Raw genomic sequence first — 144179 nt, forward strand, 5'->3', positions numbered from 1 at the left:
TAATTGTTGCAGCTCATTATATACTTCTATAGCTGTCCCCTGAGGGCACACAGTGCTTCTCAAGAGTAATAGTTTCCAGAGTTATTTTCTAGAAGGAAGAATAGGCAAGAGGGTATCTAAGGTGAGTATCTCCAGGGTTCAAGCTCTGAGCTGACCTTTTTAAGCCTTTTTGTTGGAATGTGGGCCACTCACCTCTGCTGTTTGGCACAAACTGGAACCACCCATGGGATACAAGGACTGTGGAACAATTTTGCTCCTGGTCATGCTTGCAGCCTACACTGAAGCCTGAGTAGTGGTAAGTGTGGCAAAGAAAAATAACTTTATTTCATCTTCCTTAGGAATCTACCTGATAAGTTTAGCTACAAGTAATTTGGGACACCCTAAAATGATCGACAGGCACCGCCAGAACTCTTTGTCTCATCCACTCCTCCTTAGCCAACTCCTTGCATGCCATCCTATAGGTGATGAATCCTGTGCAGATGGCTTGTGAGCATGTGCAAAAAGGCAGCCCAATTTTGCAATATTTCACACATTTTAGGGTATCACCTAAGGAAAACAAACAGGATATCCTCAGCTCCTGACCAGACTTGGCAAGACTGAGAGAAAGCATAGAATCTTACGAATTTGCTCCCCACAATGGAACAAGAAGCATGGAGTGGGTATAGCCATAGAAAATGTCTGAGAGAGCTTTAGAGTTGCTAGGGGACTGAGTGGTGAATGTATTTCTCTCCCTAAGCCAGTCAGTAAAAACTGGAGAAAGAGACTGCTTTTTCAAATGTGAAGACAGAGGGGTGGGGGCTGCAGAACAGGGTGAATAAGTGAAGGAAGCCCTGGGTGGGGTGGTTCAGTTGTTTGGGCATCGCAGATGCATCTTCAGGTTGCTGGATTCCAGGTCAGGGCACGTAAAGGGGTTGCTAGATCGGTCCCCAGTAGAGTGTATAGGAGGTGGCCTCTGATACTTGATTCTAAAATCACACTGATGTCTCTCTCTTCCTCTCTCTCACTCATCAGTAAAAAATATTTTTTAAAAGGGTGAAGGGTTCAAGAAACAAACCACTCAACCGACAAACAAAAAACGACCTCATAGACACAGACAATTGCATGGTGATTACTAGAAGGGAAGGGGAATGGGGAAAGGCAGTAGAGAATATAGTGGGGATAAATGGTGATGGATGGACACTTGACTTAAGGTGGAGAACACAGAATACAATATACAAATGATATGTTATAGAATTATTCCCCGTGAAAGCTATATAATTTTAGTAAGCAATGCCACTCCAGTGAATTCAGTAAAAAATCTGCAAAATTTCTCTTATAAACATATTTGATAAACTTGAAGGATTTTAAAAGGAATATGTATTTGATTTTATTTTCTATTTAATTTGGAACCTAGTAAAACCCCCTCTAAGTAACAAATATAAGGTGATCCGTGGATTGGAAGATTTCCTTTGTGACACAGATGTATAAAATGGTGGATCCAACTTTCTGTGTCCACCTCCAGCCCCTCCTCTCTCCTCCATTCATGTATAAATGTTTATCTTTGCAAAGTATCTTTTGACCTTAGATATGATGTATTGGAGACATCTGTCTATCATGTTGAGACATGTTGGTGATATGAATCTTTGGTCAGCAAGTGGTCTGCTCATAAAACTGTGGAAATTCACTACAACCTGGGAGGCCTGATGACAGGGACTGTCAGGAGATCAAAGCAGAACCAGTCCGGCTGTCTTTGCACATCTCTCCTTAGAGGTGTGTGTCTGTCGGAGGTTTGTATCCCCTCCCCACACAGTGTGTCTCCCAAGATAGAAGCCCTGCATGCCTCTTTTGTTTTATACTGCACCCTTGGGTTGTTTAAGTTCAGGGTGAAAAAGTTAACTTCAAATTCTGAAAGTGTTGTTTGCTCTGAGCCCTTGGGTTTGATGAGGCTGCCAGCTCTAGAGTGAATGTCTCTGGTCTTGGGATATGGTGAGAGTGTGTGGGAGCATTTAAATGAGTCCTTTGCATACCCTTGTGTATACAGAGCTAAGATATGGTTATTCACTGCCTGTCACTGCCCTAAAGAAAAACATCCACTGTTGCACCACCCTGGAGGCAGGCCTCTCAGTGATTACAATGGAACATCTTAGCCATGAACTTGAAAAGTCAAGGAGTCTGTGTTGGTCACTGAGAATGAATGAGGGGAACAAGACTGTGCTATGGCCACCTGTGGAGATGTCAGCTTACACAAGCACACAGCCCTGATACCCTCTCCCAGCAACTCCCCATACACTGCAGCACTGAGCTAGAAAGATAGAAAGCTCTTTTTCATGGAAATTATTTCTTGGTAGAAGGAGTGAGTATATCTTCTTTGGTCACATTTAAATCCTTATTTAATTAATAAACATTATTCTTTCTGCCCAGCCCATGTGACTAGTGGTTTTGTGTTCCCCTATGAATCAAAGAGTTCCCAGTTTTATTCCTGGTTAGGGCACATGCTCAGGTTGCTGGCTGGATCCCAATAGGGGCCATGCAGGAGGCAACCATGGAATGGTTTTCTCTCACCTATGTTTCTATCTCTTCATCCCTCTCACTTTCTCTGTCTCTAAAGTCAATAAAACCATATTTTTAAAAACATTTTCCTAAAACCTTAAAATATCATACATTTTATTAGTTAACTAGTGGCCCATTGCAGGAAGATTCCTGCAATAGGGCTTCCTGCTGCACTCTCCCCAACCTCACCTGCTTCCCTTCCTTCTCCCCACCCCACCTGCTTCCCTTCCTTCTCCACCGTCCCGCCTGCTTGCTTCTCTGCAGCTTCACTCCCTTCTGCAGTGCTTGGCTTCTTTCCACGCTGTCTTGATATGCAAATTAACCACCATCTTGGTTGGGTTAATTTGCATACTCGCCCTGATTAGCTGGTGGGCGTGGCTTGGGCGTAGCAAAGGTGCGGTCAATTTGCTTATTACTCTTTTATTAGATAGGACTAGAGGCCCGGTGCATGAAATTCATGCACAGAGGGGTGGTGTTCCTCAGCCCAGCCTGCACCCTCTCCAATCTGAGACCCCTCGAGGGATGTCCGACTGCTCGTTTAGGCCCAATGCCACCGGGATTGGGCCTAAACGGGCAGTCGGACATCCCTCTCACAATCCAGGACTGCTGGCTCCCAACTGCTCGCCTGCCTGCCTTCCTGATTCCCCCTAACCACTTCTGCCTGCCAGGCTGATCACCTCCTAACCACTCTGCTACCAGCCTGATTGATGCCTAGTTGCTCTCCTGCCAGCCTGTTTGCTCCTAACTGCCCTCCCCTTCAAGATTGGTCAGCCCTAACTGCCATCACTTGCAGGCCTGGTCCCCCCCAACTGCTCTCCCCTGCAGGACTGGGTCCCACCCAAATGCCTTTCCCTGCAGGCCCGGTCACCCCCAACTTCCCTCCTCTGCCAGCCTGGTCACCCCTAACTGCCCTCCCCTGCAGGGTTGATCGCCTCCAACTGCCCTCCCTTGCATGCATGGTCCCTCTCAACTGCCCTCCCTTGCAGGTCTGGTGCCTCCCAACTGCCCTCCCTTGCTGGCCATCTTGTGGTGGCCATCTTGTGTCTACATGGGGGCAGGATCTTTGACCACATGGGGGCAGCCATATTGTGTTGGAGTGATGGTCAATCTGCATATTACTCTTTTAATAGATAGGATAGAGGCCTGGTGCAGGGTGGGGGGCCAACTGGTTTGCCCTGAAGTGTGTCCCGGATCAGGGTGGGGGTTCCCTTGGGACATGGGGGCAGCCTGAGCAAGGGACCTGTGGTGGTTTGCAGGCCAGCTACACACCCTGGCGACCCAAGCAGAGGCCCTGATATCTGGAATTTATTTACCTTCTACAATTGAAACTTTGTAGCCTGGAGCGGAGCCAAGCCTCCTGCTCGCTCCGTGGCTGGCAGCCATTTCTGTTTGGATTTGATTACCTTCTATAATTGAAACTTTGTAGCCTTGAGTGGAGCCTTAGGCCGGCAAGTGCAGGCAGAAAGCTTGGCTTCCTCCATCGCCTGGGAAACTCAAGCCTCCCTTCTGCTCTCTGTGACTGTAGCCATATTGGTTGGGTTTATTTGCATACTCGCTCTGATTGGCTGGTGAGCATGGCTGGTGGGTGTGGCTTGTGGGGCTAGTGGAGGTATGGTCAATTTGCATATTACTCTTTTATTAGGTAGGATATATGATGATAAAGAGAAACATCTGCCTTTCATATCTTTATACTATGCATAGTAGAACAAAATACTACCCACAGATAAACACTGACTGTCCAGACTTTTCCCTATGGTTTCCAACTATCATGTCATAATTTTCACAGTGGTCAATACCCCAAAGTAGTACAAATATTTAATAATCAGGCTTCTTTTTACACATAATGTTTGCCTCTTAGGGATTTTCCCTTTAATAAAAATTGTTTTCATTCTCACCAAATCACAATCAGTCTTCTCATCTGATTCATTACATATTCAGACAGGAAAGGCCTCATGTGCTTCTGTGAAAACCCACAAAAGGTAAATCCATGGGGACAGTTAGAGATGAGGGGCTGACAGGGTCGATGAGCAATGACTGGCTACCAACTGGATTGATTTGGATGAAATATTCTGGAGAAGGATTGTGATATGATATGATGGTTGCCAAAAATTGTGAATGTACTTAATGATGTTGAAATTGGCACTTTGAAAGATCATAGAATTAAATTTTATATAATTTAAGTTAAATTTATTTTTAATAGTATTTTATTAAATTTTATTCAAAATACATTTGATTTTACTCAATAGCATAAGAAAATACAAATTCAAAGTATATATAAGATAAACACAAAAAAATTTGAAAACTGCTATTGCTGGGGAGGGTAAGCCCTCTCTGCCATGGCAGCTGACAGAGGCTTCCGCCTAGGACCTGGGATCACAGGCCTCACAGGAGCTGAGGCGAGTTGCTCACAAGCTGCAGGTGGGTCCACATCTGGAAGTTCAGTTACAGCTGTGCCTTGAGCTCAGGAGAGGGCACCAGAGTTGGCGTTTCTTGATCTTGCTTTGAGCTGTTTCTGTAGATCCAGGAAGAGAACATGTTACACCATGACTGCCTTTTGTGTACCTTCCAAGGAAGGGAACCTCCCATCTCCATCACTGAAGTCCCAGTTCAAGCCCCTACCCCAGGAAGACCTCTAGACTGGAGGCCATGGGCACTGACCTGAGCAGCTCTGTGCTCCTGAAAAACCCAGCCTCTGGGAGCTCTTCTCTGTGTGGTCCAGCCACGTGCCCTCCCGCTCACACACTTCCCAAATTCACATGTATAGCTCTCTTTGACTCTTCCCCATTTTTCTAGGAGAAGCTCTCAGACCTCTGTCCTCTTGCAGAAATCCCACCATATGTGGGATCCAGGGTTTTGCCAGCTTCTCCAAATCACAGCCCCATACTTCCCTCACGGCTCTGATTCAAAGCCCACTCACGTTTTGTGCTGGTCGAGAGGTCTACCCTCCTCTTTAAAACATGAGAAGATGCAGCAATACATCAAGGAGGCCAGAAGGATATCACATCAACTGTCCTGTGGACACTACCTGCCTGTGCAGCCTAGTGTGGCTGAATCGCTCCTGACTAGAAGGAAGCTCTGAAGTGCAGGCTTGGTGTCTGCTCTGTGCACTCGATTATGGTCAGTGCCTATAGATGTGTCTGTACCTAGCAGGGATTCTCATTTATTTCCTGAAATGAATGAGCCCAAACCAGCCCCCTCTCAGCTGGGTGAGCCTTGGGAACCACTGCACACTCCTATAATTTCTAATCTGGCTTCACCCAGCACATAGACCCCTAATGGAATCTCTATCCTCTTTATCAAAAGAGAAAATAGCTTAGCCCAAAGCTCAGAGGAATATCCCAAATGATGTTGAGGCTTTGTCAGGGGGAAGAGAAAATGGCGAATTAGCACAGCCACAACCCCTCTAGCAGACCTCTCCACTGTCCAGGTACCCAAAGAGCACTTTCCAGGAAGAACCCCCAAGGAGTCCCTACAATAACCCTATGAGGCTGGGCCTAGGCTCTCCCCATGGTGCCCCCGCCACCATGATCTTCAATGGCTTTGGGGGCTGGGAATTGTGGTGACAGTGTCTCTGAATCCACGAGATGATAGTACTGAAGGCCACCTGGACCGCAGCCTTGGAAGAGGTGCACATCTCGGGCAGCATATGTTGCTGCAGGACTCAGACAGGAACTGCCCCTGACAGTCAGAGGCGTTGAGGAGGAAAATGTTCTGGGACAGCTGGCTGTCAGAGATGAGGATGTGGTTCAAATCGTCGTACACTGTCTCCCTGGGGATCTGCAGCTGGCTCGGCGGGTCAGGGCAGTGCTTGTTGTCCAGGCTGTGGACCCGCTTGTTCCTGGCTGTGCCACTTACCACTCCTTCTGGGATGTGCTCTAGATCTAGCGGCCTGCCTTCTCCTCTGGGATCTGGTGGAGGGGATGAGGAGAGACTCAATCTTTGTGAAAAGCCCACTGGGTGGCAGCTTCTCAGTGAACATGTCCAGGGCAGAGGTCTCCTCCTCTTGACAGTCCTAGGGCTGGGCCAGCTGCTCCCTGAGGCAGTGTGTGTTTGACCACCGAGTCCGGGACACTGTTCCTTGGTTGCTTGGGGCTCTTCTTCTCAGACACGTGGGTTGGACCTGGAGGCTCCTCTGGCACTGGCACTATTGATGCTCTAACTCTCCATCTGAGAGCAGGACTGGGACAGGTCTTCCAAGTATGGCCTGAGCCAGGCCTTCGGGGTCCTGAGGACACTCTCATGAGCCACTGTTACTGGGATACTCTAGTGAGTCATACAGCAGATCCAAGTCCTCCTCCCCCTCGGGGACATTCTCCGAAGACTCCTGCTGCAGGTCCAGGTCTTCCTCCCACTCTTGGACTCTGGGCAGCCTCGCCCCAACTTTCTTGTTGGGAACTTGTTGCCTGGTCATGAATAGCGATCTTACTTCTCCTTCATGCTGCTTCCTGGCTTTTCCCACGTCCAAGTCCTCCTGCTCCTCCTGGTCCTGCCTGTGCCCGGGATCATGGCTGGCCTGCTGAGATTTCATGAACACTGGACTTGGCCTGCTGGGTGCTGTCCTTGGGGTCCATTGGGCTAGCTGGACAGAGAGGAGATGCTCATCTCGGGCCATGAGGGCAGATGCCTCCCTGCTGGTGGTGTAGAGGCTCAAAACCTGCTCATCTTCAGGGGCTCGCTGCATCACCTCAGCCATGTTGATGGTGCCCATGGCCAGAGTCTGGTAACCCAGGATGGTCTGATTTTCAAGATGCTGCTTCTTCAGCAGCATGATCTGCAACTTGTTGCCTTCCCTCTTGATGGAGTGGGGGTACCGCCGGGAGAAGGCAGTGCCAGGTCGGCCTTCACTGGTCTCCTGGGAGGCAGCACAATCTCATCAGACCTCAGGATGGACTTTGTGTCCTTAATCCTCACAGCAATTACTAAGGAGGTGAGCTCCTTGGACAGTGCCTTGAGAATCAGCAGCTTGGTCAAGGTGAGGCTGCATAGCCTGGGCACGCAGGTCGGGCTGGAGTAATACACCTCCCAGGTTGCAAAGAGGTTTATGAGCACCTGTGTGTTGCAGGCAACTGGCATGCTGACTTGGCAAGCAGGTGGTGATGAAGCTGTAGCTGCAGGCCCCATAGAGGTATTATTTCTATCCTGTGTTGAGACAGAGGATGCACATTCCATCAGAGGAAACTCATAAACTGCCAGGTGGGTTGGGGGCTGCAGTTCAGACTGAACCCCCAGGCACTCAGTGATCGGTGGCAAGAGGTGGGGCAGGAGTGACCATAGGGGCCACATGCTAACCTGGTGACCTCGCAAACTCAGAGACCTAAAGTAACCACAAAGGATGATCTGAAATTAAAACTTTCAAACTAAAATAAAAGCAGTTTATGGTGGGCAGTCACATCCTAGGCCTGCATCATCCCTGACTAGGGTCAATCTTTACCTTAACTGAGCCTATTGTCTTTTTGCAACTAGAATAATATATCCTCAGAATGTCAACCTGATTTTCCTTTATTCAGACCCCTCCAAGCACAGGCACCGCTCTGCTCTCTGCAGAGACCACACATCCCCTCATTGTTATTGGGTTCGTTGTTGACTGTTAACTACCCTGCACACATCCAAGTGAAAAAAGTACGTGTCTACCATTTTACTGTTCCTCCAACCTCAGAGTTTTCCCCAGTTTGCTTTCTCCTGGCTCCCTAATCTATCACCAATGGAGTTCATGGGACCCACGTAGGTCTCCTGTTTGAATTTCAATGTATAAAATGAGGTGCAAAACTGCCATTCTCCAGAACATTATCTCCATCTGTTGAGATTTTGTTTTCTGGCAATTGGTGACACTTTGGCTCAAATAAACTCACAAAAATTCTTCACAGGTTTGAAAATTTCTTACATTGACATGAGAAATGACACTTGATAGGAAAAATAGAATTGTAGGTGAGAAATGATGAAACACATTAGTACCTTAGGTCATTTTTTGCAGAGGAGAGACAGCACCTCCCTGTATTAACAGCATCAGTCCTGGGATTTCTGACGAAACATCTCATTCTAAGATGAGAACATACAGGCTTTTCCTGAGGTGGGAGGGTCTGGATATTAGGACAAGTGGGGTGTTCAGGGAAGCACCGCTGACATGGCAACAGGAGGAGATCATGACAAGGTCCCACAGCAGTGAAGAGATGGATCGCCAGCCCTGATAACAGGTCCCCCTCCTGGTAATTTGTGCAGCCCAGGGAGGACCCAGCTCCTGACCGGGAGGGACCACAGGGATGTGATCCTCTGGGCAGCAAAGGGCAAAGCAACAGACATGGTACCTTGAGTCCCGTGTCCTTTTGGGAAAAGTATCCCTACTAATCACGATGATGTGTAAGTATGGGAGGTGTGTAAGGATTGTCAGGACAACATGGATATGTAGAGATGGATTGTCAGGACAACATGGACATTAAAAGGGAAAGTCTGTAGAAAAATGCACAAATACTCTTGACTGAGCATGATGTGAAATAGTACAAAGTCTCTCTTCTGATATTCCTAACACTTTGTGGGCAGTGACTTTTCATCTCTTCTGAAAAGGTCTGGAGGTGAGAGTAGGTTGGGAGGAGGAGATGGAGAACCAGATTTCTTTGGAAATTGGAATCTCGGAGGGATCCTGAGGGAATAACAAGGCATCTTCTGGAAACCAGGGCTCTCTTCAACTACATGGGATCCTGGAGTCTGGGTCACCTCAGCACCTGCATTCACCCTGCGGCTATGCTGCATGCTGGAGGATGGATGGGGCACCTGTGCCTCCTGCAGGGGCATGGAGTTGAGGACCCTGTCTGTCAGCTCCTTTCTGTTGTCCTGTTCGGAGCTCTGTAAAGACAGTACCAAGTCACCAGGGGGAAAGCCTCAGAGCCCTGTTTTTCCAGTTCTCTGCCCCTTAACCCTCCAGTACACACACACACACACACACACACACACACACACACACACACACACAGTGTGATCCACCCAGACTTCCACTGGAGAGGAAAAGACATGACACCATGAGGACTAGGATTCCCATTGGCACAGATAAGGGACCCCTCTGGAAGCTGATCTCCATCTGCCTGCCCTGTCCTGGGGTGTGACTGTGACAGGACTGCTATGTTATCTGAGACCCAACAACCTCTTTCTGTCCTGGGGGTATGTAGGCTGCACAGGGATGGCTCACAGAGGTGGCCTGGCCAGGACTGGTCTGACCCCAGCCACCTTGTGTTACCTGAGGCCATATTCTAGAAAATGGCCAGCAACATCAGCAACAAGGCTTGAACAAATATCTGCACCGTCTGGAAAACCTCTCACTGCGGGGTCTCCGGAAGCAAGAGCACCAATCACTGGGAACACAGCAAGAGAATATCTTGCGCTGGCAAATGCCTCTTGGCAAGTGAGCTGCCTGTGGGGCTAGAGGTGGGAGCCTGGTTATGGGGTGTCCAAGTTCTATTGGAAAGTGACCTCAATACCTGGGATTGTCTTGCCTGAGTCCCCTCATCTCATGACAGCTATGCAAATAGTCCTGTGGGCACTGTCTGCAGACCTCTCTTCCCTATTAAACACGTTATCTGTACACAGTGGCACCAATACACCCCTCTCCCCAGCACCTTAGAACTTCTGGTTGCAGCCAAGGTCCCAGATTTGAGGAGATAGACCTGGGCTCAGACTCAACCCCTCATTCTTACCTCTTCTGGATCCTGGATAAGTCATTGTGCCTGTCATGGCCCATCTCTCTCTTGCCTGCACCGTGGGTTATGCAGTAAGTGCTTCTTAGGGCTGTTCAGGCTCATGTTGGGAATAGCTGGAAATGAGGAGGAGTACTGTCACATGTAGGTAGTACCTCCAACCTCCTTTTCCTTTCTGTTGTCACCTCCTCTGAGTCTGCTTTTCTTCTAATCCTACCCAAGATCATTACTGAGAGAGAGGGGAATTAACTTATGCTGGATTATAGAAAAATCCCCCCAAATTTCCATAGTGTGTCACTATATATTTTCCCACATACCAGTGCTAGTGTGGGGGGAGGATGCTCAAATTGGAGAGACCCATCCTTCTGTGGTCACTCAGAATCCCAAAGTTCTTCCATCATGTACATTCTTCATCCCTAGCACCTCATCCTCATGTATTTCCATCAGCATGAGGGGACAGGTCACAAAGAAGTGCATGCTGGGGGATTGTATCCACCAGGTCTGCCATGGTGTTCATCAGTCCCTTTCCTCTCCCACTGACAATAGAAGCTCATGTGCCATCCAGCTGTACACCCAAAGTTAGGTGAATGGATTTGATGAATAATTAAAGTTCTCTGTCACCGTGAGTAACTAATTTAGAACTAAAGTGCTATTCACCTCTTTACTGAGGGTTCACCATATGCCAAGCACTGTGCTAATAGCTGAATCGAGATCTGATTGAGCAGCATCTTAGCCTAGAATGAGCTTCTGATCTAAAGAAGGAGGTAAAACAAGAGGTGCCTGCATTTTAAGGGAAAAGAATAGGGTGCATGAGCTCTGGAAGGTTAGTGAATATTCCACATGTGTAAGCTACCTGGAGCTCACAGCAGCCAAACTGCACTTTCAGAGGCCAACAAGATGTGGTTGGCCAAGAGGTGGGCAGCAGGTCAGTTACGTACAGTGTATCATAAGAGGAGCTATGCAGCCATGCAATCATAGGTCAAAATTATTAAAGGGCAGGGATAATATTCATGTTAAATGAATGGGAATATAGGGTGACCCCATATTTGGAATAACTGTGTTTGAATGTAGATGAAAATTTACAAATAGGTTGAGGGTAATGTTCTAATCTTCTAAATTGTTTATTGTTTAATCAAAAGTCTTCCATCAACATACTTTGGTTTATGTAGTATTTTTTTCAACCAGACATATGGCACTGTGATGTAGGCCCATTATCCCCAAACTTCCCTGCCCCTGCCCTGGAGTCCCGGGGCTGGGACCTTGTCTGCCTTTTCTCTCCTGGAACCCAGGGTCTGACTCAGAAGCTCAATGCAGACTTCCTGAAATGCCATACCTAAGACAAAGCCTGTGTCTTCCTAGTGTGAAATGACAGGACAATGACTTCTACTAGAAGGCACCCCAAAATATTGACTCTAATCAATTTTATTTTGCTCTAAAGGCAAGTCCAGTCAAAGGTTTAGTTTGGTGTCTGCTTCTATTGCTGACAGAACCATGAGCCCCACAACATGTGTGCCATGTCTCATTTGTCCACTGGAGGGCAGTGCACTTGAAGCTCATGACTATGACCTTGATCCAACTTTGACAAGTTTGCCTTCTTCAGAAGGTGCTTCATAAACTTCAAGGATTTCTCTAAGGAATATTCATTCAATTTTTTTTTCTTCAATTTAATTTGGAAGCTAATATAAATCCCCTCTAAGTAACAAAAATATGATGATCCACTGCCTGGCAGCTGTCACTTCTGACACAGACATGTACAATCATGTGTCCCACCGTGTGTGCACCTCTATCCCTACCTCTCTCCCGGCAGCCATGTATGAAGATCTTTCTCTGTAAAGTGTCTTTGACCTTACATGTGATATATTAGAGACATCTGTCAATTGTGTACCTCCCTCTTGGTGATAGAGATCTTTGGGAAGCAAGGGGTCCACTCGTAAACTCAAGGAACAGACTCTGAAACCTGGGAAACATGAGGGCAGTGACCAGCAGGAAACCTCAGCAGAACCAGGCTGGCTGCTTGCACATCTCTGGTTAGAGGTGTGTCTATGGGAGGTCTGTACCTCTATAAGTGTTTCTTCTGAGATAGGAACCTGCAGGTCAGTTTTTTCACTGGTGCAACCCCCAAGGCCTTGCAGGGGCACAGCAGGCATCTTAGTACTTATGGAAAGAAAAACCTGTGTGATTGAAGGGGCTTCACCTTCAGGCTCAGCAACTGTCCCGTAACCTGAATTATCTGATAGTCCACATCATCTCGCCTACCCACCCTCAGCTCAGCGCCTGCTCTGTCCACAGAGAAATGAGGCTGTTCTGACTTAGCCCCTCTCCCTCCCTATAGGAACCTGAAATTCTTCTCACTGTCAACAGCCTTGTTTGCCTGTTTCATGACCCAGAGGAACTGGACCCATTCACGCTGTCACCATAAGCTTAGATGTGGGACTTCTGAGAAAATGATTTGTCCCTTATCTTGGAGGAAAGAGACAAGAGTGAAGACATGTTCAGTGTTCTGAGTTTCTGTCCTTGGTGGGGGCACAGCCATGAACTGCCACAATCAGAGCCACGGAGCGGCACCCCTTTGGAAAAAAACAGTCAGCCCAGCTCAACCCGAGGCCTCCAGAGACGCTGAGTATCAATAAAGTGTCTCCTCTCCCAGATATGGCCTCTTTGCTGCTTTTCTTTGCCTACATATGCTGTCAAAAATGCCACTTCTGGGCAAATCTCATTGTGGGATTTGCAGGGGGATTTACCCAGGAAGGTGCCAGCAGGGTACCCTCCCTCTGGCCTCCAGCATAGGTGACCCTCTCTCTCAGCAGGGCCTTTTGTCCACAGCTGCCCCTGCTCCCTAGTAAAGCCAACGTGCCAGGTACCAGGCATGAGCAGAACAAAGCATTCTGCTGGTCCCAGCCATGCTATTCCTTTAAAGTCTGGATCCACTTCTGAGAATCCAGGGACTTCAGTGAGTGAGCAGGAGCCCAGATATCAACACGGCGCCTCATACCTGCCAGATTATGCCCTAGCATGACGTGGAGGACAGAGGGGAGAAGGCATAAGTAAAGCAAGGGCTCCATGGAGGTCATTGGGCACAGTGAATGAGACACACAGCTGTGCCGAGAGGCCTGGATCCCTATTCCTGTGTCCTGGGCTTCTGAGCTGTGTTCTCTCAGAGTGCATTGGGTTTATTTAAGACTGTGTGGCTATCCCTCTAGAGGTGAGAGAGTCAACCTTTTCACTGAGCTGATCATAACAATGGTTTGTTAAAAGCTAGCAGCTGGGGGCCTGGGGAAACCACTTGGTGATGGTCCTCCAGGTGTGAGGAGTAAAGCTAGGCCTGGATTCCAGACAACCTCCGGATTCCCAGTGAGCAGAAAGGACTGGAGGGGAGCAGGGAGGAAGGACACTGGAAAAGAGTGGAGAGCTCATGCTGAGCATCCTAAATGACCGGTCCCTTTATCTGTCATTGGAAGGGTCATGTCATTAGCGTTGGACTTTTCAAGGTCATAAAGGGTGCTCAGACCTGAGGATTTCAGAAACAAACAGGACACAGGGGCTACCTGAGCAGCGCTGGCTCTCCCCACAGGTGGGTGTCTCTCCGTGGTGCCAGCAGGCCAGTCAGCACTCAAGTGTATGCACAGGGCCACCTCCTGACATGCTTCTGTTGCTTAAGGAGCCCCCTCCTTGAGATCCCATCATCCCGGTGGGTCACTCCTATCTCCTGCCACAGTCTCCTACCAACCCCTCAATCAGGCTACATTCTTTAGGGACAAATTAGGCAACTGTCTTCAAAATCTTCTTCTGTCCCACATGCAGGAAACTCGGTACTTGTCCATGAGGTTGCCGCCTCTACCTCCTACCTCACTGTTTCATTAGCACCTCAGTGCTGAGACCATCACCTCCCTCCACTTCAGGGACATCCTGACCTCACCATACTCTGCAGCTTGTCATCATTTAGGACATGCCTGACTTCTCCCCGCCTACACCTCACTCTCCCCTTACTATTGCCCATTCCCTCTCCCTTTTCCTGCCACCTGCTCTCAAACTCAGGAACATCTGCTTCCCTTCTCTCCTCCTGCACCAGGACTGCTGGTCACTGCTAGGAACCATCATGCCAGGGCTCCCAGAGTGGGTATCTGACTTGTTCTCTGCTCAGCCTTCCATGTTCCTGTCCTGGGAACCAAGCTCCTGATGATCCCAGTACTTGCAACCCCACCCCCACATCCCTTATTGTTTCCTGACTCAATTCCGTTTTTCTAATTCTTCCCTCTGCCTGAAATGTCTCTCAATGCCTGGCTTGCCTGTTTAATATCCTATATCTCCACAGACTAGAAATGGCAAGTTCTCTTTAGGTACTCTCTTTGGAAGTAGACACACAATACTTCTCCATAAAGAAATGTCCTCTTCCTGTCACCCTAAGCCCACTTGTGCTATGGGAACCACATCACGTCATTGTCCTCATATATCTATATTCCAAAGAGAATGGTGATGGAAAAGACGTTAGCATCACTGGTCCCTAGTACTTAGCAGTTCCAGCACACAGGCCTTACTCTAAAACCATTTTTTGTTAAAATGTATTTCTCCAAATTCTGATCCATTTCTACTGTTACCAGCAATTCTAAATGTAAAATGGCCCATCACCTATTTAATGGAGCCTTTGTTTAATCTCATAATGATTCCTTATTTTGCCTTGGCACATGAAAAATCAGGATAAAGTGAGAAGTCAGATCCTTATTCATCTTCTGGTTTGCTTTTGGAAACCCATCCTAAAGAGCCTTGTTTGTGATCCCCAGAGGGGCTCGTGTTCTCAATGCTTATGGAACCAGGTCAACCGTAGGACTCCTCATATCCCACTAGAATTCCCTTAATACCCGTGTCAGCTCAGAGAGGTGCTTATCTTGAGGGCATGGACTGTGCCTGGTCCAAAGCTTATTCCCATTAGTCCTGAGACATTGCAGCTTCTTCCAGGGCAAGGTGCCTAGAAGGGTGTTAGTCCCTTCTCTCCAGGGTGGCTTGGAGCGCTGAAGAGGACTGGTGTAAAGGGAGAAGCCAGGCTGCATCCACACCCTTGTTCAGCCGTGAGGAGTGAGAAAGAATGGCCACTGGGCTCTGGTGAGACAGAAGAGCCTCAGGAAAAAGCCCAGCTGAACCAGAGCTCAGGGGCTGAGGGGTGGAAAGAGGCTCTGACCCCAAAGGAGATTTGGAAGCGGTGCATGTGGAGTACATGAGTGTGGACCCCGGGCCAACAGGGGAGATGCTCAGAATGCTGTTCAGTATGCGTGGAGCAGGGTGGAGTTTCTCTCCAGGTGCAGGTGGCAGTCAGTGTTCAGGAACTGTTTGCTGCAGGTTAAACCCTACAGCATTCTGCAATGTGGAAGACAGGGGGTGCTTAAGACCATGCTTTGTTCATGTGCTGTTGGGAGATGAAGTCAAAGGAAATGTGGGTTCCCATGGATAGCCCTAACATAAAGGGTCCCTGCCCCGACACTCTTCGGTCAGTTTCACCCAAAGTCCCATTGTCCTGGACCTCAAGAACGTCCTATTCATAGAGCAGATGGCTCCTGAGACACTATTTATTCCCAACCTATGACTCATAGTAACACCATGGAGGCCCAGAAGAAAGACTTCCTCAAGGCTACAAAGGTTGATAGAGTTAAATTTATAGAATCGAAATTAAATTTATATTTAAGAGTATTTCATTACATTTTCTTTAAATTAGACTGTAGGTTACTAAATAGTATGAGAAAAATACAGTAACATTGTAACCGTATACAAAATAAACACAAATATTTTCAAACTGTATATAAAGGGGTTGTGGGAGCCCCATCTGCCATGGCAGCTGACACACACTGTGGCACAAGGCCTGGGACCGCAGGCCTCCCAGGAGCTGAGGTGAGTTGCTCACAAGCTGCAGGTGGGTCCACATCTGGAAGTTCAATGAGAGCTGTGCCTGGAGCCTGCTCTGGCTCTGGAGAGGGCAACAGAGTTGGCATTTTCTCTATAGGTGTTTCTTCATCTTGCTCTGGAGCTGCTTCTGTAGATCCTGGAAGAGAACATGTTACAACATGACTGCCTTTTGTGTGCCTTCCAAGGAAGGGAACCTCCCATCTCCATCACTGAAATCCCACTTCAAGCCCCCACCCCAGGAATTCCTCCAGTCTGCAGGCCATGGGCACTGACCTGAGAGGCTCTGTGCTCCTGCCTAACCCCAGCCTCTGGGAGCTCTTCTCTGTGTGGTCCAGCCACACCCCTCCCCACTCCCCAACACTTCCCAAATCCGCATGCATGGCTCTCTTTGACTCCCTCCCTTTTTTCTAGCAGAAGCCCTCAAACCTCTGCCATCTTACAGAAATCCCACCATATGTGGGATTAAGGGTGTTGCCACCTTCTCCAAGTCACAGTCCCCATACTCCCCTTAAGTCTCTGATCCAAAGCCCAATCACTTTTTCTGCTGGTCCAGAAATCCACATTCTACTTCAAAATATGAGAAGATGCGGCGATACTTTGAGGAAGAAGTCACATGACTGTCCTGTGGACGCTACCTGCCTGTTCAGCCTGGTGTGACTGAATCACTCCTGACTAGAAGGAAGCGCTGGAGTGCGATCCTGGGGCCAGGGCATTTGCTGAATGAATGAGCCCAAATGAGCCCCATCTCAGATAGCTGGGTGAGCCTGGGGGCCCCCTGCTCACCCCTGGGATTTCTAATCTGGCTTCACCCAGGACAGGGACCCCTAATGGAATCTCCACTCTCTTTATCACAAAAGAAAATAGCTTAACCTAAGGCCTGAGGAGAATCACAAATAAGGCAGAAATTTTGTTAAGAAGAAGACAAAATGGCCAATTAGAACAACCACAGCCCCTTCAGCATACCTCTCCAGTGTCCAGGCACCCACAGGGCCTTTTCCCAGGAGGAAGCCCTCTTTCCGAGTCCCTACAATAACCCTATGAGGCTGGGCCTAGGTACTCCCCATGGTTAGAGAACCAAACACTAAGAGAGATTCAGTGACTTGAAGACTCACAGCAAGCAGGTGGCTGAGTGACCACTGTGCTATGGATGGGCAGGGCTCACATGGTACATGGTTGGTCCCACCCATGTTGGGTAGTAGCAAATATTCTGTATTAAAACAGACGGGTGAGTGGGGACGAATTTGGGGACGCTACCCAGGAAGCTGGGCACCAAGTATTTGATCAGCTCATCAAGTTACTGTTCCTGGGCAGCCTGCACTATACATTCTCAGCCCTGTGAGGGTCAAGTTTATTTGGAAGCCTGAGAGAGTGGTGTTGGGGTCAACCTGGAGGCCCAGGGCTGAGCCTACTGGCCTCCATGTTGGGCTCAGGATGCCCCAATGGGAGGACATTCCCTGGCCTCTGGCCACCCAGCTCTGAGTCTGGGCACAGGGGGGAGCCAGCTCCCTGGGAAGCAGAGTCCTGGCTACAGGAAGGGCAGGTGGAGAAGGTGAGGACAGTTCTCCCTGAATGGGTCAGGGTCCAGAAAAACAGACTTGCTCAAAGCTCTGAGGGTTAATAGGGTTAAATTTTATAGAATCTAAATTAAGGTTATATTTGTGAGTATTTCATTAAATGTTTTCTACAATACACTCTATGTTACTAAATATCATAAAAAATACAATAAAATTATAAAGATATGTAACATCAACAAAAAACATTTAACACTGCATCTAAATGGGGGTGGGGGGTGCTCTCTCTGCCATGGCAGCTGACACGTGCTGTAGCCCGGGATCTGGCCTCGCATTAGTTGGGTGAGATGCTGCAGGTGGTTCTTCTGCCTCTTGAAGTTCAGTGAAAGCTGGGCCTGGATCCGGCTCTGGCTCTGGAACGGTCACTAGGGTGGTGTTGCCTCTGGAGGGTTTTCCTGATGTTGCTCTGGAGCTGGTTCTGCAGATCCAAGAAGAGGACATGTAAACACCCTCACTTCCTTTTGTGTGCCTTCCAAAGGCACACTCAACCACACCACCCCCGGAGGCCGCCGCCTCCTCCTTTTTCGGCCTCAGTGGGCTCAGGTGCTCCACCGTGAATGGAGCCACTGGACCTGGTTCGGCAGGTCAGGGACTGGAAAGTTGGGTCTACGGAGGCCAAAAGCATCATCAGGCTGAGAAATTCTGGAGGTACTGGTCCAGCCAGATGCCCAGGATGCAGGAGATGGCCCTGGGGAGAGAGAGAGGTGGGCAGCAGAGTCTGAGGTGTGCACGTTCCTTCCACATGGCCCTCCCAGAGGTCCTTTGCCTCCTGCTCCTGCCCATCCAGAAGCCAGACCTACTCCTTGTCCACCTTCAACCTGGAAGTCCTGACAGAGACGCGCCTGGTCACTCAGGAGGAGCTGGCAGAAAGCACTCCTAACTGACAGCTCTGGATCAATGAGGGAACCACCTGTCCACTTCTTCAAGGGAAACTGATATGCTCTTTCAGTTTCCCTGTTCCCTCCCATTAGGACTGAGAGGGCTGGTGTCCACCCTGTTCATGTCACCCATTGGCACAGAGTACGAGTTTCAGGAATACTGACCAATGAGTGAACAAACGAACCCCAGGGCCTTCCTATCACCTCATACTATGGCTCCTGCTCCTACATGCTGCCTAATTCACTAGCTGTCCTGTGTGGTTCTTGGCCTCCCACTAAAATTCAACTCCCACAGGGTGGGGTACACCTGCTAAGCTGCCATTAAGGAGGTTATACCAGATTGGTGAGCAAGGTCCCAGGATAGGGGTGCAGGCAGGGCTGGGATTAGGAGCAGAAGGGTACGAATTTTCTGAGGGTCTGACTCTCTCACTAAGCTCCCACTACTTGCCCACACCACCCATATTCACATGCACAGCTCTCTGACTCGTGTCCTTTTTTCTAGGAGAAGCCCTCAGACCTCTAACCTCTTGCAGACATCCCACCATGAGTGGGATCCAGGGTTCTGCCAGCACCTTGAAATCACAGTCCCCATACTCCCCTCCTGGCTCTGACCCAAAACGGACTCACCATTTCTGCTGGAACAGAGGTTCACCTTCCTCTTCACAATACGGGAAGATGCAGCCATAGGGAGAGGAGGCCAGGAGGACATCACATCGGCAGTCCTGTGGACACTACGAGCCTGTGCAGCCTAGTGTGACGGAATCGCTCCCGACTGGAAGGAAACTCTGGAGTGCAGACTTGGGGTCTGCTCTGTGCGATGGATTATGCTAAGTGCCTAGAGATGTGTCTGTACTTGGCTGGGCTTCTAATATATTTGCTGAATGAATGAGCCCAAACCAGCCCCATCTCAGATAGCTGGGTCACCCTGGGACGCCACTGCTCACCCCTAGCATCTCTGATCTGGATTCAACTGGGACGGGGACCCCTAATGTGATCTCCAATCTCTTTATGAAATGAGAAAAGAGCTTAGCCCAAGGCCCCAAAGACAATCACAAATTTGGCAGAGGCTTCCTCAAGAGGAAGAGAAAATGACCAATTGGCTCAATCACAGCCCCTCCAGCAGACCTCTCCACTGTCTAGGAACCCATGAAAACTTACCAGGAGGACCCAGCCAGTCCCTACAATAGCCCTATGAGCTGGCTCCGGGGTTCACTGAGGGTTCAGAGGAACAAACACTCAGACAGCGCAGTGACCTGAAGGCAAACAGCCAACATGTGGCCTGGTGACCATGTGCTCTGAAGGGGGAGGGGCTCACCTGGTAAGTAATTGGTCCCACAGCTGTTGGGTGGTAGCATTGTTCTGTAGTACCAGACAGGAACGAAGATGGGTTCACTGCTCAGGAATTCGACCACTTTGTCTAGCCAGTGTGCCAGGGCGATGTGCACCATACAGGTCTTTTTCTCTCCCTGTGAGGCTGAAGTTCATTGGGAACCCCGAGTATTTGGTGCTGGGGCCAGTTGGCTGGCTGGCAGCTGGATCCTAAGGTTGTGCTGACTGGCCTCCATGTGGTAAGGCTCAGATGCCTGCAATCAGAGGCCAGCCCTTGACCTCTTGCCACCCAGCTCTGAGGCTGGATACAGGCTGGAGCTGGCTCCCAGGGAAGCAGAGTCCTGGCTTGCAGGAAGGGCAGGTCTTCAAGGCCAGAAGCTTCTCGCTGGGAATATTGGGCATCCTGAAGCCAAAACACATCGCCCATGATTCTCCAGCTCAACACTGCCCTCCAGTGAGGAGCTCGCAGTGAGGTGAAACCCCCTTAAGTTCCAGGCTGTGAGTGCATTCGAACCCAAAATGGTTTCTTTTTGGGTTTCCAGGATCTGTGTCTGTAGTAAACTGAACTGTTCACAGAAAAGCAGCTGGGCCCTTCTGGGCTTGGCCAAGGCAGGGTGAGGGGCAGGGAAAGGGGCAGGGCTAGAAGGTGGAATTGGAGTGTCCGAAGATGCAGATGGGGAAGTGCTTGACGTGGGACGACGACTGGGCTGCCAGCTGGAGGAATGTCACGTCGTTCCACTGCACATCATCAATGGTGACGGGCAGAATGTTCTGCTGGTGCTTGGCCTTGCAAACCAGGCGACTGATGCCCTTGATGCACTGGCTTTTGGACTCAAAATCCTCATCCTTGGTTTTCTTGGGCGCCTTCTTCTTCTTCTCCTTGGTGACCACTGTCATGGACATGGCGGGTGTTGCTGTGGCCTCATCACTGCTGGGCAGCCTGCTGACCTGGACAGTCTGGAAGAAGCACTTGAGTGTGTTCTTGGCGGTAGGCAGGTCTTTCTTCTCCGCAACTCTCTTCTTGTCTATTGGCTGGACTGCCGTCCAGTAATCCACCTGAAGCTCCATCATGTCTGCATGGACACTCTGGCTGGGGGATGACAGGCCCCCACTCATTGACGGGGGGAAGAGGGTGTTGGATGAGGGGGACGCATCATCTGAGTCTCCTGACATGGCAGAAGACGGTTCCACTCTTCCAACCATCACTGCCCCCACAAAGGGAATGAGCTTCTTGGAGGACTTCTCGTCAGGGCGCTGTTGCTTAGACATGAGTATGGCCTCTGCGATGGGCAGCAGGTAGACACAATTGGCCCCCACGACATACTCTGTGATTCTCGACACAACGTCCTGTGTGTCCTGCAAGGTGTTCAGAGAATCCAGGTTGTTGAACAGGTCCCACCAGTACAGGTCCTGGAAGAAGTTGTCGTAGCGGCAATCCATGGAGCCCAGGTAGCTGGCCAAGGGGTGGGAACCCAGCGGGATGACCAGGAAGCGTATGTAGTCCAGCCATTGTGGTGGCTGGTGGGACAGCTGCTCCACGAAGACCCCCAGCACAGCGCTGAAGTAGGGCTGTGCTCCTGCCACCGCGATCTTCACAGGTGTCAGGGCCTGGGAAGTGCAGGTGCAGTATCTCCGCATCCAGGAGATGATGATGCTGAAGGCCTCCTGGACGTCATCTGTGGAGCAAGTGCACACCATGGGCAGCGTGAGCCCCTGCAGGATGTCCGAAAGTAACTGGCCCTGCCAGTCTGAGGTGTTGACCAGCATGATGTTCTCAGGCAGCTTGTCGTGGGAAATGAGGATGCTGTTTAGCTGGTCACACACAGGCTTCCTAGGGATCTGCCGCTGGCTCTGTGGTTCTGGGTCCTCGTTGTCCGGTCTGTTGAACCACTCATTCAGGGATGTGTTACAGCCTCGGTGGCCAGCCTGCTTCCTCTTGGACCTGCTGGAGGGGATGACTAGAGATTTGGTGAAGCGCACTATGGATGGCAGCTTCCTGGTGAACCAAGCCCGGGCAGAGGACTCTGCCTCCCGACTGTCCTCCAGCTGCTTCCTAGGGGAGCGAATTCTGTGAGCCTTTGAGTCAGAGCCACTAAGACTTGACATGCTGTCAAAGTATCGCCTGAGCTTGGGCTTTGGGGTGCTGGGGACGCTGATATCGTCCTCCATGTCTAGGCTACTCTCACTGGAACTCTCCACAATGTCATACCGACGACGGACCAGGGCCTTCTCCACTTTGGGGACATGCCTCACCAGGGCCTGTTCTGAGGACATGACCTCCTCCGACACTTTGGCCTTGAGAATAGATGCCACAGCTTTCTGGTGGTAATTCTGTTGCCAGGTCATGCACCTTCTTCTTACTATCAGGTTCCCTTCCTCAAAGTTATTCTCCTGGGACTGCCTGTGGGCGGCACTGCAGCTGGCCGCCTGCTGAAAGAAGAAGCTCTCAGACGGGCCGGCAGAGTCGTTAGGCGAGGTCAGGGCCGTTGTGCTGGCCTGCCTGCCACTGGCCTCATGATCGATTTGCTGGCTGGACGGGGAGGCCATCTGGATCTTGTCCACCTTAGTGGTGGGTGTGCTGTAGGCCACAAATTTGGAGTCACTGTGGCTTGGCTGCTTGCCTCCCGGGGCACACGTGATCCCAGGCAGGTGGGCCAGACTCAGAGGCTCCTTTTGGATCCTGGTGCTGTGGTGGCCCCACATCTCCATCTGCAAGCTGGAGTCTGACAGGCCCTCCATGCATGGCCTCAGTTTGGGATTGGGGCTGCTGAGGACGCTGTGATTGTCCCTCATGTCTGGGACGCAAGACAGGCTTTCGAAGTATGGCCTGAGCTTAGGTGTGGGGGTGCTGAGGACGCTGTCATCATCCTCAATGTCGGGGCCACTGTCACTGGGGTTCTCCAGCATGTCATACAGGAGGTTCAGGTCTTCCTCCACCTCCAGGACATGCTCGCCAGGGTCCTGCTCAGGGTCCAGGACCTCCTCCGACACTTGGACTGTGTGCAGCCATAACAGGACTTTCTCATGGTAGGTCTGTTGCCCGGTCATGGTCCTTCTTCTGACATGGTCATTCCCCTCACTGAAGTCATCCTCCTCCTGGTCCTGCCTGTGGGAGTCATTGGAGCTGGCCTCCAGCTGTGAGAAGAAGTCCTCACACTTGCACTCATAGTAGATATCCGAGGACTCAGCCTTGGGACTGGATTGCCTGGCGCTGTCCTCGTGGTCAATGGGCGGCCTAGACAGGCCGGTCATCTGGATCTTGTCCACCTTGCTGGTGGGTGTGCTGCAGGCCACAAATGCATTTTCAGTGTCACTTAGCTGCTTGGCGCCCAGGGCCCATGCCTTCTCTGGCATGTGGGCCAGACTCAGAGTCTCCATTTCGGTCCTGTCACTGTGGCTGCCCCACATCTCCGTCTGCGAGCTGGAGACTGACAGGCCTTCGAAGTATGGCCTGAGCTTGGGCCTGGGGATGCTGTGGATGCTCTCATCATCCTCCATGTATGGGTCACTTTTCTTGGGATTCCCCATCATGTCAGACCGACGGCGCCTCTCTGAAACTTTGGACCTGTGAAACAGCGCCAGGACTTTTCGCTTCAAGTTTCCTCGTGTTGATCGCCGCTGCTTCTTTGGCTTCTCCTTCTCAAAGTCATCCTTGTGCAGGTCCTGTCTGTGCTTTCTACTGCAACTGGTTTCCCGCTCAGAAAAGGAGCTCTCATCCTGCCCCTCGGTGTAGTTACCTGCACACTTGGCCTTCGGGCTGGCCTGCCTGGCGCTGTCCTCGGGTTCGATGGGCTGACAGCAAAGGGAAGAGATCCAGATTTCGGCCACCTTGGTGGAGGACTCCTTGACACTGCTGTAGAGGCTCAGCATCTGGCCACACTTGGGGTTTCGCTGCATGACCTCAGCCATGTGGATGGCGCCCGTGGCCAGTGTCTTGTACTCCAGGACGGCCCTGTTCTTATAGAGCTTCCTCTGCTCCAGCATGACCTGAAGTTTGTTGCCTTCTCCCTTGAGGAAGTGGGAGTACTGCAGGGAGAAGGTCAGCGCCAGGTCGGTCTGCACTGGTCTACTGGCGGGCAGCACAATCTCTTGGGACCTAAGGATGCCCTTGCAGTCCTGCATCTTCAGGGAAATCACCACAAACTTGAGGTCCTTTGCCAGCTTCTTGAATATCACTAGCTTCTTTAAAGTGAGACTGCACGACCTGGGCACGCAGGTGGGACTGGAGTAGTCCACCACCCAGGTGGCGAACAGCTTCTGGGGTACCTGTGTTTTGAGCACAGTGGATGTGCTGGCCAGGCCCACATTTCGTGAGGAAGCTGCAGCTGCTGGCACCTTACCGGTCCTTTTCCTACTCAGGGTTGATGGTTTGTCCTCCTGTGGTGGGACAGAGAAGGGACATGATTGGTGACAAGAGGTGGGGCATAAGTGATCGAGTGTGGAGACATAAAAAATGGCCACTCATTAACCTGTGATTAGGTCAGAGAAGGCCTGGGTGGTGGTCTTTTAATCTCAGAGACCTAAAGTTGTCACAAAGAATGTCCTAAAGTTAAAACTTTTTAACTCAAAGCAGTTTATAGTGGGTCGCTATGTCCTAGGCTGGAATCTACTCTAAGAAAAGATCAATCTTTTCCTTTACTGAACCTGCCTATTGTCTTTTGGAATCTACAAGAACATAGCTTTTGAATGTCAAAGGAATTTTCCTTGTTCTGGACACTTTGTGCTCTGCGGAGACCACAAATCCCATCATTGTTATTGAGTTAATTATTGGCTGTTGTCTCCTATATGCACCTATCGGAAAGAAGTATGTGTCTATCATTTTACTTTTTATGCAATCTGTCAACAATGGATTTCATGCAACCCCCATACATCTCCACTTTTGATTGTAATATCTAAAATAAGGTGAAAGCTACCATTCTCAAGAGTATTATTTCAATCCATTGAAATTTTGCTTAAAGGCAATTGACAGTTTGGCTCAGATAAAATCTCAGCAATTGTTCACATTTTTGATTGCTTCTTACATTGACATTTACTTGGCACAATACAGCAGGATCTCAGAAAAGCTCGCCTAGCACCACACTGCACACCTACACCTGGTGCTTGGATGCAGCAAAGGGCCCATTGACCCACCAGTTCCCTGCCCGTCGGGTGAACTTGTGTGAATTGTCTATTGGACCCAGGACCTTCCCTTGCTTGTGCTGCTGACTTTATTTGAGGCATATTTTTTAATACTCTTGGTGGAACTAAGGTTAATGGTTTACACATCCTAGGCTAAGGAGAGACAGAAGGAAAAATGGCCCTGGTTCTGGCTTTTCTATTGGAATTGCCTTTTGAGAGTGTGGGGAGAAAACTTTGTCTGTATAAATGAGAGCTTATCTTCTTCAGCTCAGAAGATCTTGAAGCAGCACATTCTCCTTGCTACACGAATCTCAGGTGTTCTTAGGCAACTGAAGATATTTGCAGATGTGTCAGAGGTCATTCCTCACCACATGCAGGAGCCTCAGAGGGAAATTCCTACACAACTGTAACTAAACTACCTGGCTTTTCAGGGGGAGCACTAATCAGGTTTGGTCCACCTGCTCTGGTAGCCCTTCCGATTGTTTTACACAGCAGGGAGAGAAACCGAGGCACATAAGAAGGTTGAATGAGACTCTAGAGGAGTGAGCATCGTGTAGCTCCACCTATAAAGCAACACACTTCAACCCCCTACATCACACCCTAGAAAATATGCTGAAACACTGCAGACACCAAACAACAATAAAAACAACAGCAGCAAACACATCTCTGGTTAACATGGGAAGTTGCCTCCATAGCTGGGAACTCCCACACTCCAGCCCTCATTAATATCACTGATAGAGAGCCTTGACTTGCAAGTGCCTTACAGAAATGGGAAGACTTATCTAGAAAATATCAACTATAAAGTGACCAATATATAGTTGTCTTTGCATGCCTAAGTTAATATTTCCCAGGGGAAAAAAAAAAACTAGAAAAAATGCCGACCTTAAAATTAAACTGATTGAATGAATAGGACACATATCTTGGTTTGGAAATTAGAAAACTCTAAGGAGGAGCACCAATAAACTCTCCTTAAAAAAGAAATTAATAAGAAATTAAGATGGCGGCATAGGTAATCACCTATACTTGCTGCCTCTCACAACCACATCAAAACCACAACAAAATGGCAGAAAAACTACCACGCAGAACCATGGGAAAGCTGGCTGAGTGGAAGTTCCACAACTAGAAGAGGTGAAGAAAGCACACTGAGACCAGTAAGAGGTGCGGAGGCTTGGAAAGTTCTGTCACCTGGATGTGCTGCTCTTTAATACTAGAGATAAAAGCTACCTCTTGCTCTGAACTCTAGTTCTGGGCGAGACTCTGGGGTACCCATGCACATACAGGTTGAAACTGGACTGTCTGGCATCAGGACAGGAACTCAAGGACGGCTTACTCTTAGAGGTGCTCCCAGCGTTCATTGTTCATGCACCAGGGGGGTGTGGAGGGTTGGTTAGAACCCAGAGAACCTGGGACTTTTCTGGTTAAGGGCAGTCATTGCTGTTTGCTTTGTCCTGGTGATTCTCAGAGACCCCGCCCCACCCAATTTACAACCCCATCCCAGCTGTTCCCATCAGCTTTTGCATATGAATGGCCTGTCCTTTTGCCTAAAATAAACTGCAGCTGGGTCAGAGATTCCAAAAGAAGGCCCACAATTTGGCAGCATCAGAGGCCTTGCGTCATAGCTGGGCCTCTTCTGGGCATATCCAAACCCCATACAAAGAGGAGGAATCTGCAGATATCTCTTTAGCTCCTGCTGGGCGGCCTCAGACAATGACTGACCTTGTACCTCCTTGGAGATCCATGAGCCAGTGTACTCAGTGGTCAGAGTGAGACCATACTGGATTACAACTCTTCACATCCGTAAGAGACACACTGGTGAAAGAAATAGACTTACAAGTTCAGGACGTGCAGAGAACCCCAAACAAGAGGAATCTAAAGAGGACCACACCAAGACACATCATAATTAAAATACCAAGGGCAAAAGACAAAGAGAGAATCATAAAAGCAGCAAGAGAAAAACAGTTAGTTACCTATAAGGGAGTACCCATATGAGTTTCAGCTGATTTCTCAACAGAAACTTTGCAGGCCAGAAGGGAGTGGCAAGAAATATGCAAAGTGATGAATAGCAAGAACCTACCACCAAGATTACTCTACCCAGCAAAGCTATCATTCAGAATTGAAGTTCAGATAAAGAGCTTCACGGACGAGGGAGAAACCAAGATGGCGGCATAGGTAAACACCTAATCTGCAGTCTTGCACAACAATTTCAAAAATACAACTAAAAGTCAAAACGGACATCATCCAGAACCACAGGAAAGCTGGCTGACTGAAATGCCCATAACTAGAAGGAAAGAGAAAACCACAAGGAAAATCAGAGGAGCCGTAAAAGCCTGAGGTATGGAGACACGGGTGGAGAAACGGGCGCGCGCGTGTGTGGGGAGGACGAAGCCGGAGAGGACGGGGCGGCTGAGTTCCTGGCCTGCGTTCTCTAGCGGAAAGGAGATAAAAGCTGCAGATTGTGCTGAACCCCAGATCCGACTGCACTGAACCCCAGTTCCGGGCAAGACCCTGGGCAGCCAGGCTCATACTGGGGGAATCTGGGCTGTAAGTCGGAAACTCAGGGGAGCGGCAAAAGGCAGAGCTCCAGAGGTGCACACGTGAATGCGCACAGAGGACGGACTGTTGACTGTGCCGCTGAATTGCCCTGGTTGGAAGGAGACAAAAGCTCCGGACTGCGCTGAGCCCCAGTTCTGACTGCACTGAAACCCAATTCCGGGCGAGAATCTGGGAATCCAGATTCATTGGGGGAGAGACTAGACTGTTTGGCAGCGGGCAAAACTCCATGGCGCCTTTCTCTCAGAGGTGCTTGCAGGGAGTATAGCGGGACACTGAGGGACACTGAGACCCAGGAAGCTCAAAGGGTGGGGCTGACGGGAAGCCAAGGCTGGAGGCTCCACCCTGAAACTCTGCCCCATCCAAGCTGAGCACAGAGGCTTTTACAATTTTGCAAGTCTAGTTGAATAAGGCTGTCTCCCGGCGTACACACAGCTGGTCCTCACAGCCAATTGGACTGGAGGTCAAATCCTCCCAGTGTACCAACAGCAATCAAGGCTTAACAACACCAAGACTTTGCACTCAGCCCACAAAGGGGTTTACCAAGAGCGACCACCTAGGCAGATTAGGGAAGCTGAGCTACCGGCCCCTATAGGTCACTGACCACACAAAGCCACTCCATCAACACAGGGAGGCAGCCAAAATGTGGAGACACCGAAGCAGGTCACGAATAGAAGAGATGGAGGAAAGTAAACTAATGGACGACACTGTGTTCAGAACCACATTTATAAGGTTACTCAAGAATCTTCTAAAAACCGCTGATAAACTTGAAGAGACCTTCAAGGACCTTAATGAGAATACCAAAAAAATGGAAAAGGACCAGTCAGAAATTATTCATACACTGTCTGAAATAAAGAATATACAGAAATTCAACTGTAGTTCACCGTACCCCAAGAGGCAAACCAAAGATCTGGAATATGAGGAAGAAAAAAACACCCAACCAGAGAGGCGGAAAGTAAGAAGAATCCAAAAGTGTGAGGATAGCGTAAGGAGGCTCTGGGACGGCTTTAAGCGTACCAACATCCGAATTTTTGGGGTGCCAGAAAAAGAGAGAGAGCAAGATACTGAAAACCTATTTGAAGAAATAATGACAGAAAACTTCCCCCACCTGGTGAAAGAAATAGACTTACAAGTCCAAGAAGTGCATAGAACCCCAAACAAGAGGAATCCAAAGAGGACCACACCAAGACACATCATAATTCAAATGCCAAGGGTAAAAGACAAAGAGAGAATCTTGAAAGCAGCAAGAGAAAAACAGTTACTTACTTACAAGGGAGTACCCATACGACTGTCAGCTGATTTCTCAACAGAAACTATGCAGGCCAGACGGGAGTGGCAGAAATATTCAAAGTGATGAACACCAAGGACCTACAACCAAGATTACTCTACCCAGCAAAGCTATAATTCAGAATTGAAGGTCAGACGAAGAGCTTCACAGACAAGAAAAAGCTAAAGGAGTTCATCACCACCAAACCAGGATTACATGAAATGCTGAAGGGTATTCTTTAAGAAGAGGAAGGAAAAAAAAGGTAAAAGTAAAAATTATGAACAACAAAAAGACATCAAATACATACCTACCAAAAAGTGAATCTAAAAATCAAGTGAATAAAAAAATTTGAAGAACAGAATGGACTGGTGAATATAATAGAATCAGGGACATAACAAGGGAGGCGACAGACAATTCTCAGGGGGAATGGGGTCTGAGGGGTGCAGGAAGAGATTGAACAAAAATCTTACACCTATGGATGAAGACAGTGGTGGGGGGCAAGGGCATGGGGTGGGGTGCGGAATCAGGTGGAGGGGAGCTATGGGGGGAGGGGTGGAAGAGGAACACCTGTAATAATCTGAACAATAAAAATTTATTTAAAAAAAAAAGAGCTTCACAGACAAGAAAAAACTAAAGGAGTTCATCACCACCAAACCAGTATTATATGAAATGCTGAAGGGTATTCTCTAAGAAGAGAAAGAAAAAGATAAATATAAAAATTATGGACAACAAATACATATCAACAAGTGAATCTAAAAATCAAGTGGATAAAAAAATCTGAAGAACAGAATAAACTGGTGAATGTAATAGAATCAGGGGCATAGACAAAGAGTGGACTGGTGGGCGGTGGCGTGCCCCTGCAGGCACAGAGGAGAGGCAGCCCAGGTGGCCGTAGTGGGGTTTGCCTAGAGGGCGGGAGAGTCACCTGAGAGCGGCAAAGCCTGTCACCTGATGACCCACAGGGTATGGATCGTGCGGGCTTCCTGGGCCTCCTGGCTGTGCACCCTGGGAGGCCCAGGCAGGGAGTGGGCAGAGTCTGCGACAGGACCTCGGACGAGGAGGAGTCAGAGCTTGGCTGCCGCCGCTGCCCACGCCCACCAGGGCTATTAGCAAAAGATGGTAGATCTTTGGCAAACAGTGAAGCAAATACTAGGCCTATAAATATAGTAGAAAACTGTTTTGGAGAAGCTGGTCAACCCTTAACTATACCCGGACGGGTTCTTATTGGAGAAGGAGTATTGACTAAGTTGTGCAGAAAAAAAACCAAAGCCAGGCAGTTTTTCTTATTTAATGATATTCTTGTATATGGCAATATTGTCAACCAGAAGAAAAAATATAACAAACAGCATATTATTCCCCTGGAAAATGTCACTATTGATTCCATAAAAGATGAGGGAGACTTGAGGAATGGATGGCTTATCAAGACACCAATTAAATCATTTGCAGTTTATGCTGCCACTGCCACTGAGAAATCGGAATGGATGAATCATATAAATAAATGTGTTACTGATTTACTCTCCAAAAGTGGGAAGACACCCAGCAATGAACATGCTGCTGTCTGGGTTCCTGACTCTGAGGCAACTGTATGTGTTGTCAGAAAGCAAAATTTACACCTGTTAATCGTCGTCACCATTGCCGGAAATGCGGTTTTGTTTTCTGTGAACCCTGCTCTGAAAAGAGATTTCTTCTTCCTAGCCAGTCCTCTAAGCCTGTGCGGATATGTGACTTCTGCTACGACCTGCTTTCTACTGGGTACATGGCCTCATGCCAGCCTACTAGATCAGACTCTTACAGTCAGTCATTAAAGTCTCCTTTAGGAGAAACCAAGATGGTGGCATAGGGTAAACACCTAACCTACAGCCTGGCACAACAATTTCAAAAATACAACTAAAAGTCAAAACGGACATCATCCAGAACCACATGAAAGCTGGCTGACTGAAATGCCCACAACTAGAAAGAAAGAGAAAACCACAAGGAAAATCAGAGGAGCCGTAAAAGCCTGAGGTATGGAGACACGGGCGGAGATACGAGCACGCGCGTGTGCGGGGAGGATGGAGCCAGAGAGGACGGGGCGGCTGAGTGCCTGGCTGGCATTCTCTTGCGGGAAGGAGATAAAAGCTCCAGATTGGGCTGAACCCCAGCTCCGACTGCACTGAACCCCAGTTCCGGGCGAGACCCTGGGAAGCCAGGCTCATACTGGGGGAATCTGGGCTGTAAGGCGGAAACGCAGAGGAGCGGCAAAAGGCAGAGCACCGGAGACGCGCACGGGAATGCGCACAGAGGATGGTCTGTTGACTGTGCCGCTGAATTGTCCTGGTGGGAAGGAGACAAAAGCGCCAGACTGCGCTAAGCCCCAGTTCCGACTACAATGAAACCCAGTTCCAGGTGAGAATCTGGGAATCCAGATTCATTGGGGGAGAGACTAGACTGTTTGGCAGCGGGCGAAACTCCAGGGCGCTTTTCTCTCAGAGGTGTTTGCAGGGAGTACAGAGGGACACTGAGACCCAGGAACCTCATAGGGCAGGGCTGACGGGAAGCCAAGGCTGGAGGCTCCACCCTGAAACTCCGCCCCATCCAAGCTGAGCACAGAGGCTTTTACAATTTTGCAAGTCTAGTTGAATAAGGCTGTCTCCCAGTGAAGACACAGCTGATCCTCAGAGCCAATTGGACTGGAGGTCAAATCCTCCCAGTGTACCAACAGCAATCAAGGCTTAACAACACCAAGACTTTGCACTCAGCCCACAAAGGGGTTTACCAAGAGCGACCACCTAGGCAGATTGGGGAAGATGAGCTACCGGGCCCTATAGGTCACTGACCACACAAAGCCACTCCATCAACATAGGGAGGCAACCAAAAGGTGGAGACACCAAAGCAGGTCACGAATAGAAGGGATGAAGGAAAGTAAACTAATGGACAACACAGTGTTCAGAGCCACATTTATAAGGTTGCTTAAGAATCTTCTGGAGGACCAAGATGGCGGCATAGGGCAGACGCCTGATTGTTGCCTACCACAACAATTTTGAAACTACAACTGGAAAACAGAGCAGACACCATCCAGAACAATGGCCGGAGGAATTGCTGAGAAGGAATTGACCGATGGGAGTTTGGATCGGGAAGATGAGGCCCCGCTGGGTCCCGGATCCAGGTGCGCTTGCCCGGCGACTGGTCGCCGCTGCAGACCCGAGTACCGCTGCGGCGACCTTAGACCAGCCCGCCGCCACGCACTGGGTGCACCGGAGCTTCTCCGAACCCGCCGCCCAGCGAGTTCCGCGGCGGCCGCCCCGGATCTTTGAGAAAATGGCCGAAGGAATTGCTGAGAGGGAATTGACCAACAGGAATTGGGATCAAGAAGACGAAGCCTCACTGGGTCCCGGGTCTGGGTGAGGCCGTGCCCCTGGGTCCGGGTGATGCCACGCGCCCCTGGGTCCGAGTGAGGCTGGATCCCGGGACGGGGTGAGGCCGCGCACACCTGCGTCGGGGTGAGGCCACGCGCCCTGGTATAAGTATATTTCTAGTAACACATGATCTCACTCATCTAGGGGAAATGATGAACAACATAGACTGATGAACAAGAACAGACCCTGAAACAAGGAGGCATCGATCGGACTGACGGGCCTCAGAGGGAGGGTAGGGGAGGGTGGGGGTAGTGGGGAGAGATCAACCAAAGGACTTGTGTGCATGCATACGAGCCTAACCAATGGTTAAGGACAACAGCGGGGTGGGGGCATCCATGGGGAGGGACGGGGATGGGAATGGGGGGATGAGGACAAATATGTGACACCTTAATCAATAAGAAATAAAAAGAAAATTTAAAAAAAAAAGGTCTCCTTTAAATGATGTATCTGATGATGACGATGACAGCAGTGACTAAAGACATAATTTGAAATATTTAATTGGGTGTGACTATCTGAGAAATCAGCTTTGCGGAGAATGTAAAATTCTGAACTCTCAATTTTGCTCCAGTCATGCATTTGCCTGATAAACTTTTAACCCATATGCCTCAATATATTCTACAGAAAATAGGTCTTGTTGTAATTACCCCATCCCCACCACTACCACACTCCCCCTACAGCACCCAACTCCCCACTCTCCTACAGGGATAGCCTATTGCAAATATAGCAGATAAAGTTTTGGCTTCTTATTGTTTAATTTTAGATTATTTTCTTGGGAGATTGGGAAAAGGTGTTTATATAACAGATCATGTACTACATTGTTTATTCTATGTTCTGTTATGAGGAAAAACTAAAAGCAAAGAATGATGGAAAAAGGAGTATAATTTGGTTAGTTAGTAATATAAGCTTTTTTTCTAACCATTCTATCTAATGGTTAAGACACCAGTCACAAAAGTACATGATTTAGAAATACTTTGCCTTTTTTATATACCAAGTGGTGCCTTATCATAATAGCACTGTTACATGAAATAAACTTCTACTTTCTCACTTTTTAATTTGCTTTAAAAATACACTGGTGCTCTTTGAATCGAAAAATGTGTGTTTATGAAAGGGTATAATTAGAAAATACTTGTCATCTGACAGCTACAAATAACTAAATTTAGAGGTTCTTCATTCTATATGAATAAGTATTTTTCCATAAAATAGTTATGATTATGTTTTTGTTTTATAGGTACCAAATTATAATTGTCAAAAAATTTAAGTTAATAGGAGGTCTTTTTTAGGAATTTGGTTTGAAATTTATCCAATATAGAATTGTCATGTTGCATTACTTTCTGTTTTTAGTAAGACATTTGTAGGTATAAATTCATTTGCTTTAATATTATTTCTAGAATGAAAATCTTATAATTTCTTGTGATGAGTTAAAATCCTGCCATAGAGCACAGATCTACTTAAGCTAAGATTTGGAAGAAATAATATGTAAGAATGGTCAAGACAGACCAGGTTTGAGTAGACTTCTAGGGAAGTATTGTCTATTTCAGTGTGAAACTATCTTGAATTTACATAGTGTTATATTTTATAAAGTTTTGTAAAGTCCCAAACAATATTTCTATTTTTGTAAGACAATTGTATGTTTAATCTGTTTCTGAAATCATTTTGCCATGTATGGAACTAGAGTAGAAATTGATTTTCTAAATTGTGAACTTTACCGAGTCAGTCTAGATTGCTTTTGAGAAGTGGTAATTTTTCACTCTGCTTTGAGGCAGCCATTAGGTTGAAAGTATATTTGTCATATAAAACTTGATGCATTTGGCACTACTCTCTCCATTTGTACGCTGCAAATAATTAGTCTTTCAAATACGAAAAATCAGTCTAAAAATTGTTTTAAATCCTAAATTCTTTTGTTTTTAAACCTTTAAATCTGGGTATATAGCATATGTTATGAGAGATTTGACTCAGTAACTTGTGTGGAGGATTCTTTGGTTTGGTTAAGGCACTCATTTTACTGTTAAATTGTGAAAGCATTGAGATATGTAGATCTCCCTATAGGAAATGTGAAAGAAAGGCACAGTAATTTTATTTGTTTTAATATCAGATGGACTTTTGTGTCTAAGCAATATATCATATAATCAACATATCTAAAAAGGACCATGAAACCCGAGAAGTGCTAATGGAGACTTACTGGTACCTAGGAGCCTAGCAGAGCCAGGAACTCCTGGAAGTGTTCTGTGATTACATTTGCATTGTCAGCCTCTTGACTTTTCTTTACAATAAAAAATACCTTGCAACTTAAAAAAAAAAAAAAAGAGTGGACTGACAATTCTCAAGGGGAACGGAGGTGTGGGGTGGTGCGAGAAGAGATTGGACAAAAAGCTTACACCTATGCATGAGGACAATGGAGGGGGTAAGCGCATGGGGTGGGGTGGGAATTGAGTGGAAGGGAGTTATGCGGGGGGGGGGGGTGCAACTGTAATAATCTTAACAATAAAGATTTATTTTTTAAAAAAGAAATTTCAGAGTTTATCTCTGAACTCTCCTGAACCTAATAAATGCTAACACCCCATTTTCCCCCATCTACAGTATGTCCACTACATCTTTTGCTCTCTGAGCTTCCTTGTTTAGACATGTTCCTTCCCTTCCCTTCTGCATTCCCATTCTGTCTCCTCCACTACCACTCCCTACTGACTTAAGGAAAAATGAGAATAAGATTCCAACAGCTCCCTTTGGACAAAAGCTACTCTCAGCCAGGTGGGAACCAGAAATTGTTCCCGATTTTCTCTATGGCCCTGTTGGTTCACAAAGAAATTTAACTGTTAGAACATGTACTCCTGGCTATTCTAACATATTCCAATTAATATACTCCTGATTTCTGGGAGCACAGCAACAGAATTACTAAATAAGGTTGTAAGATAACTCCTATAGAGAAGTCTGCCCTCTTTAAGGATGATAGGAAACTGAAATAGGATTTAGAAAAAGTAAACAAATACAAACAAGCATAGGGTTGCTCCAAGTGTGTTTCACCTTCTCACTGATACTTTGGGAGAATTTTAAATTATCATTAAAAGGAAAGCCACTGCTCTAGCCAGTTTGGCTCAGGAGATAGAGTATTGGCCTGCAGACTGAAGGGTCCCAGGTTTGATTCTTTTCAAGGGCACATGCCCAGGTTGTGGGCTCTATCCCCAGTAGGGGGCGTGCAAGAGTCAGCCAATGGATGATTCTCTCTCATCATTGATGTTTCTATCTGTCTCTCCCTCTCCCTTCCTCTCTGAAATCAATAAAAATCTATTTTTTAACAAGGGGGAGGGGAGAAGTCATTAAGTACCCTGCATATACGAAGGCTGCTTTATTTGTTCTTAACCGAGCCCAATTAATTGCTTTCACCATTGGAATAAAGCTTCCCTACCAATGTCTGTTTTTTAATCAAAACCTGTTTCCTTCCAACTAGGCAATGTTATGGAATATCTATATATATGGATTGCTTATCAAATCTTCCCCAATTCACCTGTTAAACGAATGGAGGTTTTGTATTTTTAATGAATAAGTGAGGCTTACATATGCTTTTTCCAGAATAGTTATATATTTAGAATAAGTGAACGAGATACTGAAACAAAAGGGAAATTAGAGATTTTAAAGGAACCTTCCAGGAGGAAACTAAGCTTGAGACTGACCAAATGTTTGCTAATCAGCTTTTCTTCATTATTATCTTCCTGGAGAGCCTGGGAGATGGCTTCACAGGGTACCCATCCTACTCAGAATGGTCCCAAACAGCCCAGACACGGGCAGAAATGCCTGTAACACTTGGCTTGCTCTTATGTCTCTATATGTTATAGTTTACAAAAAAGCGAAGTTTTTTTATCTATTGCATGACAATCAAAACTGTAACCATGACACTTTGTTTTGTCATTCATAGATAGTTATTGTTTTAGTCTAATAAATTTTCAAATATGTTACATCTTTAGAAAAATCCATAAAAAGGACTCTGACTTACTCTAAATTACAGGTTTCTAAGCAGGTCACATCTTTGAACTGAATGAAGAAGTATAGAATTCTAAGGAATAACTGAATTCATGAAAATACTGGCAAATAATCAGGATAAACAAAAAAAATGGGTATGGAACTTAATGAAGTGAAGATGATTATTGTTGTTATGACTCTGTTTAAAATACTGCTGATTTTTAAATCTTTTTGTTTTCCAAATATAAGGGAAACTAAAAGAAGACCTTCTACATTACTATAAATGACTCTCTAAGAAGGTTATAGGCCTGATAAATTTGTGACATTCATTTCACAGTACTCCCAAGAGAAAAAGACTTTAAAGACCAAAACTTACAACCAGGGGATTTTTATTTAATGATAAATAAATTAATTAAAGGCTCTCTCCAACATGTTAAAAGGGACATTACCTTATCAGAGGCCTAGCCACAAATGGACATCTGTCTCTGACACTGGCCTCCATCCACCATGGAGATTGAAGGCTTTTCAAGGATGAGGAACCACTGGTCATGGGGGCTGACAGCTAGCCTAAGAAGTCAACAAGGCCTGAATGCTCACAAATTACTGCGGCTCAAACCTTGTTCTTCTATCTCCTACATGTTATTGATTGAATGTACATCAACTGAATTTTATATTGTTATTACCCTCCTATGGTTTCCTAATGGAAACAATATCTGTCTCCCCAGGCCTCTCCCTTATTACACATGAAAAGTTTAATTTGGATACCTGCTAATTTTTCCCACCTACTAGACAATGACATCCATTTGATTAATTATGATAACGAAAGAATAGAGAGTCTTAATTCATCTGGCCAAACATATCATAAGTAAAAGGGACAGTGGATGAAGGAGGAAAACCTATACTTAGCTTAATGAACAATTATGATAATACATGCAAAGGGTTTTTGGGTTGGCTGGGATGATTATTCTCCTCAGTCTAGAATTAGACATTTTCTATTCCTAAACATTGTTACTGCTTTAAGGCTGTTGCTTTTGTTCCTGGTTGTAAATGTTATACTAGATGCATAATACCAAAACTTAATACAAGCAGCAAAAGTACTCTGCTCATGGTAGCTCAAAATTTAAAATTGATCCAGAATATTTTGTAACAAGTACATATAGGATCTCATGTCCTCCCATTCATCTGCCTTTTATTTTGAATAATAATAAAAACTCCACCTTGAATGCCATTTAAGTTTATTTAAGGTCTTGCCTCATCCCCAATGATCCATTGTTCAGCAAGAAAAAGCACAAACACTGATAAACAATGCATAATGTATATTGATTTGTGAACAAAAGGAGGATGTGTGGTCGAAAAAAGGAGCCACATGCTAACCTGACTAGGTCAGGGAAGTCCTGTGTGAAGGCCTTGCAAACTAAGACACCTTAAGTAACTACAAAGGATGGTCTGAAATTAAAACACTAACTCAAAGGAGCTTTCGGTGGGTAGTCATGGCGTAGTCTGGCATCTTCCCAGACAAAGGTCAATCTTTACCTTACCAGAGTCTATGTACTGCCTTTTGGCATCTATGATAACATAGTTTTGGATTATCAAAGAAATCTTCCTTATTTTGGACAACTCATGCACAGGCACCACTAGGTGCCCTGCGGAGACCACAAATCCCTTCATTGTTATTCAGTTCATTGTTGACTTGAAGCTATCCTACATCCACCTATGGAAAAGAAGTATGTGCTTATCATTTTACCGTTTATCCAATCACAGAATTTCCACACTTTGCTTTCCCTTCTCTCCTTAATCTATCACCAATGGAGTTCATGTAACCCACATAAGTCTGCACGTTGCTTGTATTGTTTAAAATAAGGTGCAACATTGTCATTCTCCCGTGCGTTCTCTCAACCCATTGAGATTTTGTTCCCTGGCAATTGTCGACACATTGGCTCAAATAAACACACAAAATTTTTTCACAGCTCTGAATGTTTTTTTACATTGATAAGAGAAAAGGTTCTTGGCAGGAAAAGTAGAACTGGAGGTGAGGAATATGAAACACATTAGTATCTTAGATCATTTTCTTAGCAGGGGACAGACAGCACATGCTTTATTAACAGTGTCACCCGTGTGATTTCTGACAAAACATCCCAATGTAAGATGAGACACAGAGGCTTTTCCTGGGGTGGAGAATCTGGATATTAGGGCATGTAGTGCGTTCTGGTCTTGGCAACAGGTTATAAGGCCCAGGTCCCACAGCAATGAAGATCTAGATCGCCGTGATAAGCCATCCCTGTCCTGGTACAATGTGCAACCCAGGGAGGCCCCAGCTCCTGACAAAGAGGAGATGGGGACGCAGATTCCTTTGGAAACTGGACACTAGGAGGGATCTCAGGGGAGTAGCAGGGAGCCTTCTGGAACCCAGGTCCTGGTGACTCCCAGGGGTTCAGGAGTCTGGGTCAACTCGGCACTATACTCACCTTGCCGCCATGCTGCACTCTGGAGGAGGTATGGGGCACCTGTGCCTCCTGCAGGGGCATGGAGTTTAGGACCCCATCTGTCGGCTCCGGTCCATTCTCCTGTGCGGAGCTCTGTAAAGACAGTTCCCAGTCACCAGGGGGAAGCCTCAGAGCCCTGTTTTGCTGGTTCTGTGACCCCTGTGAACCTCCACTCCAGACACACACACACAGTGTGTTCTGTTGAGACCTCAACTGGTGAGAAAAAGGTGTTACAGGCTAAGGGTTAGGACTCCCATTGGCACAGATAAGGGATCCCTCTGGAAGCCCATCTCCAACTACCTGCCCTTCCCTGGGGTGTGATCACAGCAGGACCTCTAGGTTATCCACTGCCCCAAAGGCTGTTCCTGTCCTGGGGTTCTCCCTTCAGGTCCTCCTCCCACCAAATGAACGGAACTCATGTGGGCTGCACAGGGCTGGCCCACAGAGGAGGCTGGCCTGGTGTGAATGGGTCTGACCCAGGCCACCTCTCTTACCTGATGGGATCTTCTTGAAAACGGCCAGAGATGTCGGGCACGAGTGTTGAACCGTCTACAGAGTCTGGAACAACTCTCACTGCAGGGTCTCCGGGAACCAGAGCCCCGATAACTGGGAACACAACACGAGAACATCTTGAACTGTCAACCGTCTCTTGCCAAGTGAGTGGCGGTTGGGCAGTTGTTAGAAAGTGGGTGCCTGGTTACGGGGGTTCCAAGTTCTATTAGGAAGTGACCTCACTTCCTGGGATTGCCCCCTCCACCTCCCCTCACCTAATAATAGCTATAGATAGTCCTGTGGGCTGCTGATAGCTCACCCACCTTCTCCATGGAATACCAACAGTGCACACAGTGACACCATCACACCCCTCTCTACAGCCCCTAGAAGGTCTGGCTGCAGCCAGGGCCCCAGATTTGAGGAGACAGACCAGGGCTCAGACTCAACCCCTCACACTTACCTCTTCTTGATCCTGGATAAGTCACTGTACCTGTCAGGGCCTGTCTCTCCCCTGCCTGCACAATTGGTTATTCAAGCATGTGCTTCTTAGCAATGTTCAGGCTCACGAGGGGGAGTAGCTGTGAAGTAGGAGGAGGAATGCCACAAAGCAAACGTGCCTCCAAACGCTTTTTTCTTCCTCAGTGTCTGCTTTTCTTCTGTGCGCACACACACACACATAAGAGCTGGTGGTAGGTTGTATTGTGTTACCAGAGCCCTGAATCTCAGTGGTTTACGGCAGCAAAGGTTAATTTCATAGACATGTGACTTCAATGATCTGGTGGATCTAAAAAGAATTCCTGTCTTTTGCATTGTTCATTGTTTTTCTTCTTGTAAGGATATGAGTAGGGACTTTCAAGCTGTTATATGTCAGAGTAGAAACCAGAAGTCAATGTTTTATTTGACAATGGCCTATGGTGGACATGACTTCCATTTCCTCCTTTCAAACAGCTGCCAATTTCCACATCCAGCTGGTTCTGGGGTGTGTGGTTCAGGGCCCCAGAGTGGAGGTATCAGCACATTTCTCTGGCCAGACCACCGTGATGATGGTTGTATGTGGACATGTGACTTCAGTGAGTTTAAGAAGGTTCTTTATACAAGTGACCAGACGGAAAATTCTGGATGTTTTCAATTAAATTAGAACAGCCAGTGAGTGAGAGAAAAAGACAGAGCTGTTCGCCATTAATAGTTGGGAGCCTGTGGATAGGAGGGTCTTGGGTTTGATTCCAGTCAAGGGTACATACCTCAGTTGCAGGCTAGATCCTTGGCCCTGGTCTGAGCAAGCGAAGTAGGTAGCCAATCAATGTCTCTCTTTCTCACATCGATGTTTCTCTCTCTCTGTCTTCCTCCCTCCCTCCCACTCTCTCTAAAAAAGAGGAAACTTATCCTTCGGTGAGAATTAACTAAAAAAATTGTAGTGAGAAGAATGGCACTGCCACTTGCAATAAAACCTCAGGCATCTTAGCTGAGTTCACTAAGGCTTGTTCTTTTCACGAGAAAGATGAGTTGCAAGAATAAAATTGAGTAATAAAGTGCTTAACATAACGACTTGGCATGTGGAGGGCACTCAATATATATTGCCCATTACTATTATAAATACACTAGAGGCCCGATGCACAAAATTCATGCAAGGAGCATGGCTCTCGCAGCTGCTCACAGCACCGGCTGGCCCTGGCAGACCAGGCTTCATCTGGAATGTCATCCAGACTGTTCGGTCTAATTAGCATATTAGCTCTTTATTATATAGGATATGTATGCAAACAACCATTAGGTGGAAATACAAAGTGTGACATCAACAAAATAATCTAAAGCAGTAAGATGTTATCGGGAATTGCCCAGGGCCTTCTAATGCTCTATTTCTCCATTTAATCATAAGTGCACGGACTTACTAATTTCTGCATAGAAAGATAAAATATTGCAAAGGCACATATTCTCCTGAATTCATCTAAAATTTACTTATTTGAAGTAAAAATGATAGCAGGATTTTAGGGAAACAAAAAATATTCTAAATTTTATCTAAAAATAAATATGCAAACAAATTAGGAAACAGATGAAAAGAATATAAGAAGGGGACTTGCTCTGTCAAAGAGACAGGATTCTCAAGCAGTGCGGAACGAGTGCTGGAGTGAGCAGGCCACGGGAGCTGGGCACTGACATCAGGAACAGGGCCGAGCACACGTGGGACTGAGTGGATTATTATGGAGGCCCTTTGGCAGTAAATAGCACTGGGACATCTGCTCAGTTATTGAGGGGAAAACTTTATTTATTTTTTAAAAATACATTTTATTGATTTTTTTACAGGGAGGAAGGGAGAGGGATAAAGAGTTAGAAACATCGATCAGCTACCTCCTGCACAACCCCTAATGGGGATGTGCTCTTGACTGGAATCAAACCTGGAACCCTTCAGTCCACAGGCCAATGCTCTATCCACTGAGACAAACCAGTTAGGGGGTTGAGGGGAAAACTTTAGATCAATATTTCAGATCTTACAGAAACATTTAAATGTATTTTAATTTAATACATTTTAATGTGTCTTTTTCCTTTTGAAAATCTAATGTAGGTGGAATGAAAATTTTAAAAATAAAAAATGAGAGGATATAAATAGACTCTATTTAATTCCATAACATAGAGATAGAGAACACTTTCCACATGTTGATGTCTTTTTGGGTGAGATGTAAAGGAGAAAAAAGGTCAGTCCTATGAAGTCCTAAGCAAAGAGCCTTGCAGACAGAGAGGTGTGTGTGCAAAGACCCTGAGGTGGGGAAGAGCTCACTGGGTTGAAGGAATGAAATAGGGCCAGTGTGGCTGGAGGAAAGAGGAGAGTGAGAGACAGGAAGTTGTTCAGGCCAACGGGGTGCAGAACCTGCAGAGTCTTGTTCAGGCTGTAAAATGTATTCCAAGTGCAATGAGGCCTTTTAGAGGATTTTAAATGAAAGATATTTAGCAACTATCTTTCTGTTTGTATTTGACAATAGTACTTAAATAATCAGATATGGCTGTTGCATTTTTCATCAGATGCTTTTTCAGTGCCTATCACTTTTTATTAACTTTTATTAAGATATGTTTTTAAATTTTAGAATATTCATTCCTAGTTTTAATTTTCTAAAAAACCTACAGCATCTGAGAAATTTATTTTTTTCTTTTTAATTTAAGTATAGTTGATATACAATCTGATATGGTTACTAGTGGCCCAGTGCACAAAATTTGTGCACGGGAGGGCATGGTGGGGTTGTGTCCCTCAGCCCGGCCTGCACCCTTTCCATTCTGGGACTCCTCTGGGGATGTTCAACTGTGGGATTGGGCCTAAACCAGAGTCAGACATCCCTCTCACAATCCGGGACTGCTGGCTCCTAACTGTTCACCTGCCTGTCTGCTGGATTGCCCCTAACCACTGAGCCTGCTGGCCTGCTCGCCCCCAACTGCCCCCCCCTTCCAGCCTGCTTGCCACCAACTGCCACACCCCCTGCCAGCCTGCTCGCCACCAACTGCCACCGCTCCATGGTCTGCTCACCCCCAACTGCCCCCCGCCCCCCCGCTGACCTGCCTGCCCCCAACTTCACACACACACACACACACACACACACACACACACACACACACACACCCGCAGGCCTGATCGCCCCTAACTGCCTCCGCCTTGGACCTGCCACCATGGCTTTGTCAGGATGGATGTCCAGAAGGTCTCCTGGTCTGATTAGCATATTACCCTTTTATTAATATAGCTATTGTTTCAGGTCTATGATACAGTAATTTGACCATTTTATCACCTCACCAATTCTTATAATCAATCTGTCACCATGCAAATTTATCACAATATTATTGACTATATTTCCCTTCCACTTTTCACCCATCCCCCACACTGTCCTTCTGGTAACTATTCCTTTTTCCCCTTTTTTTTTAAATGAGTCTGTGTTTTGTTTTGTTTTTAGAGTCCACATATTAATAAAAGTCTATGGTAATTGTTTTTTGCCTCCTGAGTTAGTTCACTTAGTATAATACTCTCTAGACCCACCCATGTTGTTACAAATGGTAAGATTCCCTTCTTCTTTATGGTCCAGTAATATTCCATTGTACATATGCACCACATCATCTTCATCCATTCATCTGTTGATGGATACCTAGGTTACTCCCATATCTCGGCTATTGCAAATAATGATGCAGTGAACATAGGGGTAGAGCTTTGAGAAGCCTCCTAATATTAAACCATACTTGTGTTCCAGTATAAACTAATGAAGTAAATATGCTAATGTTTTATGTAGGCTTTTGTAGTCATATTTATTAATAAGTTGGTCCACAGCTGGTTTTTTGTATGTGCCAAACTTACTTTTTATTATGATATCTGTTGCATTAACTTCCATACTAAATTTGCTGTCACATGTGTTTATTTTATACTATTTGGATTTTGTTGAATTTTCTTTAATATCCTGAAGTATAAAATGTAAAGGAAGTAAAAATCACTTCACATCCTGTTTACATTTTCTTGAAAATTCTTCCCATTTTGTTTTCTTACTAAATTATTTTTATTCACTCATTGTGCTGGTGAGCATACTCTGTAAATATTTTCATCATTTTTAATGGATGCATGCTATTACATTTCATGATTGCATCAGATATAGTTTTAATCAATATTGTGATGATAATATTTCATTTTTTCCTGTTTTACCTATTACATAAAATGCACCAGTAAATGTCTCTGTACATCTTTTTTGGGTACATTTCTAGGTACATTCACAAGGAAACACACTTCATTTTTATACATATTGCCAGAGTGTCGCTCTGGAGTGCCTCAGAGCAGCATGCCATTGGGTAAAGCCAGCATCCACTCTATTCTGTTCACTGGAATTTTGTCTCTCAGGGCAAGACAGTGAAACAAAGGCACCAACTCAACAAACTCTTTGAAGGCCCACTGACAAATGCATTTGCAAAACATGTCATGTGCTTCTCTACGCACTTGAAGAAAAATGTCAAGGGGAATCTCGGGGTCTTTGATCCCAGTCAAAGATTCAAGTGATCACTTTTGATCCACAGGCATTTATTAATACCTTATGGGTGTCTACTCCTGCCCTGGGCACCTGGGCTCAGAGCTACCAGACATGGTAGAAGTTTAGTCCCCAGATCTCCTGGGACCAGGTCATAAACTTGTGCAAAGCGGAAATATCAAGACATGTTAACCTGGTTTATCTCTGACCCCAGAGATAAGACCTGGCTCCATGGAGTCTCCAGGGAAAGGAGGAACTAGGCTGAGAGGGAGCATCAGGAGCGCCCACCAGGTCAGGCATGAGACTGCCTCAGTGCTCCCATCTGTGTCCTCACTAATGCGGCTCCAGGGAGGATCTACTTCCTCCTTCCTCTAGGTTCCTTGACTCAGATGCTGCATTAATCACTAGGAAGGTCTCTGCCATCCATCCAGGTCAACCCACTTAGTGGGTAAAAGTTGGATTATTTGGAAGGTCTCTCAGAAAACCTGTTCCCCTTCCCAGACATGGGTCTCCAAAGGGCGAAGGAAAATAATGGATAAGGAGGTGGGTGGTTGTTGTTTTGATTTTTGTTTTCTTGGTTCAGGGCTCCATAAATCATATGCCTCAATTCATGACACCTCGTCACCACCATTCCTTGCAAGATATCTTCTTAATATTATTGTCTCTTATTACATCGAATCTCCATTCCCTTCTTCTCCCTGCATAAAGGTAGCCACTGAAAAATAGATATGTGCACTTGAATAATTCATGTCTTTGTATGCTTGTGTGTTTTATATACACACAATGTTGTGCTGTAAACTCCAAAGTGTTTCTTACTTACTGTGCTAACACTATAATTTTTATGATCCACTTTGCTTGCTGTGTGGATACTCAAAACCCTGCTTCTTTTATCTTTTTCCAAACCATTCTCTCTACACACAGATGAATTTTCTTACTCTAAATCAAACCCTATCAATTTCTTGCTCAAAGCATTTAAAGAACTTCCCATTACCATTAAAAGATAAAAAGGAAACTAGCCTATGAGGTCTACTTGTCAGCTCCTACATACATCTCCAGCCTCAACCAGTGTCCTCTTTCCTCTGCTCCCCACACTTCAGCCATACTGGCTTTTACTCAGTTTGTGGAATTCACAAATGTCTTCATCTCAGCGCCTTTGCCTTCTCCCCCTCGCCCACCTCATCTCTTGGAAAGGCTTCCTCTTTCTCAGCCTTCAAGCCTCTCCTAACTGTGGACAATGGTGCAGCCCTTTTGGGGAGACTTTGGCAATTTTAGTCATCTTGGGCCAAGCTCCCTGGAAGCAGTGACTTCTGGGAACTGGGACAGAGTTTAGTGAAGGAGTGACCTCAGAAGGAGAAGATGGAGGGAGGGAGCAGAGATGTGGACTCAGCACATTATGTTCAGCCTGGTCTTGAGAGGGGATCTGGAACAGGAATTGTACCCATTGAGTGAGTCCCATTGGAGGTAAGGAACCAGGCTTGTCTACCCAGTGCCAGTCATCACTGGCCTCTGGCTGAGCCTACATCCCAGGGCAGTGGAGAGGAAGTGCCTACCCCTTCTGGACAGGGAAAGGGCTGTCAGGAGCCATGAGCAGCCAACATCCACAGCAGCTGTGAGGCGGGGTTGGCTGAACCAGTGAAGTTGCACCCACTAGTAAAGCCTAAGGTGTGCATGGCCTTCCTGCTAGAAATTCATTCTTAGCATCATACTCTAGAGAACCTTCATTCACGTGCCCATGAAGAAGGATACAAGAAGTCATTTCAGCATTGTTTATGATGGTGGAAAACTAGAGATAACCTAAATGTCCTTCAACAGGAGAATAAAGTAATCATAGTAAATACCTATTAAAGCGGTAAAAGTAATGGACTGGAGTATGTGTATCAACATGTACAAATCTCATAAAGCATGATTTGAGTGAAAAATCAAGACTAAATATAACTGTGGACACAACTTTCGAGTAAAATTATAGAAACCTACTTAAGGACAAGCACAAAGTGGATGATAGTAAGTAGCTCTAGGGAAGGAAAAACTGGGATGAAATCAGGAGTTCAACTGTCTCCCAACTGACACCCTAATGTTCTATTTAAAGACACACATGAATGGCAGCATTTTAAGATTCAGTAGTAACACCAGTCATAATTTATTCTACATATATTTTATTCTTTTACATTTAATGCATAATATTCACACTTTAAATATTACAAAAACTATTTATGTGGCTATATGTACACCTATAGTGATACTTTTTGTTTTTCCTATGTTATCATTTTCCTTGCAAATGACAACAGAAGAAAGTACACAGACAATCCATTCTCTTTTTTAGGCTCCATCACAGCACTTTGCCACGTTTCATCATGTCACATGAGTTTGTTAGCCATGCTGTTCATATACAATACCATTAACATTGCAGGAGGATGTTTATGTCAGGGGGAAAATGCTCATAAAAAGGTTAATGTTTCTGAGATGGAATGGACAGGATAAGGTTTGGGGACACACTTACCCAGCTGTCTCTTTGCTATCTATCCTAGCAAATATTTCCAGTGGTCCATTCCCACCCAGTGATGCTGACCTGAAGAACCAGGTTCATGCTCTTAGACTCTGAGGGGCTATATTTTGACACAGAAGGCCTACTTTTCCCCGTGTGTCCCAGCCAAGAAAATGTTATTCAAAAAGTAATCAGTTCAAGCTTGAGAATGAGAGGCCTATGTTATAGGTTCTCCTACGGTGATTCTTCATGCCCTTTGGACTTAGCACAATTATATATGTGAATATTCAAATATCTAAAAGCATATTTAATTTTAATTTTGCTAAGTACTTATAGATGGTCTCCTGGATGCCTGAACTAGTTTACAGTCCCATCAGTCCATGATGTTTCCATTTGTCCCATAGCCTCACAAACACTTCGCATCATCACACTCTCATCTGTCATGCAGATTGGTGTAAAGAGCGCCTCATTACTTCTCTGACTACAAGTGCAATTTAACGTCTCTTCATAGCTTGTTAACATTTTGCATTTCCCTTTATGAAATTTCCTTTTCAGATACTCTACCCATTTTTTATGTGACAGACGTTTCTTACAAACTCTAGATATTAATCCTAACATGGGATTTCAGAGAAAGCTTGCAAGTTTTAAGACAGAGCTCCTATAGACATTTGTGCTCAGGTTTTTGAGTGGATGAAATTTTCGATTTCTCTGAGCTTGGCCTTGATGGTTCTGAGAAGGTTGTCATCCTCCTCCCTGTCAGGGCTACTGTTGCTGGTTCTCAGCATGTCAGACAGAAGGTGCAGGTCCTCCTCCACTCAGGGACATGATTTGCAGGGTCCTCCTCTGAGTGTAGGACCTCCTCTGATACTTAGGCCCTGCTCAGCCAAGCCATGACTTTCTGATTTAAGTTTGGATGCCTAGTCATGGACATGGTTGTGACTTTCAATAGTCGCTGCTTCCTGGGCTCCCCCATGTCAAAGTCATCCTGGTCTGGGTCCTACCCATGGGCGGCATCTTCACTGGCCTCCTGTTCTGAGAAGCTCTCATACTCCTCCTTAGAGTAGTGATTTGTGGACTTGGCCTTGGGCCGGCCTGCATGGCACTGTCCTCATGCTAGTCATGGCAAAGGTACAGACCCAGGAGACCTTGGGGTTGGGGCTGCTGTGGGCCACCGTGTTCCAAGCACTGTCGCTGGGCTGATTGATGCCTGGGGCTCATGTGTTCTCTCACACTTTGGCCAGATTTGCAGGCTACTGTTGGCTCCGGGCCCTGTGGATGCTCCCCATCTTTGTCTGTGAGCTGGAGTGTGCCAAGCCTTCAAAGAACAGCCTGAGCTTCGGCTTGGGGGTGCTGAGGGTGCTGTTATCATCCTCCATGTTTGGGTCACTGTTGCTGGAGTTTTCTATAGGGTCATATAGAAGGTCTAGATCCTCCTCGAACTTGGGGACATGCGCGAGTCCACAACCTCCTCTGACACTTTGAACTTGCCCAGCCATGCCACAACTTTCTCCTTGATATTTTCTGGCATGGTAATGGACGTCTTTCCTAGTACCCATGGCCTCTGCTTGTTGGGCATCCCCATGTCAGTGCCCTTCTCAGCCTGGTCTAACCCATTGGTGGCATTGTAGCTGGCCTGTTGTTCAGAGGAGAAGCTCTGATATACCACATTGGAGTAGTTAACCCTTGACTTGGCCTTGCATCTGCCCTGTATGGCACTGTCCTCCTGGAGGATGGGCTGGCTGGACAGGAAGCAGATCCAGATCTTGGCCACTTTGGCAGAAGCCTCGTTGATGCTGCTGCAGAGGCACAGCCCGTGGCCACCCTTCAGGGGTTGCTGCCTGACCTCGGCCTTGTGGATGGCGCCCGCAGGGAGTGTCTTGTAGCTACAGATGATCTGGTTCTTAAAGTGATTGCTGTAGTGCACAGGACCTGTAGCTTGTTGCCTTCTCTCTTGAGGAAATTGGGGTCTTGCAGTGAAGTCAGCCCCAAGTCTGTTTCCAGTTGTCCACTGGGGAACAGCACACTCCCATAGGATGTGCTTGTAGCCCTGCATCTTCATGGTGATCACCATTGATATGAGGTTGGAGCCCTGCATCTTCATGGCAATCACCATGGAGATGAGGTCCTTCTCCAGCTCTTTGAAGACCACCATCTTCACTAAGGTCAGATTTCACAACCTGGGCACGAATCTGAGGTTGGGGCTCTCAAACTCCCAGGTAACAAACAGGTTCATGGGCATTGGTGTGTTGAGCCTGGGCACAGGGGTGGGGGTGCAGAGGGTTGTGGAGACCAGTACTGTGGGCATCAAAGAAGCTGCAGCTGCTTGCCCCATACAAGTCCTTTCTGTATTCTGGGGTGATAGTTTCTCTTCCCTTGTTGGGACAGAGGAGAGACATTCTGTCAGGGGCAGCTGATGACCTGCCAGGTGGTTTGGGGGCTGTAGTTCAGACCGAACCCCTAAGTACTCAGTGATTGTTGTCAGGAGGTAGGACACGAGTGATCCAAGGACAACGTGTGCAAAAAGGGACCCCATGCTCTCTGACTAGCTCAGGGAAGGCCTGTGTGGTGTTCTTGCAAACTCAGAGACCTAAAGTTATTACAAAGGATGTTCTGAAATGAAAACTTGTAGCTAAATGCAGTTTATGGTGGGTAGTCATGTCCTAGGCTGGCATCTTCCCTGACTAAGGTCAATCTCTATCTTAACTGAGCCTGTCTATTGTCTTTTGGCATCTACAATAATATATCTTTGGAAGGTCAAAGGAATTTCCTTTTTTCCGGACCCCTCAACGCATAGGCAATGCTCTGTGGAGACCACAAATGCCCTCATTGTACCCGAGTTAATTGTTGACTTGTAACTCTCCTATATCCACCTGTGTAAAAGAAGTATGCCTGTGTCATTTTAATGTTTATCCAGTCACATAGGATTCCCCACTTTGATTTCTCTGGGACCCTAATGTATCACCACTGGATTTCATGTTACCAACACACATCTCCTGCTTTGATGTAATGTAGAATATAAGGTGCACAACCGCCATTCTCCAGAGCATTATCTCAATCCACTGAGATTTTCTTCCCACCAATTATTGACAGCTGGACTTAAATAAACTCACAAAAATTCTTCACAATTTTGAGTGTTTCTTACTTTGACATTTACTTGGCATAGTGGGGCAGGATTCCAAAGAACCCGCTCCACCGCCCTCCCGGACCAAACTGTGGACCCAGTGCTAGGATTGAACAAAAAACCCATTGAACCCACTGGCTCCCCACCCATCAGGTGAACCTGGGTGAATTGTGTCTTAGACCAAGGACTTTCCCTTGCTGGTGGTAGAGGGTTTGATTTATTTGAGCTGTATTTTAAATACTCCAGATGTAACTAAGATTAAGGGTTGAGGGAATTTAGGCTTAGACAAGACAAGAGGAACAATGGATGCCTGGTTTTATATTGTGGCTTTCCAATTGGAATTGCTTTCTGAGAATCTGAGAAAAATTAACCTTTGCTGTATAAATTAAAGTTGAACTTGATCAGCTCCAAAAATACAGGCGCATGTCCTCTCTCCAGCCTGAATATCTGGTATTCTTAGGTGACTAAGAATCTCTGTTGAGGTGTCAGGTCTTTCCTCATGATGTGCAGGGGGCCCAAAGCCAAAATTTCAACTCAAGTGTAATTAAAGTGACTGGTTCTGGTGGGGGAGCAACCATAAATTTTGGTCAACTAGTTCCCTGAACTCTCTGGTTGTTTTAGACAGCAGGGAGATAAACCAAGGCACATAAGAGGATTGAATGTTAAGGGGTGAGAGCCTCATGAAGCTCAACCATAAGCAATAATTGTTGACCAAGTACATTATATTACAATCCTAGAAAATTTGCTCAGATTCTACAGATATCAGAAAAAACAAACAAACAAAACTACAACAATAACAACAACAACACACACAAACACACGCAGAAATACAAAAGAACTAGATCAAAACACACCTAAAATTAACATGGGATTGTGCCTCCAAGGCCAGGACTTGCCAGATCCCAGCCCTCATTAATGCTCCTGACAGGAAGGTTTTACTTGCAAGTGCTTTACAGAAATGGGAAGATTTAACTAGAAAATATCCTCCTAAAAATGGCCAAAATGCAGTTTTATTTCTGTGCCTAAATTAATTTTTGGCATGCAATAAAAATTAGAAAAATGCCAGGTCTAACATTAAACTGAATGAATTAATGGAAGCATATCTTGATTTGGAAATGAGTAGATTCTAAGGAGAAGCACAAAAAAATTAAGGAATTAGAAACTGTCTCTGAACTCCTCCGAAGCTAATGAATGCCAACACCCCATCTTCCCCCTTTTCTAGCTCCCCACTATATCCTTCGCCCTTTCCCTACGTTCTTCCTTCCCCTTCAGTCCCCTCCACTACCACTCCCTACTGACTTAAGGAATAATGAGAATAGGAATTCCAACAGCTCCCTTTGGAGAAAAGCTTGTCTCAGTAAGAGAGGAACCAGCAATTGTTCCTGATTTTCTCAATGACCCTGATGGGTTCACAAAGGCATTTAACTGTTAGAACATGTAATCCTGGCTATTCTAACCGATTCCAATTAATATAGCTAATGGTTTCTGCCAGCAAATGCAACACAATTTCTAAATAAGGTTTGCAAGAAAATTCCTGTAGAGAAGTCTGTCCACTGTTAGAATCATAGGAAACTGAAATAGGATGTAGTAAAAGGGGGGAAAAACCCACAAAACAACCATAGGGTTGACCCAAGGGTGTTTCCCCTTCTCACTGATAGTTTGGGAGAAGTTGAAATAATCATAGAAAGGGAAGCCACTGAGACCCCTGTAGATACTGGGGCTACTTTATTTGTTCCTAACCACATCCAACTAAGAGGAATTTTCATTTTATTTTATTTTATTTGCATTGTTTAAAGTATTACGTATATTTCTGTTTCCTACCATGGACCCCTCCCCAGCCACTCCCACCCCCTAGCACATGTTCCCACCCACCTCATTGTCCCTGTTCATTGGTCAGAGTAAAGCTTCTGTGCAAATGGCAGGAATATTTACCCAATGTCTGTTTTTAATCAAAACCTGTTTCCAACTAGGGAATGTTATAGCAATATTAGCAAACATATATCTTTGCTAATAAAATCTGCCCCAATTCAACTGATAGGGAGAAGCGTTTGTTTGTTTGTTAATTTGTTTTATGAAATCAGTGATACCCACACATGCTTTATCCAGAAGCGTGTTTAGAAATAAATGAACAAGATACCGAACCCAACAGAGCCTCAGATGAACCCAGCGGTGTGTCCTCCAAGTTGGGGTCCTGGCTGCACCCAGGTTTCCTCAGGGGCTCTGGAAATGGATCTGCTGGTGGAATCATGCACAGACATGGAGAGGAATGGGGGAAATGGTGAGCATTCAGCAGGCAAGATGGGTATTTGGCCAACAATTGTCTGAAAAGGAGCCCAGAGTTGGAACCACATTCATGCACCTCTGTCCAGTACCCACCCAGGGTGGAGGGAGCTAGGCCCCTTTGTTCTGACCTCAGGCTTATGCAGTTCGGAACCCAACCCTCAATGGAAAATGGGGAAACTGATGTCCATAGAGTGGCAGATGTCACCCAATGTCCATGACCTTCAGAGCCCAGAGTTCAGGAATGTTCAGACCTTCCAGGCCAAGGCTGCAATCTCTCCAACAGAGTTGGTCTGGACATTAGAAATCTTGACATACTGGGAAGTTCCTTCCAGTTCCTCTGTATCTGGGGGCTGGGGTAGGAGGGAAGGGGGGTGCTTTGTTCTGGGATCCACAAAGAGCACTAGCTGTTTTGTTTGTTTGCTTGTTTGTTTTTTACTAAGAGGAATTTTTATCTTTTTATTGTTTAAAGTATTACATATGTTTCCATTTTCTCACATGGACCCCTGCTCAGCCACTCCCACCCCCTAGCACATGCTCCCATACCCCCAGTGTCTGTGTCCATTGGTTATGCCTATATGCATGCATACAAATCCTTTGGTTGAACTCTTACTTTCCCCACCACTCTCCCCTGCCTTCCCATTGAGATGTGAAGATCGGTTCAATGCTTCTCTGTCTCTGGATCTATTTTTGTTTATCAGTTTATGTTGTTCATTATATTCCACAAATGAGTGTGATCATGTGATATTTATCTTTCTCTGACTGGCTTATTTCGCTTAGCATAATGCTCGCCATGTCCATCCAAGCTGTTGTGAATGGTAAGAGTTCTTTCTTTTTTCACAGCAGCACAGTATTCCATTGTACAGATGTAACACAGTTTTTTAATCCACTCATCTGCTGATGGGCACTTAGACTGTTTCCAAATCTTAGATATTGTGCTGTATGTACATAGGGGTGCATATATCATTTCTGATTGGTTTTTCTGATTTCTTGGGATATATTCCTAGAAGTGGAATTACTGAGTCAAATGGCAGTTCCATTTTTAATTTTTTGAACAAACTACATACTGTTTTCCACATTGGCTGCACCAGTCTGTGTTCCCACCAGCAGTGCACAAGGGTTCCTTTTTCCTCCACATCCTCACCAGCATTTGTCCTTTCTTGATTTGTTGATGATAGCCACTCTGACAGGTGTGATGGTATCTCATTGTGTTTTTTTAAAATATATTTTTATTGATTTCAGAGAGGAATAGAAACATCAATGATGAGAGGATCATTGATTGGTTGCCTCCTGCACATGCTCTATTGGGGATCGATCCCCCAACCTGGGCATGTGCCCTTGACTGGAATCAAACCCTGGACTTTTCAGTCCGCAGGCCGACACTCTACTCACTGAGCCAAACTGGCTAGGGCCCTCATTGTTGTTTTAATTTGCATCTCTTCGATAATTAGTGGCTTTGAGCATGTTTTCATAAGGCCAAGAGACATATGAAAACAGAATTTTTTTTCTTGTGACTAATAAAAAGAATTTTATTAAACTCACTGAAGTCACATGTCCACATGAAACCATCATCATTGTGGCCAGGCCAGTGAGATGTGCTGATACCTCCACTCTGGGGCCCTGAACCACACTCCCCAGAACCACCTGGATGTGGAAATTGGCAGCTGTTAGAAAGGAGGAAATGGAAGTCATGTCCACCACAGGCCATTGTCAAATAAAACATTGACTTCTGGTTTCCACTCTGACATATAAGAGCTTGGATGTCCTTACTCCCATCCTTATAAGAAAAAAAAAAGATGAACAATCCTAAAAACAGGAACTCTTTATCAATTTATCTGAAATTAACTATGACTATGAAATACAATACAAGCTAGCCTATCTTCCTGATAAGACAGAAAACATCTTTTCCACTCAAAGTGAGAGACAAAATAAAGAAGCATGATAAGAGAAGACAGATTTGACCACATCAAAATGTAATGAACATATTTGGCAAAACACACATCAAATTGAGACAAATGGCAAGCTAGAGAAACCATTTGCAAGTTACAAAGCTGATATTCATGACAATTCAGATTTGCTAACAATCCAATGGAAAAGAGGGCAAAAGGTCTCAAACTGAAATTCCAAAACAAGGAATAGGCCGAAAGTATGAGAAAGATATCCAACATCAGTTTAAACCAGAATGAACAATTCAGATGAAAATATTGCTCTTTCTCACCCTGGACAGGGTACCTCATCAGTTGGTTGGGGAGTCATCCCATATACCAAAGGGTTGCAGGTTTGATTCCCGGTCAGGACACATACATAAGATGTGGGTTCTGAAAATGTTCTGGAAATAGACCGTGTTTGTGATGTTATAGAACAGTTGCGAAAAATTGTGAATATACTTGATGTTGGAATTTATACTTGGAAGGATCATAGAACGAAAATTTATAAAATTTAAATTTATTTTAATATATTTAAAATTCTTTTTATTTTACTCACTAGTATAAAAAAATACACTAAAATTCTAAGTGTGTGTAAGATAAACACAAAAATGTTTTAAATTGCTGTTATTGGGGAGGGGAAGTCCTCTCTGCCATGGCAGCTGACACACACTGAGGCCCAGGACCTGGGACCACAGACCTCGCAGGAGCTGAGGCGAGTGGCTCACAAGCTGCAGGTGGGTCCACATCTGGAAGTTCAGGGACAGCTGTGCCTGGAGCCTGCTCTGGCTCTGGAGAGGGCAGCAGAGTTGGCGTTTCCTCTTTAGGTGTTTCTTGATCTTGCTCTGGAGCTGCTTCTGTAGATCCAGGAAGAGAACATGTTACACCGTGACTGCCTTTTGTGCTTTCCAAAGAAGGGAACCTCCCATCTCCATCACTAAACTTCCAGTTCAAACCACACCCCAGGAAGTCCTCCAGTCTGCAGGCCAAGGGCACTGACCTGAGCGGCTGTGTGCTCCTGCCTAACCCCAGCCTCTGGGAGCTCTTCTCTGTGTGGTCCAGCCACATGGCCTCTCCCTCAACCACACCACGCTCTCTGACTCCTCCTGTGTCTCCGCCTCAGTGGGCTCAGGTGTTCCAGCTGTGAGGGAGATACTGGGCCTGGTTTGGCAGGTCTGGGACTGGAAATGTGAGCTCTATGTGGACAGAGCAAAAGCATGATGAGGCTGGGAAATTCTGGTGGCCGATATAAATCTGGAGGGTACTGGTCCAGCCAGATGCCCAGGGTGCAGGATATGGCCCTGGGAAGAGAGAGAGGTGGAGAGCAGGGTTTGAGGCCTGGCCTTTCCTTCCACACAACCCTCCCAGAGCACCACTCAGAGAGCCGGGGGTCCTGTGCCTGCTGCTCCTGCCCATGCAGAAGCCAGACCTACTCTTTGCCCACCTTCAACCTGGCGGTCCTGGCAGAGACACGCCTGGTCACCCAGGAGGGGCTGGCAGAAAGCCCTCCTAACTGACAGCTCTGGATCAATGAGGGAACCACCTGCCCCCTTCTTCAGAGGAACCTGACATGCTCTCTCAGTGTCCCTGTCCCTCCCACTACCCTCCTCCCCAAATGTCAACTCCATGAGGACAGAGAGGGCTGGTGTCTGTTCTGTCATGTCTTTCACTCATTGGCACACAGTAGGTGCTCCAGGAATAGCTGACCAATGAACGAGCAAAGAAAATCTGTCTACACCTCTGGCAACCCAGAGACCTCCTAACACCTCAGATTTTGGCTCCTGCATTTACATGCTGCCTAATTCACTAGCTGCCTGTGGGGTTCTCCTCCTCCCATTGACATTTACCTCCCATGGGTAGAGAGCGACAGCCACGCTGCCACTGAGGAGGTTCTACCAGATTAGTAAGCAAGGTCCCAGGATAGAGGTGCAGGCAGGGCTGGGATTAGGAGCGGAAGGGTATGAATTTTCTGAGGGGGCTCACTCTGTCCACTGACCTCCTCACTCGCCCACACCACCCATATCCACATGCACAGCTCTCTGACTCGTGTCCTTTTTTCTAGGAGAAGCCCTCAGACATCTGCCCTCTTGCAGAAATCCCACCATGTGTGGGATGCAGGGTTCTGACAGCACCTTGAATTCAGTCCCCATACTCCCCTCCTGGCTCTGATCCAACACCAAATCACGTTTTCTGCTAGAACAGAGGTCTGCCATCCTCATCACAATTCAGGAAGATGCGCCATAGGTAGGGGAGGCCAGGAGGACGTCACGTCGGCTGTCCTGTGGACACTACGAGCCTGTGAAGCCTAGTGTGACTGAATCGCTCCCGACTACAAGGAAGCTCTGCAGTGCAGGCTTGGGGCGTGCTCTGAACACTGGATTATGGTCAGTGCCTAGAGAAGTATCTGCACCTGGCAGGACTTCAGATATATTTGCTGAATGAATGAGTCTAAACCAGCCCCATCTCAGATAGCTGGGAGAGCCTGGGCCCCACTGCTCACCCCTGGGGTCTCTATTCTGGCTTCACCCAGGACAGGGACCCATAATGGAAGTGCCAATCTCTTTATCTAATGAGAAAAGTGCTTAGCCCTGGGCCCTGAGAAGAATCACAAATTGGCAGACTTTGTCAATATGAAGAGAAAATGACCAATTGTTTCAAACACAGCTCCTCCAGCAGAACTCTCCACTGTCCAGGCACCCAGAGGCACCCCATTGAGATCCTACACTAACCTTATTGGACCTCATTTCTCCCCATGTTCCGAGGAACAAACACTCAGAGGCATGCAGTGACCTGAAGTTTCACAGCAAACAGACGGCCAATGACCACTGTGCTGTGCAGGGGAAGGGGCTCACCTGGTACATGGCTGGTCCCTCACCTGTTATAGCAAATGCTGTATAACAACACGGAAGGGTGGGGACAAATGTGGGGTGCCTGCCCAGGAAGGTGGGCACGTGGTATTTGCCCCATTTGTCCAATCAGTGAGCCCAGGTGGTCAGTACCACACTGGTCTTTTGCTTTTTCTCTTCTGTTTTGCCTCGAGAGGATGGAGTTTATTGACACCACAAGTGGGTGGTGCTGGGGCCACTGGGCTGGTTGGCAGCGGGGCCCAGGGGTGGCTGACCGGCCTCCGTGTTCTGACAGGTGCCCCCATGGGAGGCCCGCGCTGAGTCAGGCACACAGTGAGGCTGACTCCCCAGGAAACAGAGTCCTGGCTTCCAGAAGGGGCAGGTCTTGACAGTGAGAACCTTTATCAATGGCGGTCTCTGCGTCCTGAGGGCCATCAACTCAATGATTGTCCAGCTCAACACTGTCTGCCTGACCCCCCACTCGCCAGAGCATTCTGGTAATGAGCAGAGCAGCTGGGGCTCCCTGGGGGCTCCACCACGTTAGTTTCCAGGTTGTGAGCTCATTCACACTGAATAGGGTTCCACTTTGTGTTTCCTGGGTCTGTCTCGGTGCTAAACTGAACTGTGAACAGAAAAGCAGCTGGTCCTTCCCGGGCTTGGCCAGGGCAGGGGGATGGGCAAGGGACGGGCAGGCTCGAAGGCGGGATTGGAGTGTCTGAAGATACGGGTGGGGAAGTGCTTGATGTGGGAGCTTCACGTTGTTCCACTCCACGCCGTCGACGAGGACCCACAGTGTGTTCTACGGCTGCTTGGCCCTGCAGATCAGGCGGCTGATGCCCTCGAGGCACTGGCTATGGTAGGCCACGTCCTTGCCCTTGGTTTTCTTGGGCAAAACATCACCTTGTTGTTCTCCTTGTCCACAGTCATGGACCTGGAGGGCGTGTCTCCAGCCTCACCCCTGCTGGGCAGCCTGCTGACCTGCAGAGACTAGAAGGTGCACTTAAGGGTGTTGCTGGCAGTAGCCTGGTCTTTGTTCTCACTGTCTCTCTTCCTGTCTGTGGGCTGTGCTGACATCCAGTAATCCACATGTGGCCCCATCAGCTCAGCGCCAGCACCTGGCTGAAGGAGGACTCCTCTCCACTCACAAACAGGGAGGAGGGAAGATGTGTGAGGCCTCCTTGTTTGCCACAGACCTGTGTGGCGGGGTGGACAACAGCACGCTAGAGCTCAAGCGGGCCGCATAATCTCAGTGTCCTGAGGCAACCCAGAATGGTCCCACAATTCCAGTTCCACCACCCCCAGGAAGGGAATGATGGTCAAGGACTCCTCATTGGGGCTCTTTTGTTTGTAGATGAGTGTGGCCTCCACGAAGGGCAGTTGGTGGGCACGATTGGCCCCTGCCACATACTGTGTGATTCTCAACACCATGCCCAACGTGTCCTGCACAGCCCTCTGGGACTCCTTGTAGAACAGGTCCTGCCTGGCCAGGTCCTAGAAGAAGCTCTTGTAGCGGTAATGCACGGAGCCCAGGTACCTGGCCACAGGGTGGGAACCCAGCAGATGACCAGGAAGTACATGTAGCCCAGCCGGGGACAGGGGGCACGGTTGTAGGACAGCAGCTCTAGGAAGAGCCACAGCACAGAGCTGAAGTACTGCTGTGCCCCTTCCACCGGGATCTTCACAGGGTTCAGGGGCTGGGAATTGAGGTGACAGTGTCTCTGAATCCACGAGATGATGGTGCTGAAGGCCACCTGGACTTCAGACTTGGAGCAGGTGCACACCTCGGGCAGCATGTGTTGCTGCAGGACTCAGACGGGAACTGCCCCTGTCAGTCAGAGGTGTTGAGGAGGAGGATGTTCTGGGGCAGCTGGTGTCAGAGATGAGGATGTGGTTCAGCTGGTCGTATACCGTATCCCTGGGGATCTGCAGCTGACTCAGCGGGTCGGGACAGTGCTTGTTGTCCAGGCTGTGGGCCCGCTTGTTCTGGCTGTGCCACCAGCTGCTCCTTCAGGGATGTGCCCCAGCCCCAGCAGCCCTCCTGCTCTCTGGGATCTGGTGGAGGGGATGAGGAGAGACTCGGTCTTGGTGATGCGCCCACTGGTTGCTTGGAGCTCGTCTTCTTAGGCACGTGGGTTGGACCTGGAGGCTCCTCTGGCGCTGGCACTGTGAATGCTCTAGCTCTCCATCTGAGAGCTGGGCTGGGACAGGTCTTCCAAGTATGGCCTGAGCCAGGGCTTCGGGGTCCTGAAGACACTCTCATGGGCCACTGTCACTGGGCTTCTCTAGTGAGTCATACAGCAGATCCAGGTCCTCCACCTCAGGGACCTGCTCCAAAGACTCCTGCTCTGACTCCAGGACCTCCTTCCACATTGGGACCCTGCGCAGCCACCCCCCAACTTTCTTGTTGGCATCTTGTTGCCTGGTCATGAATGGCGATCTTACTTCTCCTTGGTGCTGCTTTTTGGACTCCTCAAAGTCGAAGTCCTCCTAATCTTGGTTCTGCCCGTGCACGGAATCATGGCTGGCCTGCTGTTCCGAGAAGATTTCATACTCCATCTCCGAGTAATGAACCCTGGACTTGGCCTTGAGGCCGGCCTGCCAGGTGCTGACCTCGGGGTCAATGGGTTGGCTGGACAGGGAGGAGATGCTGACCTCAGCCACGTGGGCAGATGCCTCCATGATGGTGCTATGGAGGCTCAGCATCTGGCCACCCTCGAGGGGTCGCTGCATCACCTCAGCCATGTCTATGGTGCCCTCGGCGAGCGCCAGGTAACCCAGGATGGTCTGGTTTTTAAGAGGCTGCTTCTGCTGCAGCATGATCTGTAAGTTGTTGCCTTCTCTCTTGAGGGAGTGAGGGTACTGCAGGGAGAAGGTCAGTGCAAGGTCGGTCTTCACGTGACCACTAGGGGGCAGCAGAATCTCGTCTGACCTCAAGATGTTTTGGGAGCCCTGCATTTTAACAGTGATCACCACAGTTCTGAGCTCCTTCTCCACCTTCTTGTAGATCAGCAGCTTGGCTAAGGTGAGGCTACACAGCCTTGGCACGCAGGCGGGGCTGGAGCAGTCCACCTCCCAGGTGGAAAACAAGTTCATGGGCACCTGTGTGTTGAGTGCGGCGGGCATGCTGTCCAGGCCCGTGGGCGTTGACATAGTGGTCTTATTTCTACCCTGTGTTGGGAGAGGGGGCACATGCCATCAGAGGCAGCTCCTAACCTGTCAGGTGGGCTGGGGGCTGCAGCTCAGACCGAACCCCAAGCACTCAGTAATTGGTGGCAAGTAGTGGGACAGGAGAGATCGTAGGGACCACATGCTAACTTGGCGGCCTTGCAAACTAGAGACCTAAAGTGACCAAACAGGATGGTCTGAAATTAAAGTGTTTGTGTGTGTGTGTGTTTTAAGTAAAAGCAGCTTATGGTGGATAGTGGTGTCCTAGGTTGTCATCTTCCCTTAAAAAGGTTTATCTTTATCTTAATTGAGTCCGTCTATTGTCTTTTTGCATCTATAAGAACATATTTTTGTAATATCAAAGGAATTTTCCTTTATTCAGACCCCTCAAAGCACAGGCACTGCTCTGCTCTCTGCAGAGACCACACTTGCCCTCATTGTTATTGAGTTCATTGTTGACTGTTCACATCCTGCACACACCTGAGTGAAAGAAGTATGTGTCTGTCATTTTACCTTTTATCCATTCCCAGAGAGTTCCCTGCTGTGATTTCTCCTGCTTCCCTAATCTGTCACCAATGGATTTCATGAAACCCACACAAGTCTCCACTTTTGATTGTAATGTATAAAATAAGGTGCAAAGCTGCCATTCTCCAGAGCATTATTATCTCATTAGGTTGAGATTTTGCTTCACCGCAATTGTCTACACTTTGGCTCAAATAAACTCAGAAAAATTCTGCACAGGTTTCCATGTTTTCTACACGGACAAGAGAAAAGGTTCTCAGCAGGCAACGTAGACTTGGAGGTGAGTGATGATGAGACACATTTGTGTCTTAGTCATTTCTTAGCAGAGGACAGACAGCACCTCCCTGTGTTAACATGGTCACCTTGGGATTTCTGACAGAACATCGCATTCTAAGATGGGAACACAGAGGCTTTTCCTGGGGTGAAAGGGTCTGGATATTAGAACAATGGGGTGTTCAGGGCAGCACCGTTGACATGACAACAGGAGGGGATCACGTCCAGGTCCCACAGCAGTGAAGAGATGGATCGCCAGCCCTGATAACAGGTCCCCCTCCAAGTATGTTGTGCAGCCCAGGGAAGCCCCAGCTCCTGACCGAGAGGGACCACAGGGATGTGATCCTCCGGGCAGCAAAGGGCAAAGCAACAGACTTGGTACCTTGAGCCCCGTGTCCTTTTGGGAAAAGCATCCCTACTAATCACCATGATGTGCAAGAGTGGGAGACGGTGAGTAAGGTTTGTCTGGACAACATGGACATGTAGAGATGGGCATTAAAAGGGAAAGTCTGTAAAAAATACAAGAATACACTTGACTGAGCATGACGTGAAATGGTACAAAGTCTTCTGATATTCCTAACACTTTGTGGGCAGTGACTTTCCATCAGTGAGAGTGGGCTGTGGAGAGGATATAGGCCCCAGATTCCTTTGGAAATTGTACTCTAGGACGGAGCTAGGAGCATGAAAGGGCAGCTTCTGAAACACAGGGCTCTCTTCAACTACATGGGATCCTGGAGTCTGGGTCACCTCAGCACCTGCACTCACCCTGCGGTCGTGCTGCACTCTGGAGGGGGGATGGGGCCCCTGTGCCTCCTACAGGGGCATGGAGTTGAGGACCCCATCTGTCAGCTCCTCTCTGTTGTCCTGTGCGGAGCTCTGTAAAGACAGTTCACAGTCACCAGGGGAAAGCCTCAGCGCCCTGTTTTGCTGGTTCTGTGACCCCTGTGACCCTCCACTCCAGGCACACACACACACAGTGTGATGCGCTCCGAACTCCACTGCAAAGGAAAAGGCGTGACATCCTGAGGGCTTGGATTCCCATTGGCAGAGATAAGGGACCCCTCTGGAACCACATCTCCAACTACCTGTACTTTCCTGGGGTGTGATCACAGCAGGACCTCTAGGTGATCCACTGCCCCAAAAGCTGTTCCTGCCCCAGGGTTCTCCCTTTAGTTCCCTCTTCCCAGCACATGAAGGGGAGGGGATTTGGGCTGTACAGGGATGGAGCACAGAGGTGGCCTGGCCTGAAAGGGTCTGCCCAGGCCACCTTGTGTTACCTGAGGCCATATTTTTGAAAATGGCCAGCAATGTCGGGGACAAGGGTTAAACCAATGTCTACACCGTCTGGAAAAGCTCTCACTATGGGGTCTCCGGAAGCAAGAGCACCAATCACTGGGAACACAGCAAGAGAACATCTTGCACTGGCAAATGCCTCTTGGCAAGTGTGCTGCCTGTGGGGCTGATGTGGGTGCCAAGTTACAGGGTGTCCAAGTTCTATTGGTTAGTGACCTCAGTACATGGGTTTGTCTTGCCTGAGTCCCCTCCTCTCATGACAGCTATGCAAATAGTCCTGTGGGCTGCTGTCTGTTGTCCCCTCTTCTCCATGAAGCACCTGATCTGTACACACCCTTAGAGGCAACAAGACATCTCTCACCTAGCCCCCTAGGAACTCTGGGTGCAGCCAGGGTCCCAGAGTTGAGTAAACCAAACTGGACTCAGACTCAACCCCTCATTCTTACCTCTTCTGGATCCTGGATAAGTCATTGTGTCTGTCAGGGCCCATCTCTCTCCCCCTGCACAATGGGTTATGCAGCAAGTGCTTCTTAGGGCTGTTCAGGCTCATGTGCGGAGTAGCTGTAAAGCAGGAGGAGGACGGTCAGATGTAGGTAGTGCCTCCAACCTGTTTTTCCATCCTGTTGTCACCTCCTCTGAGTCTGCTTTTCTTCTAATCCTACCCAAGATCATCGCATTTAGAGTGTGTGTGTGTGTGTGTGTGTGTGTGTGTGTGTGTGTGTGTGTTGTGCCAATGCTCCCTTTCTGGATCCCAGAAGAAAATGGCCCCACATAGGGAGGAATAGGCAGAAGCTTCCCAGTATGTCAGGATTTCTAATTTCCAGACCAACTCTGTGGGAGCCTTGCCCTGGAAGGTCTGAACATTCCTGAACTCTCGACTCTGAATGTCATGTACCCTGGCCAATCCCTGCCTGACTATGGGCTTCTGTTTCCCACTTATCCAATGAGGGTGTGATTCAGAACTACGTAAGCATGAGCTCAGCATAAGAGGGCCCAGCCCCAGCTTTCTCCACTGTGGGTGGGTTGTGGACAGAGGTGCACCTTTGTGATTCCAAATCTAGGCGCCTTTTCAGACAAATACTGTCTAGGCTGCCAAATGCCCACTGTCCCACCATGCCATCTCCATGTCTGTACACGATTGCACCAGCACAGCCTTTTCCAGAGCCCCTGAGGAAACCTGGGTGCAGCCAGGACCCCAACTTTCAGGACACACAGCTGGGTTTATCTCAGGCTCTGCATTCTGACCATCTGTGATTCTGGGCAAGGCATGGACCTCTCGGGTCACCGGTTCTCTCCTCAGTGACTCCCCATGGTCTTCACCTTCCTCATGTGATGTGAATGTGTGCCCTCCCTTTAAGTGTGGGTGTCAGTAGTGACTCCATAGAAGACGGCAAAGGGATCCAACACAAACTCCATGATTTGGCTCAAAAAAGTTAGTGCTTGGCCCAGCCAGAGTGGTTGAGCATCATTCTGGGCACTGAAAGTTTGCTGTTAGGTTCCTGGTCAGGGCACATACCTAGGTTGTGGGTATGATCACTATTCAGGGCGCATACAGGAGGCAATCAATTCATGCTTCTCTCTCACATTGATCTCTCTCTCTCTTCCTCTTTCTCTCTCTCTCTCTCTCTCTCTCTCTCTCTCTCTCTCTCTCTCTCTCATCAATTTTTTGGGGAAAAATAAATTTAACATTTTAAAGCAAATCCATTTCATTTATTTTTTAATCTTTATTGTTGAAAGTATTACATATGCCCTTTTTTTACCCCATTGACCACGTCTAGCTGATCGCTGCCCTCCTCCTCAGGCCTTGACCACCCTATTGACTGTGTCCCTGCGTTATGCATATATGCATACAAGTTCTTTGGTTGATCTCCTCCCACCCTAAAAAGTTTTTTTAAATATTGGTGCCTACCCACTTGCTCACTCTGATATGTTCTCTCTCTCTCTCTCTCTCTCTCTCTCTCTCTCTCTCATCAATTTTTTGGGGAAAAATAAATTTAACATTTAAAGCAAATCCATTTCATTTATTTTTTAATATTTATTGTTGAAAGTATTACATATGCCCTTTTTTTACCCCATTGACCACGTCTAGCTGATCGCTGCCCTCCTCCTCAGGCCTTGACCACCCTATTGACTGTGTCCCTGGGTTATGCATATATGCATACAAGTTCTTTGGTTGATCTCATCCCACCCTAAAAAGTTTTTTTAAATATTGGTGCCTACCCAATTGCTCACTCTGATCTGTTCTCTCTCTCTCTCTCTTTCTCTCTCCCTCTCTCTCTCTCTCTCTCTCTCAGGCCACACTGAGGAATAAGCCTCTGTGCTCTGATCTGCTATCTGGAGAGACCCACATGGCCTAGCACTGAATGAGACCAACAGACAGAGAGGAAGTCAGGCCTTCCATCCAAACTGAATCCCAAATTCCCCCCGAGTGAGCTCAGACCCTCAGTGACACAGATCCTGCCTCAGTTGACACCACAGTAGTCCCAGCTGAGCCATGAGGGATTCCTTGTCACAGACATGTGAGCTAATAAGTGTGTGTTGGTTAAGTCTCTAGTGTGGGGGAACTCTCAGCAATAGATCACTAGCACGGTCGTCCCACACCAGGTGCTGCCCTGCCCTCCTATCTCCCTCATTTTTCTCCTCCCAGTTCCCTCCAGTCCCCACACCCTCATTTCTAACACGCTCTGCCTCCAGTTTCAAGGATGGCTGTGAAACTTAGGAAAGGACCCTGGAAAGTAGAGCCAAACTGAAAAGTGTAATTTGAAATAGGAAACAGCCTCTGCTGAGACCACAGTTCTGAGCTTCCAAGGTAAGGAGACGCTCCACGCAAGGCGGGTGGCTGCCCCTCCAGGCCCATCGCCAGTGCGCACAAGTGCACTGACCTTCACCATGGACCTCTAAGGTAGACCTGCCCCCTTGATTTCCAGACCTCCATTTAATTTCACAAAGCTTTCATCAGCTGCCATTGTGAAATCAGGATTAAGAGGGTAGACAAGTATTTATTCAACTTTCTGGTTTAGGAATTGCATCCTAAAGAGCCTGTATAATGTCCCCGTGATGAGCTCACGTTCTCAGGGCTTACGGTCCTCGGGGTCAATGGTAGGACTCATCACACTCCATTAGAATTTCCTTTCTATCTGCGTCAACCAACAGGGCTAAACTCCTTGAGAGCAGGGACCCTGGATGTGGTCCAAAGTTAATACCCATTTGTCCTGAGACAGTGTAGCTTGTGCCATGGCGGGCGCCATACAAGGCTGTTAGTCCATCCTCACCAGGTAGTTCAGAGCACAGAAGAGGATTGATGTAAAAGGAGAAGCCAGGCTGTCTCCACAACCTTGTCCAGACTTGGGGCGTGAGAAAGAATAGCCTCTGGGCTCTGGTGAGATGGAAGAGCATCAGGAAAAAGCCCAGCTGAACCATAGCTCAGGGGCTGAGGGTGGAGAGAGGCTCTGACCCCAAAGGATATCTGGAAGCGGTGCATGTAGAGGAGATGAGTGTGGACCCCGGGCCCTAGGACATTTCCTTTCCCTTCTTCAGTGCTATGGGCCAACAAAGGAGATGCTCAGAATGCTGTTCAGTGCTAGTGGAGCAGGGTGGTGTTTCTGTCCAGGTGCAGGTGGCAGTCAGTGTTCAGAAACTGTTTGCTGCTGGTTAAACCCTAGAGCATTCTGCAATGTGTACACCAGGGGGCGCTTAAGGCCATGCTTTGCCCATGTGCTGGTGGGAGATGTCAAACAAAATGTGGGTTCCCAGGGGTAGCCCTGATATAAAGGGTCCCTGCCCCAATGCTCCTCGGTCAATTTCCCCGAAGTCCCATTGTGCTGAGCCTCAAGAACACATTCGTAGAGCTGATGGCTCCTGAGAGACTAATTATTCCCAACCTATGACTCATTGTAACCCCACGGAGGCCCAGAAGAAACAGACTTCCTCAAGGCTCTGAAGGTTTATAGAGTTAAATTTTATAGAATCGAAATTAAATTTATATTTAAGAGTATTTCATTACATTTTCTTTAAAATAGATTATGTTACTGGATAGTATAAAATGCAGTAACATTTTAAGTATATATAAAATAAACACAAATATTTTCAAACTGTATATAAAGGGGATGTGGGAGTCCCATCTGCCATGGCAGCTGACACACACTGTGGCCCAGAATCTGGCACCACAGGCCTCCCAGGAGCTGAGCTGAGTTGCTCAAATGCTGCAGGTGGTTCCACATCTGGGAGTTCAGTGACAGCTGTGCCTGGAGCCTGCTCTGGCTCTGGAGAGGGCACGATGGTTGGCATTTCCTCTTCAGATGTTTCTTCATCTTGCTCTGGAGCTGCTTCTGGAGATACAGGAAGAGAACATGTTACACCATGACTGCCTTTTGTGTGCCTTCCAAGGAAGGGAACCTCCCATCTCCATCACTGAAGTCCCAGTTCAAGCCCCCACCCCAGGAAGTCCTCCAGACTGCAGGCCATGGGCACTGACCTGAGCGGCTCTGTGCTCCTGCCTAAGCCCAGCCTCTGGGAGCTCTTCTCGGTGTGGGCAGCCACATCCCCTCCCCACTCACCCTCACCACCCAAATCCACATGCACAGCTCTCTTTGTCTCCCTCCCTTTTTTCAAGGAGAAGCCCTCAGACCTCTGACCTCTTGCAGAAATACCACAAGGCATGGGACCCAGGGTGTTGCCACCTTCTCCAAGTCACAGTCCTTATACTCCCCTTAAGGCTCTGATCCAAAGCCCACTCACTTTTTCTGCTGGTCCAGAGATCCACTTTCTGCTTCAAAATATGAGAAAATGCAGCGATACTTTGAGGAAGAAGTCACATGACTGTCCTGTGGACACTACCTGCCTGTGCAGCCTAGTTGACTGAATCACTCCTGACTAGAAGGAAGCACTGGAGTTCAGTCCTGGGGGCCAGGGCATTTGCTGAATGAATGAGCCCAAATGAGCCTGATCTCAGATAGCTGGGTGACCCTGGGGTCCCCCTGCTCACCCCTGGGATTTCTAATCTGGCTTCACCCAGGACAGGGACCCTAATGGAATCTCCAATGTCTTTATCACAAGAGAAAATAGCTTAGCCTGAGGCCTGAGGAGAATCACAAATAAGGCAGAAGCTTCTTTAAGAAGAAGAGAAAATGGCCAATTAGGACAACCACAGCCCCTCCAGCATACCCCTCCAGTGTCCAAGCTCCCAGAGAGCCTTTTTTCCAGGGGAACACCCCTCCCCCACCCGAATCCCTACAATAACCCTATGAGGCTGGGCCTCAGTATTCCCTATGGTCAGAGAAACAAACTCTGAGAGAGATGCAGTGACCTGAAGCCTCACAGCAAGCAGGTGGCTGAGTGGCCACTGTGCTGTGGAGGGGCAGGGCTCACCTGGTACATGGTTGGTCCCACCCACGTTGGTTAGTAGCAAATGTTCTGTATGAACACAGAAGGGTGGGTGGGGACCAAGGTGGGGATGCTGCCCAGGAAGCTGGACACCAAGTATTTGATCAGTTTGTCCAGTCACTGTTCCTGGGAAGCCTGCACTGTACGTCCTTTTATTTTATTTTTGCTCTCTGAGGGTCAAGTTTAATTGGAAGCCTGAGTGAGTGGTGTTGGGGTCAACATGAAGGCCCAGGGCTAGGATGACTGGCAGGTGGAGAAGGTGAGGAGAGTTCTCCCTGCGTGGGTCAGGGTCCAGAAAAACAGACATGCTCAAAGTTCTGAGGGTTAATAGGGTTAAATTTTATAGAATCTAAATTAAGGTTATGTTTAGTAATATTTCATTAAATGTTCTCTACAATACAATCTATGTTACTAAATATCATAAAAAATACAGTAAAATTATAAACATATGTAAAATGAACATAAACTTTTAACACTGCATCTAAATGGCGGTGGGGGCGCCCTCTCTGCCATGGCAGCTGACACGTGCTGGGGCCTGGGATCTGGCCTCACAGGAACTGGATGAGTTGCTGAAATGCTGCAGGTGGTTCTTCTGCCTCTTGAAGTTCAGTGAAAGCTGGGCCTGGATCCGGCTCTGGCTCTGGAGAAGCCACTAGGGTGGCGCTGCCACTGGAGGGTTTTCCTGATGTTGCTCTGGAGCTGGTTCTGCAGATCCAAGAGGAGGACATGTTACCACCCTCCCTGCCTTTTGTGTGCCTTCCAAAGGCACACTCACCCACACCACCCCCGGAGGCCGCCGCCTCCTCCTGTCTCCGCCTCAGTGGGCTCAGGTGCTCCCGTCATGACTGGAGGCACTAGGCCTGGTTTGGCAGGTCGGGGACTGGAAAGTTGGCTCTATGGAGGCCAACAGCATCATCAGGCTTGGAAATTCTGGCAGCGGATTAAAATCCTGAGGATACTGATCCAGCCAGATGCCCAGGATGCAGGAGATGGCCCTGGGGAGAGAGAGGTGGGAAGCAGAGTCTGAGGCCTGGCCTTTCCTTCCACGCGGCCCTCCCAGAGCACCACTCAGAGAAACTGGGGTCCTGTGCCTGCTGCTCCTGCCCAAACCTACTCCTTGTCCACCTTCAACCTGGCAGTTCTGGCAGAGACATGCCTGGTCACTCAGGAGGGGCTGGCAGAAAGCAATCCTAACTGACAGCTCTGGATCCATGAGGGAACCACCTGTCCCCTTCTTCAACGGAACCTGACATGCTCTCTCAGTGTCCCTGTCCCCTCCCACTACCTTCCCACCAAAATGTCATCTCCATGAGGACAGGGAAGGCTGGTGTCCTCCCTGTTCATGTCACTCATTGGCACACAGTAGGTGCTCCAGGAATAGCTGACCAATGAGCAAATCAACAAACTCTGTCTCCATCCCTGGCTTCCAAGGGCTTTCCTATCAGCTCAAACTTTGGCTCCTGCACCTACGTGCTGCCTAATTCACTTGCTGCCCTGTGGGGTTCTTTGCCTCCCACTGAAACTCAACTCTCACAGGGCAGGATACACTTGCCAAACTGCCGCTGAGAAGGTTCTATCAAATTAGTGAGCACGGTCCCTGGGTAGGGGTGCACACAGGGCTGGGATTAGGAGCGGAAGGGTATGAATTTTCTGAGGGTCTGACTTTCTCACTGAGCTCCCACTGCTCTCCCACACCACCCATATCCACATGCACAGCTCTCTTTGACGCCTTCCCTTTTTTCTAGGAGAAGCCCTCAGACCTCTGCCCTCTTGTAGAAATCGCACCATGTGTGGGATCCAGGGTTCTGCCAGCACCTTGAATTCACACTCCCCATATTCCCCCTCCTGGTTCTGACCCAAAACTGACTCACGTTTTCTGCTGGAACAGAGGTTCACCTTCCTCTTCACAGTATGGAAAGATGCAGCCATAGGGAAAGGAGGCCAGGCGGACGTCGCATCGGCTGTCCTGTGGGCACTATGAGCCTGTGCAGCCTAGGGTGACTGAATCACTCCCGACTAGAAGGAAGCTCTGAAGTGCAGGCTTGGGGTCTGCTCTGAGCACTGGATTATGGTCAGTGCCTAGAGACATGTCTGTAACTGGCAGATTTCTGATATGTTTGCTGAATGAGTGAGCCCAAACCAGCCTCATCACAGATAGCTGGGAGAGCCTGGGCCCCACTGCTCACCCCTGGGGTCTCTGCTCTTGCTTCACCCAGGACAGGGACCAATAACAGAATCTCTAGTCCCTTTATGACATGAGAAAAGAGCTTAGCCCAAGACCCCGAGAAGAATCACATTTGAGGAAGAAAAATTACCAACTAGCACAACCACAGCCCCTGCTACAGACCTATCCACTGTCCAGGCACCCAAAGAAAGCTTTAGGGGAACACGCTATAGGGTCCCTACAAAAACCCTATGAGGTTGCTTCTTGACTCACATCATGTTCTTCGAAATACTCACTCAGAGGGAGGCAGTGATCTGAGAGTCACAGCCAGCAAGTGGCCAAATGACCACCATGCTGTGGAGAGGCAGGTTGCTCACCTTGTCAATAGCTGGTCCAACACCTGTTGCGTGGCAGCAAATGTTCTGTCTTAACATGAAGAGGTAGGGACGAAGGTGGGTGGCTGCCCAGGAAGGAGGGCACTGGTTTGTCCAGCCGTGTGCCTGTGGGTCTGCACCATGCAGCTCCTTTTTGTTATTTTGCCCTGTGAGGCGGGAGTTCATGGGAACCATAAGTAGACGGTGCTGGGGCCACTTGGATGGTTGGCAGCTGGGTCCAAGGTTGGGCTGGCCGGCCTCCATGTTGTGCTCCGGATGCCCCAATGGGAGGCCAGCTCTTTGCCTCTGGTGGCCCAGCACTGAGTCTGGGCACAGGCTGGAGCCAGCTCCCAGGGTTAAGCAGAGCCCTGGTTTCCAGGAAGGGCAGGTCTCCAAGACCAGAAACATTCTCACTGAAAGTGTTGGGGATCCTGAGGCTAAAACACACCTTCCATGATGCTCCAGTTCAACAGTGCCCACCTGACCTCCCACATGCCGGAATGTTCTGGTTATTAAACAGAGCATTTGTGGATCCCAGTGAAGGCAACCCCCTTAGGTTCCAGGCTGTCAGCACATTCTAACTTAAAACAGTTTCTCTGTATTTTCAGGGTCTGTGTCTGTAGTAAACTGAACTGTTCACAGAAAAGCAGCTGGGCCCTTCTGGGCTTGGCCCAGGCAGGGTGAAGGGCAGGGAGAGGGGCAGGGCTAGAAGGTGGAATTGGAGTGTCCGAAGATGCAGATGGGGAAGTGCTTGACGTGGGAGGACCACTGGGCTGCCAGCTGGAAGAACGTCACGTCGTTCCACTCCACGCCATCAATGAGGACCCGCTGCCTGTTCTCCTGGTTCTTAGCTGAGCAGACCAAGCGGCCAATGCCCTGGATGCACTGGCTTTTGGACACCAAGTCCTTGCCCTTGTCTTTCTTGGGCAAAAACATCACCTTCTTTTTCTTCTCCTTGGTGACCACAATCATGGACATTGTGGGCGTGCCTGCATCCTTGCCACTGCTGGGCAGCCTGCTGACCTGGAGAGACAGGAAGGTGCTCTGGAGTGTGTTTTTGGTGGTAGGCAGGTCTTCCTTCTCCCCGTTTCTCTTCCTGTTTGTGGGCTTGGCTGACATCCAATAATCCACTTGTAGCTCCATCAGCTCAGCACTGGGACCCTGGGTGGAGGAAGGTAGGCCTCCACTCACTGATGAGGAGAAGGTTGGGTTGTGTGGGGCCTCCCTGGTGGTGGACAAAAGCATGTTGGAGCATGAGGGGACCGCATCATCTGTGTCTCCTGACATGGCTGAAATTGGTTCCACTATTCCAACTTTCACTGCCCCCACAAAGGGAATGAACTTCTGCGAGGACAACTTGCCCGGGCTCTTCGGCTTAGAGATGAGCATGGCCTCTGCAATGGGCAGCTGGTGGACACAGCTGGCCCCTGTGATATACTCTGTGATTCTCGACACAATGTTCTGCACAGAACTCTGGGCCTCCACATTGTTGAGCATGTCCTGCCAGGCCAGGTCCTGGAAGAGGTGGTTGTAGCGGTAATCCACAGAGCCCAGGTAGCTGGCCACAGGGTGGGAACCCAGTGGGATGACCAGGAAGCGCATGTAGCCCAGCCACTCAGGGTTCTTGTGGGACAGCTGCTCCACAAAGACCCGCAGCACGGTGCTGAAGTAGTGCTGAGCCCCCACCACGGCGATCTTCACTGGCACCGGGGCCTCGATATTGCAGTTGCAGTACCTTTGTATCCAGGAGATGATGGAGCTGAAGGCCTCCTGGACATCCACCATGGAGCAGGTGCACACTACGGGCAGCATGTGCTGTTGCAGGACATCCGACAGGAACTGCCCCTGCCTGTCAGAGGTGCTGATGAGGATGATGTTCTCGGGCAGACAGTCATTGGAGATGAGGATGTGGTTCAGTTGATCGTACACGGTCTTCCTGGGCATCTGCAAGTGGCTCTGTGGGACTGGGCAGCACTCCTTGATCAGGCTTTTGGACGACTTATTCAGGGACCTGCTCCAGCCCCGGCAGGCGGGCTGCTTCCCCTTGGAGCTGCTGGAGGGGAGGACCAGAGACTCGGTCTTGGCGGTGCGCCTGCTGGTTGGCAGCTTCTTAGTGAGCATGTGGTGGGCAGAGGTCTCTGCCTCCGGGCTATCCTCAGGCTGTGCCGGCTGCTCCCCAGGGTTGGGCATGCTGTGGACCACCCAGTCAGAGCCACTGTCACTTGACAGGCTTTCAAAGTATGACCTGGGTTTGGGCTTGGACTTGGGGGTGCCGAGGCCTCTGTCATCCTCCTCCATATCTGGGCCACTTGACAGGCTTTCAGAGTATGTCATGAGCTCAGGCATGGGAGGGGTTAGGAGATGGTCATCATCCTCCATATCTGAGCTACTATCGCTGGGGTTCACCAGCCTGTAAAACAGAAGAGCCACGTCCTTGTCCACATCGGGGACTTGCTCCTCAGGGTCCTGCTCTGAGTCCAGGACCTCCTCCGTCATTTGGAACCTGTGCAGCCATGCTGCGACTTTCTGCTGATAGTTCTGTTGCCTGGTCATGGACCGCCTTCTTCCTATCGACTTCTCCAGGTCCAAGTCATCCTTCTCCAGGTCATGCCTGTGGGCAGCATTGTAACTGACCTCCAGCTCAGAGAAGACGATCTCAGAGTCTCCTTCAGAGAAGTTTTCTGCCTTGGTGCTGGCCGGCATGGCACTGTCCAGGTGGTTGACGGGCTGGCTCGATAGGGAGAAGATACAGGTCTTGTCCACCTTGGTGGCGGGGGTGCTGTAGGCCATAAAGTCAGAGACACTGCCACTGAACAGCTTGCTGCCCGGGCCCTGGGGCTTCACAGGCATGTCGGCCAGCAGAGGAGGCTCCTTCTGCCTCTGGGCACTGTGTATGCTCCTCATCTCCATCTGCCAGCTGGAGTGTGCCAGGCCTTCAAAGTATTGTCTGGTCTTGGTCTTGGTGTTGCTAAGAATGATGCCATCATCCTCCATGTCTGAACCACTGTCGCTGGGATTCTCAAGGTTGTCATACAGAAGGTCCAGGTCCTCTTCCACCTCGGGGACATGCTCTGTAGGGTCCTGATCTGAGTCTAGGACCTCTTCTGACATGTTGGACCTGGGAAGCAGTACCATAACTTTCTGCTTCAAGTTTCGTTGCATGCATCGCTGCTGCTTCTTGGGCTGCCTCAGGTCAAAGTCATCTTCTTCCAGGTCCTGCCTGGGTGTCGCGTTGTAGCTGGCCTCCAGCTCAGAGAAGCTCTCAGATTTCCCCTCGGTGTAGCTATTTGTGGACTTGGCCTTGGGGCTGGCCTGCATGGTGCCGTCCTTGTAGTTGATGGGCTGACTGGACAGGAAGGAAATCCAGATCTCAGCCACCCTGATGGAGGACTTCTGGATGCTGCTGCTGAGGCTCAGCACCTGGCCACCCTCGGGGGGTCGCTGCATCACCTCAGCCATGTGGATGGCACCTGTGGCCAGTGTCTTGTAGCCCAGGATGATCTGGTTGTTATTGCACTTCCTCTGTTGCAGCATGATCTGTAGTTTGTTGCCTTCTCCCTTGAGGAAGTGAGGATACTGCAGGGAGAAGGTCAGCGCCAGGTCAGTCTCCACTTGTCCACTAGTGGGCAGCATAATTTCGTGGGATCTCAAGATGCCCTTGGAGCCCTGCATCTGCACTGCTATCACCATGGAGATGAGCTCCTTCTCCAGCTCCTTCAAGATCACCAGCTTCTTTAAAGTCAGGCTGCACAACCTGAGCACGCAGTTGGGGCTGGAGCAGTCTACCTCCCAGGTAGAAAAGAGGTTCATGGGCACTGGGGTGTTGAGCACGGTGGGCGAGCGGGCCAGGCCTGCAGGTGATGAGGAAGCTGCAGCTGCTTGCAGCATACAGGTCCTTGATGGTTTCTTCCCCTGTGGTGGGACAGAGGAGGGACATGATTGGTGGCAAGAGGTGGAACACAAGTGATCAAAGGAGAGAGTGGATGAAAAATGGTCACATGCAAGCCTGTGACTAGCACAGGTAAGGCCTGCATGGTGGCCTTTCAAACTCAGAGACCTAAATTAACCACAAAGTTGGCCGGAAATTAAAACTTGTTAGATAAAAGCAGTTTATGGTGTGTGGTCATGTGCTAGGCCAGCGTCTTCCCTGACAAAGGTCAATCTTTACAGTAACTGAGCCTGTCTATTGTCTTTTGGCATCCATGATAACACACCTTTGGAATGTGAAAGGAAGTTCCCTTTTTCTGAACACCTCCAAGCACAGGCACTGCTCTGTGCTCTGCAGAGACCACAGATCTGCGCATTGCTATTGAGTTCATTGCTGACTGCTAACTAGCCTGTAGGCACCTGTATAAGAGAGGCATGTGTCTATCGTTTTATTTTTTATCTAATCCCAGAGATTTCCCTGCTTTGCTTTCTCCTGCCTCCCTAAGCAATGGATTCCATGTAACCCACATACATCTCCACTTTTTATTATAATGTACAAAATAAGATGCAATACTGCCATTCTCTGGAGCACTACCTCAATACATTGAGATTTTGTTTTCTGGCAATTCTTGACAGTTGGGCTCCAATAAACTCACAAAAACTCTGCACAGGGTTGAATGCTGCTTACATTGATATTTACTTGGCTTACTACAGCAGGATTCCAAAGAAGCTCATCGGGACCACCCTGCAGGCCCAGACCCGGTGCTCGGACCTAACAAAGGGCCCTTTGGGCCCGCCAGTTCCCTGCCTGTCAGGTGAATTTGGCTAAGTTGTCTCTTGGATCCAGAATCTTCCTTTGCTTGTGGTAGAGAGTCTGACTTTATTTGAGCTATATTTTTAAATCCTCAAGGTGGAACTAAGGTTAAGGGTTGACAGAACCAAGGCTAAGGAGAGACAAGAGGAAACATGGGTGGCTGATTTTTAATTCTGGGTTTTCATTTGGATTTGCTTTCTGAGAGTCTGACCAAAAAACCTTCACTATATAAGTAAGAGCTGAACTTGTTCAGCCCCAAAGGGGTACATCCTCCTCTGACCCGGATATCAATTGTTCTTAAGCAACTAAGAATCTCTGCGGAGCTGTCAGAGTTGATTCCTCACGCCAAGCAGGAGCCCCAAAGGGAAATTCCAACTCAACTGTAATTCAACTGACTGGCTCTTCCTGGGGGAGAGCCCATAAGGTGTGGTCCACCAGCGTTCCTAGCCCTTCCTGCGGTTTTTATTTTTATTTATTTATTTATCCTCACTGGAGTATATTTTTCCCATGGGCTTAGAGAGAGAGGAATCGAGGGGGAAATACACAGAGAGAGAGAATGAGAAAGACATATAGATTGGTTGCCTCCCCCACAGGTTCCAGTAAGGGCTGGGATCCTTCACCTGGAATCAAACCCAGGACCTCTAAGGGCCTGCTTTCTACCCACTGATCCAAACTGGCTAGAGGCCTTCAGGTCACCTTAGATAGCTGGGAGAGAAGCTGAGGCACATGAGAAGGCTGAATGAGACTCAAGGGATGTGAGCATCACGGAGCCATAAGCTGCACACTTCGACCCACTCCATAACATCCCTAGAAAATTTGCTTAGACTCTGAAGATATAAAACAACAATAACAAAAACACCTATAATTGACATGGAAAGTTGTGCCTCCAAAGCTGGGAACTCCCAGACTCCAGCCCTCATTAATATTCCTGATAGAAAGCCTTTTCTTGCAAGTGCTTTACAGAAATGGGAAGATTTAACTTCAAAATATCAACTTTAAAATGGCCAAGAAAAATTAATTTTTTGCAGGAAAAACAGAAAACTAGAAAAATGCTGGCCCCAAAATGAAAATGATTGAATAGGACCCATATCTTGATTTGGAAATCAGAAGCGTCTAAGGAGAAGCACAGATAAATTCTCTTTAAAAAAGAAATAAGAAATTTCAGAGATTATCTCTGAACTCTCCTGAAGCTAATAAATGCTAATACCCCATTCCCCCTTCTATAGCACGTCCACTACATCTTTTGTTCTCTGAGCTTCCTTGTCCAGACATTTTCTTTCCCTTCCCTTCTTCCTTCCCCTTCTGTCCTCTCCACTACCCCTCTCTACTGACTTAAGGGAAAATGAGAATAGGAATTCTACCAGCTCCCTTTGGAGAGAAGCTGCTCACAGCCAGAGTGGAACCAGCAATTGTTCTGGATTTTCTCTATGGCCCTGACTGATTCACAAAGAAATTTAACTGATAGAACATGCAATCCTGGCTGTTCTAACCTATCCCAATGAATATACTCCTGGTTTCTGGGAGCACATCAACAGAATTACTAAATGAGTTTGTGAGAAAACTGCTGTAGAGAAGTCTGCCCACTTTAAGGATGATAGGAAACTGAAATAGGATTTAGAAAAAGTAAACAAACACAAACAAGCATAGGGTTGCTCCAAGTGTGTTTCCCCTTCTCACTGATAGTTTGGGAGAATTTGAAATTATCATAAAAAGGGACGTCACCAATGCTTCTATAGACACTGGGGCTACTTTACTTGTTCTTAACTGTACCCAACTAATTGCTTTCTGCATTGGACTAAACCTTCTGTACAAATGTCTGCTTTTTAATCAAAATCTGTTTCCTTTCAACTAGGGAATGTTATGGAACAACATATATATGTAGTTTGATAATCAAATCTGCCCCAATTCACCTGATAGGTGATGTGTTTTCTTTTTCTTGTTTTTTTTTTTAATATATATATTTTATTGAATTTAGAGAGGAAGGGAGAAGGAGAGAGAGATAGAAACATCAATGATGAGAGAGAATCATTGATTGGCTGCCTCCTGCATGCCCCCTACTGGGGATCGAGCCTGCAACCCAGGCTGTGCCTTTGGCTGGAATCAAACCTGGGACCCTTGAGTCCACAGGCTGAAGCTCTATCCATTGAGCCAAACCAGCTAGGGCTTTTTTTCCTTTTATATGAAATCAGTGATACTTACATATTCTTTTCACAGAATAGTTATATATTTAGAATAAATGAACCAGGTACTGAACCAAAAGGGAAATTAATGATTTTAAAGGAAACTTCCAGGAGGAAACTAACCTTGAGACTGACCAAATGTTTGCTAATCATCTTTTATTCATTATTATCCTCCAGGAGAGCCTGAGAGATGGCTTAACAGGATACTCACCCTACTCAGAATGGCCCCAAATAGCCCAGAGATGTGCAGAGATGCCTCTAACACTTGGCTTGCTCTATAGATGGGGAACCAGCTCACAGTGACTTGAGAGTCCTATTTGAGAGTCCATCCCCTATCAGGTACATATTCACCAAATGGAAGAAACTTAACCCTGAGTCCCTCAAGAAAGAATCCAACCTTCTTTTGTTACACCACCTACCTGGTCCCAATATAAAGTGCATGATAGAGAGGTTTGGCACCATTAATTTTAAGACTATCTTGCAGCTAGGACCTGTTTTGCCATTCCCAAGGGAGATGGACAGATGTTTCATATACCTGAAAGCCTTTATACCTCTCAGAGGTATGTGCTTTCTGGAAACTAGAAAAATGTACCAAATAGAAAGAAACATGCCAAAAATGAGTGAATGGTTGTGTCAGTCCCTTGCCAACATTTGGGTGGCAACCCAGTCCCTGAGGTATTGAAAATGACTATCCTTGTTTTACAAATGAAGGTTTCAAGGGGCCAGAGGTTTGGCTCCAGAAACAACTCAAAGCCCACCACTCCTTTTGCCTTCCCCAAACCTCCCCTATTCATTTCAGAGGCTTGTAGATACTTGACTTAATGCAACCAAAGTCCCAGAAACTTTGAAGTGGAAATACCTGAGTTCACCAAGACCTCTTGTCTAGTCCATTTTTAAAAATACAAATCTCTGGAAGATATGTCTTATCCCAATAGAAAAAAATACCTTACCCACTTACACAAATCACTTTAGCTTATTTCAACTATTTCTTTCTAACTTAGTTTTAATGAAAGTTATTGAATATTTAGATATTTTGAAATAACATAAAATACTGAAACATTGCTAGACAAATATTAAATTCACTGCTTTTGGGTTTTTTATTACAGAAGGTCTGTAAAATGCATTTGGAGCTGTTGATGTAATGTTTTTTGCTTTGTTAAAGGTGTGTTTTTGAACGTGAGATTGTGATTAAAATATGTTCATCAAAGTCAATCTGAGGAATGCTGGTTGCTCACTTTTGTGCTTATCATTGGAAATTAAAGCTTCTAAGAGTTAAAAGTTCCAGTTAAGTTGGAAGAAATTATATAGTTGTGATAATAGAAGGCTTGAGGTATGGGGAGTCATATTTGAAGGAAAAGAAAAAGGCAAGTTTCTCTAAGGATAGTTATTTCTGAATGGGTAAAAAGGTTTCTGAAAGTTGAGGAAAGGTTGTATAAGGGGATATAGGCTATAAAATTTTGTGGAAGTTTTATATAAAAAAATTCTTGCATTTTCTCTGTAAAAATTAATATTCAAATTATGTATATAGTCTTTATGTGATATGTGTTCATCTATGTGTTATGTGTGGTGAATTTTCAGCCTCCAGATGGTATTAATAGCATATAATCTTTTATTGGCCTAAAAAGATTAAATACTTATGTAAATTAAGGCAAATTTTGTAGTCTGGACAAAATATTTAATATTAAAACTGTTTTTATGTGTGATTAATGTCTTCTAGAATTATTGTCATAAGTCTGTGTTTGCTTTACTTTGATTTACAAAAAGTCCAGGCTATAAGCTTTTGCATATGTATATTTGCAACCTTCCCAAAGTTTCCATTTAAAGAGACTTTTTGAACAAAGAATGACTTTGAGTTAATTCCAATGGGCCCTGGAATACCTCAAGGATTTATTCTCTATCCTTATTAAAGGAATGTTTTTAAACTAAATTAGGCCTATTTTATATGCTTGAAATTACATGGGAAACTTTGCTAAATTAAAAAATAAAAATGACTTCTATTTGTGTACATATGCTTTTTTAAAATGGATGTTCTAAAGATTTCAACCTGCCCTATGAGCGACCTACCAAGATACAAAGAAAAGTTCAAATAGGAAACTCTCAGGTGTAACAGGGGTCTTGGTGTCAGCGACACCAGTCCAGCTGAGAGGGATGGTTTCCTGTGAGGACGCCTGGCAGTGGGACTCCAGATATTTGTGGCACAAACATTGGAAGTTTATGAATTATTTCCAATGCTCAATACAAGAAGCCATGGACAATGTTTTAAAATCTTACATATTATTTGTTCTTTCTATACTGAAATTATTTATTGAATCTAAATATATATGTACTTATATACTTTTTATAATTTTCTCTCTCATTTCACAGTAATTATTATTTTCCAAAATTTATTGTCTTAAAATGATATAGCTTACTAAACAAGCAAAGTTTTTTATCAATTGCTTTATAATCAAATCTATAACCACGTCACTTTGTTTTCTCATTCATAGATAGTTATTGTTTTACTCTAATGCATTTTCAAATGTTACATCTTTAGAAAATTCCATGAAAAGGATTCTGACTTACTCTAAATTACAGGTTTCAAAGCAGGTCATATCTTTGAACTGAATGAAAATATATAGAATTCTAAGGCATAACTGAATTCATGAAAATACTGGCAAATAATCAGAATAAACAACAAAATGGGTATTGGACTAAATGAAGTGAATATGATTACTGTTCATATGACTCTATTTAAAATACTGCTGATTTTTAAATCATTTTGTTTTCCAAATATAAGGAAAACTAAAAGCAGACATTCTACATTACTATATATGACTCACTAAGAAGGTTATAGGTAATGATAAATTAGTGACATTCATTTCATAGTACTCCCAAGAGACAAAGACTCCAAAGATCAAAACTTACAGCCAGGAGATTTTTGATTATTGATAAAGACATTAATTAAAAACTCTTTCCAACAGTGTTAAAAGGGACTTTACCTTATCAGGTGCACAACCACAAATGGACATCTGTCTTTGACACTGGCCTCCATCCACCATAGAGATCGAAGACTTTTCAAGGATGAGAAACCACTGGCCATGGGGGCTGACAGCTAGCCCAAGAAGTCAACAAGGCCTGGATGCTCACAAATTACTCCTGCTCAAACCTTGTTCTTTTATCATTTCATTGTTATTGATTGAATGTGCATTACATGATTTTAGATTGTTATTACCCTCTTTATGGTTTCCTAATGGAAATAATATCTATTTCCCCAGGCCCTTCCTTTATTACACATGAAAAGTTGAATTTGGATACCTGCTAATTTTTTCCACCTACTAGACAATGACATTCTGATGATCAGTTATGATAACAAAAGAGTAGAGAGTCTTAGTTCATCTGGCCAAACATATCATAAGTAAAAGGGACAGTGGATGAAGAAGGAAAACATATCATTAACTTAATAAACAATTATGATAATACACGTAAAGTGATTTTTGGTTTGCTGGGATGCTTATTCCCCTCAGTCTAGCACTAGACATTTTCTATTCCTAAATGGTGTTACTTCTTTAATACTGTTGCTTTTGTTCCTGGATGTAAATGTTATACTAGATGCAAAATACCAAAACTTAAGACAAGTAGGAAAAGGACTCTGCTCATGGTAGCTCAAAATTTAAAATTGATACAGAATATTTTTTAACAAGGACATATAGGAGCTCATGGCCTCCCATTCACCTGCCTTTTTATTTTGAATACAAATTCCACCTCGAGTGCCATTTAAGTTTATAGTTTTGCCTCATCCCCAATGGTCCATTGTTCAGCAAGACAAAACACTAACATTCATCAACAATGCATATTTTGTATTGCTTTATGAACAAAAAGAGGGTGTATGGATGAAAAGGGGCCCCATGGTAACCTGACTAGTTCAGGGAAGTCCTGCCTGGAGGTCTAGCAAATTCAGAGACCTTAAGTAACTACAAAGGATGGTCTGAAATTAAAACACTAACTCAAAGGAACTCATGCTGGGTAGTCATGTCTTAGTCTGGCATCTTCCCTGACAAATGTCAATCTTTAGCTTAACAGAGTCTATGTACTGCCTTTTTGAATCTATGATAACATATCTTTGGATTATCAAAGGAATTTTCCTTATTTTGAACAACTCATTCACAGGCACCACTCTGTGCCCTGTGGAGATCACAAATCCCTTCATTGTTATTCAGTTCATTGTCAACTTGAAACTATCCTACATCCACCTATGGAAAAGAAGTATGTGCCTATCATTTTACCGTTTATCCAATCACAGAAGTTTCCACACTTTGCTTTCTCCTCTCTCCCTAATCTATCACCCATGGATTTCATGTGACCCACATAAGTCTGCACTTTGATTTTAATTTATAACATAAGGCGCAAAATTGTCATTCTCCCATGCAATCTCTCAACCCATTCAGATTTTGCTAGCCTGCATTGTCGACACTTTGGTTCAAATAAACACACAAAACTTTGTCACAGCTTTGAAAGTTTTTCCCATTGATAAAAGAAAAGGTTCTTGGCAGGAAAAGTAGAACTGGAGGTGAGGAATATGAAACACATTAGTATCTTAGGTCATTTTCTTAGCAGAAGACAGACAGCACATGCTTTATTAACAGTGTCACCAGTGTGATTTCTGACAAGACATCCCAATGTAAGATGAGAACACAGAGGCTTTTCCTGGCATGGAGGATCTGGATATTAGGACATGTGGTATGTTCAGGGTGGCTCCTTTGTCATGGCAACAGAAGGTTATAAGGTCCAGGTCCTACAGCAATGAAGACATGGATCACCATGATAAGCCATCCCCGTCCTGGTACAATGTGCAGCCCAGGGAGGCCCCAGCTCCTGACCTGGAGGAGATGGGGACCCAGATTCCTTTGGAAACTGAATGTTAGGAGGGATCTCAGGGGAGTAGCAGGAAGCCTTCTGGAACCCGGGTCCTGGTGACTCCCTGAGGTTCTGGAGTTTGTGTCAACTGGGCACCTACACTCACCCTGAGGTCATGCTGCATACTTGTGGATATATCAGGTATCCGTGCCTCCTGCAGGAGCATGGAGTTGAGGACCCCATCTGTCGGCTCCGATCCATTCTCCTGTGCGGAGCTCTGTAAAGACAGTTCCCATTCACCAGGGGAAAGCCTCAGAGCCCTGTTTTGCTGGTTCTCAGCCCCTGTGACCCTCCACTCCAGACATGCACACATTGTGATCTGCTGAGAACTCCACTGGCGAAGAAAATGCCTGACAGCATGAGGGCCTAGGATTCCCATTGGCACAGATAAGAGACCCCTCTGGAAGCCCATCTCCAAATAAGTGCCCTGCCCTGCCCTTCCCTGGGGTGTGATCACAGCAGGACCTCTAGGTTATCCACTGCCCCAAAAGCTTTTCCTGCCCTGGAGTTCTCTCTTCAGGTCCCTCTTCCCATCACATGAAGGGGCAGGGATGTGGGCTGCACAGGCATGGCCTACAGAGGAGGCTGGCCTAGCGTTAATGGGTCTGACCCAGGCCACCTTCTCTTACCTGACGGGATCTTCTTGAAAACGGCCAGAGATGTCGGGCACGAGTGTTGAACCGTCTACAGAGTCTGGAACAACTCTCACTGCAGGGTCTCCGGGAACCAGAGCCCTGATAACTGGGAACACAACAAGAGAACATCTTGAACTGTCAACCGTCTCTTGCCAAGTGAGTGGCGGTTGGGCTGTTGCTAGAAAGTGGGTGCCTGGTTACGGGGGTTCCGAGTTCTATTAGGAAGTGACTTCACTTCCTGGGATTGCACCCCCCCCCCCTTATTCCCCTCATCTAATAACAGCTATAGATAGTCCTGTGGGCTGCTGACTGCTCACCCACCTTCTCCATGGAATGCCAACAGTGTACACAGTGACACCAACACACCCTCTCCACAGCCCCTAGAACAGTGGTTCTCAACCTTTCTAATGCTGCAACCCTTTAATACAGTTTCTCCTGTTGTGGTGACCCCCAAACAAAAAATTATTTTTGTTGCTACTTCATAACTGTAATGTTGCTACTGTTATGAATCGTAATGTAAATATCTGTGTTTTCCGATGGTCTTAGGTGACCCTGCCAGCGGTTCTCAACCTGTGGGTCGTGAACCTGCTAGCAGTTCTCAACCTGTGGGTCGCGAACCGCTGCTGTAGAGCCTAAGACCATCAGAAAACACAAATATTTACATTAAGATTCATTAACAGTAGCAAAATTACAGTTATGAAGTAGCAACGAAAATAATTTTATGGGTGGGGTCACCACAACATGAGGAACTGTATTAACGGGTCCGGGCATTAAACAGGTTGAGAACCACTGCCCTAGAAGGTCTGGGCGAAGTCAGCGTCTGAGAGTTGAGTAGAAAGACCTGGGTTCAAATTTAACCCATCATTCTTACCTTTTCTTGATCCTGGATAAGTCACTGTACCTGTCAGTTCCCGTCTCTCCCCTGCCTGCACAATGGGTTATTGCAGCATGTGCTTCTTAGGGATGTTCAGGCTCATGTAAGGAGTAGCTATAAAGTAGGAGGAGAAATGTCACTCGTCAGTAATGCCTCCAGCCTCTTTTTTCTTCCTATTCTGTGTCTGCTTTTCTTCTAATTCCAGACAAATTCATTAGATCGTGTGTGTGTGTGTGTGTGTGTGTATGTGTGTGTGTATCCCAGAACAAAGCACCCCCCCTAGTCCCAGGATACTGAGGAATAGGCAATCTGTCAGGATTTGTAAATTTGGAGACCAACTCTGTAAGAGAATTTGGAGCCATGGCCTGGAAGGCTTGAACATTCCTGAACTCTGGACTCTGAATGTCAGGTATCTTGGGCAGCATCTGCCACTCTATTGAGGTCAGTTTCCCAATTTTCCACTGAGGCTGGGTTCAGAACTGCACACTAGTAAGCCTGAGCTCAGAAGACAGGGGGCCCAGCTCCCTCAACCCTGGATGGGTTGTGGACAGAGGTGCACCTCTGTGGGTTCCAAATCTGAGCTCCTTTTCAATACTGAGGAAATGGCCATCTTGCCTGGTGATTGATTTTATATATATATATATATATATATATATATATATATATATATATATATATATGCATATTCTAGTTGGAAGGAAATAGGTTTTGATTAAAAAACAGATATTGGTTAAATATTCCTGCCATTTGTAGAGAAGCTTTACTCTGAAGGAGAGGACAATTAGTTGGATGTGGTTAGAAACAAATAAAGTAGCCCCCGTATCTACAGGCTTCTTAGTGGCTTCTCTTTTTATGATCATTTCAACTGCTCCCAAACTATCAGTGAGAAGGGGAAACACCCTTGGGTCAACCCTATGCTTGTTTTTCTTGTGTTTTTTTTTTTTCCCTAAATCCTATTTCAGTTTCCTGTAATTCTAACAGTGGACAGACTTCTCTACAGAAATTTTCTTGCAAACCATTTTTAGTAATTGTGTTACATTTGCTCACAGAAATCAGGCAGTATACTAATTGGCATAGATTGGAAGAGCCAGGATTACATGTTCTAACAGATAAATGTCTGTGTGAACCCATCAGGGTCATTGAGAAAATCAGGAATAATTGCTGGTTCCTCTCTTGCTGAGACAAACTTTTCTCCAAAGGGAGCTGTGGGATTCCTATTCTCATTTTTTCTGAAGTCAATAGGGAGTGGTAGTGGAGGGGACTGAAGGGGAAAGAAAGGGTGAAGTATACAGTGGGGGAGCCAGAGAAGGAAGAAGATGGGGTGTTGCCATTCATTAGCTTCAGAAGAGTTCAGACACATTCTCTAAAATTTCTAATTTCTTTCTTTTTTTAAAAAAAGAATTTATTTGTGCTTCTCCTTAGTATCTCCTCATTTACAAATCAAGATATGCTTCCCATTAATTCAGTTTAATGGTAGAGCTGGCATTTTTCTAATTCTTATTGCATTCGAAAAAGTTAATTTAGGCATGCAAAGAAAACTGCATTTTGTCCATTTTTAGGTGGATATCTTCTGTATAACATGCTGGAGAACATGCCGGAGAATGCCATACACCTGCGGCAACAAGGAGGCCTCACACATCCTACTCTCCTCCCCCAGCCAGGGCATAGGCACCAAGCTGATGGGGCTGCAGGTGGATTACTAGACGGCAGTCCAGCCCACAGGCAGGAAGAGAGACACAGAGAAAAAAGACCTGCCTACCGCCAAAAACACACTGAAGTGCATCTTCCACTCTCTCCAGGTCAGCAGGCTGCCCAGGAGTGGTGAGGCTGCAACAACACCCACCATGTCCATGATGGTGGCACCAAGGAAAAGAAAAAGAAGGCACTGGTTTTGCCCAAGAAAACCAAGGACAAGGTCGTGGAGTGCAAAAGCCAGTGTGCATGGAGGGCATAAGCCGCCTGGTCTGCAGGGCCAAACACCAGCAGAACATGTTGCGGGTCCTCATCAAAGGTGTGGTGTGGAACGACGTGAAGTTCTTCCAGCTGGCAGCCTAGGATGGTGGAACCACCAGTGGAATGACTGGTCGCTATCATGTGAACACCAGGAGCTGCCCCCAGCCTGCTGGCCCCAGGCCAGCCAAGGCGGGTGCCAGCGGGGCTCCCCTGATCATCCCGCCAGTCACCTGGCAGAGGGAGCTGACCTGAGGCAGCATTGTGGCGGGGCAGGGGGAAAGAGCGTGGGACCAGCGAGCTGGCAGCACCAGGCCAGCCAAGGTGGGTGCCAGTGGAGGCCCCTCAGTCGCCCTGCCAGTTGCCCCACAGATCGGCCCTGATCTCTGGTCAGGCCTAGGGACCCTAGCCATGCATGAATTTCATGCACTGAGCCTCTAGTATATACATAATTTTGCTAAGTCTGAAGAGCATTAACCTTTTGCAGTCGGATGTCGAGTGTGACTACACACGGTTAGCATCGGTAGCAGCTCGTATGTCAAGCCACACTCGACATGTAGTTTCACCGCGGGGGGAAGGGGGGTTTTTGTCTATTTTTCCAGTATCTTTTCTTGTTTTCATTAGCATGAAAGGACAAGTAAAATGTAAATGTCGTCTCAACTGATGCCACCACCTAAGCTTATCTTTTGCATAGGCAGCAATCTTGAGCAGGAGGGTCCAAGGCATGAGTTGTTGCATCATGCCTTATTGAGCTTGCATCATCTTCCCTTGGTAAAGAACCTTCCTTATCTTTTTGTCTCCTAGGTTTGTTTAGGTTTCTATTAGCATATCACAGATGTTGTCATGACACAGGGTTTAGTTGGATGATTGGTTTGCCCCCTAGCAGTCGCACGTTCTGAGTGAATTTCCCCTCCTCAGGATGGATAAGTTTTCCAAAGACATAGAAAGCAGCGATGATGAATTTTACTTCGAAAACGAAGAAAAAAGTGAAAAATGTAATAGTGACGAAAGTGAGTTTTCCGAGGATGCAAGTGGAGATGATGAACAAATCGCTGGTCCTAGTGGAACTACAGAAAGGAAAAAGTCCCCTGCTTTGCCCAAAGATCTGGCTGAAAGTACTGACAGTGACAGTGACATTGAATTCATAAAGGCAAAACGAAGATGCACAATTGTTTATTCGAGTGAGAGTGATGGAGATATAGGTGATATCATTGAGAAATCGGGTGTAAGACCCAGTGAAAGTTACGTTTCTAGGGGAAAACAGGAAAAAGAAAAGTGGACACCTACATCTGTGAATGACAAAGAGCCTAGCAGAATCCCTTTCTCCACTGGTCAGTTACATGTTGGACCTCAAGTTCCTTCTGGATGTGCCACACCAATAGACATTTTTCAGTTGTTTTTTACTGAGACATTGATAAAGAAAATATAACGGATGAGACAAATGAGTATGCTCGGCATAAAATTAGCCATAAAGAACTATCCCAGCGATCCACTTGGAATAATTGGAAAGATGTGATGATAGAGGAAATGAAGGCTTTTCTTGGTGTAATACTAAATATGGGTGTATTGAATCACCCCAACTTGCAGAGTTATTGGTCCATGGATTCTGAGTCTTATATACCATTTTTTCGATCTGTTTTCAAAAGAGAAAGGTTCTTGCAAATATTTTGGATGTTACACTTGAAAAACGACCAAAAGTCAAGTAAAGATTTGAGAACAAGAACCGAGATGGTAAACTGCTTCTTGTCATACATTGAAATGAAATTTAGGGAGAGATTCTGTCCTGGAAGAGAGATTACTATTGATGAGGCTGTTGTTGGTTTCAAGGGAAAGATACACTTCATCACATGGAATCCTTAAAAGCCAACAAAATGGGGTATTCGTTTATATGTCCTCTCAGATTCAAAATGTGGTTACATACATTCATTTGTCCCTTATTATGGAGGAATAACATCTGAAACGTTGGTGAGACCTGATCTCCCTGTTACTAGCAGAATAGTTTTAGAGCTTCATGAAAGATTGGAGAACTCAGTACCTGGTTCTCAAGGTTATCATTTCTTCGCTGACAGGTATTACACTAGTGTCACTCTTGCAAAGGAATTGTTCAAGGAAAAAACACACTTGACAGGGACAATAATGCCCAATAGGAAAGATAATCCACCTGTTATCAAACATCCAAAGCTAATGAAAGGAGAGATAGTGGCTTTCAGGGATGAAAATGTAATGCTTCTTGCGTGGAAAGACAAGAGGATAGTCACAATGTTCAGTACATGGGACACTTCAGAGACTGAGTCTGTGGAAAGGAGAGTGCGTGGTGGTGGGAAGGAAATAGTTCTCAAACCCAAGGTCATGACCAACTATAGAAAGTTTATGGGGAGTGTTGATATAGCTGATCACTACACAGGCACATACTGTTTCATGAGGAAGACTCTAAAATGGTGGCATAAATTGTTTTTCTGGGGGCTTGAGGTCAGTGTTGTAAATTCCTATATATTGTACAAAGAATGCCAAAAAAGAAAAAATGAAAAACCGATAACGCATGTGAAATTTATTAGGAAACTAGTACATGATCTTGTTGGAGAATTCAGAGATGGTACACTAACTTCCAGGGGTAGATTATTATCCACTAACTTAGAGCAACGTTTAGATGGAAAGCTCCATATAATCACACCTCACCCTAACAAAAAACACAAAGATTGTGTTGTTTGTTCTAACAGAAAAATCAAAGGAGGAAGAAGAGAGACGATTTATATTTGCGAAACATGTGAATGTAAACCAGGTCTTCATGTGGGTGAATGTTTCAAAAAATATCACACCATGAAAAATTATAGAGATTAAAATTACTATTTGAATGTATCAATAATTTGAAATACAAAAAAGTCCAAATAAATAAGTTTGTATGAAAAGAAACTCCAGTTTTTTATTCTACTGCTGCTCTTTGTAAAATCTGGGGTATTTAAAAAATTAAATCCCGAGTAGAATAAAGGAATTGAGAAAAAAGCAAGCGAGTGCAAAGGGTTAAGAATCACCATAGGAAACAAAAACAAACAACAAAAAAGAATCACTGTAGGAGAACCTATAACATAGGCCTCTCATTCTCAAGCTTGAACTGATCACTTTTTGAATAACATTTGCTCGGCTGGGACATAGAGGAAAAAGCAGGCCTTCTATGTCAAAATATAGCCTCTCAGAGTCTAAGAGCATGAACCTGGTTCTTCAGATCAGCATCACTGGGTGGGAATGGACCACTGGAAATATTTGATAGAATACATAGCAAAGTTTCCTTCTGACATAAACATCCTCCCGCGATGTTAATGGTATTGTATATGAACAGCATGGCTAACAAATTCATGTGACATGAGGAAATTTGGCAAAGTGCTGTGATGGAGCCTAAAAAAAGAGAATGGATCGTCTGTGTACTTTCTTCTGTTGTCATTTGTAAGTAAAATGATAACACAGGGCAGGGGGTGCGAGGTAGAAGCAAAATATCACTGTAGTTGTACATATAGCCACATGAATAATTTTTGTAATTTTGAAAGTGTGAATATTATGGACTAAATGTAAAAGAATAAAGTATATGTGGAATAAAATATAATCACCTGTGTTACTACTAAATCTTAAAATGCTGCCTTTGCCTGTGTGTCTTTAAGTAGAACATTAGGGTGACAGTTGGGAGACCGTTGAACTTCTGATTCCATCCCAATTTTTTCTTCCCCAGAGCTACTTACTATCATCCACTTTGTGCTTGTCCTTAAGAAGGTTTCTATAATTTCACTCGAAAGTTGTGTACACACAAATTATATTTAGTGTTGATTTTGCATTTTTGAAATTTTATTTCAATAACATCATTCAGAATGTACCATGAAACTTGCTTCTTCACTCAAATCATGCTTTGAGATTTGTCCATGTTGCTACACATGCTCCAGTCAATTATTTTTAGCGCTTTAACAGGTATTTACTATGATTACTTTACGCTCCTGTTGAAGGACATTTAGGTTATTGACAGTTTTCTACCATCATAAATAATGCTGAAATGACTTCTTGTATCCTTCTTCATGGGCACGTGAATGAAGGTTCTCTAGAGTATGTTGCTAAGAATGAATTTCTAGCAGTAAGGCCATGCACACCTTAGGTTTTACTAGTGGGTGCAACTTCACTGGCTGGTTCAGCCATCCCAGACTCCCAGCTGCTTGGATGTTGGCTGCTCACGGCCCTTTCTCTGTCCAGAGTGGGTAAGCGCTCCCCCTCCACTGCCCTGGGATGTAGGCTCAGCCAGAGGCCAGTGATGACTGGCACTGGGTAGACAAGCCTGGCTCCCTACCTCCAATGGGACTCATTCAATGTGTACAATTCCTGTTCCAGATCCCCTCTCAAGACCAGGCTGAACATAATGTGCTGAGTCCACATCTCTGCTCACCTCCCTCCATCTTCTCCTTCTGAGGTCACTCCTTCACTAAACTCTGTCCCAGTTCCCAGGAGTCACTGCTTCCAGGGAGCCTGGCCCAAGAAGACTAATATTGCCAAAGTCTCTCCAAAAGGGCTGCACCAATGTCCACAGTTAGGAGAGGCTTGAAGGCTGGGGAAGAGAAAGCCCTTCCAAGAGATGAGGTGAGGGAGGGGGAGAAGGCAAAGGCGCTTAGATGAAGAGTTTTGGAATTCCACAAACTGAGTGAAAGCCAGTATGGCTGAATTGTGGGGAGCAGAAGAAAGAGAAGGACACTGGTTGAGGTTGGAGATGTATGTAGTAGCTGACAAGTATACCTCATAGGCTAGTTTCCTTTTTTATTTTTTTTAATTGATATGGGAAGTTCTTTAAATGCTTTGAGCAAGAAATTGATAGGATTTGATTTAGACTAAGAAAATTCATCTGTGTGTAGAGAGTATGGTTTGGAAAATGATAAGAAAAGCAGGGATTTGAGTATCCACACAGCAAGCAGAGTGGATCATAAAAATTATAGTGTTAGCACAGAAAGTAAGAAACACTATGGGATTTATAGCACAACACTACATGTATGTAAAAAACACAAGCATACAAAGACATGAATTATTCAAGCGCACATACCTATTTTTAAGTGGCTACTTTGTGGAGGGAGAAGAAGGGAATGGAAATTAGATATAATAAAAGACAATAATATTAAGAAGGTATCTTGCAAGGAATGGTGGTGACAAGGTGTCATGAATTGAGGCATATGGTTAACTGAGCCCTGCACCAAGAAAACAAAAAACCAAAACAACAACCATTCACTCCCTACCCATTATTTTCCTTCTCCTTGTGGAGACCCATGTCTGGGATGAGGAACAGACGTAGGTTTCTGAGTGACCTTCCAAATCATCCAACTTTTACCCACTAAGCAAGTTGAACTGGATGGCGGAGACTTCCCTAGTGATTAATGTAGCATCTGAGTCAAGGAACCTAGAGGGAGGAGGAAGAAGAACCTCCCTGGAGCCTCATTAGTGAGGACACATATGGGAGCACTGAGGCAGTCTCATGCCTGACCTGGTGGGTCCTCCTGATGCTCCCTCTCAGCCTAGTTCCTCCTTTCCCTGGGGGCTCCATGGAGCCGGGTCTTATCTCTGGGATCAGAGATAATCCATGTTAACAGGTCTTGTTATTTCCCTTTTGCACAAGTTTATGACCTAGTCCCAGGAGATCTGGGCACCAAACTTGTACCATGTCTGGTAGCTCTGTATCTAGGTGCCCAGTGCAAGAGAAGACAACCATTAGGTATCAATAAACACCTTGGACCTAAAGTGATCACTTGAATCCTTGATTGGGGCCAAGGACCTTGATATAACATGAGTCCTTTTTACAACTGAAGAAGTATTTCTTTATGTAAGCACAATAATGTATTTTACTCAGTTGTCTATTGATAGATGTTGGAGTAATTCCAAATTTTTATGATGACAATGTTGCCATAAATTTACTAGTACTCATATATTTTATTTATATCACTGTTGTTTGAATTCCTATTATTGTATAACACATCAGCGAGCTGGACAAGACATCTTAATCAGCCAATTAGTTAGGAGTCATCATTATTGTGCGCAGGTTCAGAGCAGATTGATTACCTCTGTCAAATTCTGAACACCCAAAGGAGGAAGCATTTCCTTTTTATGTTCTTTTAGGTCCTTGTGTAAGTTATTTTTACAGACAATTTGTAATCTTGAGTATATATCATATCTAACAAACACCTGTCATATCTATACAGACAACTTGTAACCTTGAGTATCATATCATATCTATATAAACACCTGTAATCTTGGATGAACAAACGCTTGGCAAGAGAATATGGGAATTATCAGTATCAGTGTATCAGCCCCTTTAGATGGCTAGCTTGCAAGGTCAGACAGTTAAGTTTATCTTTTCTATTCAAGCAAAAAATCAAAGTTATTTTACAGTCTAAAAATAACAGAGTTGACCTAAAGAATAAGAGACTAAGAATAACAGCGTAGTTCAAAAAGCAGTTTCAAACAGCAATTTTTCCAAAGGAGGGACCACCATGCTTCACTATAAAATAAGTTCAAAGAGTGGCATTGTCTCAAAAAGAATGAACATTTTTATTTTTATATATGTTCTAAATTAGTTCTCTAAATTGACTGTAGTATACTTGCATGACTTCCAAGATATATAAAATTAAATTTACAAAAAGCTGGAAGAACAAATGTAAGCAGTTTTATTTGTTTCAGTGTCTAATCCTATCACAATGACTTATAGCATAAAATAAGTTTCTGGGTCTCACGTATCTGAAATAATTGTCAGTGTAATTTATGATTATTATCCTCGATTCTTGGAGAGATACCTTTCTCAATATTTGTGATTTAGCTCCAAAAAGTTCATTTTGCTCTTTTCTTAAGGTATCAATTTATTTTAAAAACTTGTTTATCTTCACCTTGATTTATCAGTAAGGAATACTGTGAAAATTAAACCTGTTTCACAGATCAGATTGGCAGGGCTTCAAGTTTACTATGAAAGTTAATGCAGTAGATATCATAATAAAAAGTAAGATTGGCATATACAAAAAACCAGCTGTGGACCAACTTATTAATAAATATGACTACAGAAGCCTACATAAAACATTAGCATATCAACTTCCTTTGTTTGTACTGGAACACAAGTATGGTTTAATATTAGGAGAGCTCCTAAAAGCTCTACCCCTATGTTCACTGCAGCATTATTTGCAATAGCCAAGATACGAAGTAACCTAGGTGTCCATCAACAGATGAATGGATAAAGATGACGGGGTGCATATGTATAATAGAATATTACTGGACCATAAAAAAGAAGGAAATCCTACCATTTGGTGCAACATGGGTGGATCTAGAGGGTATTGTGCTAAGTGAACTAAGTCAGGCAGCGAAAGACAATTGCCATAGAGTTTTATGTATATGTGGACTCTAAAAACAAAACAAAAACAGACTCATAAAAAAAGAGACCAAAGGGATGGTTACCAGAAAAAAGGGTGTGAGGGATGGGTGAAAAGGGGAAGAGAAATATAGTCAATAATATTGGGATAAGTTTGCATGGTGACAGATGGTAATAAGAATTGGTGGAGTGATCACATTGTAAGTATAAAATTTTTGAATCACTATATCATACACCTGAAATAATATAACCAATGTAGGATTGATTGTATACCAGCTATACTTGAATAAAAAATAAATTAACCCTTTGCACTCGCTTGCTTTTTTCTCGATTCCTTTATTCTACTCGGAATTTAATTTTTTAAATACCCCAGATTTTACAAAGCGCGGCCGTAGAATAAAAAACTGGAGTTTCTTTTCATACAAACTTATTTATTTGGATTTTTTTATATTTCAAATTATTGATACATTCAATAACCGTCACACTCGACATCCGAGTGCAAAAGGTTAAAACAATATCGCAGATGCTGTAGGTTTTTAGAAAATTAAACCTGGGAATGAATATTCTAAAATAAAAAACGTGTCTTTAAAAATGGTATCCATCTAATAGGGAGGTTGTGAGGAATACGTGAGGAGTGAGTTGATACATGCAAAGCACTTAGACCTGTACATGGTGCCTAGTCCCGAGTAAGTGTCTTGGTAATGGTTAGCTATGATTATTATCAGGGAACGATCCCAGAAAATTCTGTCAGCATTAAAGATATTGGGGCAGCCTGTGCAGTGGAAATCACAGGGGAAGTATTTTCTGCTTTCTCTTTTGTTCAGTTAGTTTATTGTGATGTGGCACTTAATAGGTATGTCTTGATCATGCCCACGAGTTGGTACTTTGTAAAATATTATTAAAATAAACTGTATTAATTTAGACACATCAGAAAGTGGAGAAGAGTAGAAGAAAGATAATAAAAATCACCTGTATTATAACTCAAATCACAGGTACATTTTGGTATTTCCTTCAAGTCTTGTTTCTCTGTGTGTGAGAGTGTTAATGTTGAGTGTTTTTGTGTTAATATTTAAATAATATTTTGTTGTATAGTTTTTGCAGTATTGGGGAGCTTAATATTTTTCTGCTGCAGGGAAGTTTATATATCGTGTGATATTCTAGTCATTGAAGTTTAAACAAAATTTCTTTCAACAGTGTTATGAGTTCAGAGCTTGCTACTAGAGTAATTATTTATTTGATTATTTTTTTTATTTTTTCCCTCTGTTTTATTTGGCTTTTGAGACTATTTAAAATATATTTTAATTTACATTTTCCTATAATTGTACCTATTTTACTTAAATTTTTATTTAAGCAATATAGAGTTATAGGGAGTATTCTCTTTAAAAATTTTTTCTTGTGTATCTCTGTTTGTAACATTTTCTATTTGTAATTGTTTGCATTTACCAATTTTCTTTTCTTGCTTAGACTTACTTGCCCAATATCAGTTTATTAGCTTATTTAAATGGGTTTACTTTTCTTTTTTCTAATATTTTATTTACTCATTCATTCTATCACTCTGCCTCTAGTTGTTAATAATACTGCATTGCATCTGAGAAGACCAATACTTCCAGTGTCTCCAGTATTCTTCTGGATGGATAGATAGATAGATAGATAGATAGATAGATAGATAGATAGATATTACAAGTAAAAACTTTATTATATTATATATTATATTATATTATATTATATTATATTATATTATATTATATTATATTATATTATACTAGAAGCCCAGTGCATGATTTAATCATGCATGTGTAAGCTGACTGTCCGCTGGTCAGCAGCTCCGAAGTCCCTAGGCCCCTAGGGCGAGGCGGGGCGGGTGCGTGGTCCTTCTGTGGCAGGAGCCCAGGCCGGGGTCTTGCCTTTGCCTCCTGCCCAGGAAGGCTGGGGCCGCCTCTACGTGCTCCTGCGGCCCAACTGCCGCCAGACTCCTCCCTGGGGAGCCACGCCGCCCACCTACCCCCTCCCCCTCCTCCCCAACCCCCCCCCCCTCGCCGCCTCCAAACCTCCAAAACGCCGGCTCGGCTCGCTGCCCCAGAGGCCTGTCTGTGCCGCAGCACAGCCATGGCGCAGACTCTGAGCTCGCGTCGCTGCTGGCAACGCAAGCTCAGCGTCCTGCTGGCCCAATCACCACCCCAGCCACCCCGAGTCCCGCCCCCTGTGTCTCCCGCTGGCCCAATTGTGGGCGTAGCGTAGTGATGGTAATTTAAATATTACCTTTTTATTATGTAAGATTATATTATATTATATTATATTATATTATATTATATTATATTATACTAGGGGCCCGGTGTAAGAAATTCGTGCACTGGGGGTGGGGGGTCCCTCAGCCCAACCTGCACCCTCTCACATTCTGGGAGCCCTCAGGGGATGTCCTACTGATGGCTTACGCCCAATCCCCATGGGAAGCGGGCCTAAGCCGCAGTCTGGCCTCCCTTTGTGGGATGCAACCAGGCTGGTCTGGGGAAGGCACCAGCCCCATCACTACGGTAAGTATTTTGGTCTTATGCTCCTGACCCTTCATGGGTAAGACCCCTTACGTGGGCTGATCCCCTGACTAATGTAGTTACCAATAATACCAAACACCTTGGTCATCCAGGAGGTCCATGGGTGGGGCAAGAAAGTATAAATACACAGGGGTCTCCACCCAGCTTCCCTTTTGTATGACACAAAATCAAAACAATGCCCCTTTGTGTGTACAATTAAAGAGAGGTTTCTGGCTTGTGTGGACACCAAAGAAAGGGTGTCACTACTATCACTACTTGCCCCCGGTAGAGGTGCAGAAAATGTAACTAAGACCTTGTCTATATAAAAAGAAATGTACAGCCAGTTTGAAAGGGAATTGCCATGGACTAGAACAAAGAATATCCTTACATGATATTATTCTACACTGTCATTAAAATTTTCCCCAGATTTGGATCACCCCCAGTACTTATAATAGTTCCTTGCACCCTTGGGGATAAAAGAAAAAAAAATCATCTGTTTGGTGCTTGGAGACAAACTTAACACATCTCTTGATACTTTAGAATTACAACAGCATAATATACAATTATCCCAAGCAAACTTACAAACTAATTCTTTGAATGTCTGGCAGCAATTTAAAAAGGACATGTAAGGATTTAATCCTTTTCATTGTGTAGAGGGCCTCCTGGGAAGGCACCTGAGCATTCTATATTGGTCCCTCTTATCCTTTAGGCCAAGAGAGACCCTCTTCTCACAATTCAATTGCTCACAGCTGTTGCATGAGCTCTCTGTTTATATTATATTATATTATATTATATTATATTATATTATATTATATTATATTATATTATTATATTATATTATATTATCCTATCTAATAAAACAGTAATATGCAAATTAACCATCACTCCACGACAAAATGGCGGCGCCCATGGCCACAAGATGGCGGCGCCCAGTCCTCTCATCCCTGCTGGAGTCCCCCAGTCCGCCCAGCCTTGGCAGCGCAGGTTGTCCAGCTCAGAGGTGCCTGTGCCCCCACACCACGATTCCCGCCCAGCGGCGGAAGCCTGCAAGGGGCGTGCACCCCAACGGCCCGATCCCCCTCCCAGTGGCCATAGCCTGGACTGGGGTCTCAGCCTGTGAGGGGCACGATCCCTGTCCCAGCGGCCATAGCCTGGGCTGAGACTAATCCTGCGAGGGGCATAATTCCCAACAGCACTATCCCCCTCCCAGCGGCCATACCCTGGGCTGACTGTAAGCCAGTGAGAGGTGTGCACCCCAACGTCCTTAGCCTGGGCTGGGGTCTCAGCGTGCAAGGGGCGCTCACTCCCATGGCACGATCCCCCTCCCAGCAGCCATAGCCTGGGCTGGGGTCTCAGAGTGCGAGGGGCGCACACCCCAATGGCGCGATCCCCCTCCCAGCTGCCTTAGCTTGGGCTCGCATCTCAGCGTGCAAGGGACGTGCACCCCCACGGCCTGATACCCCTCCAAGCGGCCATAGCCTGGGCTGAGTCTAAGCCTGTGAGGGGTGTGCACCCCAATGGCCGTAGCTTGGGCTGAGTCTAAGCCTGCGAGGGGCACACACCCCCATGGCACGATCCCCCTCCCAGTGGCGGCAGCCTATGGTCTCAACCAGAGTCACACCAGCCAGGCAGATATGTAGAAGTCTTAAATGTTTCTTTTTTTGTTACATATATTTTATTGATTTTTTACAGAGAGGAAGGGAAAGGGCTAGAGAGCTAGAAACATCTATGAGAGAGAGACATTGATCAGCTGCCTCCTGCACACTCCCCACTGGGTATGTGCCCCTAACCAATGTACATGTCCTTGACCAGAATTGAATCTGGGACCCTTGAGTCTGCAGGCCAATGCTCCATCCACTGAGCCAAACCAATTAGGGCTGTCCAATATGTTAAAGAAAAAACCCTATCTAATAAAGAGGGAATATGCAGGGGAGGGCATTTGGGGGTGACCAGGTTGTCAGGGGAGGGCAGTTGGGGATGATCGGGCTGGCAGGGGAACAGTTAGGCATCGATCAGGCTTATAGGGGAGTGGTTAGGGGGTGATCAGGTTTGCAGGCAGAAGCGGTTAGGGGCAATTAGGCAGGCAGGCAAGCAGTTGGGAGCAGGCAGTCAGACATCCCCCAAGGGATCCCAGATTGGAGAGGGTGCAGGTTGGGCTGAAGGACACCCCCTCCTCCAGTGCACGAATTTCGTGCATCGGGCCTCTAGTATTATATTAGTATTCCTGTGTGTGTTCTTTTTCTCCTTTTCAATGAAAACCAAAACATACTGTATTCATCCTACAAGTTGTATTTACATTTAATAATATAGCTTTGATATCTTTCAAATTAGCACAGACAAAGCTGTTTTCTATAGCTGCATAGTATCCTTCATAAGGATATACCATTATGAATATAGTCAGTCCTCTGATAAAGAACAGTTATGTTATTTTCAATTATTTGCTATTACAAACAGTGCTGCAACAAATAACCTCATGAGTATGTCACTTTTGTGCCCATATATCTTTTGCATAAATTCTCAGAAGTGGAATTTTTGGGTGAAAGAAAAAACACACCAGTAATTTTGAAAAATATTGCCAAATTTCCCTTTTCCCTTTTTGATTCTGCCTTACAACTACCATGCAAATTCCACATGTGGCCAACCCTAACCTGGAACCATACAGAGAATGGAATTTGGGAATGTAGTTTCAGCTTAGCTAATTTGCTGGAAGTTTTAAATGTTTATAGATTAGTCAATTTTGGTTATTTTTAAGTTTTTTCTATATTTTGCATCACCCTTATACTATTAAAATTCCACATTTCCCCCCAATAATTTTAATTTTGCATTTAAATATTTGCCTCTTCTATGGAACTGGTATCTTCAACTACATGCGTATGGGTTCAGAGGAGGCTTCAGACAAAGATAAATCTGCTGGAATTTTTAACACCATCTTCAACCCTATGCTGAATCCAATTATCTATAGCCTTAGAAACCCTGATGTGCAGGGTGCCCTCTGGCGGGTAATCACAGGGAAGTGGTCACTGACTTAATAAGGTTTCCAGTTTCACTTCCTCCTATTCTCTTTTTGGACTAAAGGAGAAATCCTCTGGGGCCAGTAACTTCTTCTATCACTCTGAGCATAAGGATTTGTATTTTTTTTTTTTTTTTTGTAGGGGATAGTAGTTATTGCATCCAAAGAACCTCTGCCAAGTTTCAGACAATGGATATGTAAATTAATGCTGTCAGTTCCCTTGACAAATTACAACTTTAGTCACTGTGTGCTCCCTTTTCTGGGGAGAAGTGAAACCTAGGGAGCCCTGAATGCTTACAGGTTCAAGTACCATAGGGAATGACTCTTTGGTTAGTTGTAGCCTGAGTTTCCCAAATATTCCTGCAAATTTTCCCCACCAGGGGGTCATTTGATTCCCTGGAGTTCAGGTATACTTGGTCTGTTAATAAAACATATGCCTAGAAATCAGGATTATTTTATTTATCTCATCAAGCTCCTACAAGTCTGAAAATGCAGCTCATCTCTTTATATCACACAAAGATGCCCTGGAATATAGAGGAGACAAATGAAAGCTGAATGGTCACGTGTCCTCTAAGTAACTCTGAAGAGCATGATTTCTGTGTGAAAATTTTTAAAGCATCCTCATCCTAGGATGTGTTTAATGATTTTAGATAGAGGAAAAGGGAGAGAGAAAAATATTGATGTGAGAGAGAAACATTGATCGTTTGCCTCCCACAGGTGCCCCCATTGGAGATCAAAGACATAACCTAGGTATGTGCTCTAATTGGGAATTGAACACACAATCCTGAAGAGTGTCAGAAGACACATTCTTCTTCTGTGTCCTCAGAGCTAGGCCCACCTGCAGATCTTGAAGTGACCCCATAATCCAGCTCCTACCCTTTGAAGCACAGGCTAGGAACACTTCTGCCCACCCAGTGACTTGGAGGACCACAGTCTCACAGGTAGGCCTGCCAAACTTGGTCTGACTGTGGTTCTTGCAGAAGCCCTATAACCAATATCCAATTTCAAAGAGACATCTCAGCAGTTTTTGGGGGCCAGCCCCAGGCATTCCTGCCTGATGATTAAACCCTAAATCTTGAAAAGTGCTCCCATGTCAATGAACTCTTTCTATTCAGCCTTACATTGTACCAATCCTTCATTCCTCATGATCCATTCTCATATTGCTCCTCTATGAACTATAGGAACTTCCAGTTTATGCCATGATATAACAGCCAGTGTATTAGTTTCTTATTACTCCTATACCAAATTACCATAAAGTTGGTGACTTAAACCAATATAAATGTATTCGCTTATGGTTTGGAGGCCAATCCAAAATGATTCCTACAGGGCCAACTTCAAGGTGTCAGCAGGGAAAGTTCTTCATGGGGGGTCCAGGAGAGAATCCATCCTTTGGCTTGTGGTCACATCACTCCAATCTCTGCCTCCATCTGTAATAAAATAACTCTACTTGTCTGTTATAAGGACTCTTGCTTTTTTGGGCTCTCTCGGATAATCTAGGACAAGCTCCAAGACACTCTAATAATCTACAGTCTTTTATACCATATCAAAAGTTGATTTAGGAATTAGGGCCTGGATATCTTTGGAGGGAATTATTCAGCCTGCCACAGCCAGCTGGGAATTCTTTTTAGGAGATAATTATTTCCTCTTGGATTATAGATGGGATTTTCTTATGCCTAGACCTAACCCTAATTTTTCTGGAGGCACTGAGGAGAAATGGGAGAACTTCTTGAGGAGGATTAGAATCACCTCCTTTGCATGGTCTTTGGCAAAAAAAAAAAGATTGACTCCCTCTAGCAAGGGAGCAGGGATGCTTTTACTGAAAGCATTGACTCCCTCCAGCAAGGGAGCAGGGATGCTTTTACTGAAAGCATTGACTCCCTCTAGCAAGGGAGCAAGGATGCTTTTACTGAAAAAAAAAAAGTCAAAAAAAGCATCCCTGCTCCCTTTCAGAATGTGTAGCTTAGTTGCCTCTCCTATGCTAAATCCAGAGCCCTGATAGGGAAGGGGTGAGACCTTGAGTCCTGGATGGGTAAGTTTGAGAAGGTTAGCATGAGCATTTGGAACCCTCCAAATGTTCCTGAACTTGAAAGGGACATAATCCAGCTCCTACCCTTTGAAGCACAGGCTTCAAAGTTCAGGAACATTTGGAGGGTTCCAAATGCTCATGCTAACCTTCTCAAACTTACCCATCCAGGACTCAAGGTCTCACCCCTTCCCTATCAGGGCTCTGGATTTAGCATAGGAGAGGCAACTAAGCTACACATTCATCATCCACGATAGCTCTACCACTTATAAACACTTATTGCCTTAAAGGTATGATGCAAAATTTTGGCAACCATTAAAATAAAGCACAGTTACCATTTTCTCCTGTGTGTGTGTGTGTGTGTGTGTGTGATAAGTATATAAACATTGTTAACTATAGGCATAGTGATGTTTATTCTTCAGAAATTATTCATCTTGAAGAACTAAATTTTGCAGCCTTTCACCAATATCTTCCCTATCCCTTGCACAACTAAGAGGCTCACCAATGATGTTGATGTTGGTGGTGTGAAAACCACACTTTGAGTAGCAAGGCTATGAAGGAGATAAAGGACCAATAATCAGAACATTATTAGACATTGAATAGAGAAATTTAAGAGGATAAAAAAATAAAAGCATATCTGGTAGTCTTAGATAGAAAGAAATTAACACCATTACAATTGTCATATTACCCAAACCAATCTATAGATTCAATGTAATGCCTATCTATAGCATTTTCACAGAACTAAAGCAAAGAATCCAAAAATGTATATGGAAGCACAAAAGATGCCAAATAGCCAGAACCATCTAGAGAAAGAAGAACAAAGTTAGAGGTATCAGGCTACCTGATAGCAAACTATTCTACAAGGCTATTTTCATCAAAAGAGCATGGCACTGGCATAAAAACAAAAACCTAAATCAGTGGAACAGAATAGAGAGTCCAGAAACAAACCCACACCTATATGGTCAATTAATATTTAACAAAGGCAAGAATGGGGTAGAGACAGTCCATTTAATAAAAGGTGTTGGGAAAATTGGACAAAAACATTTAAAAAAGTGGAACTAGACCACTTTCTTAAACCATATACTAGAATAAACTGAAAATGAATTAAAGACATAAATGTAAGAGGTGAAACTATAAAACCCGTAGAAGAAGCTGTAAGCAGCCTGGCCGGTTGGCTGAGTGGATTTAGGGTTGCCCCAGGCATCAAGAGGTTGATTCCAGGTCAGGTCACATGCCTGGGCTGTGGGCTTAATCCCAAGTAAGGGGGTACAAGAGGCAGCCGACCTATGTTTCTCTCTCATTGATGTTTACATATATCTCTCTCTCCCTTCCTCTGTTTCTAAAAATCAATAAAAAGATATTTTTAAGAAAACATAAGCAGTAAGCACACTAACATTTGTCTTAGCATTATTTTTTCTGATCTATCTCCTCAAGCAAGAAAACAAAATAAAAAATAGACAAATAGAACTACATCATACTAAAAAAATTTATGCACAACAGAGGAAACCAACAAAATGGAAAAAAAAAACCTACTGAATTGGAGAAAATATTTACCAATGATACATCTGATAAAGGGTTAATATCCAAACTTTATAAAGAACTTATCCAACTCAACACCAAACAAACAAACAAACAAAAAAAACCAACAAACAAAAACACACAACAATCCAATTTAAAAATGGGCAGAAGACCTGAATGGACACTTCTCCAAAGAGAACATAAAAATGGTCAATAGACATATGAAAAGATCCTCAAACTCACTAATCATTGGAGAAATGCAAATTAAAACCACAATGTGGTATCACCTTGCACCTGTCAAAATGACTACCATCAATAAATCAACAAACACCGCTGGTGAGGGTGTGGAGAAAATGGAACCCTTGTGCACTGTTGGTGTAAATGCAGATAGGTGCAGAAAACAGTGTGGAGTTACCTTAAAATATTAAAAATGGAACAGCCTTATGACCCAGCGACTTTATTTCTGGGAATATATTCAAAGAAACCTGAAATGCTAATTCGAAAGAATATATGCACCCGAATCTTCATTGCAGTGTTATTTGCAAGAGCCATGATTTGGAAGCAGCCCAAGGGTCCATCGGTAGATGAGTGGATAAAAATCTGTGTACATTGACACAATGGAACACTATGCGGCTGTAAAAAAGAAGGAAATCTTACCCTTTGCAATAGCATGTTTGGACCAGAAGAGCATTATGCTCAGTGAAGTAAGCCAGTTAGAGAAACACAAGTATTATATGACTTCATTCATATGTGGAATCTAATGGACAGTATAAAACTAACAAACAAAATAGAAACAGACTCCTAGATAGAGAACAGACTGGCAGGTGTCAGTGGGGAGTGTAGGGGGGGCGGTAGAACTGAGTACAAAAAAGTTGCGAAGGAAGCCCTGGCCAGTGTGACTCAGTTGGTTGGGCATCTTCCTGTGCACTGAGTTTGCTGATGCCATTCCAGGTCAGGACACATGCCAAGGTTGCTGACTCGATTCCCAGTAGGTGGTGTGCAGGAGGCAGCTGATCCATCTCTCTCTCTCATCAATGTTTCCATCTCTCTATCCCTCTCCCTTCCTCTCTCTCTAAAATCAATAAAAACATATTAAAAAATTCACTTATCAAAAACTTTAAAAACACATTTTTAATACTTAATACATATTAACTAAGGGAAACATGTGAGTTTATATTTTTATACTCTGCACACTAGAAATGGTTAAACGCTGCCTGTCCAAGAAAAGAAAGATTTTAAAGGTGTCTCAGAGACCGAGGCATTTCCCTATGGTTTCTGAACACTCATATCATAATTCTCAAAGTGCTCCATAGCCCAGGGTAATGTAAATATTTAATATTGGGGCCTCTTTTTTTACATATAATCTTTGACTCTTAGGGATTTTCCCCCTTAATAAAACTTAATTTTATTCAAACTAAATCAAATTCAGTCTTGTCTTCTCATCAATTACGTTGTCAGATATGAAAGGTGGCATGTGCAGTGATATCAGTTCAATGAAAACCCAAGGTACATAAATCCATAGACACACAAAGAAATGAGGGACTGTCAGGGGCTGAGAGGGGAGGATGAGCAAGGACTGGCTACCACCTGGACTGGTCTGGATGAAATATTCCGGAGAGGGATTGTGATGTGATGTGATGGTTGCCAAAAATGGTGAATCTGCTTAATGACCTTGAAATTGACACTTGGAAGGATCATAGAGTTAAATGTTATATAGTTTAAATTAACTTTATTTTTAATAGTATTAATTAAGTTTTATTGAAAAATAGTAGCCTATTTGCAGGAGGAATCCTGCAAGCGGCCGCTGCAGCCCTGTGCGCTGCCACTGCTGCCGCCTTTGTGGCTGTAGCGCCTGCACCTGCTATGCCCCACTCCGCCCCGCCCCTCCCCGCCCGGGCTTTCCCTCTGGCAGCCACCTTGCTTACCACTTTTCCTCCCTCTTCCTTCTAAGTTGTCTTCAGTCTTAACTCCTCCCTCCCTCAGTGTATCCAAATCAACAGCCATCTTTGGTGGGTAATTTGCATACTCGCCCTGATTGGCTGGTGGGCGTGGCTTTGGGTAGTGGGCGTGCTTGGGCATAGTGAAGGTGTGGTCAATTTGCATATTACTATTTTATTAGGTAGGATACATTTTATTTTACTCAATAGTATAAGAAAAACACAGTAAAATTCAAAGTATATGTAAGATAAACACAAACATTTTGAAAACTGCTGTTATTGGGGAGGGGAAGCCCTCTCTGCCATGGCAGCTGACACAAACTGCCGCCCAGGACCTGGGACCAGAGGCCTCGCAGAAGCTGAGGCAAGTTGCTCACAAGCTGCAGGTGGTTCCACATCTGGAAGTTCAGTGACAGCTGTGCCTTGAGCTCAGGAGAGGGTACCAGAGTTGGCGTTTCCTCTTTAAGTGTTTCTTGATCTTGCTTTAAGCTGTTTCTGTAGATTCAGGAAGAGAACATGTTACACTTTTGTGTGCCTTCCAAGGAAGGGAACCTCCCATCTCCATCACTGAAGTCCCAGTTCAAGCCCTCACCCCAGGAAGTCCTCCAGACTGCAGGCCATGGGCACTGACCTGAGCGGCTCTGTGCTCCTGCCTAAGCCCAGCCTCTGGGGGCTCTTCTCTGTGTGGTCCAGCCCGATCCCATCCCCACTCGCCCACACCACCAAATCCACATGCACAGCTCTCTATGACTCTTTCCCTTTTTTCTAGAAGCCCTCAGACCTCTGCCCTCTGACAGAAATTCCACCATATGTGGGATCCAGAGTTTCACCAGCTTCTCTAAATCACAGCCCCATACTGCCCTCATGGCCCTGATTCCAAGCCCACTCACATGTTGTGCTGGTCCAGAGGTCCACCCTCCTCTTCAAAACATGGGAAGATGCAGCGATACATCAAGGAGGCAAGAAGGATGTCACATCAACTCTCCTGTGGACACTACCTGCCTGTGCAGCCTAGTGCAGTGGTCAGAAAACCATGGTTCACGAGCCACATGCGGCTCTTTGGCCCCCTGAGTATGGCTCTTCTACAAAATACCACGTGCAGGTGATATTTACACGTACAGTGCAATTGAAACTTCGTGGCCCATGCGCAGAAGTCGGTTTTCGGCCTGGGCAAGCCTATTTTGAAGAAGTGGCGTTAGAAGAAGTTTAAAAAAATTGGCTCTCAAAAGAAATTTCAATTGTTGTACTGTTGATATTTGGCTCTGTTGACTAATGAGTTTGCCGACCACTGGCCTACTGTGACTGAATCGCTCCCAACTAGCAGGAAGCTCTGCAGTGCAGGCTTGGGGTCTGCTCTGTGCACTGGATTATGCTCAGTGCCTAGAGACGTGTCTGTGCCTGGCAGGGATTCTCATATTTGCTGAATGAATGAGCCCTAATCAGATAGCTGGGTGACCTTGGGGCCCCAATGCTCACCACTGGGATTTCTAACCTGTCTTCACCCAGGAGAGGGACCCCTAATGGAGTCTCCAATCTCTTTATCAAATGAGAAAAGAGCTTAGCCCAAGGCCCGGATGAAAATCACAAATGAGGCAGAGGCTTCATCAAGAGGAAGAGAAAATGACCAGTTTGCACAACCACAGCCCCTCCCGCACACTCTCCACTGTCCAGGCACCCAGACAACACTTTCTAGGGAGGATCCACCTCTCCCTCCACCCGAGTCCCTACAATCACCCTATGAAGCTGGGCCTAGGCTCTCCCCATGTTCAGAGGATCAAACACTCAGAGATGCAGTGACCTGAAGACTGACAGCAAGCAGGTGGCTGAGTGACCACTGTGCTGTGGAGGGGCAGGGCTCACCTGGTACATGGTTGGTCCCACCCACATTGGTTAGTAGCAAATATTCTGTATTAACACAGAAGGGTGGCTGGGAAAACCACCCAGCTGCTGCTCATCGGACAGGTGCAGGCTGCGTGTGACTGCTGCTCCTCAGACCAGTAAGGGCTGCGCAGAGCTGCCTCTCTTCAGACATCTGTGATCTGCTCGTATGCCTCTGCTCTTCAGACCAGTGTGGGCTGCTCTCAGTGCTTATGTCCTAGTACTTGGCGGGCTGCTCATACAGCTGCTGCTACTTGGACAGGAGATGGGCTGCTTGCGTGGCTGCTGCTCCTTGGTCCAGAGTGGGCTTCTCTGGCGGCTGCTTCTCCTTGAATGGAGGCGGGCTGCTTGTGGCACTGCTGTTTCTCATGAGAGGGTGTGCTGCTCACAAAGCTGCTGTTCCTTGGACAGGGGATGGGCTGCTTGCCAGGCTGCTGCTAGGTTGTTGCTCCTCTTCAAACATGGGTGGTCTGCTCAAGTGGCTGCTGCTCTTTGGATCAGTGCCGGCTGCTCGCAATGCTGCTGCTCCTGGTAAGGTGGCTGGCTGCTCACATAGCTGCTGCTCTTTGAACAGGGGATGGGCTTCTGGAGTGGCTGCTGCTCCTCAGGCGGTTTGAGCTGTAAGTGTGGCTGTTGCTCTGCTGATGAGGGTGGGCAGCTCACCCAGCTGCTGCTCCTGGAACAGATGCAGGGGATGGGCTGCTTGCACGGCTACTACATCTCTGATGGGGGCAGGCTGCTCATAGAGCTGCTGCTCTTCGGACAGGTGCAGGCTGCCTGTGGCTGCTGCTCCTCGTACCAGTGCAGCCTGCGCATGGCTGTGCTCTTCGGAAATGGGCAGTCTACTAGTGTGGCTGTTTTTCCTAGGTCTGGGGCAGGCTGCTCATGCAGCCGCTGCTCCTCGGACCAATGAGAGCTGCTCAAGGCGCTGCTCTTAAGACCCACAGCACAACGCTGAAGTGGTGTTGTGCCCCTGCCACCATGATCTTCATTGGCATCGGGGGCTGGGAATTGTAGTGAGAGTAACTGTATCCATGAGAGGATGGTGCTCAGGACACTCTCATGGGCCGCTGTCAATACATTTTCTAGGGAATCATAGAGGTTATCTATGTCCTTCTCCACCTCAGGGACATTCTCCAAAGACGCCTCCTCCAGGTCCAGGTCTTTCTTCCACATTTGGACCTGGCGCAACCACGCCCCAACTTTCTTGTTGGCATCTTGATGCCTGGTCTTGCATGGCGAACTTACTCTTTCTTCCTGCTGTTTCTTGGGTTCTTCCACTTTGAAGTCCTCCTCATCCTGGTCCTGCCTGTGCCCGGGATCATGGCTGGCCTGCAGTTCAGAGATGGTTTCATATTCTATTTCAGAGTAATGAACCCTGGACTTGGCCTCCTGGGTGCTGTGAATGAGGTCAATGGACTGGCTGGACAGTGAAGAGATGGTGACTTCGGCTACGTGGGTAGATGCCTCCCTGATGGTGGAGTGGAGGCTCAAAAACTGGCCATTCTCAGGGGCTCATTGCATCACCTCAGCCATGTCGATGATGCCCATGGCCAGCGTCTGGTAACCCAGGATGGTCTGGTTTTCAAGAAGCAGCTTCTTCTGCAGCATGATCTGCAGCTTGTTGCCTTCCCTTTTGATGGAGTGGGGGTACTGCAGGGAGAAGGTCAGTGCCAGGTCCGATCTTCACTGGTCTCCTGGGAGGCAGTACAATCTCATCAGACCTGAGGACGAATTTTGAGTCCTTAGTCCTCACAGCAATGACTAAGGAGGTCAACTCCTTGGCCAGCTCCTTGAGAATAAGCAGCTTGGTCAAGGTGAGGCTGCATAGCCTGGGCACGCAGGTGGGGCTGGAGCAGTCCACCTCCCAGGCTCCAAAGAGGTTCATAGGCACCAGTTTTTTGCATGCAGCTGGCATGCTGTCTAGGCCAGCGGGTGGTGATGAAGCTGTAGCTGCAGGCCCCATAGAGGTCTTATTTTTACCCTGTGTTGCGAGAGAGGGCACAGGCCATCAGTGGCAGCTCATAAACTGCCAGGTGGGTTGGGGGCTGAAGCTCAGACTGGACCCCCAGGCACTCAGTGATTGGGCGCAATAGGTGGGGCAGGAGAGACCATAGGGGCCATGTGCTAACCTGGCAGCCTTGCAAACTCAGAGACCTGAAGTGACCACAAAGAGTGGTCTGAAATGAAAACTTTTAAACTAAAATAAAAGCAGTTTATGGTGGGCAGTCACATCCTAGGCCTGCATCTTCCCTGACTAGGGTCCATCTTTACCTTAACCGAGTCTATTTTCTTTTTGCATCTAGAATAAAATATCCTCAGAATGTCAACATAATTTTCCTTTATTCAGACCCCTCCAAGCACAGGCACCGCTCTGCTCTCTGCAGAGACCACACATCCCCTCATTGTTATTGGGTTCGTTGTTGACTGTTAACTACCCTGCACACACCCAAATGAAAGAAGTACGTGTCTACCATTTTACTGTTCCTCCAACCTCAGAGTTTTCCCCACTTTGCTTTCTCCTGGCTCCCTAATATATCACTAATGGACTTCATGGGACCCACGTAGGTCTCCTGTTTGAATTTTAATGTATAAAATAAGGTGCAAAGCTGCCATTCTCCAGAGCATTATCTCCATCCATTGAGATTTTGTTTCCTGGAAATTGGTGACACTTTGCCTCAAATAAACTCACAAAAATTCTTCACAGGTTTGAACATTTCTTACATTGACATGAGAAAAGATACTTGCAGGAATTATAGGTGAGGAATGATGAAACACATTAGTACCTTAGGTCATTTCTTAGCAGAGAATGAACATCACCTCTCTGTATTAACAGCATTAGTCCTGGGATTTCTGACAAAACATTTCATTCTAAGATGAGAACATAGAGGTTTTTCTGGGGTGGGAGGGTCTGGATATTAGGAAAAGTGGGGTTTTCAGGGCAGCACTGCTGGCATGGCAACAGGAGGGTATCATTCTAGGTCCTACAGCAGTGAAGAGATGGATCGCCAGCACTGGTAACATGTCCCCCTCCTGGTATGTTGTGCAGCCCAGGGAGGCCCCAGCTCCTGACCAGGAGGGTCTATGGGGATGTGGTCCCCAAGGCAGCAAAGGGTAAAGCAACAGACTTGGTACCTTGAGCTCTACCTCCTTCTGGGAAAAGCATCCCCACTAATCACCATGATGTGTAAGAATGGGAAAAGGTGTGTAAGGATTGTCAGGACAACTTGGACATGTGGAAATGGGCATTCGGAAGAGAAAGTCTGGCTCCAGCTGGTTTGGCTCAGTGGATAGCACATTGGCCTGCGGACTGAAGGGTCTTGTGTTCAATTCCGGTCAAGGGCACATGCTCAGGTTGCAGGCATGATCCCCAGGAGGGGGAGTGCAGGAGACAGCCAAGGGAAGTTTCTCTCTCATCATTGATGTTTCTATCTTTCTTCCTCTACCTTCCTCTCTCTGAATTATATATATATATATATATATATATATATATATATATATATATATATATATATATATATATTAAAAACAAAAGGAAAGTCTGTAGAAAAATGCAAAAATACTCATGACTGAGCATAAAGTGAAAGGGTACAAAGTCTCCCTTCTGATATTTCCAAAACTTTGTGGACATGTCTTTCATCTTATCTAAAAAGGGATAGACATTGAGAGTGGGTTGGAAGGAGATGTGGACACAGATTCCTTTGGAAATTGGATTCTGGGAGAGATCTCTGGGGAGTAGCAGGGAGCCTTCTCAAACCTGAGGGCCTCTTTGACTGCAAGAGGTCCTGGAGTCTGGGTCAACCCAGCTGCGACACTCACCCTGCAGCCGTGCTGCATGTGTGAGGAAGGATGGGGCACCTGTGCCTCCTGCAGGGCATGGAGTTGAGGACCCCATCTGTTGGCTCCTCTCTGTTCTCCTGTGTGGAGCTCTGTAAAGACAGTTCCCAGTCACCAGGGAAAGCCTCAGAGCCCTGTTTTGCTGGTTCTCTGCCCTGTGACCCTCCATTCCAGACACACACACACACACACACACACACACACACACACATACACACACACATACACACACAGTGTGATCTGCTGACACCTCTACTGGTGAGGAACAGGCATGACAGCCTGAGGGCATGGGATTCCCATTGGCACAGATAAGGGAACCCTTTGGAGGCCCATCTGCCTCCATCTGCCTGCCCTGTCCTGGGGTGTGACCATGACAGGACTACTAGGTTATCTAAGACCCAGCAACTTCTTTCTGTCCTGGGGGTATGTGGGCTGCACAGGGATGGCTCACAGAGGTGGCCTAGCCAGGACTGGTCTGATTCCGGCCACCTTATGTTACCTGAGGCCATATTTTTGAAGATAGCTGGCAACATTGGAGACGACGGTTGAACCAACGCCTACACGAACTGAAAAAGCTCTCAATGTGGGGTCTCCGGAAGCAAGAGCACCAATCACTGGGAACACAGCAAGAGAACATCTTGCACTGGCAAATGCCTCTTGGCAAGTGAGCTGCCTGTAGGGCTAGAGGTGGGAGCCTGGTTATGGGGTGTCCAAGTTCTATTGGATAGTGACCTCAGTACCAGGGATTGTCTTGCCTCAGTCCCCTTATCTCATGACAGCTATGCAAATAGTCCTGTGGGCACTGTCTGCAGACCCCTCTTCTCCGTGAAACACCTGATCTGTACACAGTGGCACCAACACACCCCTCTCCCCAGCACCTTAGAACTTCTGGTTGCAGCCAAGATCCAGGATTTGAGGAGACAGATCTGGGCTCAGACTCAACTCATCATTCTTACCTCTTCTGGATCCTGGATAAGTCACTGTGTCTGTCAGGGCCCTTCTCTCTCCTCCTGCACAATGGGTTATGCATCAAGTGCTTTTTAGGGCTGTTCAGGCTCATGTGGGGAGTAGCTGTAAGTAGGAGGAGGACTGTCACGTGTAGGTAGTGCCTCTAACCTCTTTTTCTTTCCAGTTGTCTCTTCCTCTGTGTCTGCTTTTCTTTTAATCCCACCTAAGGTCATCACATCTACACTCTGTGTGTGTGTGTGTGTGTGTGTGTGTGTGTGTGTGTGTGTGTGTGTAAGCATGCCAGTGTTCTTTTCCTAGGTCCCAGTACATAACAGGCCCCACACAGGGAGGAATAGGCAGGAGCTTCCTAATCTCTCAGGATTTCTAATTTTCAAACCAACTCTGTGGAGGTGGTTTGGGGGGAAGCCTCGGCCTAGAAGGTCTAAATATTTCTGAACTCTGGACTCTGAATGTCATGTACATTCAGCAGCATCTGCCTGTCTATGGGCCCCAGCTTCCCAATTATCCAATGAGGGTGTGCTTCAGAACTGCTTAAATGTGAGCTCAGTATAAAGGGAGCCCAGTTCTGTCCACCCTGGGTGGGCTGTGGACAGAGGTGCACATCTGTGGTTCCAAATCTGGACTCCTTTTCAGACAAATTCTGGCCAATGCCTGTCTAGGCTGCCGAATGCTCACCTTCTCTCCATACCATCTCCATGTCTGTACACGATTCCACCAGCACAGCCTTTTCCAGAGCCCCTGAGCAAACCTGGGTGCACCTAGGACCCCAACTTCGAGGACACACAGCTGGGTTTATCTCAGGCTCTGCATTCTGACCGTCTGTGATCCTGGGCAAGGCATGGACCCCTCAAGTCACCGGTTCTCTCCTCAATGACTCCCATGGTCTTCACCTTCCTTGTGTGGTGTGAATGGGTGCCCTTCCCTTTAAGTGTGGGTGTCAGTAGTGACGCCATAGAAGACGGCAAAGGAATCCAACTCCCATGATTTGGTTACAAAATGTCAGTGCCTAACCCAGACAGAGTGGCTCAGGCATTGTCCTGTGCACTGGAAGATTGCTGGTTTAATTCTTGGTCAGGGCACATACCTAGGTTGTGGTTTTGATCCCCCCAGGCAGGGTGTGTACATGAGACAACCAACCAATGCTTCTCTCTCACATTGGTGTTTCTCTCTCTCTCTCTCAACAATTTTTTAAAAAAAAATTTTTTTAAAAGTCACTGCCTATTAACTTGATCACTCTGACCTGTGTTCTCTCTTTGACTCTCAAAGGACAAACAGCCAGTCTAGTCAAGCACTGGATAATGAGCACTGCGGGAAAAAAGCAATCCCAGTTAGGGGATTTATCTTAAACTCTAACAAGACAGAAACATAGATGTGTGTATGTATAAGATGTTTATCAGGGCCTTGTTAACACACACACACACACACACACACACACACAGCAACTTAAACTCCCTCCATTAGAGATACAAGGAAAGTGCACACTCCATTCAATTAAGGGCACACAGTGAAGCCATTTTAAGTCAGTATGTATTCCACTTATATGTGTGTTCACGATCATTGTTATGTTAAAAACAATTTCTTCTTACCTAGTAAAATAGAAAAAAATGCCAATTATGCTTCTGCGATACTAGTAGGATCTACTCCTCACTGTCACTGTGAGAAGGAAAGGAGCAAATTCATGCAAAGTATACGGCACTGGCTGAGCACGCTCCTTGCTGCACAAGGTGTGCTTTCTAGATTACAGATCTGATCACCTGTCTTCCCTACAGCAGCTGAGCTCCCCATCTCCTCCAGAGCAGCCCAGGTTTGTGGCCAGGAGGACAAGGCCTCAGGATGCTCCATCCCCAGTGGGTCTCCTGCTCCCCTGGTCTTACACCCTTTATTCCAGCACTTTCCACAAGGTCACAAAATGCTTCACCTCCGTTCTGCTGACTGGCTGTTCTTTCACCAAAATACTTCTCCACTCTGCTTTCCCATTATCAGTCTGGTAAGAGCCCTTATCCGACTCAAACATTTCCTCCTGGTCACATCAACTCTTGCCCCAGAGGTACCACTCCCTTTTATGCCTTATTTTTGGTCTTTATGTATTTTGATGATTGACCCACTCCACATTTTGCGGAATTGGTCCCTTAATTAGATTATGGTAACAACAAACAACTCTTCTCTGAAGCCCTTCTTCACAATCCTGAGCTTTGGACTCCATAATGTTATAATGGATTTAAGCTGTGAAGCCTCAAAATAATACAGCTAGATTAGCACTGATGTTCTCAGATTTGGAGAAACTGCCTCATTAACATTGCCCAGTAGTGCGATTATGCTTGAATTTGAATTCGCCTGTGAGGCACACAAAGAAAGCCAAGAGCATAAGTGTGAAATGCTAATGACAAATTTGGAAAGGCAAACTGTGAATCTTTATTTCTAACTCTGCTCCAACTTCCTATATAGGGTCAATATTTTTTGGTGGTGTTAAAAATGGTAACCTGCTTTCAAATTTAAATGTTAAATGGTGAGGTTTACATCAAAACTAATATTCCACAAGTGTACTTTTAAAGCAAGAATCACTGCTCTAGGCAGTTTCTTGGCACCCATCATGCAAGTAATAGATAATCCAGAGATATGAACTTTATTGCTACATGGGAATTACATTTAAATTTGACGGAATTTTATATAAAGCAAAACTACACACCTAGTAAGTTTGGCATATTAAGTTATCTTTACTATTTTTTTCCTAGAAAATAGGTGATACTTCTATCTATACATTTTTAAACATAAAATCTGTTTTTACCTCATTGTCCATCAGTAGATGAATGGATAAAAAAGCTGTGGTATATTTATACAATGGAATACTACTTGGCCAAAAAAAGAAGGAAGACTTCTGTGACAGCATGGATGGACCTGGAGAGTATTATGCTAAGTCAGTGGTCAGCAAACTCATTAGTCAACAGAGCCAAATATCAACAGAACAACGATTGGAATTTCTTTTGAGAGCAGTTGAACCTTTAATGAAAATAGAGAACATGGCTCTGATCCTTTTTGGTGTATTTTCAAGAGATATCCAAATGAATAGTAGAATTAGAGGTAAAACAAAGCATGGATCAGAGTTGATAAGTGAAGTTATAGAAACAGAAGAAATCATCTAGGAGTAGGAGAGTCAAGCCTGGGATTCTTGCAGAATGACTAAATGTTTACACAGAATGAGGATCCTAGTGGGGGAGGGAGGCATTTGTAAAATCTAAAATTGATACCAGGCTCTTTGTTTGTCTCCTTTTTGTATCAGCCAAAGAGCACAACAGAGTGTATTTGACAGTAATTTGGAGTAGGCATGCAATTGAACTGTAATATATAGTTATACAATATAAAACACGTGAGCTAAACTATAATATATACACATACAATGTAAAGACATAAATAAGAATGGAGCTTTATTGTATCTTTCTATTTTTATATGTTTGAAATATTTTCTACACTAATAAAAGAGAAACATGCAAATTACCATCACTCCACTACACTACCAGCCAATCAGAGTGAGTATACAAACTAACCTGAAAACATGGCGGCAGCACCCCCCTCCCAAACCCCTGCCCCTGCTGCTCCTGCCCTGTGGGGGTTCCTAGAAGTCAGACGCCAGTGCTTGAGGCTGGCTGCAGCCTGGGAGACAAAGAAGCCACCTGCCCCCTGATCTCAGGCCACAGCCAGCAGCAGAAACTTCATGTCTGCCTGCCCCATGTCCTGGGGGAGATAGAGAAACCGGACCCCAGAGCCTGAGGCTGGATGCAGCCCGAGAGACGAAGAAGCCGCCTGCTCCATGATCCTAGGCCGAAGACAGCCAGAGAAGTTACCCACACTGCATCCCAGGGAAGACTGAGAAGCCGCCTGCCTGCGGTCCAGACACCAGCACCTGCAACTGGCTACAGCCTGGTAGGTGGAGAAGCCGCCCACCCCGCAGTCCTAGGAACCAGTACCTGCGGCTGGCTGTGGCCCAGGAGACGGAGAAGCTGCCCACCCCGGGGTCCTGGTGCCAGCATTTGCAGCTACAGCGTTCATTTATACCTCTTCCTAGAAAATTTCTTTTTTGGTTATTTTAATTGTTTATAACCTTACTAGTGGCCCGGTGCATGAAATTCATGCATGGGGGGTGGAGGGGTGGGGTGTCCCTCATCCCGGCCTGCAGCCCCTCCCTCCCCAGGCCAGCAGAGATTAATAGCAAGTACAGCAGCGCCCCCCCTTCACACCCCCCCCACACACACACAAATGGAGAAGTACTGTTGAGGACTCAGGTCCCTCAGGAATAAAAGTTTGCGTCCCCTCAGCAGGAGGGAAGCCCACATGGAAGCTGTTCAGCAGCTCCCTTGGAGTATCAGACCCGTGGCCATTCATCCTCTGAGCCCCCAGGGGGCACCACCTTTTCCTTTTGTAACCAGGGGGAGTAATTCCTTCCTGCAGTTCATAATCTCTGGTATCCATCTCTTTTCTCCTTTTGTCTCTTTCAGGACACACCTATATGCATCTACTTCCCTGTATTCGATCTTCGTGGTTTGAACATAACAGATGTTATTTCTGTTTCCTGACTGGACCCTCACTGACATGAACAGATCTACTTGCTATAGAGTCTTTTTCAGACTTAACCAATCCCTAGACATTGGTACATAAAGTAATTTAAGTTATAGTGCCAAAATTACACAAGGACGGCGTATGTGACAGAATCAAAGAGAGATGGCGGAGACAGGGACTTTACATATGGGTGAAATGACTTTTATTTGCATTTAAAGATATAAACATACATATCAATTCTTATGGTTATTGTACAGAGTACACTATGTAGATCAAATTATTTTGTCTATATTAGAACAGAAATAATGTCAGACTGACAGAGCAGGTTGGTGGTAAGGAATTCTTCTAAGAGATTACATCTTCAGCTCTTCTTGTATAACTTCCTCTTGGCACATTAATATTTTACTATGGGAAATATTTAAAATGTCTCATACCATTTGGGTTTTTTGTTTACCCATGAAAAGAAAAACTTGTTGCATTCATCATTTAAATATGATATTGCAGGATTTGTTTATTAATTCAATACAAATTTATTAACTAATGAGTATATGTCAGCACTAAGTGCTGAAGCTACAGCAGAATAAAACCGAGCCCCAATCCTCACCTTCTCCTGGGGAGAGAACGACGAGAAATTCACGTAATATTTTCATTGGCTAACTGTGAAAATTCCCTAAATGAAATATCTTCATTCTCTCCATAATTTGGTCATTCATTCACACAGGTTCATATGCATTTGTAATCAAATTCGTTTTAGTTAAAAAAAGGAAAGATAATTGGTCTAGTTCTCATCCTTGGTATTTTAGAGGCATAGAAAGCATTAAAAGATGAATAACACCATCTTCTAACATTCATGGACAATTCTTGGCATTGTGAATTAGCTAGAAGAGATAATTTTCTACTTTTACTAGCAGTTTAAAATAGCAAATTATAAAACAAATTGCATACTGTTCTATGACACAGTCAGTCTACCTCTTCAAAATGTTGTCCTGTTTGGGAATATGATATTTAAGGACAATCATTTATATCTCATTCATATTTTGAGAAAAAAATATAGTTTTCTCGTGAACAGAATCAAATCATAGGTAGTGGAATTCATTAGTGGTTACTTAGTGACCTGCTGGGTTAACTACCTCTGTTTGGGGACTATCACCTGCATAACCAGGGCTGGCCATCCAGAATAAAAACTCATCTTTGCTGGGCCATTCTGGAGAAGCAAGGCCACCTAATCCTCAATACTTCTCTTTTTCCTTCACTTATTTGGCACCCCAATTTTTTTTAGTGTAGCTTTCTTTAATTTTATAAGTAATTAAATCAACACTTTATTATATGAATTGAATTAGAATATTTATTAGTTTAGAATGCAATAACTATTGATGAGTGCCATTTGAGGGAGCGTCGTCTGCTCTTTAGAAACAGCCTAGTTTGCTTCACAATACAGCAAGAACAAGAATGCTTCCCCAGGTCAGTGTATTTAAAGATTTCCTGGATGGGTGAGTAATCTAGGATGATTATGCCTGGTCATTGGCACATTACATTTCAGAGGCTGATATTTTTCATTTGTTCATCCCACTTTCCACCTAGAATTACTGGATATAGTTTCTATGACCAAGATTATGAAAGGTAGAGTGATGTGTTAAGACCCGCTCTCAGAAGGTGGTAAGCCGAGCGGAGATGGTTAAACATAATAGCGCAATAAAAATTGGCCATTTGATTAATGGTTTATATCCTTCAAATAAAGAATGATCACTATACTCGCATCCTGTGAGAGTGGCAGGCAGATGTTACTAAATGTGGATGTGGAAGCTGAGCTTCATGCCTTTTCCACTTTACTCTGAGAGACAAGACAGTAGCTGGACCTGAACCCATATTCCTGTGCTGCAACTGTGCCAAAGGACAACAGTGTGTTCAAAGTGACAATGTCAATGAAATGAATCATAAATTGTTACAAATATTGGAGAAGAATAATTTTCAGCTGGAAAGAGCAACGGTGGCTTCTTGAAGAGTGAGGACATTGGGGATGGGTTGCCAAGTGCATTTTAATTGGTGACTACAGTCTCCAATAGGACCTCATGTAACATTGGTTACACGGATATTCTCTTGCTGATGAAATTCCCCAGGGCAGCCTTCATGTCCCGATTTCTCAGACTGTAGATGAAAGGGTTTAACATTGGAGTCACTGCCATGTACATCACAGTTACTACAGCATCCTTTAGACTGTAGCTAGTCAGAGGGTGGAAATACTTGCCCATGACTATCCCATAATACAAAGAAACAACTGTGAGGTGGGAACCACAGTTGGAGAAGGCTTTGCGCACACCCTTGGTGGGTGGAACAAGTACTAGTAAGACTGTGGAAAAGACACGAACATAGGAGATGATGATACATAGCAATGGCACCGAGAAAACACCAACCCCGAGGTACATCATCTTCACATTAAAGTGGATGTCAGAGCAAGTCAGCTTTAGTAAGTTAGGAGAAGTTGGCCACTTCCTGGTTGCCACAGAAGGACAGGCGAGCTGTGAGCAGATTATGGGGGTGGCAGGGGGTGGTATTAGTGTTTCCAACCACCCAAAAACCAACAACTAGCAGGACACAAGTGTGTGGGCTCATAATCATTGTGTAATGAAGTGGCCAGCTGATGGCCACAGCACGATCATATGCCATTGCAGCCAGGATATAGCTATCTGTGTTAGCCAAAGCAATCATGAAATACATCTGTGCCAGGCATCCTCCAATGGAGATGGTTTCGGTGCTCAAGAGATGGTTGGCTAGCATCTTCGGGATGGTTACAGAAGAGAAGGAGATGTCAACAAAGGAGAGGTTAGCAAGGAAAAAATACATGGGGTGGTGAAGGCGAATGTCAGAGCAAATGGCCAAAATGATGAGCAGGTTTCCGATCAGTGTGATGGGGTAAATGAGCAGGAAGAAGATGAAGAAGAAATCTTCCTGTTCCTGCTGATGCTAACTCCCAGGAGGATAAAATCCAGGGTAGAGGATTGATTATCTTACCTCATTATTCTTTTATTAAGATTGGGGAGAGAAATCCAGAATTATTAGTGAAGTTACTTTGTATAATGATCTTCCGTATCCACCAGTTTTGTCTCATTGATAAGTCACCTCTGCAACTGAGTTTACTAAATTCATAGAAAGCCAGCATTTTGGGAAAATATCCTTGTTGCTCATTGGGACTAATTGACAGGCCTGGACACTCATCTCCAAGAAGTGAGCAACTTTTGAATCAGAATTGCCCAACCTCCCCCATCTCAGTGCCACTACCCAACCATATAGTACTTAATCAATTAACAAGTACTTGATTCTCATATTGCATGAACTAGATACTTTGTTAGGTTTACGGAAAAACTAAAAAAAATCTGTGAAAATGCAATCTTTTAATATATTTATTCAACCTGTAAGACATAATCTATGCTCTCAGGGACCTTCCAACTTAATGGAGAAGCCAGAATCACATGGAAATTTTATTAAATATGATATGGAAATGACAGCATTTTGGAGTCTTTGGCTAAATACACCAGTGCAAAAGGTGTGTTAGTACAAGGACCAGTCTGGAAATTAGGAATTATTCCAGTGACCAACGTCGTAGTGATCCCAGGCCCAACGAGTAAAAGGTATTTGCACTGACACTGACAGATTATAAATCACAAGGACCACAGAGTTATGATCTAGGAAAAACAAGCCTAGTGAATTTCCTCCCCAATATTCCCATTTTCAAATAAGACTTTTACCACCTCCTTTTTGTAAAACTCTCTAATATAGATCATTGCAAAGCTTTTCTCTTTGGTCTTCTCTTTTCTTTTCTTTTCTTTTTTATTTCTTGTGGTGACTCATCCAATTCTACAGTCACTTCATGGACAGCACAGTAAACTCTCAGATCTGTATTTGTTTCTTTGATGTCTCTCTCCCATATTTTTACATTCAGTCATTCTGCCATCATGTCTGCCTAAACTCTCTACTTTGCACATCCAACCTGTAGTTTGCAGGCTGTTGTTCAGGCATGGAACCATATTGTGTGTGTGTGTGTGTGTGTGTGTGTGTGTGTGTGTGTGTGTGTGTGTGTGTTTTAATCACCCGCAGAGAGTTCATTGTGAAACATTGTTCATTTTATGAACCAACAAGTTTGCACTTAATATTTCTAGAGTTAATTCAGGGTTTATTTCTTTGGTTCCCCACATGTGGGATGCTCACAAGCACACACACCCAGTTTATCCTTCACTTTTACATCTAATCTTATTGATTATTTAAAAGCATTGTCACATAATTTAACTTTTCTAGCCACTGTCTCAGAGCTTTAGCTTAGATAATCATCATTTTCTACCTGAAATACTGTAATGTTTCCTTAGCTTATTGGCTATAGATCCCCTCCTCTTTGATCCACTTGTACTCTGAGGCATACTAACTATGGCAGAGCCTACTAGCTGCTTATCCAAACCCATGTTTTTCTCTTCTTCCGGGATGCACAAGTAGACTAGATTTCCCTAGCTCCCTTGCACTGAGGTGTGGCCATATGACTGAGTTTTCAACTGCCAGTTCATCCATGTGTTCCATTTCTGGGCTTCCTCCATACTTGTTTTCCCCTCGTGCATGCTAGATAAAATGGCCAAGGGGCTGAATGGGATGGTGGAGTCACATGGTGAAATGAGTTTGTGTCTCTAGTTCTCCACATACCAGAGCCACCCACCACCAAAGATACCCACTGGGACTGTTGCATAGGAGGGACATACCCTTTCATTCTGTTTAAACAATTATACAGTTTGAGATCTATTTATTAACTTTAGCATTTGTTATCTTATATTGTACTATTTAATATCCTCTCCCCAGGGTATCCTGAATAATTCACTATTTTTTCCAAAAAGAACTCTACTCAACAATTAATTAAAACATTATTCTCAACATGTGTGAGTTATGTGCTAGGCACAGGGGATATAGATCTAAGTATATTTTCCCCAAATATAATGAACCTAAAATTTCCAGATTGTCTATCTCCGAACCTAAAAGAATTTGGAATTATTTCCTGGAATTCCTTTTCTTATCTTTGTACAGAATCATAATATCTTAAGGTTGAGAGGGTTCAATAAAGCTAAAGGGCTCAGAGAGCATTGTAATTCCTTTGGTGTGGAAGTATAAGATTTTAGGGCTGTGATTCTTGGCAATATGGCAAAGTAAGCTGATGTGGACAGAGCCCATTCCAAGTAAAGTACATAGAAATTATAAATAAATTTTAAAAATAATGAAATATACATATAACCAAATCTGAAAGAAAGAAATGTGAATATGTAGGTATGAGAAACAAAAGGAATGCTCAGCAAGCCAGAACAGATTCTGTTATGGCCCCTTGAGGTTCCCAACTATTAGCAAGGCCCTAAAGGCAGGGGTCTGGCTTGTAATTTCTCTTTGGTACAGGATATGTGCCCACAGATCTACATGAAGTAGTGAGCTAATTTGAGTTCTCTGTGTAAAACATGCAAGTCCTGCCCTATTTGTAAAGTAACACTAGATTTTTTTTTTTTTTGGCTATGTTAGAATTAGAAAGCAAAGTACAAAAGAACAAAATTCACAGAAAATATGATTGTCCACAAAGAAAACCCAAGATAATCTCTATATAAGTCAATAATTCCCAAGAAAGACAAGTATCATATGATTTCACTCATATGTGGAATCTAATGAACAAAATAAACTAACAAGCAAAATAATAACAGACTCATAGATAGAGAGCAGGCTGACAGATGTTTGTGTGTAGGGGGGAGCTTGGTAGGGAGTAGGGTAGAAGAATTGAATGGGGGGAAAAAAGAGAATTCCCAAGGGAATCTCTAGAAATATCAGCAAGTTTGTTTCATAGAGACCAATATTAGAAACAATCAACACTGTTCATATACTTAAATAATAATAAATTGGAAAATACAATTTTTATAAAGAATCCTCACAACAGCAATAGAAAATACTAAGGAATTTAGAAATCATTCTAACAAAAGAGGTCCAACTGGTTTCAAAAATTACAAAATTTTACTTAAGGACAAAAATATAAATAAAAGAATACCTTAAAAATGAAGAGATAAGCAATGTTCATGGCAAGACTCAATGAGGTAAAATTGTCAGTTCTCTTGCAATTAATCTATGAATTGGATGCAATCTCAATCAAAATATTACCGGTTTCTTTTAAACATAAAATTTCGCATGCAGAAGAATGAGGAGCCATAAAGAGCTAAGACACGTTAGAATAAGGAGGGAGTAATGGTCCCATTAGGATTCAAGATGATTTGCTATGGAAATTCAAACAGTGGAATAGTGCTGATGTCAGGAATGAAAATTAGACCTATTAACAGATGATAGAGTCAGACCCAGATCAAGCATTTATTAGCAGAGGGCATATCACATGGCTTGGTTTAGAAATGGGCAAGGAATGGAGGGACTGACCATGAAGTAAAGAGTGCTGGAAAAATAGGATACCTATATATGAAAAATAACCCTTAAAAGATCAATTGCGAAAAGCAAACCTTCAAAAAATGTAGGGGAACAGGTAAGCATATCAAATCAAGACATTGTTTCGCTTACACTTATACAGTGTTATATGTCAATTATATCTCAATTACACTGAAATAATTTTAGAGGACAATATGTTTATGATACAAGAAATGTAATTTCTTAAACCAGCACAAAACACACAAAATGTAAGAAAAAATTCTTACACATTGACTACTTTAAATGAAATTGAAAACATCTATCTAATAATAGAGTAATATGCAAATCATCACTCCGCTACACTCACAAACCACGCCCACCAGCCACGCCCCAGCCACGCCCACCATCCAATCTGAGTGAGTATGCAATTAAACTGAAAACATGGCGGCAGCCCCGCCCCCAGCCCCTCCAGGTCTCTGGGAGTTGGAGAAGTCAGGCGCCAGCGCGCCTGAGGCTGGCTGCAGCCACAGAGACCAAGAAGCCGCCTGCCCCATGATGCCAGGCTGCAGCCAGCCTCAGAAGCCTCAGGTCCGCCTGCCCAACGTCCTGGGGAGACAGAGAAACTGGGCCCCAGCGCCTGAGGCTGGCTGCAGCCACGGAGACCAAGAAGCCACCTGCCCCATGATCCCAGGCCTCAGTCAGCCTCAGAAGCCTTAGGTCCGCCTGCCTCACATCCACCTGTCCCACGTCCTGGGAAGACTGAGAAACCGGGCCCTGCGCCTGAGGCTGGGTGCGGCCGGGAGACGAAGAAGCTGCCAGTCCCATGATCCCAGGCTGCAGCCAGCCTCAGAAGCCTCAGGTACGCCCGCCCCATGTCCTGGGGAGACGGAGAAACCGGGCCCAGCATCTGAGGCTGGCTGCAGCCACGGAGACCAAGAAGCTGCCTGCCCCGTGATCTCAGGCCTCAGCCAGCTGGAGAAGCGGTTCACCCCACGTCCTGGGGGAGACAAGAAACCAGGTGCCAGTGCCTGAGGCTGGCTGAAGCCTGGGAGTTGAAGAAGCCGCCTGCCCTGTGATCCCAAGCTGCAGCCAGCAGCAGAAACCTCAGGTCCGCCTGCCCCACCTCCTGGGGAAGACTGAGAAACCGGGCCTCAGAGCCTGAGGCTGGCTGCGACCTGGGAGATGAAGAAGCCACCTGTCCCGTGATCCCAAGCCGCAGCCAGCTGGAGAAGCCGCCCTCCCCACGTCCTGGGGGAGACAAGAAACCGGGTGCCAGTACCTGAGGGTGGATGCGATCTGGGAGACGAAGAAGCCGCTTGCTCTATGATCCCAGGCTACAGCCAGCTGTAGAAGCTGCCCACCCCATGTCCACCCGCCCCACGTCCTGGGGGAGATGGAGAAACCGGGCCCCAGTACCTGAGTCTGGCTGCAGCCCGGGAGATGGAGAAGCCGCCCACCCTGCGGTCCTGGGCACGAGCACCTGCGGCTGGCTGTGGCCTGGGAGACAGAGAAGCCGCCCACCCTGCAGTCCTGGGCACCAGTACCTGCGGCTGGCTGTGGCCTGGGAGACAGAGAAGCCACCCACCCTGCTGTCCTGGGCACCAGTAACTACGGCTGGCTGTGGCCTGGGAGACAGAGAAGCCGCCCACCCTGCGGTCCAGGTGCCAGCACCTGCAGCTGTCTACAGCCTGGTAGATGGAGAAGCCACCCACCCTGCAGTCCCGGGCACCAGCACCTGTGGCTGGCTGTGGCCTGGGAGACAGAGAAGCCGCCCACCCTGCAGTCCTGGATACCAGCACTTGCAGCTGCAACACAGGCGAAGCCCCCTGTCCACCATCCCCTAAGGCTGCAGCCAGCCTGGGCACCTATGGTTGACCAGAGGGAGGGAAGCCCGGATCCTGGGTGCCTGTGGTCAGCTGGAGGAGGGAATCCTGGGTACCAGGTGTGGGCCGAGACAGAGGTAGTTAGGGGAAATCAAGCCAGCAGGGGAGCAGTTAGGGACAATCAGGCTGATAGGCAGAAGCAGTTGGGGCAATCAGGCAGGCAGGTGAGCGGTTAGAAGCCAGCAGTTCTGAATTGTGAGAGGGATGTCCAACTGCTGGTTATCCCATGAGGGGTCCCAGATTGGAGAGGGTGCAGGCCAGGCTGAGGGACACACTCCCCGCTGCCCCCCCGTGCACGAATTCGTGCACTGGGCCTCTAGTTTATATAAAAAAGACAATATAAAGAAAGAGGAAAGATTAGTCTTGGCCTGGAAAGAGGTGTCTGCTATACATATAATCAACGAAGCACTAGTATTCAGAACACATATGAGTCTCACACACTGATAAGAAGGGGACCAAAGCCCTAACCGGTTTGGCTCAGTGGATAGAGCGTTAGCCTGCGGACTCAAGTGTCCCAGGTTTGATTCTGGTCAAGGACATGTACCTTGGTTGCGAGCACATACCCAGTGGAGAGTGTGCAGGAGGCAGCTGATTGTTTCTCATCAATGTTTCTAACTCTGTATCCCTCTCCCTTTCTCTCTGTGAAAAATTAATAAAATACATTTTTTAAAAGAAGGTGACAAAAAATACAGTAGGAAATAATGGGCAAAAGGTTAGAACAGACAAGTCAGGAGAAGAAAAGGGTACAGCCAATAAACAAATGAAAAATGTGAAGTAAAAACAAAACTTAACAAGGAATAATGGAGAAAACACGCACAAGTGGGAAATCAGCCTAGAAAATAAGTTTGTGGTTATACTGTGGGGAATTTTTAGTATGGACTGGATTCCTTGCATACTAAAAATTAGGACAGTTGATGTAAATTGAACTACACTTTTTTGATAATAGAAATATGCAACCGTTTGTTTAATACAAACTTAGATATTTTGACAATATAAGATGACTGATGAGTAAGTCAACATTTGAATGACAATCTGGTGCAAGGATGATCATAAGTTGATTAAAAAGAGAATTAATATATGTAAGAAAAAGCTGCACCAGATAAGAAGTGGTTGGTATAATCAATATGAGAACTAAACACACAGGGAAACAGAGAAGAGAAGGTTCTGAGCACAGGATCTTCATGTTCTGCAGTGTCATCATGGAAGAGGTGATTTCTGCTGAAAGACTGAGTTGAGAGTTGAAAGGACCATAGGCCTACAGGGAGAGGAGTCAGGAGAAGCATCAGCATGAATGATAGAGACAGAATGAGAGCCCTGAGTTCACTGGAATTAACCAAAGTTCCCAGGTTGTGCTGAGCCAAGGAAATCTTTTTTTCCTGGAAAGTATTTATGTTCTGAGTGTGACAGTGCTGAGGATAGGTTTTCAGCGACACAGAGGCCAAATACTTCTCCTTAGCATCATGGGTAAAAGAAACACACACACACACACACACACACACACACACACACACACACACACACAGTGTGCACAGTATGATCCGTCCAGACTTCCCCTGGAGAGGAAAAGGCGTGACACCCTGAGGACTAGGATTTCCCATTGGCACAGATAAGGGACCCCACTGGAAGCTGATTTCCATCTGCCTGCCCTGTCCTGTGGTGTGACCATGACAGGACTGCTAGGTTATCTAAGACCCAGCAATGTCTTTCTGTCCCGGGGGTATGTGGGCTGCACAGGGATGGCTCACAGAGGTGGCCTAGCTGGGACTGGTTTGACCCCGGCCACCTTGTGTTACCTGAGGCCATATTCTAGAAAATGGCCAGCAACATCGGGGACAAGGCTTGAACCAATGTCTGCACCATCTGGAAAACCTCTCACTGCGCGGTCTCTGGAAGCAAGAGCACCAATCACTGGGAACACAGCAAGAGAACATCTTTCAATGGCAAATGCCTCTTGGCAAGTGAGCTGCCTGTGGGGCTAGAGGTGGGTGCCTGGTTATGGGGTGTCCAAGTTCTATTGGAAAGTGACCTCAGTACCTGGGATTGTCTTGCCTGAGTCCCCTCATCTCATGACAGCTATGCAAATAGCCCTGTGGGCACTGTCTGCAGACATTCTTCCCCATGAAACACCTGATCTGTACACAGTGGCACCAGTACACTCCTCTCCCCAGCACCTTAGAACTTCTGGTTGCAGCCAAGGTCCCAGATTTGAGGAGACAGACCTGGGCTCAGACTCAAGCCCTCATTCTTACCTCTTCTGGATCCTGGATAAGTCATTGTGCCTGTCAGGGCCCATCTCTCTCCTGCCTGCACAATGGGTTACAAATAGGTTGAGAGTAATATTCTAATCTTCTAAACTGTATGTTGTTTAATCAGAAGGCTTCCATCAACATGCTTTGGTTGTTGTACTAATTTTTTCAACCAGACATATGGCACTGTGATGTAGGCCTATTATCCCCAAACTTCCCTGCCCCGTCCTGGAGTCCAAGGGCTGGGACCTTGTCTGCCTTTTCTCTCTTGGAACCCAGGGCCTGACTCAGTAGGCAGTGCAGACTCCCTGAAATGCCAGACCTGGGACAAAGCCTGTGTCTTCCTAGTGTGAAATGACAGGACAATGACTTCTACTAGAAGGCACCCCAAAATATTGACTCTAATCGATTTTATTTTGGTCTAAAGGCAAGCCCAGACAAAGGCTCAGTTGGTGTCTGCTTCTATTGCTGACAGAACCATGAGCCCCACAACACGTGTGCCATGTCTCACTCGTCCACTGGAGGGCAGTGCACTTGCAGCTCATGACAATGACCTTGACCCACTTTCAACTTTGACAAGTTCGCCTTCTTCAGAAGGAGCTTCATGAACTTCAAGGATTTCTCTAAGGAATATCCATTCGATTTCTTTTCTTAGATTTAATTTGGAAGCTAATATAAATTCCCTCTAAGTAACAAAAATAAGATGATCCACTACCTGGCAGCTGTCACTTGTGACACAGACATGTACAATCATGTGTCCCACCGTGTGTGCACCTCTATCCCTACCTCTCTCCCTGCAGCCATGTATAAAGATCTTTCTCTGTAAAGTGTCTTTGACCTTACATGTGATGTATTAGAGACAGCTGTCAATCCTGTACCCCCATCTTGGTGATAGGGATCTTTGGGCAGCAAGTGGTCCACTCATAAAATCATGGAACAGACTCTGAATCCTGGGAGACCTGAGGACAGTGACCGGCAGGAGATCTCAGCAGCACCAGGCTGGCTGCTTGCACATCTCTGGTTAGAGGTGTGTGACTGTGCGAGGTCTATACCCCCTACAAGTGTGTCTTCTGAGATAGGAACCTGCAGGTCAGTTTTTTCACTGGTGCAACCCCCAAGGTCTTGCAGGGGCACAGCAGGCATCTTAGTACTTATGGGAAGAAAAACCTGTGTGATTGAAGGGGCTTCACCTCCAGGCTCAACAACTGTCCCATAACCTGAACTCTGTGACAGTTACCATCGTCTCGCCCACCCACCCTCAGCTCAGCGCCTGCTCTGTTCACAGAGAAATGAGGCTGTTCTGACTTGGCCCCTATTCCTCCTTATTGGAACCTAAAATTCTGCTCACTGTCAACTGCCCTGATCGCCACTTTCATGGCCCAGAGGAACTGGACCCATCACCCTGTCACCTTAAGCCTAGATGTGGGGCTGTTCTGAGAAAATGATCAGTCCCATATTTGAGGAAAGGGACAAGAGTGAAGACATGTTCAGTGTTCTGAGTGTCTGTCCTTGGTGGGGGCACAGCCATGGACGGCCACAATTAGAGACACGGAGCGGCACCCTTTTGGAAAACCAGTCAGCTCAGGTCACCCCGAGGCCTCCAGAGATGCCCAGGATCAATAAAGTGTCTCCTCTCCCAGATATGGCCTCTTTGCTGCTTTTCTTTGCCTACATATGCCGTCAAAACTGCCACTTCTGGGCGAGTCTCATTGTGGGATTTGCAGGGGCATTTACCCAGGAAGGTGCCAGCAGGTACCCTCTCTCTGGCCTCCAGCGTAAGTGACCCTCTCTCTCAGCAGGGCCTTTTGTCCACAGCTGCCCCTGCTCCCTAGTACAGCCAACATGCCAGGTCCCAGGGGTGAGCAGGTCTGCATCTGAGAATCCGGGGACTGCAGTGAGTGAGCAGGAGCCCAGGTATCAACATGGCGCCTCGTGCCTGCCAGATTCTGCCCCAGCATGACGCTGAGGACAGAGGGGAGAGGGCATAAGTGAAGCAGGGCCTCCGTGGAGGTCATTGGGGACACGTGGGCACTGGGAATGAGACACTCAGCTGTGCTGAGAGACCTGGAACCCTACTCCTGTGTCCTAGGCTCCTGAGCTGTGTCCTCTAAGTGTGCATTTAAGACTGTGTGGCTGTCCCTCTGGAGGTGAAAGAGTCACCCTGTTAGCTGAGCTGATCCTCACAATGGTTTGTTAAAAGCCAGGAGCTGGGGCCCTGGGGAAACCACTTGGTGATGGTGCTCCAAGTGTGAGGAGTAAAGCTAGGCCTGGATTCCAGACAACCTCGGGGTTCCCACTGAGCAGACAGGACTAAAAGGAAGCAGGGAGGAGAGGGCACTGAGGAAGAGTGGAGAGCTCATGCTGAGCATCCTAAATGACCGGTCCCTTTATCTGTCATCGGAAGGGTCATGTCATTACCGTTGGACTTTTCAAGGTCATAACGGCTGCACAGAGCTGAGGATTTCAGAAACAAACAGGACACAGGGGCTACCTGAGCAGCGCTGGCTCTCCCCACAGGTGGGGGTGTCTCCGTGGTGCCAGCAGGCCAGTCAGCACTCACGTGTATGCACAGGGCCACTTCCCGACATGCTTCTGTTGCTTAAGGAGCCCCGCTCCTTGAGACCCCTTCATCCCGGTGGGTCACTCCTACCTCCTGCCAGTCTCCTACTAACGCCTCAATCAGGCCACATTCTTTAGGGACAAATTTGGCAACATTCTCCAAAATCTTCTTCTGTCCAACCTGCAGGAAACTCAGTACTTGTCCATGAGGTTGCCGCCTCCACCTCCTACCTCACTGTTTCATTAGCACCTCAGTGCTGAGACCATCACCTCCCTCCACTTCAGGGACATCCTGACCTCACCGTACTCTGCAGCTTGTCATCATTTAGGGCATGTCTGACTTCTCCCCGCCTACACCTCACTCTCCCCTTACTATTGCCCATTCCCTTTCCCTTCTCATTCCACCTGCTCTCAAACTCAGGAACATCTGCTTCCCGTCTCTCCTCCTGCACCAGGACCATCATGCCAGGGCTAGGAACCATCATGCCAGGGCTCCCAGAGTTGATGTCTGACTTGTTCTCTGGTCAGACATCCCTGTTCCTGTCCTGGGAACCAAGCTCCTGATGATCCCAGTACTTGCAACCCCAACCACCACATCCCTTATTGTTTCCTGACTCAATTCCGTTTTTCTAATTCTTCCCTCTGCCTGAAATGTCTCTCAATGCCTGGCTTGCCTGCTAAAAATCCTATATCTCCACAGACTAGAAATGGCAAGTTCTCTTTAGGTACTCTCTTTGGAAGTGGACACACAATACTTCTCCATAAAGAAATGTCCTCTTCCTGTCACTCTAAGCCCATTTGTGCTTTGGGAACCGCATGACATAATTGTCCTCATATATCTGTATTCCAACGAGAATGGTGATGGAAAAGACGTTAGCACCACTGGTCCCTAGTACTTAGCAGTTCCAGCACACAGGACTTACTCTAAAACCATTTTTTTGTTAAAATGTATTTCTTCAAATTCTGGTCGCTCCCATCTACTGTTACCAGCAATCCTAAATGTAAAATGACCCATGGCCTCTTTAATCCAGCCTTTGTTTAATCTCATAATTATTTCCTCATTTCCCATGGCACAGGAAAAATCAGGATAAAGTGAGTAGTCAGATACTTACTCATCTTCTGGTTTGCTTTTGGAAACCCATCCTAAAGAGGCTTGTTTGTGATCCCCAGAGAGACTCGTGTTCTCAATGATTTTGGAACCAGGTCAACCGTAGGACTCCTCATATCCCACTAGAATTTCCTTAATACCCGTGTCAGCCCAGAGAGGTGTTTATCTTGAGGGCATGGACTGTGCCTGGTCCAAAGCTTATTCCCATTAGTCCTGAGACATTGCAGCTTCTTCCAGGGCAAGGTGCCTAGAAGGGTGTTAGTGCCTTCTCTCCAGGGTGGCTTGGAGCACAAAGAGGACTGGTGAAAATGGAGAAGCCAGGAAGCATCCACAACCTTGTTCAGCTGTGAGGAGTGAGAAAGAATGGCCACTGGGCTCTGGTGAGACAGAAGAGCATCAGGAAAAAGCCCAGCTGAACCAGAGCTCAGGGGCTGATGGTGGAGAGAAGCTCTGACCCCAAAGGAGATTTGGAAGCGGTGCATGTGGAGGAGATGAGTGTGGACCTTGGGCCCTAGGACATTCCCTGCCCCTCTTCAGTGCTATGGGCCAACAGAAGAGATGCTCAGAATGCTGTTCAGTGTGTGTGAAGCAGGGTGGAGTTTCTCTCCAGGTGCAGGTGGCAGTCAGTGTTCAGGAACTTTTTGCTGCAGGTTAAACTCTACAGCATTCTGCAATGTGGAAGACAGGGGGTGCTAAAGACCATGCTTCATTTATGTGCTGGTGGGAGATGAAGTCAAAGGAAATGTGGGTTCCCAAAGGCAGCCCTAACATAAAGGGTCCCTGCCCTGACACTCTTCGGTCAGTTTCACCCAAAGTCCCATTGTCCTGGACCTCAAGAACGTCCTATTCATAGAGCAGATGGCTCCTGAGACACTATTTATTCCCAACCTATGACTCATAGTAATACCATGGAGGCCCAGAAGAAAGACTTGCTCAAGGCAATGAAGATTGATAGAGTTAAATTTTATAGAATCTAAATTAAATTTATATTGAAGAGTATTTCATTACATTTCTTTAAAATAGACTGTAGGTTACTAAATAGTATGAGAAAAATACAGTAACATTGTAACCGTATACAAAATAAACACAAATATTTTCAAACTGTATATAAAGGGGTTGTGGGAGCCCCATCTGCCATGGCAGCTGACACACACTGTGGCATAATGCCTGGGACCGCAGGCCTCCCAGGAGCTGAGGTGAGTTGCTCACAAGCTGCAGGTGGTTCCACATCTGGAAGTTCAGTTACACCTGTGCCTTGAGCATGCTCTGGCTCTGGAGAGGGCACCACAGTTGGCGTATCCTCTTTAGGTGTTTCTTGATCTTGCTCTGGAGCTGCTTCTGTAGATCCTGGAAGAGAACATGTTAAACCATGAGTGCCTTTTGTGTGCCTTCCAAGGAAGGGAACCTCCCATCTCCATCACTGAAGTCTCAGTTCAAGCCCCCACCCCCAGGAAGTCCTCCAGTCTGCAGGCCAAGGGCACTCACCTGAGCAGCTCTGTGCTCCTGCCTAACCCCAGCCTCTGGGAGCTCTTCTCTGTGTGGTCCAGCCACACCCCTCCCCACTCCCCAACACTTCCCAAATCCGCATGCATAGCTCTCTTTGACTCCCTCCCTTTTTTCTAGCAGAAGCCTTCAAACCTCTGCCATCTTACAGAAATCCCAACATATGTGGGATTCAAGGTGTTGCCACCTTCTCCAAGTCACAGTCCCCATACTCCCCTTAAGTCTCTGATCCAAAGCCCAATCACTTTTTCTGCTGGTCCAGAGATCCACATTCTACTTCAAAATATGAGAAGATGCGGCGATACTTTGAGGAAGAAGTCACATGACTGTCCTGTGGACGCTACCTGCCTGTTCAGCCTGGTGTGACTGAATCACTCCTGACTAGAAGGAAGCGCTGGAGTGCAGTCCTGGGGCCAGGGCATTTGCTGAATGAATGAGCCCAAATGAGACCCATCTCAGATAGCTGGGTGAGCCTGGGGTCCCCCTGCTCACCCCTGGGATTTCTAATCTGGCTTCACCCAGGACAGGGACCCCTAATGGAATCTCCACTCTCTTTATCACAAAAGAAAATAGCTTAACCTAAGGCCTGAGGAGAATCACAAATAAGGCAGAAATTTTGTTAAGAAGAAGACAAAATGGCCAATTAGAACAACCACAGCCCCTCCAGCATACCTCTGCAGTGTCCAGGCACCCAGAGGGCTTTTTCCCAGGAGGAAGCCCTCTTTCCGAGTCCCTACAATAACCCTATGAGGCTGGGCCTAGGTTCTCCCCATGGTTAGAGAACCAAACACTCAGAGAGATTCAGTGACTTGAAGACTAACAGCAAGCAGGTGGCTGAGTGACCACTGTGCTGTGGAGGGGCAGGGCTCACATGGTACATGGTTGGTCCCACCCACGTTGGGTAGTAGCAAATGTTTTGTATTAAAACAGAAGGGTGAGTGGGGACGAATGTGGGGACGCTACCCAGGAAGCTGGGCACCAAGTATTTGATCAGTTCATCAAGTTACTGTTCCTGAGCAGCCTGCACTATACATTCTCAGCCCTGTGAGGGTCAAGTTTATTTGGAAGCCTGAGAGAGTGGTGTTGGGGTCAACCTGGAGGCCCAGGGCTGAGCCTACTGGCCTCCATGTTGGGCTCAGGATGCCCCAATGGGAGGACATTCCCTGGCCTCTGGCCACCCAGCTCTGAGTCTGGGCACAGGGGGAGCCAGCTCCCTGGGAAGCAGAGTCCTGGCTACAGGAAGGGCAAGTGGAGAAGGTGAGGACAGTTCTCCCTGAATGGGTCAGGGTCCAGAAAAACAGACTTGCTCCAAGCTCTGAGGGTTAATAGGGTTAAATTTTATAGAATCTAAATTAAGGTTATATTTGTGAGTATTTCATTAAATGTTTTCTACAATACATTCTATGTTAATAAATATCATAAAAAATACAATAAAATTATAAAGATATGTAACATCAACAAAAAACATTTAACACTACATCTAAATGGGGGTGGGGGGTGCTCTCTCTGCCATGGCAGCTGACACGTGCTGTGGCCCAGGATCTGGCCTCGCAGGAGTTGGGTGAGATGCTGCAGGTGGTTCTTCTGACTCTTGAAGTTCAGTGAAAGCTGGGCCTGGATCCGGCTCTGGCTCTGGAAAGGTTACTAGGGTGGCGTTGCCTCTGGAGGGTTTCCCTGATGTTCCTCAGGAGCTGGTTCTGCAGATCCAAGAACAGGACATGTTACCACCCTCACTGCCTTTTGTGTGCCTTCCAAAGGCACACTCACCCACACCACCCCCGGAGGCCGCCGCCTCCTCCTTTCTAGGCCTCAGTGGGCTCAGGTGCTCCGCCTTGAATAGAGCCACTGGGCCTGGTTCGGCAGGTCAGGGACTGGAAAGTTGGGTCTACGGAGGCCAACAGCATCATCAGACTGAGAAATTCTGGAGGTACTGGTCCAGCCAGATGCCCAGGATGCAGGAGATGGCCCTGGGGAGAGAGAGAGGTGGGCAGCAGAGTCTGAGGTGTGCACGTTCCTTCCACATGGCCCTCCCAGAGGTCCTTTGCCTCCTGCTCCTGCCCATCCAGAAGCCAGACCTACTGCTTGTCCACCTTCAACCTGGAAGTCCGGGCAGAGACGCGCCTGGTCACTCAGGAGGGGCTGGCAGAAAGCACTCCTAACTGACAGCTCTGGATCAATGAGGGAACCACCTGTCCCCTTCTTCAAGGGAACCTGATATGCTCTTTCAGTGTCCCTGATCCCTCCCATTAGGACTGAGAGGGCTGGTGTCCACCCTGTTCATGTCACCCATTGGCACAGAGTACGAGTTTCAGGAATACTGACCAATGAGCGAACAAACGAACCCCAGGGCCTTCCTATCACCTCATACTTTGGCTCCTGCTTCTACATGCTGCCTAATTCACTACCTGTCCTGTGTGGTTCTTGGCCTCCCACTAAAATTCAACTCCCACAGGGTGGGGTACACCTGCCAAGCTGCCACTAAGGAGGTTATACCAGATTGGTGAGCAAGGTCCCAGGATATGGGTGCAAGCAGGGCTGGGATTAGGAGCGGAAGGGTATGAATTTTCTGAGGGGCTGACTCTCTCACTGAGCTCCCACTACTTGCCCACACCACCCATATTCACATGCACAGCTCTCTGACTCGTGTCCTTATTTCTAGTAGAAACCCTCAGACCTCTAACCTCTTGCAGAAATCCCACCATGAGAGGGATCCAGGGTTCTGCCAGCACCTTGAAATCACAGTCCCCATACTCCCCTCCTGGCTCTGACCCAAAACGGACTAACCTTTTCTGCTGGAACAGAGGTTCACCTTCCTCTTCACAATACGGGAAGATGCAGCCATAGGGAGAGGAGTCCAGGAGGACGTCACATCGGCAGTCCTGTGGGCACTACGAGCCTGTGCAGCCTAGTGTGACAGAATCGCTCCCGACTGGAAGGAAACTCTGGAGTGCAGACTTGGGGTCTGCTCTGTGGGATGAATTATGCTAAGTGCCTAGAGATGTGTCTGCACATGGCTGGGCTTCTAATATATTTGCTGAATGAATGAGCCCAAACCAGCCCCATCTCAGAGAGCTGGGTCACCCTGGGACCCCACTGCTCACCCCTAGCATCTCTGATCTGGATTCAACTGGGACAGGGACCCCTAATGGGATCTCCAATCTCTTTATGAAATGAGAAAAGAGGTTAGCCCAAGGCCCCAAAGAGAATTACAAATTTGGCAGAGGCTTCCTCAAGAGGAAGAGAAAATGACCAATTGGCTCAATCACAGCCCCTCCAGCAGACCTCTCCACTGTCTAGGCACCCATGAAAACTTACCAGGAGGACCCAGCCAGTCCCTACAATAGCCCTATGAGCTGGCTCCGGGGTTCACCGAGGGTTCAGAGGAACAAACACTCAGACAGTGCAGTGACCTGAAGGCAAACAGCCAACATGTGGCCTGGTGACCATGTGCTCTGAAGGGGGAGGGGCTCACCTGGTAAGTAATTGGTCCCACAGCTGTTGGGTGGTAGCAATGTTCTGTAGTACCAGACAGGAATGAAGATGGGTTCACTGCTCAGGAATTCGACCACTTTGTCTCGCCAGTGTGCCACGGAGATGTGCACCATACAGGTCTTTTTCTCTCCCTGTGAGGCTGAAGTTCATTGGGAACCTCGAGTATGTGGTGCTGGGGCCAGCCTTTGACCACTTGCCACCCAGCTCTGAGGCTAGATACAGGCTGGAGCTGGCTCCCAGGGAAGCAGAGTCCTGGCTTCCAGGAAGGGCAGGTCTTCAAGGCCGGAAGCTTCTCGCTGGGAATATTGGGCATCCTGAGGCCAAAACACATCGCCCATGATTCTCCAGCTCAACACTGCCCTCCAGTGAGGAGCTCCCAGTGAGGGGCAACCCCCTTAAGTTCCAGGCTGTGAGTGCATTCAAACCCAAAACGGTTTCTTTTTGGGTTTCCAGGATCTGTGTCTGTAGTAAACTGAACTGTTCACAGAAAAGCAGCTGGGTTCTTCTGGGCTTGGCCAAGGCAGGGTGAGGGGCAGGGGAAGGGGCAGGGCTAGAAGGTGGAATGGGAGTGTCCGAAGATGCAGATGGGGAAGTGCTTGACGTGGGACGACCACTGGGCTGCCAGCTGGAGGAATGTCACGTCGTTCCACTGCACATCATCAATGGTGACGGGCAGCATGTTCTGCTGGTGCTTGGCCTTGCAAACCAGGCGACTGATGCCCTTGATGCACTGGCTTTTGGACTCAACATCCTCATCCTTGGTTTTCTTGGGCGCCTTCTTGTTCTTCTCCTTGGTGACCACTGTCATGGACATGGCGGGTGTTGCTGTGGCCTCATCACTGCTGGGCAGCCTGCTGACCTGGACAGACTGGAAGAAGCACTTGAGTGTGTTCTTGGCGGTAGGCAGATCCTTCTTCTCCGCAAGTCTCTTCTTGTCTATTGGCTGGGCTGCCGTCCAGTAATCCACTTGCAGCTCCATCATCTCTGCATGGACACTCTGGCTGGGGGAGGACAGGCCCCCACTCATTGACGGGGGGAAAAGGGTGTTGGATGAGGGGGGCGCATCATCTGAGTCTCCTGACATGGCTGAAGATGGTTCCACTCTTCCAACCATCACTGCCCCCACAAAGGGAATGAGCTTCTTGGAGGACTTCTTGTCAGGGCGCTGTTGCTTAGACATGAGCATGGCCTCTGCGATGGGCAGCAGGTAGACACAATTGGCCCCCACGACATACTCTGTGATTCTCGACACAACGTCCTGTGTGTCCTGCAAGGTGTTCAGAGAATCCAGGTTGTTGAACAGGTCCCACCAGTACAGGTCCTGGAAGAAGTTGTCGTAGCGGCAATCCATGGAGCCCAGGTAGCTGGCCAAGGGGTGGGAACCCAGCGGGATGACCAGGAAGCGCATGTAGTCCAGCCATTGGGGTGGCTGGTGGGACAGCTGCTCCACGAAGACCCCCAGCACAGCGCTGAAGTAGGGCTGTGCTCCTGCCACCGCGATCTTCACAGGTGTCAGGGCCTGGGAAGTGCACGTGCAGTATCTCTGCATCCAGGAGATGATGATGCTGAAGGCCTCCTGGACGTCATCTGTGGAGCAAGTGCACACCATGGGCAGCGTGTGCCCCTGCAGGATGTCCGAAAGTAACTGGCCCTGCCAGTCTGAGGTGTTGACCAGCATGATGTTCTCAGGCAGCTTGTCGTGGGAAATGAGGATGTTGTTTAGCTGGTCACACACAGGCTTCCTAGGGATCTGCCGCTGGCTCTGTGGTTCTGGGTCCTCGTTGTCCCATCTGTTGAACCACTCATTCAGGGATGTGTTACAGCCTCGGTGGCCAGCCTGCTTCCTCTTGGACCTGCTGGAGGGGATGACTAGAGATTTGGTGAAGCGCACTATGGATGGCAGCTTCCTGGTGAACCAACCCCGGGCAGAGGACTCTGCCTCCCGACTGTCCTCCAGCTGCTTCCTAGGGGAGCGAATTCTGTGAGCCTTTGAGTCAGAGCCACTAAGACTTGACATGCTGTCAAAGTATCGCCTGAGCTTGGGCTTTGGGGTGCTGGGGACGCTGATATCGTCCTCCATGTCTAGGCTACTCTCGCTGGAACTCTCCACAATGTCATACCGACGACAGACCAGGGCCTTCTCCACTTTGGGGACATGCCTCACCAGGGCCTGTTCTGAGGACATGACCTCCTCCGACACTTTGGCCTTGAGAATAGATGCCACAGCTTTCTGGTGGTAATTCTGTTGCCAGGTCATGCACCTTCTTCTTACTATCAGGTTCCCTTCCTCATACTTATTCTCCTGGGACTGCCTGTGGGCGGCACTGCAGCTGGCCGCCTGCTGAAAGAAGAAGCTCTCAGACGGGCCGGCAGAGTCGTTAGGCGAGGTCAGGGCCGTGGTGCTGGCCTGCCTGGCACTGGCCTCATGATCGATTTGCTGGCTGGACGGGGAGGCCATCTGGATCTTGTCCACCTTAGTGGTGGGTGTGCTGTAGGCCACAAATTTGGAGTCACTGTGGCTTGGCTGCTTGCCTCCCGGGGCACACGTCTTCCCAGGCAGGTGGGCCAGACTCAGAGGCTCCTTTCGGATCCTGGTGCTGTGGAGGCCCCACATCTCCATCTGCAAACAGGAGTCTGACAGGCCCTCCATGCATGGCCTCAGTTTGGGATTGGGGCTGCTGAGGACGCTGTGATTGTCCCTCATGTCTGGGACGCAAGACAGGCTTTCGAAGTATGGCCTGAGCTTAGGTGTGGGGGTGCTGAGGACGCTGTCATCATCCTCAATGTCGGGGCCACTGTCACTGGGGTTCTCCAGCATGTCATACAGGAGGTTCAGGTCTTCCTCCACCTCCAGGACATGCTCGCCAGGGTCCTGCTCAGGGTCCAGGACCTCTTCCGACACTTGGACTGTGTGCAGCCATAACAGGACTTTCTCATGGTAGGTCTGTTGCCCGGTCATGGTCCTTCCTCTGACATGGTCATTCCCCTCATTGAATTCATCCACCTCCTGGTCCTGCCTGTGGGCATCATTGGAGCTGGCCTCCAGCTGTGAGAAGAAGTCCTCACACTTGCACTCATAGTAGATATCCGAGGACTCAGCCTTGGGACTGGATTGCCTGGAGCTGTCCTCGTGGTCGATGGGCGGCCTGGACAGGCAGGTCATCTGGATCTTGTCCACCTTGCTGGTGGGTGTGCTGCAGGCCACAAATGCATTTTCAGTGTCACATGGCTGCTTGGCGCCCAGGGCCCATGCCTTCTCTGGCATGTGGGCCAGACTCAGAGGCCCCGTTTGGGTCCTGTCACTGTGGCTGCCCCACATCTCCGTCTGCAAGCTGGAGACTGACAGGCCTTCGAAGTATGGCCTGAGCATGGGCCTGGGGACGCTGTGGATGCTCTCATCATCCTCCATGTATGGGTCATTTTTCTTGGGATTCCCCATCATGTCAGACCGACGGCGCCTCTCTGACACTTTGGACCTGTGAAACAGTGCCAGGACTTTTCGCTTCAAGTTGCCTCGTATTGATCGCTGCTGCTTCCTTGGCTTCTCCTTCTCAAAGTCATCCTTGTGCAGGTCCTGTCTGTGCTTTCTACTGCAACTGGTTTCCCGCTCAGAAAAGGAGCTCTCATCCTGCCCCTCGGTGTAGTTACCTGCACACTTGGCCTTCGGGCTGGCCTGCCTGGCACTGTCCTCGGGTTCGATGGGCTGACTGCACAGGGAGGAGATCCAGATTTCGGCCACCTTGGTGGAGGACTCCTTGACACTGCTGTAGAGGCTCAGCATCTGGCCACACTTGGGGTTTCGCTGCATGACCTCAGCCATGTGGATGGCGCCCGTGGCCAGTGTCTTGTAGCCCAGGACGGTCCTGTTCTTATAGAGCTTCCTCTGCTCCAGCATGACCTGTAGTTTCTTGCCTTCTCCCTTGAGGAAGTGGGAGTACTGCAGGGAGAAGGTCAGCGCCAGGTCGGTCTGCACTGGTCTACTGGGGGGCAGCACAATCTCTTGGGACCTAAGGATGCCCTTGCAGTCCTGCATCTTCAGGGAAATCACCACAAACTTGAGGTCCTTTGCCAGCTTCTTGAATATCACTAGCTTCTTTAAAGTGAGACTGCACGACCTGGGAACGCAGGTGGGACTGGAGTAGTCCACCACCCAGGTGGCGAACAGCTTCTGGGGTACCTGTGTTTTGAGCACAGTGGATGTGCTGGCTAGGCCCAGAGTTCGTGAGGAAGCTGCAGCTGCTGGCACCTTACCGGTCCTTTTCCTACTCAGGGTTGATGGTTTGTCCTCCTGTGGTGGGACAGAGGAGGGATATGATTGGTGACAAGGAGGTGGGGCATAAGTGATCGAGTGTGGAAACATAAAAAGTGGCCACTCGCTAACCTGTGATTAGGTCAGGGAAACTCAGAGACCTAAAGTTGTCACAAAGGATGTCCTAAAGTTAAAACTTTTTAACTCAAAGCAGTTTATAGTGGGTGGCCATGTCCTAGGCTGAAATCTTCTCTAAAAAAAGGCCAATCTTCAACTTCCTTGAACCTGCCCATTGTCTTTTGGAATCTACAAGAACATAGCTTTAGAATGTCAAAGGAATTTTCCTTGTTGTGGACACTCTGTGCTCTGCGGATACCACAAATACCATCATTTTTATTGAGTTCATTATTGGCTGTTCTCTCCTATATCCACCTATGGGAAAGAAGTATGTATCTATCATGTTACTTTTTATGCAATCTATGAACAATGGATTTCATGCAACCCACATACATCTCCACTTTTGACTGTAATATCTAAAATAAGGTGAAAACTGCCATTCTCCAGAGCATTATTTCAATCCATTGAAATTTTGCTTAAAGGCAATTGACAGTTTGGCTCAGATAAAATCTCAATAATTGTTCACAGTTTTGACTGCTTCTTACATTGACATTTACTTGGCACAATACAGCAGGATGTCAGAAAAGCTCGCCCAGCGCCACCCTGCAGACCTACACCTGGTGCTGGGATGCAGCAAAAGGCCCATTGACCCACCAGTTCCCTGCCCGTCGGGTGAACTTGTGTGAATTATCTGTTGGACCCAGGATCTTCCCTTGCTTGTGCTGCTGACTTTATTTGAGATGTATTTTTGAATACTCTTGGTGGAACTAAAGTTAATGGTTTACAGATTCCAGGCTAAGGAGAGACAGAAGGAAAAATGGGCCTGGTTCTGGCTTTTCTATTGGAATTGCCCTTTGAGAGTGTGGGGGGAAAACCTTGTCTGTATAAATGAGAGCTTATCTTCTTCAGCTCAGAAGATCTTGAAGCAGCACATTCTCCTTGCTGCACGAATCTCAGGTGTTCTTAGGCAACTGAGGATATTTGCAGATGTGTCAGAGGTCATTCCTCACCACATGCAGGAGCCCCAGAGGGAAATTCCCACACAACTGTAACTAAACTACCTGGCTCTTCAGGCGGAGCACTAATCAGGTTTGGTCCACCTGCACTGGTAGCCCTTCCGTTTGTTTTACACAGCAGGGAGAGAAACCGAGGCACATAAGAAGGTTGAATGAGACTCTAGAGGAGTGAGCATCGTGTAGCTCAACCTATAAAGCAACACACTTCAACCCCCTACATCACACCCTAGAAAATATGCTGAGACACTGCAGACACCAAACAACAATAAAAACAACAGCAGCAAACACATCTCTGGTTAACATGGGAAGTTGCCTCCACAGCTGGGAACTCCCAGACTCCAGCCCTCATTAATATCACTGATAGGGAGCCTTGACTTGCAAGTGCCTTACAGAAATGGGAAGACTTATCTAGAAAATATCAACTATAAAGTGACCAATATATAGTTGTCTTTGCATGCCTAAGTTAATATTTCCCAGGGGGGAAAAAAAAAACTAGAAAAATGCCGACCTTAAAATTAAACTGATTGAATGAATAGGACACATATCTTGTTTTGGAAATTAGAAAACTCTAAGGAGGAGCACCAATAAACTCTCCTTAAAAAAGAAATTAAGATGGCGGCATAGGTAATCAGCTATACTTGCTGCCTCTCACAAACACATCAAAACCACAACAAAATGGCAGAAAAACTACCACCCAGAACCATGGAAAAGCTGGCTGAGTGGAAATTCCACAACTAGAAGAGGTGAAGAATACACATTGAGACCAGTAAGAGGTGCAGAGGCTTGGAAAGTGCTGTTACCTGGATGTGCTGCTCTTTAAACCTGGAGATAAAAGCTCCCGCTTGCTCTGAACTCCAGTTCAGGGCGAGACTCTGGGAGACCCAGGCACATACAGGGTGAAACTGAACTGTCTGGCATCAGGACAGGAACTCAAGGATGGCTTACTCTTAGAGGTGCTCGCACCGTTCATTGTACATGCACCACGGCGGGGCGGGGGGGGGGGGGTGGCGGGGAGGGGGGCACGTGGTCAGAACCCAGAGAACCTGGGACTTTTCTGGTTCAGGGCAGCCATGGCCATTTGCTTTGTCCTGGTGATTCTCAGAGACCCTCCCCACCCAATTTACAACCCCATCCAAGCTTTGTGCATCCGTTTTTGCATATGAATGGCCTGTCCTTTTGCCTAAAATAAACTGCAGCTGGGTCAGAGATTCCAAAAGAAGACCCACAATTTGGCAGCAGCAGAGGCCTTGCGTCATAGCTGGGCCTCTTCTGGGCATATCCAAACCCCATACAAAGAGGAAGAATCTGCAGATGTCTCTGTAGCTCCTGCTGGGAGGCCCCAGACAATGACTGACCTTGTACCTCCTTGGAGATATAAGAGCTAGTATACTCAGTGGTCAGAGTGAGACCATACTGGATTACAACTCTTCACATCCATAAGAGACACACTCAAGCAGCAGACTCAGTGAGCACCAAAGCCCCAACGAGCAAGTCCTGCCCCATAAGGGTGTCTCCTGTGCAACAGATCTTCCAGTGTAGACACAGCTGGTCATCACAGCCAATTAGCCTGGAGGTCAATTCCCCCAGTGATAACAACAGCAATCAAGGGTTAACTATAATAAGACTGTGCAAACAGCGCATAAAGGGGTGCACCAAGAGTGTCCACCTTGGGTCACTCGGGAGGCTGAACCACTGGGCCCTATAGGACAATAAGACACAAAACCACTCTATCAACTCAAGGAGACTTAGCAGCTACCCATTACATAGAAACAAACACAGGCAAGCAGCCAAAATGCGGAGACAAAGAAACAAGTCACAAATTAAAGAAATGGATGAAAGCAAAATACTGGATATAGAATTCAAAACCACAGTTATAAGATTACTCAAGAATCTTCTAGAAACCTCTGAGAAATTTAGTGAGATCCTAAAGGATATGGAAAAGGACCAATCAGAAATCAAGTATACACTGACTGAAATAAAGAATAATATACAGAGATCCAACAGCAGATAGAGGAACCCAAGAATCAAGTCAAAAATTTGAAATACAAAGAAGCAAAATACACCCAACTGGAAAAGCAAAATGAAAGAAACATCCAAAAATATGAAGAGAGTGTAAGGAGCCTCTGGGACAACTTTAACCATACCAACATCCGAATTATGAGGGTGCCAGAAGAAGAGAGAGAGCAAGCTATTGAAAATTATTTGAAAAAATAATGACAGAAAACTTCCCCCGCCTGGTGAACGAAATAGACTTACAAGTCCAAGAAGTGCAGAGAACCCCAAACAAGAGGAATCTAAAGAGGACCACACCAAGACATTTTAATCATAATTAAAATGCCAAGGGCAAAAGACAAAGAGAGAATCTTAAAAGCAGCAAGAGAAAAACAGTTAGTTACCTATAAGGGAGTACCCATATGACTGTCAGCTGATTTCTCAACAGAAACTATGCAGGCCAGAAGGGAGTAACAAGAAATATGCAAAGTGATGAATAGCAATAACCTACCACCAAGATTACTCTACCCAGCAAAGCTATCATTCAGAATTAAAGTTCAGATAAAGAGCTTCACTTTAGAGGGAGAAACCAAGATGGCAGCATAGGTAAACACCTAATCTGCAGTCTCGCACAACAATTTCAAAAATACAACTAAAAGTCAAAATGGACATCATCCAGAACCACAGGAGAGCTGGCTGACTGAAAGGCCCACAACTGGAAGGAAAGAGAAAACCACAAGGAAAATCAGAGGAGCCATAAAAGCCTGAGGTACAGAGACACGGGCAGAGACACTGGCACGCGCGCATGCAGGGAAAACGAAGCCAGAGAGGACGGGGAGGCTGAGTGCCTGGCCGGCGTTCTCTAGCGGGAAGGAGATAAAAGCTGCAGATTGTGCTGAACCCCAGATCCGACTGCACTGAACCCCAGTTCCGGGCAAGACCCTGGGAAGCCAGGCTCATACTGGGGGAATCTGGGCTGTAAGGCGGAAACTCAGGGGAGCGGCGAAAGGCAGAGCTCCAGAGGTGCGCACGTGAATGCGCACAGAGGATGGACTGTTGCCTGTGCCGCTGAATTGCCTTAGCGGGGAGGAGACAAAAGCTCTGGACTGCGCTGAGCCCCCGTTCCGACTGCACTGAAACCCAGTTCCGGGCCAGAATCTGGGAATCCAGATCCATTGGGGGAGAGACTAGACTGTTTGGCAGCGGGAAAAACTCCAGGGCACATTTCTCTCAGAGGTGCTTGCAGGGAGTACAGAGGGACACTGAGGGACACTGAGACCCAGGAACCTCAAAGGGCGGGGCTGACGGGAAGCCAAGGCTGGAGGCTCCACTCTGAAACTCCGCCCCATCCAAGCTGAGCACATAGGCTTTTACAATTTTGCAAATCTAGTTGAATAAGGCTGTCTCCCGGCGTAAACACAGTTGATCCTCACAGCCAATTGGCCTGGAGGTCAAATCCTCCCAGTGTACCAACAGCAATCAAGGCTTAACAACACCAAGACTTTGCACTCAGCCCACAAAGGGGGGTACCAAGAGCGACCACCTAGGGAGATTGGGGAAGCTGATCTACCAGCCCCTATAGGTCACTGACCACACAAAGCCACTCCATCAACACAGGGAGGCAGCCAAAATGTGGAGACACCGAAGCAGGTCACGAATAGAAGAGATGGAGGAAAGTAAACTAATGGACGACACAGCATTGAGAACCACATTTATAAGGTTACTTAAGAATCTTCTGGAGGGCCAAGATGGCAGCATAGGGCAGACGCCTGATTGTTGCCTACCACAACAATTTTGAAACTACAACTGGAAAAAAGAGCAGACTCCATCCAGAACAATGGTCGGAGGAATTGCTGAGAAGGAATTGACCGATGGGAGTTGGGATAGGGAAGACGAGGCCCCGCTGGGTCCCGGATCCAGGTGCGCTCGCCTGGCGACTGGTCACCACTGCAGACCCGAGTGCCACCGCAGCGACCTTGGACCAGCCCGCCGCCGGGCACCAGGCACATCGGAGCTTCGCCAAGCCCGCCGCCCAGCGACTTCCGCGGCAGCCGCCCCAGAGCTTTGAGAAAATGGCCGAAGGAATTGCAGAGAGGGAATTGACCAACAGGATTTGGGATCAAGAAGACGAAGCCTCGCTGGGTCCCGGGTCTGGGTGAGGCCGCGCGCCCCTGGGTCCGGGCGAGGCCACGCACTCCTTGATCTAGGTGAGGCTGGGTCCCGGGTCCAGGTGAGGCCACGTCCCTGGGTCTAGGAGAGGCCACGCACCCCTGGGTCCGGGTGAGGCTGGGTCCCAGGTCTGGGTGAGGTCGCGCCCCTGGGTCCAGGAGAGGCCACGCGCCCCTGGGTCCGGGTGAGGCTGGATCCCGGGACCGGGTGAGGCCACGCGCCCCGGGGCCCGGGGGAAGCTGGGTCCCAGGTCCGGGTGAGGCCTCGCGCCCCTGAGTCTAGGTGAAGCCGCGTCCCTGGGTCCGGGCGAGATCAAACCAGAAGGAGTCGGACCTGCATTACGACCATTTGTCCACCATCCAGAGCTGAAAAGTCAATGCCGACATGTACACATAAGGAACTGGTGGACATTGATATTGGGTCTCAAAAGAACTGTTGGTCCAGAAAGAAACTCACTACAGACTGATTCATTTGCCTGTCAGCATAACTATTATTGCTCATCTAACATTCGGTTCTTATAAGTATATTTCTAGTAACACATGATCTCACTCATCTAGGGGAAATGATGAACAACATAGACTGATGAACAAGAACAGACCCAGAA

The 144179-nt window shown here is 46.6% G+C and overlaps 4 protein-coding genes and 1 pseudogene across 5 annotated transcripts; 1 reads left to right on the forward strand and 4 right to left on the reverse strand.

Annotated features, from left to right (window-relative positions):
* Positions 1 to 20520: 20520 nt before the first annotated feature.
* Positions 20521 to 59881, reverse strand: LOC307115728 (phosphofurin acidic cluster sorting protein 2-like; the record flags this gene model as incomplete). The annotated part of the gene is made up of 2 exons (XM_079799109.1): positions 59837 to 59881; positions 20521 to 24117 (listed from the first exon to the last, which is right to left on the reverse strand). Exons 1-2 carry the CDS (start codon positions 59858 to 59860, stop codon positions 20521 to 20523), a joined length of 3621 nt encoding a protein of 1206 aa, XP_079655235.1. The 5' UTR covers positions 59861 to 59881.
* LOC307115376 (pleckstrin homology domain-containing family F member 2-like) lies at positions 29782 to 30656 on the forward strand (the record flags this gene model as incomplete). Its single annotated transcript, XM_079798596.1, is given in 2 exon segments — positions 29782 to 30406; positions 30409 to 30656. Coding segments are annotated over 2 exon segments (873 nt in total).
* A 10764-nt stretch (positions 59882 to 70645) lies between the features above and the next one.
* Positions 70646 to 73762, reverse strand: LOC307115729 (phosphofurin acidic cluster sorting protein 2-like; the record flags this gene model as incomplete). Its single annotated transcript, XM_079799110.1, has 1 exon — positions 70646 to 73762. The coding sequence occupies exon 1, from the start codon at positions 73748 to 73750 to the stop codon at positions 70646 to 70648; it is 3105 nt and encodes a 1034-aa protein (XP_079655236.1). The 5' UTR covers positions 73751 to 73762.
* A 43146-nt stretch (positions 73763 to 116908) lies between these two features.
* LOC307115377 (olfactory receptor 1A1-like) lies at positions 116909 to 134145 on the reverse strand (annotated as a pseudogene). The gene is made up of 2 exons: positions 134013 to 134145; positions 116909 to 117831 (listed from the first exon to the last, which is right to left on the reverse strand). The product of its transcript is annotated as an olfactory receptor 1A1-like (transcript).
* Positions 134146 to 134582: 437 nt separating this feature from the next.
* Positions 134583 to 138191, reverse strand: LOC307115378 (phosphofurin acidic cluster sorting protein 2-like; the record flags this gene model as incomplete). Its single annotated transcript, XM_079798597.1, has 1 exon — positions 134583 to 138191. The coding sequence occupies exon 1, from the start codon at positions 138063 to 138065 to the stop codon at positions 134583 to 134585; it is 3483 nt and encodes a 1160-aa protein (XP_079654723.1). The 5' UTR covers positions 138066 to 138191.
* Positions 138192 to 144179: the final 5988 nt, after the last annotated feature.

Source organism: Cnephaeus nilssonii (assembly GCF_951640355.1).
Source record: "Cnephaeus nilssonii genome assembly, chromosome: 19".
Lineage (NCBI taxonomy): Eukaryota > Metazoa > Chordata > Mammalia > Chiroptera > Vespertilionidae > Cnephaeus > Cnephaeus nilssonii.